This window comes from Odocoileus virginianus, chromosome 5 (genome assembly GCF_023699985.2).
Source record: "Odocoileus virginianus isolate 20LAN1187 ecotype Illinois chromosome 5, Ovbor_1.2, whole genome shotgun sequence".
Taxonomy (NCBI): Eukaryota; Metazoa; Chordata; class Mammalia; order Artiodactyla; family Cervidae; genus Odocoileus; species Odocoileus virginianus.
The window spans coordinates 17,481,998-17,589,388 of NC_069678.1; the positions used below are offsets into that span (position 1 = coordinate 17,481,998).

At 44.4% G+C, this 107,391-nt stretch overlaps 1 protein-coding gene across 2 annotated transcripts; it reads left to right on the top strand.

Moving 5' to 3' along the window:
* The first annotated feature begins 18,726 nt into the window (after positions 1-18,726).
* Positions 18,727-46,880, top strand: VANGL2 (VANGL planar cell polarity protein 2). Of its 2 annotated transcripts, none has more exons than XM_070467607.1 (8): positions 18,727-19,038; positions 34,016-34,276; positions 34,390-34,510; positions 36,356-36,963; positions 37,760-37,896; positions 38,387-38,522; positions 42,325-42,556; positions 43,348-46,880. In XM_070467607.1, the coding sequence occupies exons 2-8, from the start codon at positions 34,206-34,208 to the stop codon at positions 43,606-43,608; spliced, it is 1,566 nt and encodes a 521-aa protein (XP_070323708.1). In that variant the 5' UTR covers positions 18,727-19,038; positions 34,016-34,205; the 3' UTR covers positions 43,609-46,880. The 2 variants fall into 2 exon arrangements, with proteins under 2 accessions (XP_070323708.1, XP_070323709.1); XM_070467608.1 differs by lacking the exon at positions 18,727-19,038 and adding an exon at positions 19,341-19,417.
* The last annotated feature ends 60,511 nt before the right edge of the window (positions 46,881-107,391 follow it).

A 107,391-nucleotide genomic window follows, 5' to 3' on the forward strand; every position in this document is an offset into this window, starting at 1 on the left:
GGAATTTATAAAGATGGTAACAATAACCCTATATGCAAGACAGAAAAAGAGACACAGATATATAGAACAGACTTTTGGACTTCATGGGAGAAGGTGAGGGTGGGATGATCTGAGAGAACAGCATCGAAACAGGTATATTATCAAGTGTGAAACAGATCGGCAGTCCAGGTTGGATGCACGAGACAAGTACTCTGGGCTGGTGCACTGGGATGACCCAGAGGGGTGGGGTGGGGAGGGAGGTGGGAGAGGGGTTCAGGATGGGGAGCACATGTAAATCCATGGCTGATTCATGTCAATGTATGGCAAAAACCACTACAATGTTGTAAAGTAATTAGCCTCCAACTAATAAAAATAATTGGGAAAAAAAATACAGTTGAGGACTTCCCTGGTAGCTGATTGGTAAAGAATCCACCTTCTAGTGCAGGGGATGCAGTGTGATCCCTGGCTGGGGAACTAAGCTGTTGTGCTGCAAGAGAGACCTGAAGCAGCCAAACAAATACATAAGAGTAAAATAAAGGAACACAACTGATTTTAAGCAAAATAGAAATGTTTCTGCTCTTCTTTTGTTCCACTGCAATAATTTTATCAAATAAATTCCTCAGTTTGTGGCACGCTGAATAATTTGTCCGTGCCTGCCTTTTTGTTGCACCCTCTTTTCCCATCCTTGACCCTATTTTCCTTGCCACCCTTCCCATAGGAATCTGCTCATTTATTTAGTGCATGTCTTTGAATCTCCCTTTCATCCCCTTATTAATGCATGAGTGTATCCATGATCGGTGCATTACAGTATTTTGCATGTTTCTATATTTCAGGACAATATTGTGATGTATTATATATCTCATTCTTTTTTTATTTTTATAGAATATTGTGTTTTAAAATCCTATTCTGCTTTTCTTGTGAGATGGAATTTAAAACTCAATATATGGGCTTCCCTGGTGGCTCAGAAGTAAAAAATCTGCCTGCGGTGCAGGTGATGCAGGAGACAGGGGTTCGATCCCTGGGTTAGGAAGATCCCCTGGAGGAGGGCATGGCAACCCACTCCAGTATTTTGCTGGAGAATCCCATGGACAGAGAAGCCAGGCAGGCTACTGTTCACAGGGTTTCAGAGAATCTAACATGACTGAAGTAACTGAACATATGTTGAACTAGTTCTTTTTTTATCTGCATATGCCATATGCATATTCTATTGATACCATGTATTTATTATATAAGATCTCCCCCCGCCCCGGTTTTTTTCTGCAATGGATATCCTTAAATATGTCAGTTATTTATCCTTTGCAGGGTCATTTTTTGTGATTATATCCCTAGGAATGGAACTGGGTTATAGACTGCACACATATTTAATTTTATGAGACACCTCTAAATTGTACTATAAGATGTATCAGTGCATCTTCACACCAGCAGCTTGTGATGATCTCTGATTCCTACCACCTCACTAGCATCTGATATTATCCTGCTTGTAAGTTTTGCTGTTCAGGTAGATGTAAAGTGGTAAGTATCGTTTTACTGTTTTGTTTGATTGTTGGGAATTTTCTAATTGATTGTAGGATTATAGGATTGTAAAATCTATAGAGTTATAGATACTAACTATTTTGCCATGCAAAACACTTTTATTTAGTCAAATTTATAGTTGTTTTCTTCTACGGACTCTGTATTTTAGGCCTTGGCCTTCCCTGCTCCAAGATCATAAGATAAAAAAGAAACTTCATGGCTTCCTTCTAGTACTTTTATTATAATTATTGTTTTGGTGTTGCTGCTGTTTACCTTTGGCCCTTTGATCTACCTGCATTTCATTAGATATAAGAAATGAGATAGGAATCCAATTTTGCTTTTTACCAATGATTAGCTAATTATCCCAATGCCATTTATTGAACAATCCATCTTTTTTTAATTAAAAGAGCAATTTTATTTATACCTTTGCAATATTTTTATATATCACTTATTTTTTTTCAATTTTGAGAGTTATTTTTATAATCTGGATAGGTTCTTTATCAAATTTGTGATTTGCAAATACTTCCCCTGAGTCTGTGACTTATCTTTTCACTTGTTAAACGTGTCTTTTGAAAACAAAAGTCCTTAATTTTGGTAAAGTCCAATTTATTATTTTATATCTTTTAAGGACCACATTTTGAATGTCATATCTAAGAGCTTTCTTCCCATCCAAATGTCACAAAGATTTTCTCTTACATTTTCTTCTGGAAGTTTTATGTTTTACATTAAGTTTTGTGATCAACTTTGAATTAATTTTTGTGTATGACGCAAGATATGGATTGATGTTCTTTTCCTGGATATGTAGATACCCAAATGCTCTATAGTAAAAAGACTATCCTTTGCATGTTTATCAACGATCAGTTGACTATATGTATGTGGATCTATTTATGAACTCCTTATTCTGTTTCACTGATCTATTTATCTTGTTTTGCCTATGCTATACTGTCTTGATTACTGTAGCTTTATAAACTTGAATTTATATAATATAAATTGCTCAAATTTATTCTTCTTTTTCAAAGTTGTTTTGACTGTTCCAAGTGCTTTGCATTTCTATATAATGTTTAGAATCATATTGTCAATTTACATTAAAAAAAGATTGCCGTGATTTTGTTTGGGATTGCATTGAATATTTAGATCAATTTTGAGAGAACTGAAATGTTAACAACACTGAGTCTTCTGATCCATAAACAGTGTTTATCTTCCCACTTATTTAGGTCATCCTTAATTCATGGAGAAGGAAATGGCAACCCACTCCAGTATTCTTGCCTGGAAAATCCCATGGATGGAGGAACTTGGTAGGCTACAGTCCATGGGGTCGCAAAGAGTCGGACACAACTGAGCAACTTCACTTCTTTAATTCATCTGAGTTTTTTAATTCATCTAGTTTTCAGTGCACATCTTTTATCAGACTTATGTTAAATATTTTATATTTTTAATGCTATTACAAATTATAATTTTAATTTTTTGAGTGTTCTTTGCTAATGTTTGGGCTAAATTGTATCTTGCCCAAGAGTTATGTAAAAATTCAAACCCCCAGTTCCTATGAATGTGAACTTCTTTGGAAATAGACTCTCTACAGATGTAATTAGAGTTAAGATGAGGTCATACTTAAGTAGGGTGGGCCCTTAATCCAATATGGTTGGTGTCCTTATAAACAGAGGGAAATCTGGACACAAACATACAGAGAGGGAAGATAGTATAAAAATCCACAGGGAACAGATGGCTATGTGACAACAGAGGTAGAGATTGGAGTGACGCATTTATGAGCCAAGGAACCCGTGGCTCGCCAGAAAACATCAAAAGCTAAAAAAGGCAAAGAAAGATTCTCTCCCAGATCCTCTGGAGGAGACATGGACCCGTCAACCCCTTGACATCAGACCTCCAGCTTCCAGAGCCGTGCTGTTGTTCAGCTGCTAAGTCACGTCCAGTTCTTTGCTTTGCATGGACTGCAGCACGCCAGGCTTCCCTGTCCTTCACTAACTCCCAGAGTTTGCTCAAACTCATGTCCACTGAGTCAGTGATGCCATCCAACCATCTCATCCTCTCTCACCCACTTCTCCTCTGGCCTTCAATCTTTCCCAGAATCAAGGTCTTTTCCAATGAGTCAGCTCTTCACATCAGATGGCCAAAGTATTGGAGCTTCAGCTTCAGCATCAGTCCTTCCAATAAATATTCAGGGTTGATTTCCTTTAGGATTGACTGGTTTGATCTTGCAGTCCAAGGGACTTTCAAGAATCTTCTCCAGCACCACAATTCAAAAGCATCAATTCTTTGGTGCTCAGTCTTCTTAATGGTCCACCTCTCACATCCATACATGACTACTGGAGAAACCATACCTTTGATTATATGAACCTTTATCAGCAAAGTGGTATCTCTGCTTTTTAATACACTGTCTAGGTTTGTCACAGCTTTCCTTCCAAGGAGCAAGCTGCTTTTAATTTCATGGCTGCAGTCACCATCCATAGTGATTTTAGAGCCCAAGAAAATAAAATCTGTCATTGCTTCCACTTTTCCCCCTTCTATTTGTCATGAGAAAAGAGTTTCAAAGAATAGCAAGAAGAGATAAGAGGGCCTTCTTAAATGAACAATGCAAAGAAATAGAGAAAAACAATAGAGTGGGAAAGACTAGAGATCTCTCCAAGATAATTGGAGACATCTAGGGAACATTTCATGCAAGGATGGAAACCATAAAAGACAGAAACAGTAAGGATCTAATGGAAGCAGAAGAGATTAAGAAGAGGTGGCAAGAATATACAGAAGAACTATACAAAAAAGATCTTAATGACCCAGATAACCACGATGGTGTGGTTACTTACCTAAAACCAAACATCCTGGAGTGTGAAGTCAAGTGGGCCCTAGGAAACATCACTAGGAGCAAAGTTAGTGGAGGTGATGGAATAATAGCTGAGCTATTTCAAATCCTAAAAGATGATGCTGTTAAAGTACTGCACTCAATAGGCCAGCAAATTTGGAAAACTCAACAGTGGCCACAGGACAGGAAAAGTCAGTTTTCATTCCAATCCCAAAGAAAGGAAAGGCCAAAGAATGTTCAAACTACTGCATAATTGCACTCATATCACATGCTAGTAAGATTATGCTCAGAATCCATCCAGCTAAGCTTCAGCAGTACATGAATCAAGAACTTCCAGATGTACTACCTGGATTAGAAAAGACAGGGGAATCAGAGATCAAATTGCCAACATTCATTGGATCATCAAAAAAGCAAGAGTTCCAGAAAAACATCTACTTCTGCTTCATTGACTATGCTAAACCCTTTGATTGTGTGGATCACAACAAACTGGGGAGGATTCTTAAAGGGACAGGCATACTAGAACACCTTACCTGCCTTCTGAGAAACCCATGTGCAGGTCAAGAAACAACAGTTAAAACTGGACATGGAACAATGCACTGGTTCAAAATTGGGAAGAGTACGTCAAGGCTGTATATTGTCATCCTGTTTATTTAACTTATATGCAGAGTGCATCACGTGAAATGCGGGCTGGGTGAAGCACAAACTGGAATTAAGATTGGCAAGAGAAATATCAACAATTTCAGACAAGCGGATGATACCACTCTAATGGCAGAAAGTGAAGAGGAACTAAAGAGCCTCTTGATGAAAGTTAAAGAAGAGAGTGAAAAAGCTAGCTTAAAACTCAACATTCAAAAAACAAAGATCGTGGCATCCAGTTCCATCACTTCATGGCAAATAGATGGGGGAAAAGTGGAAACAGTGACAGATTTTATTTTCTTGGGCTCTAAAATCACTATGGATGGTGACTGCAGCCACGAAATTAAAAGAAGCTTGCTCCTTGGAAGAAAAGCTATGACAAACCTAGACAGTGTATTAAAAAGCAGAGACATCACTTTGCTGAAAAAGTTTTGTATAGTCAAAGCTATGGTTTCTCCAGTAGTCATGTACGGATGTGAGAGGTGGACCATTAAGAAGACTGAGCGCCAAAGAATTGATGCTTTTGAATTGTGGTGCTGGAGAAGATTCTTGAAAGTCCCTTGGACTGCAAGATCAAACCAGTCAATCCTAAAGGAAATCAACCCTGAATATTTATTGGAAGGACTGATGCTGAAGCTGAAGCTCCAATACTTTGGCCATCTGATGTGAAGAGCTGACTCATTGGAAAAGACCTTGATGCTGGGAAAGATTGAAGGCCAGAGGAGAAGTGGGTGAGAGAGGATGAGATGGTTGGATGGCATCACTGACTCAGTGGACTTGAGTTTGAGCAAGCTCCGAGAGATGATGAAGGACAGGGAAGCCTGGCGTGCTGCATTTTATGGGATCACAAAGAGCTGGAAACGACTTAGTAATTGAACACCAACATCTGCACATCTGAGGTTTTTGCTATTTCTCCTGGTAAACTTGATTGTAGCTTGTTTTTTGTTCAGTCCAGCATTTCACATGATATAATCTGCATTTAAGTTAAATAAGCATGGCAACAATATACAGCCTTGTCATACTCCTTTTCCAATTTTGAACCAGTCCATTGTTCCAGTCCAGGTAGTACATCTGAAAGTTCTTGATTCATGTACTGCTGAAGCTTAGCTTGATGGATTCTGAGCATAATCTTACTAGCATGTGATATGAGTGCAATTATGCAGTAGTTTGAACATTCTTTGGCCTTTCCTTTCTTTGGGATTGGAATGAAAACTGACTTTTCCTGTCCTGTGGCCACTGTTGAGTTTTCCAAATTTGCTGGCCTATTGAGTGCAGTACTTTAACAGCATCATCTTTTAGGATTTGAAATAGCTCAGCTATTATTCCATCACCTCCACTAACTTTGCTCCTAGTGATGTTTCCTAGGGCCCACTTGACTTCACACTCCAGGATGTTTGGTTTTAGGTAAGTAACCACACCATCGTGGTTATCTGGGTCATTAAGATCTTTTTTGTATAGTTCTTCTGTATATTCTTGCCACCTCTTCTTAATCTCTTCTGCTTCCATTAGATCCTTACTGTTTCTGTCTTTTATGGTTCCCATCCTTGCATGAAATGTTCCCTAGATGTCTCCAATTATCTTGAAGAGATCTCTAGTCTTTCCCACTCTATTGTTTTTCTCTATTTCTTTGCATTGTTCATTTAAGAAGGCCTTCTTATCTCTCCTTGCTGTTTTCTGGAACTCAGCATTTAGTTGGATAATCTTTCCCTTTCTCCATTGCCTTTGGCTTCTCTTCTTTTCTTAGCTGTTGGTAAAGCCTCCTCAAACAATTATTTGCTTTGCATTTCTTTTTCTTGGAGATGGTTTTGGTTCCTCCTCCTGCACAGTGTTATGAACGTCTGTCTATAGTTCTTCTGGCCCTCTGTGTACCAGATCAAATCCCTTCAGTCTACTGGTCACCTCCACCATATAATCATAAGGGATTTGAGAACTGTGAGATAATACCTTTCTGCAGTTTCAAACCATCTCAGTTTGTGATATTTTGTTGTTTTGACAGCTTTAGGAAATTCATATAGCTAGTATTCAGAAATGTAATTGATTTTTGCATATTGATTTTATATATTGAAAACTTGCTAAACTTAGTTATTAGTTCTGATAACTTTTTAAAAAAGATTTCATTGAATTTTCTTTGAAGATGATTATGTCATTAAAAAATGATCCATGTATTTATTCCTTTATTTATTGACTGGGCTAGGTCTTCATTGCTGCTATGGGCTTTTCTCTGGTTTCAAAGAGTGGGGGCTCCTCTCCACTTGCAGCGCATGCGTTTCTCATTGCAGTGACGGCTCTTACTTACCGCAGAGCATGGGCTCTCGGCGTGTGCGTTTCAGTAGTTGTGACACATGGGCTTAGTAGCTGTGGCATACAGGCTCAGTTGCCCCACGGCACGTGTGATCTTCCCAGACCAGGGATCAGACCTGTGCCCCCTCTAAGCTAAGCTAAGTCGCTTCAGTCGTGTCCGACTCTGTGGGACTCCATACACATCAGCCCACCGGGCTCCCCCGTCCCTGGGATTCTCCAGACAAGAACACTGGAGTGGGTTGCCATTTCCTTCTCCAATGCATGAAAGAGAAAAGTGAAAGTGAAGTCGCTCAGTCGTGTCCGACTCTTAGCGACCCCATGGACCGCAGCCTACCGGGCTCCTCCGTCCATGGGACTTTCCGGGCAAGAGTACTGGAGTGGGGTGCTACTGGCAGGCAAATTCTTAACCACTGGACTATCAGGGAAGTCTGATTTTGTCGTTTCTGAATAAAGACAATCTTACTTCTTCCTTTCCAATCTTTCCAATGCTTTTTTTTTTTTGGCATATTACACTGGCTAGAACCTCCAGCATAATGTTGAACAAAAGTGGGGAGAACATACATCCTTGCCTTTTTCCTGACCATAAGAGAACCAATCTTTGAATATGATGTTACCCATAGTTTTTTGTGGATGCACACTATTATTACTCCAAATTTATTAAAAGTTTTTGAAATTAGAAATTGATATTGAATTTTTGTCAAATTTTTTTTGATAGACATTGAGATGACCATGTATTCCCTCTGCCTCCTTTTTAATCTTTTAAAATGTTTTCAATGTCTCAAACGTTAAATCCACCTAGAATTTTTTGGTCCGGATGTATTATCCTTTTTACATGATGCTGATGTTATTTGCTAAAATTTTGTTAAGGATTCTTTAACTATTTTATATTGGATACGAGTCTGTAGTTTTCTTGTAATTTCTTTGTCTTATTCCAGTGTCAGAGTAATGCTGGCTTTATATAATGACTTGGGAAGTATTCCCAGTGTTCTACTTTTCTGGAAGAGCTTGTATAAAATTGATATTGTTTCTTTTTGAAATATTTGGTAAAAGTCACAGTAAAGCCATTTACACCTGGTGTTTTCTTTGTGGGAAGGTTTTTAACTACAATTTAATTTCTTTCATAGTTACAGGGTGGTTCAGATAATCTATTTCTTCTTGAGTGAGTTTGACATATTGGTACTTTCAAGAGATTTTTACATTCATCTAAACTGTCAAATTTATTAGCATAGAGCCACCTTAATACTTATTTTCTAATATCCTTTTAACATCTTAAGAATCTGTAGTGATGTCATCTCTTTCATTACTAATATTAGTCATTTGTATTTTTTTTCTTGTTTTTCTGATCAGTCTGGCTAGATTTATCTATTTTGCCTATCTTCTCAGAGAGCTGTTGGTTTCATTGATTTTCTCTATTAATTTTCTATTTTCTATTTCATTGATTTCTGCTTGGTTTTTATTATTTCCTTTCTTTCACTTACTTGGGGCTTAACTTGCACTCTTCACCTAATTTTGTAGAGTGGAAGCTGGTATCTTTGACTTGAGGATATTTTCTTTTCTATTAGTAGGATGATAAAGCTGTAAATTCCCTTTCAGTACTGCTTTAGATACATCCCACAGATTTGATTATGTTTGTGTTCCTATTTTCATTCAGTTAAAAAATTTTAATTTCTCTTTTGGTTTCTCATTTTATCCATGAATTACTTAGAATTGTGTTGCTTAGTTTCCAAATATTTCAAGATTTTCCAGCTATCTTTCTATTATTGATATATAATTTAATACTACTGTGGACAGAGAATATATTTTGTACAATCTGATTCCTTTTAAATTTATCAAGCCTATTTTTATGGCCCAAGATATGGTTTATCTTTGAAAGTCTTCCATGTCACTTAAAAAAGAAGTGTATTCTGTTGTTGTTGAGTGGAATGTTCTATAAATGTCAATTAGATCAAGTGAGTTGATAGTGATGGTCAAGTCCTTTATATCTTTATTGATTTTCTGTCTTCTTGTCTTATGAGTTGAGAGCTGTATATTGACATTTCTGATTATAACTGTGTCAATTTCCCATTGCGGTTCTACCAGTTTTTGCTTCATGTACTTATTTCTGTTATTAGGCATATAAATGTTTAGACTTATTATGTCTTCTTGATAAATTGACCTCTTTATTATTAAAAAATGATCCTCTTTATTTCTATTAATACCTTTGCCTTTTGGATAAGGGTGAATGTAGTGGAAGGTACGTGGGATGAACAAAGGGGATGGAGGCAGGAAAGTATGCATTTGGCTCAGGGAAAAACAGGTCATCCAGACGGCCTGAGGAAGAGTGGCAGGAGTAGATGTGGAAGGTACTTGTGCTGTTGCCAGCTTCCTATAGACATCCCCACCCTGATGGCCTGCAGACATTTAAGACACCTGTCAAACGAAACACATTATCTACCCTTCAAACCTACTCTCTCAGCAGCTCCTAATTTGATGTGTGGCATCACCATCTTCCTTAACATCTATACCAGAAACCTGAGTCATCTTAAATGCTTCCTCTTTTCTCAGCTCTCTGCATCCCACCTGCAGGTCACCTCTGAAAGCTGGACTTTCTTTTCTATCCCCCTACTTTTGCAGCCTGCTTGTTCTGTCTCACTCCTCAACTACTGCATTAGTCTTCCTTCCACTGGTGTCTCCATTTCTAGATTCTTCTTCCTTCCAGTCATCCTTCACTCAATCACTAACTTCCTGAATCCCCTGAAAATGGATGTGAAATTCTATGTGCAGTTCCGCCCCCCACCCCCACCCCCTCGCCCAGAGAGAGCCTGTAGCTTTCACCAAAGTCTCAAAGAGAGCATGGACCCACAAAAAGCTAAGAGCCACGGCCTTGTAGGTTTATTTCAAGTGAAGCAATGAATGTTCAGTTAATTTGGTACAGTTGACAGACTACTGAACAAGAAATCAGGACATTTAGTTTCCAGTTTTGGTGTTGCTATTTGATGAGCTGTATGATTCTGGGACAATGAGTTACCTGCTCCACCCCTGTTTCCTTATCTATAAAATACAGAAAGATCCCTTTGACATCAAGCATTCTACTTTATCTCCTCTCATATGCTTCTCCTTTCTGTTTCACTAGACAAACATTTACTGCTGAGTCTCACTTACTGAGCCAAGTTCTGGGTGTAGAAAGATACATTAAGCACTGCTTCTTTCACTCCAGAAGCTCACAGACCAGCAGGACAGAGAGAAAAGTAAATAGAAAATTACCATAGAATGTCATAAAAGGCAGAGCTCTGGGAGTGCAAAGGAGGCTCTCTGGGGAAGGGAACATCTAATTCTGTTCAGGAAAGTTAAGGAGGAGTCAATGAGGAGATGTGGGGCATCCCTGAAGTCTCCAGTGGTAAAGAATCTGCCTGCCAATGCAGGAGATGTAGGAGACGTGGGTTTGATCCCTGGGTTGGAAGATTCCCCTTGAGAAGGAAACGGCAACCCACTCCAGGCTGCAAGCGTCGGACACAACTGAGCACAAAAAGAAGACCAAAGCTGAGTCCTGGAGGATATACAGAATTTTCTAGGCAGAGAGGAGGGGGCCGGGATTTCAGGCAAAGAAAACAGCATGTAAAGGGAGTACTTTGTTTTAGTCGCTAAGTCTTTTGTCATACCATGTAAGGGCAGGGTCAGTAACAAAGCCCCAAGCTGGCAGAACAACCAGCTGGTGGGTCTAGTTAGAAAATGTGTGTGTTGCAGGTTTGAGATCTGAATACACAAGGAGCAACAGGAGATAAGGCTGGAGGGGGAGACTCAAGGTCCTTACACAGAGTGCCAAGAAGTTTTGACTTCATCTTGTGGACAGTGGGGAGTCACTGAATTGTTTTAAGCAACGGCGGGATAGACTGATTTCTCTTTCAGAAATATCACACTGGCAACAGAGAGAAAGATAGAGTGGAAGGCAGTGATCCAAGTTTGGAAGTGAGAAAGATCTGAATAAGCCAAGGGAATGGGGATGGGGGAGGGAAGATAATGTGTTTCATTTAAACCTATTACATTTAGTGTACCCAAAGAATAGGCAAGTTAAAATGTCCTAGAAATATGAGTTTGATGTTCAGAAGAGAGATCTGGATTTAGGAGCATTAATAAAAGACCCCGGTTCTGGGAAGGATTAAAGGCAAAAGGAGAAGGGAGTGGCAGAGGATGAGATGGTTAAATAGCATCATCAGCTCAATGGACATGCATTTGAGCAAACTCCAGGAGATAGTGAAGGACAGGGAAGACTGGTGTGCTGTGTCCATTGGGTCACAAAGAGTTGGATATGATTTAGCGACTGAACAACAACAATAAGTAAGTGCTGACTGGGGCTAAGGGAGAGAATGACATTACTTTGGGAGAGCATTTAAGGTAAGGAGTCAAGGGGCCAAAGGCTGAATTCTTCGAAATATAGATATGTGAAATCAGGAAAAGGAGAGTTATTGAGAGGAAGGCTGGTTATAAGGAGTTGAAGAGTGAAGGATGGTGGTAAGGAAGCTATTCTTTTTTAAAAATTTTAATTGGAGGATATTTGCTTTACAATATTGTGTTGGCTTCTACCATACAACAACATGAATCAGCCGTAAGTATACATACATCCACTCCCTCTTGAACGTCCCTCTCACCTCGAACACCATGCCACACCGCTAGGTTGTGGCAGAGCACCAGGATGAGCTCCCTGTGTGATAAAGCAACTTCCCATTAACTATCTATTTTACATATGATAATGTGTGTGTTTCAATGCTACTCTTTCAATTCATTCCATCCTTTCCTTCCCCCACTGTATCTACAATTCTGCTCTGTGTCTGCATCTCTATTCCTGCCGTGCAAGCAGGTTCATGAGTACATTTTTTCTAGGTTCCATATGTATGCATTATTAGTTTTCTCTTTTTGACTTACTTCACTCTGTATAAGAAGCTCTAGGTTTAGCCACTTCACTAAAACGGACTCAAATTTGTTCCTTTTTATGACTAGTATTCCATTGTATATGTGTACTGCATCTTTACCCATTCATCTGTTGATGAATATCTAAGTTGCTTCCATGTCATAGCTATTATAAATAATGCTGCAATGAACACTGGGGCACATGTGTCTTTTTTGATTATGATTTTCTCAGGGTATAGGGCCAGTAGTGGGATTGCTGGGTTATATGGTAGTTTTATACGAAATAGAAAACTCTATTTAGTTTTATAAGAAATAGAGGAAAACAATAGAATGGGAAAGACTAGAGATCTCTTCAAGAACATTAGAGACATGAAATGGGAATATTTCATGCGACGATGGGCTCAATAAAGGAGAGAAATGGTATGGACCTAACAGAAGCAGAAGATATTAAGAAGAGGTGGCAAGAATACACAGAAGAACTGTACAAAAAAGATCTTCATGACCCAGATAACCATGATGGTGTGATGACTCACCTAGAGCCAGACATCCTGGAATGTGAAGTCAAGTGGGCCTTAGGGTTAATCACTATGGACAAAGTTAGTGAAGGTGATAGAATTCCAGTTGAGCCATTTCAAATCCTAAAAGATAATGCTGTGAAAGTGCTGCACTCAACATGTCAGCAAATTTGGATAACTCAGCAGTGACCACAGGACTGAAAAAGGTTAGTTTTCATTACAATCCTAAAGAAGGGCAATGCCTAAGAATGTTCAAACTACCACACAATTGCATTCATCTCACACGCTAGTAAAGTAATGCTCAAAATTCTCCAAGCCAGGCTTCAACAGTACATGAACTGTGAACTTCCAGATGTTCAGGCTGGATTTAAAAAAGGCAGAGGAACCATAGATTAAATTGCCAACATGCAATGGATCATCAAAAAAGCAGGAGAGTTCCAGAAAAGCATCTCCTCCTGCTTTATTGATTATGCCAAAGCCCTTGACTGTGTGGATCAGAACAAACTGTGGAAATTCTTCAAGAGATGGGAATACCAGACCACCTGACCTGCCTCTTGAGAAACCTGTATGCAGGTCAAGAAGCAACAGTTAGGACTGAACATGAAACAACAGACTGGTTCCAAATTGGGAAAGGAATCCATCAAGGCTGTATATTGTCACCCTGCTTATTTAACTTATATGCAGAGTACATCATGAGAAACACTGGGCTGGAAGAAGCACAAGCTGGAATCAAGATTGCCGGGAGAAATATCAATAACCTGATATGCAGATGACACCACCCTTATGGCAGAAAGCAAAGAGGAACTGAAGAGCCTCTTAATGAAAGTGAAAGAGGAGAGTGAAAAAGCTGGCTTAAAACTCAACATTCAAAAAACTAAGATCATGCCATCCGGTCCCATCCTTTCATGGCAAATAGATGGAGAAGCAATGGAAACAGTGACAGACTTTATTTTCTTGAGCTCCAAAATGACTGCAGATGGCAACTGCAGCCATGAAATTAAAAGATGCTTGCTCCTCGGAAGAAAAGCTATGACCAAACCAGACAGCATATCAAAAAGCAGAGATATTATTTTGCCAACAGAGGTCCGTCTAGTCAAAGCTATGGTTTTTCCAGTGGTCATGTATGGATGTGAGAGTTGGACTGTAAAGAAAGCTGAGCACCAAAGAATTGATGCTTTTGAACTGTGATGTTGGAGAAGACTCTTGAGAGTCCCTTGGACAGCAAGGAGATCCAACCAGTCCATCCTAAAGGAAATCAGTCCTGAATATTCATTGGAAGAACTGATTCTGAAGCTGAAACTGCAATACTTTGGCCACCTGATGTGAAGAGCTGACTCCTTGGAAAAGACCCTGATGCTGGGAAAGATTGAAGGCAGGAGGAGAAGGGGACGACAGAGGATGAGATGGTTGGATGGCATCACCAACTTAATGGACATGAGTTTGAGCAAGTTCCAGGAGATGGTGAAAGACAGGGAAGCCTGGCGTGCTACAGTCCATGGGGTTGCAAAGAGTCGGATATGACTGAGTGACTGAACTGATGGTTGTTTTATTCCTAGTTTTTAAAGAAATCTCCCACTGTTTTCCATAGTGGCTGTATCAGCTTACATTCCCACCAACGTGCAAGAGAGGAATCTACTGTTTAGAGAACACTGGATGATATGAAAATAAAAGAGACGGCTGAAGCAAGAAGAGGCTGCAGAGTGGAGGGAGATGTTTTATTTGCTACTAGAGTTGGAAGTTACAACAGATACAGGAGAGCGTGGCAATAAGGGTTGGAAGCGGGAACGGACAGGATCAAATGAAATATGGAGGGATTAGTCCTAGGCAAGGGAGGTGGGGGCATTTATTGTGCCAAGAAAGGAGGAAGAGCATCACAAAGAGTTTGATTTAGTGGTTCTCACATTAGTATCACTAAGGTAACTTACCTGGGACTTCCCTTATGGTCCAGTGGTTAAGAATCTGCCTCCAATGCAGAGGACACGGGTTTAATCCCTGGTCTGGGAATATCCCACATGCCATGGGGCAACTAATCTAAGCTTCACAGCTACTAAAACTCAGTCACCCTAGAGCCCCGTGCTCCGCAACAAGAGAAGCCACCGCAAAGAAAAGACTGTACACCACAACTAGAGAAAGCTCTCACGCAGCAACAAATATCCAGAATAACACACACAAAAGTGCTGATAGCTGGGCTACAACCTGGAAGTTTCTGTTTAATTAGTCTGGCATGGGTCCTGGGTATTGGTATGTTTTCAGAGCTTCCCTGGTGATTAAAATCTGCAGTCACGGTTGAGAAACACTGGTTTAATTATAGGCAACTTTTAAAACTGGTGATAATAGGGTGGGATCTGAGGAAGCTCACACTTGATAAAGATTGGACGAATAGGGAGTAGTAAAGTTTGGGGATAGGTGAGGAATAAAGGGGCTTCCCAGGTGGCGCTAGAACCCTCTGGCCAATGCAGGACACTAAGAGAGGTGGGCCAATCCCTGGGTTGGGAAGATCCCCTGGAGGAGGGCATGGCAACCCACTCCAGTATTCTTGCCTGGAAAATCCCATGGACAGAGGAGCCCGGCGGGCTATGGTCCATAGGGTTGCAAAGACCCGGACACGACTGAAGTGAGTTAGCACACACATGTGCATATGGAATAGAGAAAGAGAAGCAAAGTTAGAAGGGAAGGAAACTACTGATTTGGTGACTTTTATGTGACATTCATGTGGATATGAATGAGGTTTGGTCCTTGTTCTAAAAGAGATCAGGAGCTTACCTGAAAGAGACTCCTCATAACAAACCTATTATATCTCACAGTTCTTAATCAGGGCTTTTTAGTAGCTTTTTTGTTTGTTTCCTTTTTCACTGAAAGTGAAAAAAATCCAGTTATTTCACAATACAAACTGGGTCTGGAAATACTATTGTAAGCACTGAGAATAGCCTTTCTAGGAAGGTGGGTGCTGGGGAGAAAGCACGGATTAACCTGGGAGATTGAACTGTCCTCAGTTTTATCCACAGGGTTACAAAAAGCTGGTGGTTCTGGTCCTGCATTGGGTACATTACTAGGCTTCCCTGTACCTGGGAGGTGGCTGATTTTGTTAATCACTGACATTGGAAACCTTTGATGGCCATCCTATAGGCTGTGAATAACATATCTGGTCAAGATACTAAGGATTCCTCTTTCTCAGCAATGAAGCTGGGGAAGGGCCCTACTTTTCACCAGAATTGAAGACCTGGCCTTTGCCACTCTGGTATGTGCCCTTACTTCCAGGAACAGCTTCCTCTGCACAGAACGCACACACTTCTTCAGAGCTGACCCTTCCTTGGACAGTGTCCACTGCCATGTCTTGCGCCCTTTGCATCTCTGCTGGAGACTCAAACTTCCAGGGCTCCGGAGGGGCCTGTGGTGGGCCTGTCCCAACCCTGCTGCCTCAGGCCCATGAGCTGGTAAGGAGTTGAAAGGATTCTTACTGAGGACCCTGGCTTTTGTCTGGATGCCCTCTTCCTTAATCAAGATTCACCAAAGCACCAGGAATCCCCGAGGCACATAACAGAATGGGGAAGTTTGGTTGGGCATGGACTGGGGCACTATGGCTTTGCAAGGGGGCTCCTTCTGTTACCTGTTAGTTCCATTTTATATGCAGAAGTTGAGGCTTGAAGCAGTTAGGAAGCTCGCCTATGTGCTCCAAGTCAGGAGCTGTGCATTTGGAGTTCAGTCTGCTCCACTCTGCTGTCCTTCAGGCTCCTGACCTCCCTCTGTCACTGTAGGTTGACTTCTTCGGGAAATCCTGGTTGACTGTCACCTCAACATTCTCCTCCCTGCTGAAGAATTAGACTAGTTCCCTTGGGCCCCGAGGAGTATGGGCCTCTTCTTTGGGCCTCCATTTCTTCATTCTGTGAATTAAGGATATGTGAAGTCCAGATGGGTTTCCATCCTAGGGGTTAGGGTGGAGGACAGTTCAGAGAATAGATGCATGGGACATACACACACACCTATCAGATTCAATGTTGGACCTCTCCTCTGTAATCCAGTGGTTTTGTTACAGAGATAAAAGTGAAAGCCCCCAATCTCATCCTCAGAGAGAGAAGAGGGATGGAACTTATCCCAGTTTGATGCCTGATTTCTGTTAATCCTGAAGCTTCATTTGTTGACATCCTGACTCAGGTTTCAAGCTTTAGGTGGGGAGAAACTACAGAGTTATCTGTAATTCTGGCACCGGACGTCATGCTTCCCATTCTTTGGGCCCTTTTGAGGTCTGTGAAACAGGCTACCATCATGTTGAGCACAGTTCACAGTAAACCTGCTGGATAGTCAGCCGGGGCTGTGGCAGAGAGGGCAGCCTAACACTGTGTCAGATTACACACTTGCTGCCCAGCACGGGGGTGTGTGTGGGGGGTGCTCTGGGCAGAACTGGGAGTACCCTAAGCCTCCCTCCCTTTATCCTGCCCCAGCTCTCCTGCCAGCTATCCCCCATACAGCTGGTCATGGACACCACCAAGGCACCCAGCGCAGCCCAGGGCCTGAGCACTCAGACGCATGCAGGGACTTGGGTGCCTGAAATGATGAGTCTGCATATTTCAGGTAGTCTTGGTGCTGAGTCACTTGCTGACCTGTGATGTGGGAAAGAGGATGAAGAAAGGTAAGTGTTTGGGTAAAGAAGGGAAGTGTGTTCTAAGGCTCTCTTAAGACCTTAAAGAATGACATATTGGAATGGTCACAGTGCTGGGGACAAAGATGACTCTGTTCTCATCTTTGGTCAGGTTAGAATGGATGACCAAAGGGAATGAGATTATGTCTAAAAAAATTTCATCAGAGAGGAGAAAAATCCCAAACAAGTCAGGAACAGAGTCTGGGAGTCTGCTACGCTGAGACTTTTAATCACAGGGTTGGGTGAGAAGGTATCAGGATTGGAAGCCAGAGGATGTTGAGAATGTGCAGATACCTTGCCCTGCTGAAGGAGAAGTGTGCAAAAGTGCTTTTGAAGTATTACTATTCTAAGTAAGTGAAGAATTACACACAATACTAATGATATTATAATAATACTTTTGCTTTCACTCACTCCGAGGGCTACATAGACTTCTCACAAACCCAGACTTTTATAATGGGGGTTAATCTCTTTGGGTTCAAAGCTATTATGACCCAACTTCGTGAACCTAACTGGTTTTCTGGTGTACTCTAAGGCAAAAATGTCTGATTATGTCGGATACTGGTGATACCCTACAATCCTTGTGTAGTGCTATGAACTCCAGGATATGTGAAACCCCTGGGGAGGAGAGCCTTGCCTGCTTGGGGTTAGGGACCCGACAGGCCGACGAGTTTTCACACTGGAGGTTTCCTGGGAGAAGGGCCTCTCTCCCCCGCCATCCAAACTCCCCGGCGCCCTCGTTGTCCCTCCCCTCCCCCACTCCCCCAGGGCAGGGTTCCCTTTGTAATTAATCCCTACGCTCAAACCAGAGGGGAGGAAAAAAGTGTTAATGAGAGAGCATCCCAGACTGACTGGGCGGTCGCCGCTCGCAGCTAGAACACCAAGTAATTAAATTATTTTTGGAAGCGGGGGGATATGGTGGTGACAGTGTCAGAAAAACTCCCGTATGAATGGGAAGCAGGGAGCGTTCCTCGCCAGTAATTAAAATCAAGGATGACTTTCTCCTCTCGCAGCCCTCGGGGGGTAAAACTCAATCTTTCCACGTCCCAGATTCCACTGGATTTCGTGTAGCCGGGTCTGTGGCCCTAAGAATTGAACATCGCCATCCCCGAGGGTCCGGGGGCTCGGTCTCCCGCAGGTGGGCGGAGGGAAACAGCCCCAGGAGGGGCTGCGGGCTGGGCCCAGGCCAGGAATCGAGGCATCTCCCAGACACCGTCCTGGGCCGGGGTCACAGCCCCGCTGCCGATTCCCAGGATCCTGGGGGGCCGCCGGGCGTCTGGAGGCGAAGGGCTGGGGGGGGGGGGGGGGAGGCGGCGACTCGGGGAAGAGCCGGGCCGCAGACAATGGACGCGGCGGCGGGAGGGACGGCTGCTGCGGGAACAGCCGGGAGGCGGCACCCGGGAGCGCGCGCTCCCCCGCCCCCTGCACCCCCTCGGCTCCCGTCCCCTCCCCCTCTGCCCCCTCCCCCTCCTCCGCGGGCTCCCGATCTGATTCGTGATCCCTGATTCCTTGATCCTGGTCCCGCCATGGGAGCGTGAGCGCCCCCCATTCCCCTCTGGCCCCCTGCCCCCGGGGCCCTGAGGGGGAAGACAGCGGTCTGGGACGGAAAGGGGGTGACCGGACTCAGGAGCCCCCCTCTACACCCCCCAACGTCCGCGCTGCCCGTCTACGAACGCGGAGTTCGGAGCGACCCGAACGCTGCGGATACAAAGGCGCCGGGCCGAGCGGGGCGCCGGCCGAGCCCACCCGGCAGTTCGCAGCGGCGGGTGAGTGCCGGGCCGCGGGGGCGCGAGCAAAGTTTGCAAAAAAAAAGAGAAAAGAAACAGAAAGAGGGACGATCATGCAAGGGGCCAGGGGGTGCCCAGCCCCGGAGCGAGCGGGGTGGCTTATGGGGGAAAGGGGGCCTGGGGTAACCCCCTTCCGGTCCATCCCCCCACTGCACAGCGGAGTGCCCCCCAACTTTGGGGAGAGGAAGGGGCGCTTGGGGAGGGGGCGGAGCCCGGGCCTGGAGAGCCGGGGACTTTCCTGGGCCCGGGGCCGGGGCGGGGGCCTCAGTGTTCCCAGGGGAGCCGGTTGGAGCTGGAGACTTGGGAGTGTGTGTGTTGGAGGTGGAGGGAGAGGCAGTGAAAGGATCGCAGTCTGGAGGTACTGGAAGGCGAGGATGTTTAGGGGTGCATACACACCTCAGGAGTGTGGGGAGGACTCCGGGCAAGGGATGCGTTCGGGGTGTGAGGTGGAGTCCGGGGAGCCGCCCGGGAAGAGTAGGGGGGCGTGTGTGCGGCTCGAGGATGGGGCTGGAGGCCGGAGACCCCGGCGCTGTATCCCGGGGCCCAGAGGACAGGCGCCGGCATCCTCCTCTCCACTTGTCTTTACCCGTCTGAGGGGCTCTGGGCTCTGCACTGGTGAGTTTAGAGGCTTGGTGAAGCATCAGTGTGCGTGATCCTTTTGTTTTTGTGTATGTGTGCGCCTTGACATGCTGCGTGTCCCTGCAGGTGGGCCCCTGGATTTGGCGATGAAGGTGTTTTCCTGTGCCTGAGTGTGTGTGCCTGCAAGGAGCAGCTGATCATGCATGTGTGGTGTGCTTGGATATGTATTTATGGGTATACTTGGGGGAAGGGGTGTGTGTCTCTGCATGTGAACTGGGGAGGGGTTTATGGGAAAGAGGTTCTGAGGAAGGTGGGTGTGTAAGAGCAGAATAGGGTGTACCTGGATAGGTGTGTGTACAACTGTGTACTAGAAAGAGATGTGAGTGAATCTGTGTCCTCTTGTGTACGGCCTGTGTTGACAGATAAGTGCCAGTGTGTGCCCGCCTTAGGTGGTGTGTGTATTTCTGAGTGTGTGCTGGGAGTACTGCCACTTGTCTTTGCAGGCAGATTTTCTTGGCAGGGAGCCCAGAGGGAAGGCTGTCTGGAGGGTTCTGAGGCTTCTTGGACGCCCTGCCCTGCTTTTGAGGGTAGTGCCTCAAAAGTATCTGAGACCTATGGGTCATCTTATGCGGTACCTGTTTTGGGAAATGGGCTTTTCTCTAGAAAAGGTTGTGTGTGTTGTAGGGAATACAAAGTAGGGATTTGGGTTGTAGTCCAAGGGGAGTCTGGGGGATTGGAGAAGTCAGGGAAAAGAATCGGAGGGATATCCTCCCATTCCACCTTATAGGTTGGGTGGTTGTACTCGGAGAGGCCACACTCTTGGCCTCCCAGCCCATGTTCAGCCCCCTCAGGCCCCACCGTCTTGTAAAGCCAACTTGGAGGTCGCTGCTTCAGAGCCCACTCACCCTGCCCTGCCTCTGGGGTCCGACAGTTCCTGAGGCGTCTGGAGATTCTGGTATGGGCTGGAGGCGGGGAAGGAGCACCCCTGGAGGGATGAGACCGAGTCCGGACATCCTCGGCTCTCTGCTGCGCGGGGTTGAGAAGGTGGCCTGGGAGCTCTGGGGAGAGCAGAGGGGGATGTTTTTCAGGAGTTTGTACAGATTCATCTCACAGTTTCCCCCTTTTTCCTGGTGAGAAGCATGACTGGGGTGGAGATGTGATCTGGGGCCAGGTCTGAGGGTGATGGATAGGCGGCTGAACTTGCCAGCAGGGCGCTTGTCCCTATGTCGGGGAGGGGGCAGGCACCCCCCTCTGCTCTCTCTCTGTTATTATTTCTCTTGGGGGATGAAGGGAAAGGGCGGGCATGCATGCCTTGTTTGCACATCTCCCCCTCAGTCATTTTCTCTTGCTGCCAGAAGAAATGGTCGAGGCATCCAGTTTTAGAAGCTGAGACTGTGAATGCACAGGCCCGTCAGGGTCTCTGGGTAATTCCCTAACGGGCGTCCTTAAGAGGCGTGTGCAGTTGGGATGTTTGCATTTTAGCCCCCAGGGCTCCCCACCTTTCTTAAGTCCCCGTGATAAGAGCAGTAAGTTAGAAAATGTTGGGACTAGAGATGGAGCAGAGAAGGAAAAGACTGGATTAAAAAAAATGCATGATTGCCCCAAACCTGACACCTATCTTTTGGGTAAGGTTCCCAGAGGCGAGTGGGGCACTTGAATCTAGGATGGTGTGTTCTGGGGTGCCTTGTCTGCTTCTGTCTTCTGATTGAACGCAGGATATGTTATACCGGTGTGTTTGTGGTGGGCGGGGCTCTTCCAAGGAGGAGGACCTGTGGTCAGACCTTAGGAAAGGCCGCCTTTGAAAGTGCTTCAGACTGGAACTAGTGGTCGAGGTGGCCCCTCCTCCCCCATTGTCTTGCTCCTTCCCTCTCTCCCCCTAATTCTTCTGGGTGCTGACCTCTCTGGTATGCCGCCTCAGCTCCTTCGGCTTCTTCAAGATCTGAGGAAGGGTACCCTTCCCTGGCTCTAGAGCAGGACAGATTTTTATTTTCTCATTTGGTTTCCAAGAGCCCCTTCCAGTCTGGGGGGCATGAACTTGACTTATAGAAGCTTCCAGCAGAACAGGGAAGACATCTGGGACCCCCACCCCCATCCCCTGAGTTTGAGGATCTCCAGTCTTCTTTGCTGTTTTACCCCGAGCATCTCACACTGTGAGGCCAAAGTGAAGAGTCCAACAGAATTGGTGGGAATTAGGACTTAGAAGTGTTATGACATTGGGCAAGTTCTTAAAACCCATTCCTTAGCCTCTTAGGTGTCTTTAGACAGCATCTTCCCACCCCAGATTGGGCCTCCTTCCCTGGGTGTCAGCTTGCTATTAAATTCTGGTTTTGCTACTTCCTAGATCTGAGACCTTGGATAGAGTAGATAACTTTTGAAGCCTCACCTGTAAAATGGAGTTAATAATAGGCCCTACCTCTTAGGTTTATGAGGATTGTGTGTGTGTGCTAAGTTGCTTCAGTCATGTCCGACTCTTTAGGATCCCACGGACTGTAGCCCACCAGGCTCCTCTGTCCATGGGGATTCTCTAGGCAAGAATACTGGAGTGGGTTGCCATGCCCTCCTCCAGGGGATCTTCCCCATCCAGGGAATGAACCCGTGGCTCCTGCGACTACTGCACCGCAGGCGGATTCTTTACCACTGAGCCACCAGGGAAGCCCATTTATGAGGACTAAATGAAGTTATAGAGAGCACTTCGCACAGCGCCTGGCAAGTGATAACTGGACAGGTTCAGGCTCTGATGGATGGTTAGTAAGGGAGCGGGTTCTGGGTTGTGGGGGAGAACTAGACTGTGGTTCTGCAGTTCTTCTGGCAGACCGTGCTGGGCACTGCCTACTCTCTGCCAGGCGCTGTGTGAAGTACAGGCATGGAAGGGTGAATAAGATGGGCTTTCACAGGGGAGACATGCATAAACATGCCGACTCACTGTAGCCCCGTGAGTAGTATATGGAGGTGTGTTGAGGAGGCTACCAGAGCACGGAGCAAAAGTGCTTGGTCCAGGTGTGGGTGGCGGGGAGACTTCCCAGAGGAGATGTGCCCTTCATTGGAAGTTTTTGTTGTTGTTCTGTCGCCCAGTCGTGTCTGACTCTTTGTGACCCCATGGACTGTGGCACGCCAGGCTTCTCTGTCCCTCACCATCTCCTGGAGTTTGCCCAAGTTCATGTTCTTTGCATCGCTGATGCCATGCAGCTATATCATCCCTCTGATGCCCTCTTCTCCTTCTGCCTTCAACCTTTCCTAGCATCAGGGACTTTGCCAGTGAGTCGTCTTTTCACATCAGGTGACCAAAATACCGGAGCTTCAGCTTCAGCATCAGTCCTTCCAGTGAATATTCAGGGTTGATCTCCCTTAAGATTGTCTGGTTTGATCTCCTTGCAGTCCAAGGGACTTTGAGGAGTCTTCTCCAGCACCCAGTTTGAAGGCACCAATTCTTTGACTTTCTGCCTTCTTTATGGTCCAACTCTTAGAACTGCACATAACTGTATGTGACCACTGGAAATTTTTTAACTGAGGTGAAATTCACAAAACATAAAATTAGCCAGTTTATTTATTTATTCTGGCTGCACCATGCAACCTGTGGGATCTTAGTTCCCCCATCAGGGATTGAACCTGCATCCTCAGCAGTGAAAGCATGGAGTCCTAACCACTGGGCCACCAGGGGATTCCCTAAAATTAGCTGTTTTAAAGTGGACATCGGCACTTCGTACACCTATAGTGTTGTACAATCACTGCTTCTATCTGAAAACACTTTCATTAGCCCCAAAGGAAACCTGTACCCATTAAGAGATTGTTCCCTGTTCCCTTTCTCCCTGCCCTCTGCAAATACCAATCTGCATTCTATCTCTATGGATTTCCCTATTCAAGATATTTCATGTAAATGGAGTGGTGCAATGTGTGACCCTTTGTGTCAGACTTCCTTCACTTAACATAATTTTTTTGTGGTTGAATCATATTCCACTGTGTGGATCAAACTTTGTTATTCAGTGGTTAAGTCATGTCCGACTCTTTGCAACTGTGTGGAATGCAGCATGCTGGACTTCCCTATCCTTCACTATCTCCCAGATTTTGCTCAAACTCATGTCCATTGAGTTGTTGATGCTATCCAACCATCTCATCCTCTATTGCCGCCTTCTCCTCCTGCCCTCGATCTTTCCCAGCATCAGGGTCTTTTCCACTGAGTTGGCTCTTTAAGTCAGGTGGCCAAAGTGTTGGGGCTTCATCTTCAACATCAGTCCTTTCAGTGAAAATTCAGGGTTAGCCTTGAGATCAACCTTAGCTGGATTTAAAGGATGAGTTAGGCAAGCAGGGAGGGACTTGGGAGGGCGCTGCGGGTAGAGACTGAGCATGAGCAAGAAGGAGCAGGAGTTCCAGTGAGCCACATGCAGCCGGTGTTCCTGGATCTTCAAGTATTAACTGGGGATTTGGCCTCAGTTTTCCTGCCTATGAAACAAGTCTTGTGTGGTGGGTGGGGTTGGAGGTATTAGGGAGAGGAGAGGCTGGGATGATACTGCCTATTCTCAGAGTCTGGGTCGCAGATGGGACTTTTAAAACTTGCTTTCTTTCTTCCTTCCTGGGCAGCTCCGTGCTGTATGCATCTGCCGTCATCCCTGTGGGTACCCATCTTCTTGTTTTATTGGGCATTGACTTCCCCTCTCTCTTAATTGACCTGAAATTTCTCTCTCTCACACTTTCCAGGTGGGTAACCTTGTGCATGGGGAGATTTTGATAGCAGAGATGAAGGAAATGGCCTGGGAGTAAATCCTACACACACCCATTCCCCAGAAGCCTTCCCTTTTTTAATCCTGTCTTTTGCTGATCTGACTTGGGCAGCCTTCTGTCACCTTTCCTCCTGTGATCTGGAGGGAGATGAGGTGGGTCAGGAAGAGTCTCTCCATCGTTCTCTCCACCCTGCTTGGTGCAGAGTAGAGGCCTTGCATGGCCTCTACTTAATTTCCAGGAGTACTTTGGAAATTAGGTGTTGCTGTGCCTGTCTGATGCCCCTGGCAAGGCTGGTAATTACAGACATGACAGCTGGGAATGGGTTTGGGAGAAGCGGCTTAGAATCAGCAGAGCTGAGGATATCCTGGTAATCAGGGTGGGGCAGTCAGAGGGGAGAGTGGGAAGAAGCTGGGGGCTTGAGTCGGGCGGCAGGCTTGGGGGCCCCTTCTTCTACCACTCCACACACAGCTGGGCTTAGCAGCTGTAGGAGAGAAGGAGGTGATTAGAGCCCAGGCCCTGCCTCACTCTACATGTGGAAGGAGGGAGGGGAAGGGAGAGGCTGGGGGATCCAGGAGCCTCCGAGGAAAGAGGCCGAGAGTGGGGTGAGGGGTTTTGGCTGCTCTCTCAGACCTGGGGGTGGTCTAGGTTAGAGAGCGGCTGTCATATAGGGGCTGAGGCCACCATGGTAGCCACACTGTTGGTTCCATGTTATTCTGGGTGGGACCTCACTTCTCACAGTGAGGTTTTGGGAACAGGGAGTGAGTGAAAGGAATTGGCTGCTCACCCTCTATTGGAGAAAGAGGTGGGAAACTAACATTTTATTGAGCATCTATTATGTGCTTGACTCGGTGATATTCTGTATACATTATTTTGTTGAATCCTCAACCTTCTGAAGTTGTCGCCATTATCCCCATTTTGCAGATGAGAAAACTGAGGTTTATTTTGCAGATGAGAAACCCGAGGTTTAGAGAGGGCCGGGGACTCATCTAAGATTACGTAGCTCCTCAGAGGTTGTGCCAGGTCTGTCTGATGTCATCGCTCTTCCATTTCCCAAAGTGCTCGTTCCACCTTTCCGTTCTCTCATTTCATTTGTTCAGGTTTGCTCATTATTGCCCTTATTCTCGAACTTGAATAATTTCCCTGTCTCCTGAAAAGCAGACATGAGTCCAGCTGTCAGCCTGAGATGTAAAGGAAGTCTGTCCTTAGAGACGGTGTCAGTCTGCTGGAAGAATGGGGTCTCCCAGGTGGAGCACCTCATTGGCATAGCCTGGGGCAGGCCTGCCACCTGGACAGAACATCCTCGGGGGCTGGCCTCTTCCCCGCTGCTGGGTCACTTCACATGTGGGGGCTCCAGCACCATGACCCGTGGAGTCTTGTTTCGTTTGGAAGGGCCTGGCTCTCCCTGGAGAGTTTTCTAGCAACCCCCTAACAGTATCCCTCAGACCCCAGAGAGTTCCTGGCTCCCCACTCCGGTTAGAAGAGAGGGTGTGTCTGAGTAGGGAGTCTGGGGAGGGGCTCTGGCCTTTTAAGGTGAGTGGGGGTGCACAGAAGCAGGTGCTGAGCCCAAGGAGGTGTGACTGCAGTAACTTAAAAAGCAACCGAGTATGAACAGAAACACTCATTTTGTCATCTGCCTTACTCCAGGTTTGGGGTGGCAGATGCAAGGGTTGGGGCATGTTGAGGCTCCTCAGAAAGAGTGAAAACCTCAGGCTGTGGGTTTGTCAAGATGGAGGAGGTTGGTTGGCCCTTGGGTCTTTCAGCCGGCTCGGTTTTCCTAGATAAGAGGTGGCCGATTTACCAGATCAGAGGCCCTGGAGTGAAGCAGGAGGAAAAGGTCTGCAGAATGGGGAGACCCAGGTCTGCCACCCCGGCCCTGAGTCACATTGAGTCTCGCACCCTACTGCTTTTGCCACGCAAAACGGCCTTTGTTGGGCGTGTCCCCACGTCACAGCTCTTCCCATCCACATGCAGACCTAAAGGTGGCTGGCTTCTCATCCTGAGAAACCGCTTTCTGTTCCCCCTGACCCCACCCCGAGGCGGCGGCTGGGTGAGCAGGCTTGTAGGTCTCAGGGTCAGGGACAGTTGGGGCCCACCTCGGAGAGGAGGCTGAGAAGAGGGCGAGGCATTTTTGTCTTCCCGTGAGGGTGGGAGCATGTAGTGTCTAGGAAGGCGGCCTCTGGGTCAACCCAGCTTGTCTGCCTCCCATGGCCCACGTTCTCCTGTCCGTGAGGACAGCTCCCAGCACCCGTTTTCCTGCCTGACTCTCCCACAGCTTCCTGATGGGCACGCAGGGCTTGGTCTTCTGCTCCAGCTGAGGGAGGAAGAAGTTCCGAGCCTGGTGGGTGGGAAGGAGGGGGCTGCTCACGGGTGAGAATTAAACAGAGGACCCAGCCACCTAGAAGCCCTGGTTCCCTTCTCACCAGCTCAGCATCCGGCTCCCTTCTGGCCTGCTCCTGGGAGAGATGCCAAAGGGATTACTCACCCTTTCTGCCCCGTGCTCCATCCTCCCACCAGTGCGCCCTTCCAGACGGACCGGGAATGGTTTAGGGGAGTCGGGGAGTGGACCACTGTGCTGTGTGTGCAACATGCGTGTGCTCGTGTGCAGTGCGTTGGGAGCAGGGACTCTGAGCGCTGGGGTGGGGGTGGCGGTGCTGGCGAGAAGGCGGAGCAGGTCTCTACAGAACCTGCCTGGCCAGGGTGGGTGGAGCTGGGTGGGGCAGTCAGGAGCCATTCCAGGTTTCCGAGGGGGAATCCGAGTGTGGGGGTGCAGGTGCGTGTATCTGTGTTCAAGTGTGTTTGTGGCCTTGGAGGGTACTCAGCCTCCCCCTTGCTTTAGATAGAGGGAAGTGAGGGAAATAGATGGAGAAAGGCCTGCTTCTGGCCCCCCCGCCCCCAGCTCCTTTTCAGTTAGAACAGCAGCTCAGGTATCCTGGCCAGGAGCCCAGTCTGAGGCTCCCCCACCCCGCTCCCCGGCAGGCCCCATGCACTGGGGTCTGGTGGTGAACAGCCGCATGGGCTGTCTGCGTGACCCAAGCATGTGCCTTCCCCTGCTCCTCAGCCCAGGAGGAGAGGGACCCTGCCCCCTGCCCCCGGGCTCTCAGGATGGTGAGCTCACGTCTGGGGCTGTCCTGGGAGAGTGCCGGGTTTATAGGGCGGGGGCGGGGCTCGGTGCCAGCTTTTGGACTCCTGGGTCCAGCTCTTTCTCACCCCTCGGCCCACTGAGGTCCAACTGTTCTCTCTGGCCTCCTGGATTGTATTGTCACTTAAGGGCATTGGTGGTGTTTTCCAGGCTACAGGAATGAGGGTGGGGGTGAAACCCCCTTTCTGGCCTAGGGCTTGGGGCTGGTCCTGGCCCACTCTGTGCCTTAGCTGTTTTGGGGTAGAGAGAACCCAGCGTGGGCCTTCTGGGATGGAGGGCTTGTCCCTGGTGCACGGCTAGATGGGAATGAGGAGGAGCCGTGGAGATCCTCAGTCAGGAGTGGTCGGTGGGTGGGGAAGGGAAGTACCTCTCTAGGGCCAGGGGCTCTTCAGTCTCAACTGTCTCAACAAGCTGAGGCCTGTCCAGACTCTGTCCCTATGTCACTGGAGAGAAGAAGGGACAGGGCAGGAGCCAGTGAGTTCTCTCCTGTCCTGGCCAGCTTCTAGCCTTGGCTGTTTCAAGAACCAGAGTCTGGAAGGACTGCCAGGGAGGGGCCTGGTCTCACTCTGAGAGGAGCACGCCTGAGTCACGGTGTCAGTGAGGTCTTTCTAACAAAGAGGCCAGAAATGGCTGCCGCAGAGGGAGCACCAGGAGCTAGCACCCTTCTTCCTCTGGGCCCTGCCTTTTCATCTGTAAAACTTGGGGTCGCACCTTGGAAGGCCTCTTCTGTGTTAGTGCTGGAGCCTGCCTTGAGTTGGGTGGGTCAGTCCACTGTTTCCTCCTATGGTGGGTGGGGGTGAGCATGGGGAATGATGCGGGCACAGTCAGAGGCCCTGGCACTTCCCTCTGCTCTGTGGGAGTGTGTTAGGGGCTGCCTCCCCCCATCCCAACATCAGACACCTCCTGTCTCCACCAGTGTCTGAACGGGGTGGCCTGGATTGAGCATGCCCGTGAGACTCGGGGCGGTGTGGCCAAGGGGGGGAACGAAGCTGGACAGTCAGTTGTGACTTGGAATTTGCCTGCCTCACACTAGCTGATGTCTTGGCAAGGGGCTCGGTCTCTGTGGACAGACATCTAGCTCCTTGGATACCGAGCTGGGAGGTGGGACTTCTGGAGGGTGGGCATCCAGCATTTTGGGTGGAACTCACATTGATATCCTTGGATGCTGAATCTGTGGTAGGTGACGCTTAGGGAGCCATGAGGCTGGGGGCCCACATGACCACACCTCCTTTGGGTTTTAGTTGGGAAGGGGGGTGCATGGTACATGCAGTAAGACCTAGGTTCTTGTGTAGGAATCAGGGACTTTTTTAAAAAATTGAAGTGTAGTTGATCTACACTGTTGTGTTAATGTCAGATGTACACCACAGTGATGCAGTCTTTTTGAAGGCTACAGGAACCAGAGACATTTCGTGGGCAAGGGTCCACAGACTCCTCTGCAGGAGGGGTCTGAAGGGGTGGGTGATCACGTCCATCTCCTTGCATCCAGGCAGGACCACCCTTCCCCTGTCCTGGGCTGAGGAGAGGAAGGCCATTTGTTTAAAAGATGGTCCGATCAGAGTGCTGCCCCTGTCAGAGGAGAACTTCTGGCTTCCTGTCCTCTTTCATTCTGAAGTCCTCTGCAGGTGCCTTCCCTTGCAGCCCTGCTCTGGAACTCCCAGCCTGTCCTCTGAGTGCGTGTCTGTGCTCTGTCCCCTCCCCACCGTCTTCTCTGCCTGGTGGCCCTGCCCCCACCGCTCTTTCCCCCAGCTCCATTGGGGTCCTCCTCACTGCCTCCTTTCCCCACTCCTGAAAGCAGCTGGGACCGGGTGTATGGTGGCCGAGAGCAGTGGGACGCGCTGGTGACCACAGCCGCCTGGTCCTCAGCCCGCGCCTGGCCAGAGGATGCCCGAGTCTGGGTCCAAGGTCTCATCCACCCAGGCTGCTCCTGCAAGCGGGCAGTGGGGAGGGCCTAGTCTTGGTCTGCCTTTTGGCCAACACCAGGCCCTCCCATGCCTCCCAGTGTACCCAGGGCCTTACTCCCTCTGCCTGTTGCCAGGTTCTGAGTGTATTTTCTCCAAAGGCCTCTGATTGTTTCCTGAAGAAACCTGATCCCAGAGCTTATACAAAAGCTGGGGCCGCCAGAGGAGAAACCCCATTCTCTGCCGCTCTGTCCCTAGCCCCCCCACCTCCATAACCTCTCTCGCTTTGGATGCTGGGTATGGGTTCCAGGACCTGGCTGCCATCACCTAGGCAACAGGGGGCTTTGGTTGCCATGGTGATCATTGTGGGAGAAGCTGGGCAGCAGGGACAAAAGCCCCCACGTTTCCCCCCCTGGTCCTCACCCCAGTCCTCATGGGATGATACTGAGACACATTCCATTAATTTTATTTCTGAAAGGCCTTTGGAGGGGAGAAGGGTCTCCTTTTTGTGACAGACTTTCTCTTCCTTCCCTCACTCCTCTCTGGCCTGTTTTTAACCCCAGATAATCCATGGTTGGCTTGAGCAGGGGACTGAGTCACTGTGTTTTTGTGTCTGAGGTGGGGTTGGGGGCCTGGTGAAAAGCAGCGGAACACATTCCCTTTCACAGCCTCCCACCCTTTAAACCAGGGCACTCCCTGCCCTGGACGAAGTCCGGACTTCCCTCCTGGCCCGCTGTGCCGCCCATATTTCCACTTGTTGATCCCATCCAGTGATCCCCTCCCCCACTCTCTTCCCTGGGAATGCTGCCCACCCGGGAGACCCTCCAAACCCCTGATTCCTGGGTCCGATTAAACAAGGGGAACTTCTGCCCTTCTCGTTTCTCATCAAGTCCCTCCCCATAGCCTCTCCAGTGCTTGGGTTAATTCCTGGGGTGCTCCAGGAGACAGCAGGCAAAGGTCTCAGAAGCTGGATTCATTTTTGGCCACTCTGTTTGGCAGGGGAGGGAGCAGCATGTTTGGGTGCTTTCTGAGGACCTTGAGTTGGGTTGGTAGGGGTGGGAGAAGCAGGCCAGGGGAGCCAGGTTTATGTTGGGTCTTTAATCAGCAGCTGGGAGGAAGGTAGGGAGCTCTAGGCTGGAACAGTTTAGAACAAAGGGTTGGGAGGGGACTGGCACCCTGTCTGGTTTGAAATTTATCTGCAGGGGAAGCACAATGGCATCGGCTTCCCTCCTGGGTGTGTTTGAAGTGGTGGTTCTGATCTGCTGTGTGTGTGTGTGTGTGTGTGTGTGTGTGAGTGTGTGTGTGAGTGTGTGTGTGGCTTTAGTTGTACAAGCAGCAAGATTTATTTATACCACCTCTTTCCCAAGTCTCAGAGGAAGTGTCTGGGGACTGGAACAGGAGTGACCCTGAAGTCAGAGTGTATTAATTGCTTAACTTATTACTTGCTGAGCAGTTTGTTAAAGTACTTCTTTTATCTCCAGTATACTTAACAACAACCCCATGAGGTGTTGATGTAAAACATCATTTCCCCTGTTTTACCAATGAGCCTACCAGGCTGCCAAGCGCAGCCAAGTTAAGTAACTTGCGCATGATCACACAGCTCCTCAGTGGGAGAGTTGGGTTTTAAACTCAGATACTCAGGTGCAAATCCCATGCTCTTTTTGCTGTTGACTCCCTTGGAAGATGTGAGAATTCAGGCTCGGGAGACGGAGAGTCTGGGTTATGGTGTCTCTGTCTAGACTCGAGTCCATGGCAGCCCTTTTCCTCTTTATTTCTCCACCTCCCTCACCCTGTCACCCACTTGCTCTCTTTGAACCTGCTGGTGAAATTGAGTTTGTAGGAGGACTAGGAAGAACGGGCTGAGCCACGACAGGAGAGATACAGGCGATGTGTCTGAACTGTATCAGGGACTAGATCAGGAGAATGGGCTCTGGGGAGATGGGGTAGAGCAGTCCAGCATAATTTGCAGATAAGAAGGTGAATAGGGCCTTGTTTGTGGCAAAGGTTTCTAGAAGGGTTTACGGTGGGTGGGTTAAGATATTGTTGTCTGCATTGCCCAAGTGTGTCTTTGTTACATACTTGTCTTGATATGGGGCTATGGACAAACATCACCAGGCCATGGAGTGTCTCCACATACCTCTGTGAGGAAGATAAATGAATGGAGGTAGCATTTATTTCATCTCCCTACAGTGTTTGCAGTTTCCCCGAGAGTCAGGCGCTATCAGTTACTAGCCGTGTGCCAATGGAAAGGTGGTGGATACAAGTCCGTATCAATCATAGTTCTTATTCTCAAGTTACTGATGGTTCAGCTCGGTTGGAGAAAAGTTAACAACTACATAAAGCAAATTCATTTCAGTTCTTAGCATAATTGACCTCGTGGCAGCACTTGACCTGGCTGATTTTATTCCCACCTTGAAGCAGTAATTCTTGGCTGCATGAGAGCCCACTCTTCTGGTCTCCTTGTTCCTCTGGCCTCATGGCCTCAGCCCCTTTGCCTCTTCTGTGTCCTTGGACATGTTTACATGTTGGGGTTCTCAGGGACCCCCTGTTTAACCCTCTCACTGGGTGATCCCATCCATTCCCTTGACCTTGCACACCATCCACACCTCCAGCTCAGCCTCTTTTCTGCCTCTAGCTCCTCTGACGCTCAGCCTCCTGTTTAACTGCCTATCTCACAGCCATGAACTCAGCATGCCAGAAGCCGAACTCGCCAGTTCCTCCCCAGTCTTCCCACCTGGTAATGGCACTACCACCTCCTCTCATGCTCGGGCCAGAGATCTTGATGCTCCCCTCCCCCTCAGCCAGTCCAATTAAGGCCTGCTGGTCCTACCCAACGTATGTTATGAATGTGAGCATTTCACACCTCCTCTGCTTCTCTGCCCCATCGCTGCAGTCACCTCCTCCCTCGTCTCCCTACTTCTGCCTTCCCTTCTCTCTGTCTGGAGAGCTAAAACCCTTCCCAGGCTTCCCACTGAATTAACCCAGCTCTTCCCCCAACCCGGGGCTTCTCCGGTGCTCAGCAGTGAAGAATCCGCCTACAGTGCAGGAGTCACAGGAGACGCGAGTTTGATCCCTGGATCGCGACGATCCCCTGACAACCCACTCCAGTGTTCTTGCCTGGAGACTTCCATGACAGAGGAGCCTGGTGGGCTACAGTCCATGGGGTCGCAAAGAGTCTGACGTGACTGAGCAACTTAGCATGCACGCACACTTTCCCTGACCCCGAGCCCTGGCCACCTCTTCAGCCTCACCTTCCATTGCCTCTCCCTTCCTCACACCCGGCTCCACTGGGCCACCCAACTCTGCTGCCTTTGGCCTTCCTGGGGGTGGCTGTCTGCTCTGCAGGCTTTCCCCTCCGCTCTACCTGCTTAGCCCTGGGCTCCTTCAGGCTTGGTGGTGGTTTTCTCAGATTTTCCAGAACCACTCAGTTTAAAGGAGCCCTGCTCCCCAGACTTGTCTGTCATACTGTCCTCATCCTTCTCCTTTCATCACTGATGTAGTTAGTTGTTTATATGCACCCGTTTACATGCACCAACCCTGCTGGGCTGTGAATCTGGGGTTTCTTCCCCATTGTACTCAGGGCTTGGCAGGGGATATGGTTTCTAGATGGGGCCTAAGCAAGAGGTGATGACTCAGCGAGTGAAGGTGGGAAATAACTGCTCAGTGCCCAGGGATGTAACATTGGGTGCTGAGGGCGAAGGGGGCTTTTGTGAAGGGGTCGGGGCTGGGTTGTGAGGTAGGTGGTAAGCAGGGTTGGGTGAGAGTTAGGGAGGACGGGAGAAGGAGAGGTCCTTCTCCTCTGCTGAACTGGAAGGTGAAAGTGTAGAAGAAAGACGCTGCCCCTCGGTCCACAGCGGTCAGATAAGCTGCTGACATTGCCTGGTTCAGGATGTCAGGTTTTTAGAGAATGGTTTCTGCTTACCTTCCCCTTCTGCCCCTCACCACGTGATTTGTAGTTTACATTCTTCACCCTGGCCATGTGAGCACATTTATGCATGCACACAAGTCAGGCCACTCACAGACACAGACACAGACACAGACACAGACACACACACAGCCTTAAGGGGGACAGCCAGCTTAACCTCACAGTAACTGTATGTTTGACGTACATGCTAGGGAGACAACACCAAGAGAAGCAGCCATAGGCAGCCGCCTGTGGGCACTCAGACATTAAAAATGGGAGGAGATTTTTTGCATCTATGTTCAACTAATAAAAATAAATGGAAAAAAAAAAAAGAATGGGAGGAGATGAGAGGCCTGGGGTAGCCTCTGGACTGACGCTAGCTGCCTCCTGCTGCGGTCTACACTGGGCCGGCCAGCTGGCCTGGCCAGAACCCACGTTCTCCAGAGTTCCTGGCTGAGGATAGGAAAGTGCTGCCCAGTTCTCCCCTGCGGGGGTCCAGGGTTGGGTCATCCTGGGTGGCCTTTGCTGTCGTCTTCCCCCACCCCGGGGCACAGTCTGGGGTGCTCTTGCTAGGAGGCAGGGCAGGAGGAACTGGGCCACTGGAACCTGGGGGGCCGCTCTCAGGTGGGAGCGAGGCTCCCGAGCTTCCGCGGCTGCTTCCTGGGCACGGCCTCCGTCTCTGCTCCAGCCCCACCCCGACCAGCTGCTTCCTTTCCTCAGGAGCGCCGCTTGATTTTCTCCGAGACAAGCCCACCTGTCCAGCAAGATAGAGTCCCTCAGGGCGACGGTTGATTTCCTGAAGGTGCCCCTTGGCCTGAAGAAGCCGGTCCTGAAGGAGGTGGCAGGGGCGCCCCCCAGAGGGCCCCCGCCTGTGGCCCTGGAGCGCTACAAGGCGCGGCGCTCGGACGCCATGGACACCGAGTCCCAGTACTCCGGCTACTCCTACAAGTCTGGCCACTCCCGCAGCTCCCGCAAGCACAGGTGGGTGTGCACAGGGTGGGCGCGCCACAGGGCCGGCGGGCTGCAGCCGGCCGCTGAGAGACGCGGTCCTCCCCTTGACCTGCCGTGCCTGTCCCCCTGGCCTTCTGCTGCAGGGACCGCCGGGACCGACACCGCTCCAAGAGCCGCGACGGGAGCCGGGCGGACAAGTCGGTGACGATCCAGGCTCCGGGGGAGCCTCTGCTGGACAATGAGTCCACGCGAGGGGATGAGCGGGTGAGCGTCAGGGGCTGAGGTCTGGACCAGGTGTTTCCACTCGGATCCCCCGAGAAGCTGGAGGCCCATCCAAAAGGGGAAGGGACTGGAAACCTGGCCTCTTTCGACACAGAGAGGAAGGTCATTTTGGGTCTGCTAAGGGTCGCAAGCTAGGACCTCGTCTCAGTAGAATTCTGTAGAATCTTGGTAGAGTTCAGAGATCCCTTTGGAAGCAGCAGCGTCTTTCATCTTTTACGACCCATGTGACCTGGGCTGTGTAATGGGAATTGCCTCTCCTCTGGGCTCATGCCAGCCAGTTAGGGGACTGGGAATCTGGAGTGGGAGGACGGCAGTGGGTGGCGGCTAGAGGTGTGGCAGCCTGGTTTCCCTTGGGCACTCTGGTGCCCTCTGGTGTCGGACTGTAGAATAGCGCCCGCTGGTCAGAGGGAGGAGTTGATGGAGGAGGAGGAAGTGAGCTTGGGGAGATGGGAGGGGGCTTCTGGCCGGTTGCTCCCGCCTCTCTGGCCCACTGTGTGCCCCTGGCAGGGAGGGCAGGAGGCAGCGCCCAGGGCTAGAAGAGGGAAGAGGCAGGATTTGGGATGACTGAGGTGGTCCATGTATCATTCCCCCTTTCTTCTTGGGAGCATCTTAGGGAGCTGGAGACCTCACGAGACATCTCTATGACTGACCCAGGGGCTTTCTGGGGCTTGGAAGCAGATCAGTACCCGAGGGAGATGATCTTTCTCCCTCTTTCCCAATCCCGTCTTCTCCCAGAGACCTGGCCTCCTGAGTTCTTGAAGTGAGCCTGATCAGCTCTTCTTTTGTTGGGGGGTGTGCCCAGGCTCTTGAAACTTGGAGCACACGTGTCGGTATGGTGGCTGAGGTTACTCACGGGTTCCCTGAGCTGAGACAGGCAGTGCCTCCACTTTCTGCCTTCTGTTCAGGCTCCCCTTCCCGTGGGGAAATGCCCATGTGGTGGGCGTTCAGACGGGCCAGAAGAGCCAGCCAGGCAGAGCAGAGACCCCGAGTGGCCCTGAGTCTGCACCACGCCTTGCATGCCCTGCACTAGTCTCTCACCTTCCTCATCCCTTCCTCTCGGTGTCCTCTTCCCTCCCCCATGCTGCCTTGGTCAGACCACCCCCTTAACCAGATACTCGAGTGGCTCTCTGTACTCTGAGGATAGGTACCTATTGCCTACCCTGGCCTTGGGCTTCCCAGGTAGTGCTAGTGGTAAAGAACCCACCTGCCAGTGCAGGAGATGTAAGAGACTCAGGTTTGATCCCTAGGTTGGGAAGATTCCCTGGAGGAGGGCATGGCAACCCATTCCAGTATTCTTGCTTGGAGAACCCCATGGACAGAGGAGCCTGATGGGCTATAGTCCATGGGGTTGCAAAGAGTTGGACGTGGCTGAAGTGACTTAGCACGGCACAGCATGATACATCCTGGCCTTGCGAGTGGGTTGCTCGAGCCTGCTTGCTTTGCCTGGAGAGTCTGGACCTCAGGTGCCATTCTCGGACTGAGCAGCTCCCTGGCATCTCTCTTGGACCCTCTGTTCTGAGGGTGCATGTGCAGGTGTTTCCTGGTTGGCTGACGGCATGAAGCTCCCCGAGGGCCCGGGTCTCAGATGTGCCATCCCTGCAGAGGCCAGACTTGGGCACGCAGGGAAAGTGTTAGTCTCTCAGCCGGGCCCGACTCTTTGTGACTCAGGGACTGTAGTCCGCCAGGCTCCTCTGACGGTGTTGACTACCCTCTTTTCTCCTCTGCCTGCTTCGCTGTCTGTCTTCTTCCCCCTCACCTCTTCTCCCGTGTCCCTGCCTCCCCTCCTCCTCCTCTTCTTCCCCATCACCACGGCCGCTCCGGCTGTAGGACGACAACTGGGGGGAGACGACCACGGTGGTGACGGGCACCTCGGAGCACAGCATCTCGCACGATGACCTCACGCGCATCGCCAAGGACATGGAAGACAGCGTCCCGCTGGACTGCTCCCGGCACCTGGGTGTGGCGGCGGGGGCTACGCTGGCCCTGCTCTCTTTCCTCACGCCTCTGGCTTTCCTGCTGCTGCCCCCACTGCTGTGGCGGGAGGAGCTGGAGCCGTGCGGGACGGCCTGCGAAGGCCTCTTCATCTCCGTGGCCTTCAAGCTGCTCATCCTGCTGCTGGGCAGCTGGGCCCTGTTCTTCCGCCGGCCCAAGGCCTCTCTGCCCCGCGTCTTCGTGCTGCGCGCCCTGCTCATGGTGCTCGTCTTCCTGCTCGTCGTGTCCTACTGGCTCTTCTATGGTGTTCGCATCCTGGACGCCCGCGAGCGCAGCTACCAGGGCGTGGTGCAGTTTGCCGTGTCCCTGGTGGACGCCCTGCTCTTTGTGCACTATCTGGCCGTGGTCCTGCTGGAGCTGCGCCAGCTCCAGCCGCAGTTCACGCTCAAGGTCGTGCGCTCCACGGACGGGGCCAGCCGCTTCTACAACGTGGGCCACCTCAGGTACAGGCGCCTGGGGACAGGCGGCGGGCCTGGGGCGGGGCGGAGGGGACTGTAGGGCATGGGGCGGCGTGGTGTGATGGTGGGGCCGGAGGTGACGCGCTCGGAAGGCTGGGTGGGAAGTTGTGTGCTCCGCACATTCTAGGTTTTTAACAGTGTTTGCTGCCTGATGGTGGGATCATGCTGAGGGTCCTGGAGCAGATAGGGTGGGAGTTAGGAGTTTGGAGTGAACAGATGATCAGGGATCAGGGATCGGGAATCTTACGGAGGGATGGACCAAAGAAGAGAAAGGTGTGTGTGATTCTTTGGAATCACCACGTTTCTAGGTCTTGGAGACACAGCCTCTTGAGGGCACTCAGTGAGCGGTCACTGAGATGAGCTGGCCAGAGGAAGGGCCCCCCAGGGAAAAGATAACGAGGGAGGTTCTTCGGCTCCCTAAACGTGGGAGCAGGATGCCCCCCCCCCCCCCCCCCAGCCACCCAGATTGTCCTTAGTCCTGCAGGGAATCTTGAGGGGAATGCTGGAGGGGAGGAGGTGACCCCTGGCTGGGGATCCTGGCCCACTGCCCTTTCGCCCCGGGCTTCAGCACGGCAGGGAAGGAGTAGCAGGCCCAGCCCTGGGGAAGGCTTAGGAGCCTGGTGAGTAGACCGCAGGCCCCGAGCCAGGCTTCTTGGAAGCAGCTTGTCCCTGCCCTCTGTCCTCTCCGACCCCGCCGACCTGCCCTGATGTGTCGTCCCCCCCCCCCCCCCACGCCCCTTGTCTATCCTCTGCGCACCCCCTCCTGCCGTCTCCCCCACAGCATCCAGCGTGTGGCAGTGTGGATCCTGGAGAAGTATTACCATGACTTCCCTGTCTACAACCCTGCCCTCCTCAACCTGCCCAAGTCCGTCCTGGCCAAGAAAGTGTCTGGCTTCAAGGTGTATTCCCTCGGAGAGGGTGAGCGGCCCTGCTCCTTGGCCCCCTGGTCTCCTCCCAAGCAGGACTCCCGAGTTCCTGCCTCCCGTTTCTCCTTCACCCTTCCTCCCGTGCTTTCTCCTTCCGCAGACTGCATCCCAGCCCGTCCTGTTCGGTCACCTCCTCCACGCCGGGTGGCTGGTTTTAGCTGCTGATTCTCCTCTCTTTCCCTCTCTGCTGCGGTGTGTCCCCTTCCCCTGGCCCCGCTGTGTCTGCGCCTCAGCCCTGGCTCGGGGAGCGCGGGAGGGCCCCGCGCGGGACTCCTGCTCTCTGGTGCCCCCTTGCGGCCTTGCTGTGGGCCTCTCCCAGACTTCGTGTCCAGGAGGGATGGGGACATGGGGACGGGAGGTGTTCCTGGGAGGTGGTCCAGCTTCCTCCGAACGTGTCGGGGGGCTGGCCCCAGACTTCCTGGAGTGGGCATCAAGGCGGCGCTCTGAAGGGACCAACCTCTCTCTCTCCTGTTTCTGCACAGAAAACAGTACCAACAACTCCACGGGTCAGTCCCGAGCTGTGATCGCAGCGGCGGCCCGCAGGCGGGACAACAGCCACAACGAGTACTACTACGAGGAGGCCGAGCACGAGCGGAGGGTGCGCAAGCGGAGGGCCAGGTGGGTCTCGGGCAGGGGCGGGGCCGCTGGGGAGCGGAAGACCCCCTGGCTTCTGTAGCCGATGATGATGTGGTTGGCATGTGTGTGTTCGTTTTCTGTTGCTGCCGTAATAAGTCACCATGAACTGGGTGCTGTGAAACAACTCACATTTATTGTCCTGCAGTCCTGAGAGTCAGGAGCGGGTGAGCTGAACCCTCCACTCAGGGCTCACAGGCTGAAATCAAGAACAAATCTAGTTTTAGCCCGAGTCCCCTTCCAAGCTCACTGGTTGCTGACAGAATCAATTCCTGGTCACCTGGACCCATAGGCAGTTTTCCTTGAGGCCAGCAAGACCAGGTAGGTCTCTGGCCAGCAGCCGGAGAAAACTCCATTTCAAAGGGCTTGTGATGAAATTAGGTCTGCAGGGTAACCTCCTTATTTTAAAGTCAGCCGACTTGGCACTTTCATTACCTCTGCAAAACATACCAAGATTATTGGCTAACCAGGGGATGGCGGTCTGGTGGAGGTGGATGGGGCCTTTGAGTTCTGCCTGCACAGTGGGGCAGGGGCCGTTAAGCCCGTGAGCTTCCCCGCCAATGGCAGGGATGGAGGCTAGACCAGCCCTCCTTCCAGTAAATCTTGGAGGCTTGCTCAGCAGATGGTACATTTTTACCTGCAAAAAATGAGGTTCTAGTGCCCATATCTTGGTAAATTCTTAAACACCGTCCTCATGCTTCCTTTTTTCGTGTTCACATTGTCATGTGAATGCTGTCCATGCCTGAAGATTCTTTCTTGGTGTTGACTGCTTGCCAGGGCCCGCCTTCACCTGTTGGTATTTCTACAGGGGAGGAACAGAGGGTCTTGGGACTCTGCCCTTCCTCACACATGACCGCCAGGCTTCGAAGGAGGAAGGGAGCCCTGACTCTGTTCCTTTTTTTTTTTTTTTTTAGTTTTTAAAAAGGTTTATTTTAATTGGAGGAAAATGGCTTTATAAGTTGTGTTGGTGTCTGCTGTACAACAGTGCAAATCAGCGATCAGTTCAGTTCAGTCGCTCAGTCGTGTCCAACTCTTTGCAACCCCATGAACCACAGCACGCCAGGCTTCCCTGTCCACCACCAACTCCCGGAGCTTGCTCAAACTCATGTCCATCGAGCCGGTGATGCCATCCGACCATCTCATCCTCTGTTGTCCCCTTCTCCTCCTGCCTTCAATCCTTCCCAGCATCAGGGTCTTTTCCAATGAGTCAGGTGGCCAAAGTATTGGAGTTTCAGGTATACTGGAGTTTCAGCTTCAGCATCAGTCCTTCCAGTGAATATTCAGGACTGATTTCCTTTACGCTTGAGTGGTGTGATCTCCTTAAGGGACTTTCAAGAGTCTTCTCTGACACCACAGTTCAGAAGCATCAATTCTTTTCAGTGCTTAGCTTTATAGTTCAACTCTCACATCCATACATGACTACTGGAAAAACCATAGCTTTGACTTTGTTGGCAAAGGTAATGTCTCTGCTTTTTAATATGCTGTCTAGGTTGGTCATAGGGACATGGGTTTGGGTGGACTCCGGAAGTTGGTGATGGACAGGGAGGCCTGGTGTGCTGCAGTTCATGGGGTCGCAAAGAGTCAGACACAACTGAGTGACTGAACTGAGTTTGGTCATAGCTTTTCTTTCAAGGAGCAAGTGTCCTTTAATTTCATGGCTGCAGTTACCATCTGCAATGATTTTGGAGCCCAAGAAAATAAAATCTGTCACTGTTTTCATTGTTTTCCCATCTATTTGCCATGAAGTGATGGGACCAGATGCCATGATCTTAGTTTTTTGAATGTTGAGTTTTAAGCCAGCTTTTTCATTCTTCTCTTTCACTTTCATTGAGGCTCTTTAGTTCCTGTTCACTTTCTGCCATAAAGTGATTTCTGATTTCTGTCAGAAAATGCACAAAGTGGCAGAGATCAGCCATGATTATACATATATCACCCCCCTCCTCTCCCCCTAGCTTACCCCTCTAAGTCATCAGGGAGCACCAGGCTGGATTTGCTGTGTTATGCAGCAGCTTCTCACCAGCTATCTGTTTTACGCATGGTGGTATGTGTATGTCAGTGCTGATTTTGCTGTTCATCCCACTCTTTCCTTTCTCCAGTGTGTCTATAAGTTCATTCTCTGTATCTGCATCTTCATTCCTTCCCTGCAAATAGATTCATCAATACCATTTTCTAGATTCCACATATATACATTAATATACTTTATTTGTTTTTCTCTTTCTGACTCACTTCATTCTGTATAACAGGCTCTAGGTTATACAGAGTTATAACTCACTAGAACTGACTCAAATTCATTCTGTTTTATGGCTGAGTAATTTTCCATTATACACACACACACACACACACACACGCACACATACCACATCTTCTTTATCCATTCATCTTTTGATGGGCAAATAGATGACTTCCATGTCCTAGTTATTGTATGTACTAGTATGTACTATGAACATTGGGGTGCATGTGTCTTTTTGAATTATGGTTTTCTTGGGTTATTCACCTAGTAGTGGGATTGCTGGATCATATGGTAGTTTTATTCCTAATTTTTTAAGGCATCTCCATACAGTTCTCCGTAGTGGCTGTATTTTTACATTCCCACCAATAGGGCAAGAGGGTTCCCTTTCCTCCAGCATCTGATCCTGTTTTTACACGAGGCTGCAGTAGATGGAAGATTGGCAGCCCCATTGCTGTGACGTTGCAGCAAGTCTCCAGTTGCCATGGGAAGGAAGCTGGAACAGTTCCCTGCCTCCTCTGCCTTCTGCCTTGACCACGATCTCTGCTGCTACCATAGCGGACCCTTTCCTTCCCCATTACCTTGGTTGTAACCAAGAGAAAACTTTTTCCCTTGGTTCACCTAAGACAAAGGGATCTTTTCTAAAGGATCTTTACTGAGACACTCAGGGAGGCAAAAGAATAAACAGAGATGCAGCAGAATTACACAGATCCACATGTGTACTTGGCCCAGAATCCTATCCTAAGCTACTTGAAGTCCCCCGGTTCTGGTGTTTGCACGTCTCTATACTTTTAATGTAAATGGGCTGCTTTTTCCTGCTTCCCTCCTACTAACAGATTTTTGAGATTCACCCTGTCTATATATCTGGTTTGTTGGATCTTATTGCTGCCTAGCACTCAGAGAAGACTTTCAACATCTTGACCAGTCATTTGCCTAATTTTTTTTCCATTTTGATGAATAAGTAGTATCCTTTTAACATTTAATTTTCTTACTACTATCTAGTAACAACTTCATCGTTTTTCAGCCTTTCAGGTCTCTTATGAATTATTTTTTCACTTCTTTGCCCATTTTCTATTCTGTTCTTACCTTTTCCTTCTTGATTTGTGGCACATTTTTTTGCCTTACCTTTGCCCACCCCAGGTGTTAGTTAATGTTGCTCAGGCTATCACGGTTGAATAGACATGCGTGATTTTGATGTAGTTATATCTAATAATGTTTCACGCACTGAAGTGCAATTCAGGGGGGCTCTTAATTAAAAAGGCTTTTTCTAGGGTTCCGTCCATAGTTGTCTCTCTCTTTGACACTTGATTGTCCTCTGTGGGTCCCCGGCTGGGCTCACTGAGCTCTAAAGCTTTTTCCTATTTCTAGAGGGGTGAAGACCCTCTGCCTCCCACCCATATGCATGCATTCTCATATGCAAAGCCTGGTTCTTGAGTCCAGATGAGAGCCTATAGCTCCAGGCAGAGCACAAAGGCCTGACCTCTCTCAGGCTGCTGGAGGGCTGAAGCTGCGGGGAAGATGAGAGGTGGGAGTCTGGTCCACACCCCTTGTCTCCCCCAGGCTTGTGGTGGCAGTGGAGGAGGCCTTCACTCACATTAAACGGCTGCAGGAAGAGGAGCAGAAGAATCCCAGGGAGGTGATGGACCCCCGGGAGGCAGCCCAGGCCATCTTCGCATCCATGGCCCGTGCCATGCAGAAGTACCTTCGCACCACCAAGCAGCAGCCTTACCACACCATGGAGAGCATCCTACAGCACCTTGAGTTCTGCATCACGCACGACATGACGCCCAAGGTAGGCCCACCTGCCCCAACATCCTTTCTCTCTCCCTGACTCTGGCCTCTTCCCTTCTGCTTCCTCTCCCTTATTCTTTCACTTCCTTCCCTGACCTCCATCCCTCTCCTGTCCCTGCCTCCTTACAGTCTCTCATCCCTACTCCATCTGCTCCATCTCTGAATGGGGTAGCTTTCTTAGGTGCTGAGAAGAGGGAGTTTGGGGACCATTTGGGGAATAACTGAGACCTATTTCTCATCTTTGTAGAGGTTCCAGAATTTTCAGATCCAAACTCCCACCAGGCGTTGTTTGCCCTATGCTCTTTTTGAGCCAGTTCCACCGTCCAGTTCTATGGCCAGCTTCCTAGAATTGCCTCCCCTGAGCCATCTCTGGGGAACAGGTCACTATAGATGTTGCATTTCAACTGTGATGCCTCTAGCTTTCTGCTGGTGCAGCCCTGCTGAGTGCTACCCACTCGAGCAGAAGGGAGAGGAAGGAGTATAAGGGAGGGCTTTCCCAGGTCATAGCAGGTACCTGGGAAGAGCAGGGGGTGTGGGGGTCAGGAGAGCCAATCCCAGACCTGACCCTGCTGAGCCATACCGCCTCTGTGGGCTCCTGCTCCTGCATTGATAAACCAGGGTCCCAGGCAGATGATCTCAGGCCGTTTTCTGCTCTAACATTCTGAGATTGTTTGCATAGAGTGAGCTTGGAACATCTTGGTGGTCTTTGGAAGCTCTACCCCCAGAGGGGTAAAGGGGACGTGGGTAGGTGGGAAGGAAGACTTCCTGCGACTTCCCCTCTCGCCTCCGCAGGCCTTCCTGGAGCGGTACCTGGCAGCTGGACCCACCATCCAGTATCACAAGGAGCGCTGGCTGGCCAAGCAGTGGACACTTGTGAGCGAGGAGCCGGTGACCAACGGGCTCAAGGATGGCATTGTTTTCCTCTTGAAGCGCCAGGACTTCAGCCTGGTGGTCAGCACCAAGAAGGTCCCATTCTTCAAACTCTCCGAGGAATTTGTGGACCCCAAGTCGCACAAGTTTGTCATGAGGCTGCAGTCTGAGACCTCAGTGTGACTGCACAACAGCAGGGGGACTGGGAGACTCGGGGGGCTCCTGAGGGCGGCAGTGGGGGCTTGGTTCTCAGGCCCTGCCACGTTCCTGCCGCCCTTCTTCCTCTTGCTCTAGCCGTTTTTTTTACTTGAATTACCCCCCTCCCCCACCTGGCTCCTCCCCATTCCTTGTTTACCCCGTGTGAACCTGGAGAGACATCCTGCTGTCAACAGTACCTGGGAAGTTCCCCCTCCCTTCTCCCACCCCCTGGTTTCGTATCACTCCGGGCCCTGCAGGAATCAGTGCCTCTCTCCCTCTCCTTTCCCCGCCAACAGACTCTTCTGGAAGGGCCTGGCAGAGCCCCATTTGAACCCAGGTTCTTATAGCAGTTCTCTCCAGTGGTTTCCCCAAAGGATTTCTCTGGGCGTTGGGGGATGCAGATCTGACTCCAGAGAGCCACAGTGCCAAACCCCCCGGGCAGCGCTGCCCGCAGCCTCCTGGTGGCAGATGGACCTGCTCCCCGTTCGCTCACCCCACCTGAGCAAACCCGGAATTCTTAAGCAGGGATCCCCCCGTGTCCTCCCACACAACCCGAGTTGGAGCCTCCCCACCCAGGGTTGTTTGCTTCCAGCTCTTCGAACCTCTTCCCCATCCACATATTCAGAGCAGGGGAAGTTCATGGGCCCTGGGGGGCAAGTACCTTTCTTCCACGGGGTCTTTCCTAGGCAGCCCCTTGGGGAAGGTCGGGAGAGAGCCCCATGAACATCGCTGACCACTACCCTCTGAACTGCCCACACCTTTGCTCCCACCATGCTGGGGTGGGTCTCCCCCTTCCTGGTGAAGGATGCCACATAGACTTCTGTAGAGAATTAGTGGCTTGGCTGGACCCTGACCCACCCCAGTGGTCTCAGACAAATGTTTTTCTTTTCTTCACCAGCCACCCCCCATTTTGCTGTCTCTTCTCTCGGCTCCAGAGACCTGTTGCCTCATCTCTTTTTGGGGGGGTAGCCAGCAGCTCCTCCTCATCCCCTGCCTTAAGTCCACTTCTTTGCCTCAGGGGTCTCTTCTCCTTGGCTGGCCAGGGTCCCCCCAGTTCCCTCTCTGCCTGGTTTTCTGGGCTCTGGTCTCCCTCTGTAATGGGATGAGGGACCAAGATTGCTGCCTTTGTTGGGTACTTAGCCCCTCACCCCATTTAGCTTCCGTAGTCTTTGCACCCAATCTGAATTCTTGAGAGTTTCACTCTCATTTTGAGCAAAAGTTGCTGGCCTTCTAATACTTAATTTCCCTGTAAATCTGAGCCTTGAAATCAGACATCCCTAAATTATGTAGTTTTAGCCAAGGGGAATAGAACTAAGGAGTACTCACATACCTCCAGCCAGCACCCAGGTTGGGGAGTGTCCTCGTGGCCCGGCTGGAGCAGTCCCCTGGGCCAGTCCTCAGAATAACTCACAATGCCCCTCTGTAGGCCCATCTCTCCCCTGGAAAACTCATTGGTTCTTGCCTTGCAGGGGGCACCCTGGGGTAAGATCCCCATTGATCTCTTACCAGGGAGGCTTCCTCTCTGTACTGGCGACTCTGGGCATGATGGAGCCTGGGGATTGTTTGTCCTGCCGTCCTTTCTGAAAAAGCACATCTGTCCACACACCGCTTCCTCGAGAAGCACTTCAGCCAGTGCTTACCTTGTCTGCACATGGGTGGGTTACACGGCTGACTTAAGCAGGGCCTGGAGGGCAGCCTTGGGCTGGGGCTGTGGGTTTGAAGATAAGCCCAGTGATACACATCCTGTCCTGGGGGTCTTGGGAAGGTTTTTTTTTTTTTTTCTTTTCTTCAAAGACCTGGTTTCAGAGGAATCCCTTCTGGATCACATTTCTAAATACCTCACTATCCTGGAAAATGGGGCCTGGATGGTGACTGGGGTCACTGCCGTTGTGGGCAGGAGTGGGATGTGGTGTGGTTTGGGGAACAGTTGGGTGGGGAGAAGGGAAAGTATCTGTGATCATAGTTGCTGCCCTAGATGAGGGGTGGGGGAGTGTTTATTTTAAGAACCTGCCATGTTTTTTAATCACTGTGATTTTTTCATTCCTTTTAACTAAAACAAAAAGACATTTCCCCCCACCCCGACTCTCTCTCTAAGCACTAAGGGCTGTAACTGAGACTGGTCATGTTTTGGTCCTTTGCGTCAGAACTGTGGTATCTTCGTCTTCTTTGATTACTGTTACTGTTGTTTTTTAAAATGTCAGGATGAACTGTCACGTGTGTGGCTGTGTTTGTCTTTTGCTTCTCCTGTGTGGGAAGTTGTCTGCATACTGTGAACTGAGGTGGGGTCTGTAGCTGCCTCGGTCCCTCTGACCAGCGTCCCCCACTCTGTCCCATCACAGGCTGGACTTTCTCACCCTTCCCTCGTGGGGGTGTGCCCACCCATCACCACCCCACACCGTCATCAAGGATGCTATGGCTGCGTCTCTCCAGTGCTTCTCTGTGACCCCATGGCATCCTAGCTCATGCCCGCCTCTCCTCCCAGGCCTTCGTTTCTACCACCGGGGAAGGCCGGTCCTCCTTCCCTCCACACCAGGATACTGTGCCTCGGTCCTTCACCTACCTCGCCACTCTGCCGCTGTCCCCATCGGCCCCGGTCTCTTACACTACTCTGCGTGCTCTCTATTTCTGATCTTGTTCATTTCCCTTTTGCCTCTCCTCCCCCCCCCCCCCCATCCCCATTTCAGCCCTCTCTTTTTCTCTTCCCCCTCCCCACCTCAGTCCTGTTGCCAACCCTGTTGCAATACCTGTGATGAGACATTGGGATCCCTTCTCATCTGAAACAGCTGTTTCCCGGAGTTGAAGCTTCCCTCCTTCTCTTCTGGGCCTGGATGAGCTCCCTTTGGCCCTCTGTGGTGTCTGTCAGTCTGTCTTCTCTTTCCTCTGCCTTCCCCACGGGGCAGCATCTGCTGATGGAGTTGGTCCCGGTGTGTGAGTGTTGTGATTTGTTCTTTTGTGTGTGCAAGGAAGGGGGCTTTTTGAGTTCCTTCCAAGTGAGATTGTAAATGTAGAATTTTCCACTGTTGGATCTAGATTTTTTTCCCCCCTTTTTTTGGGTTACAGAGCTGAGACCTTGTGCATGCATGTAGAAAGTTGTAAAATGTAAATTTTTTTTTTTTAATATATGAAAAGCTTGTTTTTACAGTTTGCAGTGGATCTAAACATTATGGCAATTTTAGGGTTTTTTTTTTCTTAAACATAGGAATTAAAACTGTACAAAATTTTTTTTTATATATATAAAATAAAGACATTTGACTTTTGTGGGGGCATTCTGTTGTTTTTTTTTTCCTCTTTTCTTTTTTTTTAACAGGAGTGAAAAGAGCCTGAGAAGGTCTGGAAGCTGTGAATGTATGTTCCTTGTTAGGGAGTGGGTGGACCAGGAGGGGGCAGTGTGAGCTCGTTGCTGCTCCACCCTTCTCAGGATGAATGAAAAAGGAAGCTGCTTATTCTGAACTCTGATTCTGAGAAGAGAAACACTTGGGAACGTGAAGACTTAGCTGTTCTCTGGGGTGGTTGTCAAGATAAGGAGGAGAGAAAGATTCCTTTCTGGGTAGATTCTTAGGAATTTCAGAGAACAGTTGATGATTTCATTCAATAGTGACAGCTCCTCACATGTTATTAAGAAACATTCCTGAAGTGTATCTCATGTTTCATTACCTTATTTCTACCAGTATCTCTAATCTTTCAGATACTGTACAAAAGAATATTCTAGCAGGAGTCATTTATTTAAAATGGGAATGTTCAGATGACACTGTGCTTGTAATCAAGCCCTGGAACTATTGTTGAGAGATGAGGGGCTTTCTCTCAGCTCTACCCAGACCCAAGCTTCTCTGTGACTTTGGGCAAAATGCTTAGCACAGAAAATTCTTTCTAAGGTTACAAATAAACAAACCAACAAATGTAAACATCCCTGTGTGACGTTAACCCATTTACTACTAAATTTTGTCCTCTTCTCCCCTGCCCCATCCATTGCCATGGTCTGAGGATGCAAGGACCAGAGTCTTGTCCTTGTCCTGGAGGAAGATCCAAGCTACAGGAGGTGACAAGCCAGATAACCTAACGCAAGGCTGTGAGGCCTGTTCACATGCAGAGCACAGGTTATCCTAGCAGGTTTCCAAGGAGCTCAGAGAGCCTGCCTTTAAGAAATTTAAGTAGTTTGTTTAAGAACCAACACCAGTAACACCACTTTCTGGAGGGGAGGGATTTCTTTACTTTGTTCGTATTCCTAGCATCTATGCCAGCTCTTCACGTACAGTCAGTGTTTAGTTAAAAAGTGTACTGAATGAATGAGGAATTATAAAGAACAAGTGATGCAGTGTGTGTGCTGTGTGCTCACTCACTGTGTCTGACTCTTGTGCCACCCCATGGATTCTTGGGACTCAGGTAGCTCGCCTGGCTCTTGTGTCCATGAAATTTTCCAGGCAAGAATACTGGAGTGGGTTGCCATTTCCTCCTCCAGGGTATCTTCCTGACCCAGGGATTGAACCCCCACCTCCTGCAGCTCCCACATTGCAGGCAGATTCTTTATTGCTGAACCACCAGGGAATAGGGACATATAAAAAGGATCATATATTTACTTCTCTCTTTAAAATTGCAGTCAGGTCTCATGTGAGAATGAGTTAAAAAAATTTCTGGACTTCCCTGGCGGTTCAGTGGTCAAGAATCCTGCCAATGCAGGGGACATGATTCAGTCCCTGGTCTGGAAATATTCCACATGCAACTAAGCCTGTGTGCCACACCTACTGAAACTCATGTGCTCTAGAGCCTGTGTGCAGCATCAAAGACCCAACACAGCCAAAACAGCAAAAATAAATGTAAAAAAAAATTTTAAAAACTTCCCTTGAAACTATAACACCCCGTTCTCATAGCTCTGTCCTTCTGTAACTAGGCTTTTAATTTCACATACTGTTTTCATCTCAAAGCCAGCTTTTGACTTACTGTGACCAAATTTCTACCTTACCATGGCTTTGAAATTATTCTTGTTTTTAAATTCTTTTTAGTAAATGTCTATTCAATGACTATGACATTCCCAGCCTGGGACTAAAGTTTGGTAAGAGTGGATATGTTCCTGGCTTCGCTGAATCCATCTTTGTGGATCCTGAAAGAGTCTACTTAACCTCATGAACCTCTTTCTCTAATGCCAGCCCTAGGAATTAACAAATTTAAGGCCAGATTGCAATATTTAATCTAGGGAGTTGTATTTTCTCTTGGGGTTTTCTGAAAGCAAAGGTGTTTTCAGATAATCCCACTTATTGGTCATGTAACAAAGAGTATTTGTAACTTAACTGAAAAGACACATTCTTTTTTCTTAATGGAAGTACTGCATCTATCACTGAAGTTAGGAACTCACCTTGGTGGATAGTCAGGATCTTGCCTGGGACTTCTTTCCATAGTTGCTCAGAGGTGGTTTTCCATATGAATCATTAGACCCATTTCTTAACAATTCTGTATTAATTTTTTTGGTTTAGATCAGTTTAATGGCTTCTACAGAACTGAAAACCAGTTGCTTAAAATAGCTCCTGGCTTTTTATTTGTTAGTTTAAGCCAGTGATGGAAATACTATTCCAACTGCTGAGAAGGCTATGAGGAGAGGGAGTCTGCCTTTGGAAAACCATTATGCTAGCAGTGGACAAATGGTAAGGGGAGATGCGAGAGAGATAGTATAGGGCCATCCACGTAGTGGAAAGATCTTGGGAAACAGTCATCCGTGTACAGGTCTCCGGTTTCTCTGTAGGCTGAGAATGGGGTCCATTTCCCTTGTTAAAAAGGACATAGCATACATGTCACCCCAGGAGCGCACAACAAATGCCAAATTCAAGTATGTATGGAAAATTGGGAGAGGACATTGATTTATATTTGAGAAAGTTGGGCAAGGCACTGACCTCTCATTTCATCCTAGTGTTTTTAGGAGGATACAAGGATACTTGTGAGCTGTGTAGTCAGATACACAGATGAAACATTGTCCACATCTTCTAGGAGTTCATGGAACTTGGGCTAGTAAAATTGGGAAATTTTATTATTTTGTTGCTTACTATTGGCACCCAAGAAAGTAAACTATTCCCTAGAGGTGGTCAGTATCATTAGCAAGAGAAAGATTAAAGTCAATACTTGGGGAATCTATTGAGCTTGATAGGCAAACAATTTGATGTCACCGCTCAAAAAAGAGACATCGAGATGCTCTGATATCCTGAAAGAAGATCACTTTGGTGGAAAAAAGGAGTCTGAGGTTTTCAGTTGTGTCCTGTCCCTTCTGCTTTCTTCTGGGCACAGTTTGCCAGTGCAGCTGCTTCACCAGGGATAAATGTGTGGTTAAAAATGTGGATTTTGGGGGCAGTGAAAATAACTTGTATGATACTGTAATGGTGGATATATGTCATTATAAATTTGTCCAGACTCATTGAATGTACACCACCAAGAGTAAAGCTTAGTGTAACTGGACTTCTCTGGTGTTCCAGTGGTAAAGCATCTGCCTACCAATGCAGGGGACCTGACTTTGATCTCTGATCTGGGAAGATTCCACATGCCGAGGGGCAGCTGAGCCAGCGGGCCACAAGTGCTGAGTCTAGGACCCGCGAGTGGCAACTACTGAAGCCCGAGTGCCCTCGAGCCATGCTCTGCAACAAGGGAAGTCACCGCGGTTGGAAGGCCTTGCACTGCGGCTGGAGAGTAGCCCCCAGTCGCTGCAACTAGACAATCCCCGCATGCAGCAACGAAGACCCAGCACAGTCACATAAATAAAAAATAAAGCTATGCTTAAAACAAAAAAACCCCTAAGGTAGCCTATTGACTTTGGGAGGTCGGTGTAGGTTCATCAGTTGTAACAAATGAACCACTCTGATGGGGGAGGCAATACATATGTGGGAGTAGGGTCCATATGAGAACTTTATGTACCTTCTGCTCAATCTTGCCATGAGCCTAAAACTGCTCAGAAAAATAAAGTCTGGCCAAAAAGTATGAACTTCTGTTAAAAGATAAATAAGTGCTGGGAATGTATTAATGAACAACATGGTGACAACAGCTCGTGTTGCTGGGCGGTATTCTTGAAAGTTGCTTAGTAGATCCTAAAAGTTCTCATCACAAGGAAAAAAAAGGGGTTTTCTCTTTTTTTGTTCTTGTATCTACATGAGATGAAGGATGTTTACTCAACTTATTGTGGTAATCATGTCTCAATACATGTTATTCAACTCATTATGCTGTACACCTTAAACTTATACAGTGCTGTATGTTAATTATAACTCAATAAAACTAGGAGGAAAAAGAAAGCCTATTAAAAACAAAGCAAAACCAAGCATAATCTTCGTTCTAGACACAGACCCAGCAATAAAAGAAATAATATGGGCACTTGTGATTCAGTAGAAAGTCTGTACTATTTCGCCTGGATTCCTCAAGGTGTTTCCATGAAGTTTGGCAATCTGATAAGGCTAACGGAAGAGGAGGGTCTGGCGACCCATTAGCAGGGTGACAGTTGAACATTTGCATGAGTCCACGGTGGTTTAACTTAGTTACAGTTTTGACTCCTTTCAAGTTCCTGTTAATGCTTGTTCTTATTTTCATAAGAATGTGTGACTTTAGGGCGAGTTGACTGCGATAGTTTTTACTGCAGTAAAGAGCTGTTGTTGGAGGATATGCAGTGAAGAATTGTTGGAGGATATGTTGTCTCCGTTATGAGACAAAGAAGCTCTGGGAGTCTAATGTACAGCATGGTGACTGTGTTGTGTACTTGAAGCTTGTGAGGCGAGTAGATCTTAAGCTCTATCATCACACACATTAAATAAAAAGGTAACTATGTCAGATACTGGATGTGTGAACCCGATTGTTTTAATCATTTCACAAAGTAGATATGCCGCATTGTCCACTTTAATTATATAACATTTTATTTATCAATTATACTTTAATAAAGCTGAAAAAACAGTTGTTGAAAACCTACTTGTCTTCTGCCTGTTTACCTACATCTTAACACTTTACGTCTGACCCCAAAGATGAAATCCAGTTTAAAAAGAAGCAGGAAAAACTGATCCTGGAGATTTCATTTTCAAGGACCTGTCTGTCGTTTGGCACTTCTGTTTGGGACAATACTGAAGAATTTGACACCCCAGAACCTACTTCCTGTAATTGAAATGTTAAGGTTTTTATTCTATCTTGAGGGAGGTCCTGAAAATAGAGCTGCTCAAACTTTAATTGTGCCGTGGGGCAAGGATGAAAATCACTTGAAGTTTTAATAAAAATGCAGATTCTGATTCAATTGGTCTGAGATAGGGTCTAAAATTCAGCAGTTCTAACAAGCTCCCAAGTGTTAGCTCGGTTTTTCATAGAATTACCTTAGACTGGATGGCTTAAACAACAGAAATTTATTTTCTCACGGTTCTTAAGGCTGAAAGTCTGTGAGCGAGGTACTCATGTGGTCAGATTCTGGTGAGGGCTTTGGTAGAGAGTGAGTGAGGTCTGGACTCTTCCTCTTCTTATACAGAGAATAACCTCATGATAGGGCTTCTACCCTCAAGACCTCATCTGAACCGACTAACTCTAAGAGGCCCCAACTCCAAAAGCATCACATTAGGAGTCAGGGTATCAACATATATCAATCTTGGGGAGAACACTATTCAGTCCACAGGTGTTGCTGCTTCTGTTCTGTAGAACAAGACCCTAAAAGAAGTTTTGTGTTTCTATGACAGCTTCAGGGGCCCATATATGCCTTCAGTTCAGTTCAGTTCAGTTGCTCAGTCATGTCCAACTCTTTGCGATCCCATGAATCGCAGCATGCCAGGCCTCCCTGTCCATCACAAACTCCAGGAGTTTACTCAAACTCATGCCCATCGAGTTGGTGATGCCATCCAGCCATCTCATCCTGTATCATCCCCTTCTCCTCCTGCCCCCAATCCCTCCCAGCATCAGGGTCTTTTCCAATGAGTCAACTCTTCGCATGAGGTGGCCAAAGTATTGGAGTTTCAGCTTCAGCATCAGTCCTTCCAGTGAACACCCAGGGCTTATCTCCTTCATGATGGACTGGTTGGATCTCCTTGCAGTCCAAGGGACTCTCAAGAGTCTTCTCCAACACCACAGTTCAAAAGCATTAATTTTTCGGCACTCAGCTTTCTTCACAGTCCAACTCTCACATGCATACATTACCACTGGAAAAACCATAGCCTTGACCAGACGGACCTTTGTTCGCAAAGTAATGTCTCTGCTTTTTAACACTAAGATAATTGGTCCAGGAGATTTGTTGAGATCTAAATTTCATGAATATAGTTAGAAAGGTCGGGGCTTCCCAGGTGGCCCAGTGGCAGGCAGGATCTGCCTGCCAGTGCAGAAGACATGGATTTGATCGTGGGCCCAGGAAGATTCCACATGCTGCCTGGCAGCTAAGCCCTCACCACAACTATTGAGCCTACATGTGACAACTACTGAAGCCCTTGTATTCCAGAGCTTGCACTTCACAGGAAGAGAAGTCACCCCATCGAGAAGCTCTTGCATCACAACTAGAGAGTAACCCCCGCTGGTCGCAAAGAGAGAAAGCCAGCACACAGCAACCAAGATCCAGCACAGGCAAAAAGAAAATAAATAAAATTAAATATAAAAGTTAAAATGTTTTTTTTTTTTTAAATAAATAGCTTGGTAAACTCATTTATATTATAGAGCTGCACAATCTACATCAAATTGTCATTTATGGGACTCTTAAATGACATGTTGTGGTTTAGCCTTATGTGTAGAGTTTATGCAAACCAATTCAATGGACCACATAACTGACCCAGAGAGACATTTATAATGACCTAAAAAGAGCCAAGCTGATTAGGCTTTATCACTAGAGGCCATAGAAATTAAAGGAACAGTTTACAATATAAAGTGTCTGACCATAAATTCTTGCCAATATGATCAATAGAACAGAGGAAATTCAGGAGTTTTACCAAGTGTGTAGAGGCTCAGATAAGCTTCCTTAATGTATCAGTACTTCAATACTTATATTAATTGCTATGCTGTAGTCCCCTTTGCACTTCCTGGGGGGCTCAGTGCTAATGATTCTAATTCTGCCTGTCAGTGCAGGAGATGCAGGAGTTGCTGGTTCAATCCCTGGGTTGGGAAGATTTCCTGGAGGAGCAAGTGGCAGCCCACTCCACATTCTTGCCTGGAAAATTCCATGACAGAGGAGCCTGGCTGGCTATAGTCCATGGGGGTCACAAAGAGTCAGACATAACATAGCACTCACACACAAATCATAGCCTTCTTCATGGGTCACAGCCTTGTTGTTGTGAAGGGGCTTGCATAACTCAACAAAGCTATGAGCCATGCCACTCAAGCTAAATGAGTCACAGTGAAGAGTTCTGACAAAACGTGGTCCACTAGAGGGGGAAACGGAAAACCACTCCAGTATTCTTGCTGATAGAACCTGATGAACAATATGAAAAGGCAAAAAGATATGACACTGGAAGATGAGCCCCCCAGGTCGGAAGGTATGCGACATGCTACTGGGGACAAACGGAGGGTAATTACTAATAAATCCAGGAAGATTGAAATGGCTGGGGCAAAGTGGAAACATTGCTCAGTTGTAGATGTATCTGGTGGTGAAAGTAAACTCCAATGCTGTAAAAAATGATATTGCATAGGATCCTGGAATGTCAGGTCCGTGAATCAAGGTAAATTTGATGTGGTCAAGTAGGAGATGGCAAGAGTGAACACCAACATCTTAGGAATCAGTGAACTAAAATGGACAGGAGTGGGAGAATTTAATTCAGATGACCATTATATCTACTCCTGTGGGCAAGAATCCCATAGAAGAAATGGAGTAGCCCATATAGTCAACAGAAGGGTCCAAAATGCAGTACTTGGGTACAGTCTAAAAAACAACAGAATGATCTCTGTTCTTTTCCAAGGCAGACCATTCAGTATCACAGTAATCCAAGTCTATGTCCAGCCACTAATGCTGAAGAAGTTGAAGTTGACTGGTTCTATGAAGACCTACAGGACCTTCTAACACTAACACCAAAAAGTGACGTCCTTTCATTATAGGGGATTGGAATGCAAAAGTAGAATGTCAAGGGATACACAGAGTAACAGGTAAGTTTGACCCTGGAGTACAAAATGAAACAGGGCAGAGGCTAACAGAGTTCTGACAAGAGAACACGCTGGTCATAGCAATCACCCTTTTCCAACAACCCAAGAGACTCTACATATGGACATCATCAGATGGTCAAGGGATTCGATCTGGTAGACAGAATGCCTGAAGAACTACGGACAGAGTTTCAAAACACTGTATGGGAGGCAGTGACCAAAACCATCTCAAAGAAAAAGAAATTTACTCACAGAATGAGTGCAGCGAGAAATTTGCCTCTCAAGAAGGCAAAGGGGTTGTCTGAGGAGGCTTTACAAAGAGCTGAGAAAAGAAATAAAAGGCAAGGGAGAAAGGGAAAGATATACCCAACTGAACACAGAGTTCCAGAGAATAGCAAGGAGAGATAAGAAAGCCTTTTTCAATGACCAATGCAAAGAAATAGAGGAAAGCTATAGGATGGGAGAGACAAGAGATCTCTTCAAGAAAATTGGAGATATCCAGGGAACATTTCATGTAAGGAAGGACACAATAAAGGACAGAAATGGTAAGGACCTAAGCAGAAGCAGGACAGATTAAGAAGAGATAGAAAGAATACACAGAGGAACTACACAAAAAAGGTCTTAACGACCTGGATAACCACGATGATGTGGTCATTCACCTAGAACCATACATTCTGGAATGTGAAGTCAGGTGGGCCTTAGGAAGCATTACTATTAACAAAGCTAGTGGAGGTGACAGAATTCCAGCTGAGCTATTTAAAAATCCTAAAAGTTAAAGTGCTGCACTCAGTGTGTGAGCAAATTTGGAAAACTCAGCAGTGGCTACAGGACTAGAAAGGGTCAGTTTTCATTCCAATCCCAAAGAAGCAAGTAAGGAAGGAAGTGTTAGTCACCCAGTTGTGTCCGACTGTCTGTGATCCCATGGACTGTAGCCCACCAGGCTCCTCTGTCCATGGAATTTTCCAGGCAAGAATAATGGAGTGGGTTACCATTCCCTTCTCTAGGGGGTCTTCCCTAGCCAGGGATCTACCCCAGGTCTCCCACATTGCAGGAAGATTCTTTATCATCTGAGCTACAAGGAGGAACCATGCCAAAGAATGTTCAATTTACTGTACAACTGTGCTCATTTCACATTCTACCAAGGTTATGCTCAAAATCCTTCAAGCTAGACTTAAGTAGTATGTGAACCAAGAATTTCCAGATTATAAGCTGGATTTCAAAGAGGCAGAGGAACCAGAGATCAGATTGTTAACATTCACTGAATCATGTAGAAAGCAAGGGAGTTCCAGAAAAACATCTACTTCTGCTTTACTGACTATGCTAAAGCCTTTGACTCTGTTGTACAGTCACTCAGTTGTATCTAGCTCTTTGCGACCCCATGAACTGTAGCACTCCAGGCTTCCCTGTCCTTCACCATCTCCCAGGTCTTGCTCAAACTCGTGTCCATTGAGTGAGTGATGCCATTCAACCATCTCCTTCTCTGTTGTCTCCTTCTCCTCCTGCTTTCAACCTTTCCTAGCATCAGAGTCTTTTCTGAGTCAGTTCTTTGCATCAGGTGGCCAAAGTATTGGAGCTTCAATTTCAGCATCAGTCCTTCTAATGAATAGTCAGGATTGATTTCTTTTAGGATTGACTGGTTTGATCCCCTTGTAACCAAGGGAATCTCAAGAGTCTTCTCCAACACCACAGTTCAAAAGCACCAACTCTTCAGTGCTCAACCTTCTTTATGGTCCAAATTTCACATCCATACATGACTACTGGAAAAACCATAGCTTTGACTATACAGATCTTTGTTGGCAAAGTAATATTTCTGCTTTTTAATATGCTGTCTATATTTGTTATAACTTTTCTTCCAAGGAGCAACTGTCCTTTAATTTTATGGCTGCAGTCACCATCTGCAGTGATTTTGGAGCCCAAGAAAATAAAATCTGTCACTGTTTCCATTGTTTCCCCAGCTATTTGCCATGAAGTGATGGGACCAGATGCCGTGATCTTCGTTTTTTGTGGATCACAACAAACTGTGGGAAATTCTTAAAGAGACGGGAGTACTAGAGCACTTTACCTGTCTCCTGAGAAGCCTGTATGTGAGTCAAGAAGAAACAGGACATGGAACAACAGATTGATTCAAAATTGGGAAAGGAGTATATCAAGGTTGTATATTGTCACCCTGCTTATTTAACCTAAAGGCAGAGTATATCATGTGAAATGCTGAGATGGATGAATCACAAGCTGAAATCAAGATTACGTGGAGAAATATCAACAACTGCAGAAATTCAGATGATACTGCTTTAATGGCAGAAAGTGAAGAGGAACTAAAGAGCTTCTTGATGAAGGTGGAAGAGGAGAATGAAAAAGTTGGCTTGAAACTCAAAATTAAAAAAAAAAAAACAAACAGCTAAGGTCATGTCATCTGGTCCCAACATTTCATGGCAAATAGAAGGGGGGAAAGTGGAAGCAGTGCCAGATTTTATTTTCTTGGGCTCCAAAACCATTGCATATGGTGACTACAGCCTTGAAATTAAAAGACACTTGCTCCTTGGAAGGAAAGCTATGGCAAACCTAAGACAGCATATTCAAAAGCAGAGATATCAGGGCTTCCTTTGTGGCTCAGTGGTAAAGGATCTGCCTGCCAATGTAGAAGACACGAGTTTGATCTCTGATCTAGGAAGATTCCATATGCCATGGAGCAACTAAGCCCATATACCACAACTACTGAGCCTGTGTTCTAGAGCCCCAGAGTCACAACTACTGAACTTACATGCCACAGCTTCTGAAGCCTGCAGTGCTTTAGAGCAAATGTTCCACAACAAGAGAAACCACCACAATGAGAAGCCTGTGCACTGCACAACTTCTCACGCCTACTAGAGAGTAGTCCCTGCTTGCTGCAACTAGAGGAAAGCCCAAGCATCAGCAAAGACCCAGCACAGCCAAAACTCACTAACTAAGATGGTAGGTGTTGTGAGAGGGCATCAAAGGGCAGACACAGTGAAATCATAATCACAGAAAACTAGCCATTCTGATCACTCGGACCATAACCTTGTCTAACTCAATGAAACTAAGCCATGCCATGTGGAGCCACCCAAGATGGATGGGTTATGGTGGACAGGTCTGACAGAATGTGGTCCACTGGAGAAGGGAATGGCATACCTCTTCAGTATTCTTGCCTTGCAAACCCCATGAACAGTATGAGAAGGCAAAATGAGAGGATACTGAAAGAAGAACTCCCCAGGTCAGTAGGTGCCCAATATGCTACTGGAGATCAGTGGAGAAATAACTCCAGAAAGAGTGAAGGGATGGAGCCAAAGAAAAAACAATACCCAGTTGTGGATGTGACTGGTGATTGAAGCAAAGTCTGATGCTGTGAAGAGCAATATTGCATGGGAACATGGAATGTTAGGCCCATGAATCAAGGCAAATTGGAAGTGCTCAAAAGGAGACGGTAAGAGTGAATGCTGACATTCTAGGAATCACCCAACTAAAATGGATAGAAATGGGTGAATTTAACTCAGATGACCATTGTGTCTACTACTGTGGGCAGGAATCCCTTAGAAGAAGTGGAGTAGCCATAATGGTCAACAAAAGAATCTGAAATGCAGTACTTGGATGCAATCTCAAAAATGACAGCATGATCTCTGTTTGTTTGCAAGGCAAACCATTCAATATCACGGTAATCCAAGTCTATGCCCCAACCAGTAATGCTGAAGGAGCTGAAGTTGGACGGTTCTATGAAGACCTACAAGACCTTTTAGAACTAACACCCAGCAAATATGTCATTTTCATTATAGGGGACTGGGATGCAAAAGTAGAAACACCTGGAGTAACAGGCAAATTTGGCCTTGGAGTACGGAATGAAGCAGGGCAAAGGCTAATAGAGTTTTGCCAAGAGAACTCACTGGTCAGAGCAAACAACCTCTTCCAACAACACAAGAGAAGATTCTACACATGAACATCACCAGATGGTCAACACCAAAATCAGATTGATTATATTCTTTGAAGCCAAAGATGGAGAAGCTCTATACAGTCAGCAAAAACAAGACCAGGAGCTGACTGTGGCTCCGACCATGAATTCCTTATTGTCAAATTCAGACTTAAATTGAAGAAAGTAGGGAAAACCACTAGACCATTCAGGTATGACCTAAATCAAATCCCTTATGACTGTACAGTGGAAGTGAGAAATAAATTTAAGGGACTAGATCTGATAGGTAGAGTGCCTGAAGAACTATGGATAGAGGTTCGTGATATTGTACAGGAGACAGGGATCAAGACCATCCCCATGGAAAATAAATGCAAAAAGGCAAAATGGTTGTCTGAGGAGGCCTTACAAATAGCTGTGAAAAGAAAAGAAGTGAAAAGAAAAGGAGAAAAGGAAAGATATTCCCATTTGAATGCACAGTTCCAAAGAATAGCCAGGAGAGATAAGAAAGCCTTCCTCAGCAATCAATGCAAAGAAATAGAGGAAAACAACAGAATGGGAAAGACTAGAGATCTCATCAAGAAAATTAGAGATTCCACGCAAAGGTGGGTTCGATAAAGGACAGACATGGTATGGACCTAACAGAAGCAGAAGACATTAAGAAGAGGGGGCAAGAATACACAGAACTGTATAAAAAAGATCTTCATGACCCAGATAATCACGATGGTGTGATCACTCACCTAGAGCCAGATATCCTGGAATGTGAAGTCAAGTGGGCCTTAGGGTTAATCACTACGGACAAAGCTAGTGAAGGTGATGGAATTCCAGTTGAGCTATTTCAAATCCTAAAAGATGAGCTGTGAAAGTGCTGCACTCAATATGCCAGCAAATTTGGAAAACTCAGCAGTGGCCACAGGACTGGAAAAGGTCAGTTTTCATTTCAATCCCATAGAAAGGCAATCCAAAGAATGTTCAAACTACCACACAATTGCACTCATCTCACATGCTAGTAAAGTAATGTTCAAAATTCTCCAAGCCAGGTTTCAGCAGTACATGTACCATGAACTCCCAGATGTTCAAGCTGGTTTTAGAAAAGAAAGAGGAACAAGAAATCAAATTGCCAACATCTGCTGGATCATTGAAAAAGCAAAAGAGTTCCAGAAAAACATCTATTTCTGCTTTATTGACTATACCAAAGCCTTTGACTGTGTGGATCACAATAAACTGGAAAATTCTGAAAGAGATGGGAATACCAGACCACCTGACCTGCCTCTTGAGAAACCTGTATGCAGGTCAGGAAGCAACAGTTAGAACTGGACATGGAACAACAGACTGGTTCCCAATAGGAAAAGGAGTATGTCAAGGCTGTTTATTGTCACCATGCTTATTTAACTTATATGCAGAGTACATCATGAGAAACGCTGGGTTGGAAGAAGCACAAGCTTGAATCAAGTTTGCCGGGAGAAATATCAATAACCTCAGGTATGCAGATGACACCACCCTTATGGCAGAAAGTGAAGAAGAACTAAAAAGCCTCTTGATGAGAGTGAAAGAGGAGAGTGAAAAAGTTGGCTTAAACCTCAACATTCAGAAAACTAAGATCATGGCGTCTGGTCCCATCACTTCATGGCAAATAGATGGGGAAACAGTGGAAACAGTGTCAGACTTAATTTTTTTTGGGCTCCAAAATCACTGCAGATGGTGATTGGAGCCATGAAATTAAAAGACACTTACTCCTTGGAAGGAAAGTTATGACCAACCTAGATAGCATATTAAAAAGCAGAGACATTACTTTGCCAACAAAGGTCCAAGGCTATGGTTTTTTCCAGTGATCGTGTATGGATGTGAGAGTTGGATTGTGAAGAAAGCTGAGCGCCGAAGAATTGATTCTTTTGAACTGTGGTGTTGGAGAAGACTCTTGAGAGTCCCTTGGGCTGCAAGGAGATCCAACCAGTCCATCCTAAAGGAGATCAGTCCTGGGTGTTCATTGGAAGGACTGATGCTGAAGCTGAAACTCCAATACTTTGGCCACCTCATGCAAAGAGTTGACTCATTGGAAAAGACCCTGATGCTGGGAGGGATTGGGGGCAGGAGGAGGAAGGGATGACAGAGGATGAGATGGCTGGATGGCATCATCAACTCGATGGACATGAGTTTGAGTAAGCTCCAGGAGTTGGTGATGGACAGGGAGGCCTGGCATGCTGTGATTCATGGAGTCACAAAGAGTCGGACATGACTGAGAGACTGAACTGAACTGAACTGAACTATATTTATATATGATATCACCATAGTTTGGTTCCAGGTCAAACAATAGGGAGGGAACACAGCCCCGCCCATCAACAGAAAATTGGATTAAAGATTTATTGAGCATGGCCCCGCCCATCAGAACAAGATCCAGTTTCTGCCAGTCAGTCTCTCCCATCAGGAAGCTTCCACAAGCCTCTTATCCTTATGCATCAGAGGGCAGACAGAATGAAAACCACAATTCCAGAAAACTAATCAAACTGATCACATGGGCCACAGCCTCGTCTAACTCAATGAAAGTATGAGCCATGCCATGTAGGGCCACCCAAGATGGACGGGTCGTGGTGGAGAGTTCTGACAAAATGTGGTCCACTGGAGAAGGGAATGACAATCCGCTTCAGTATTCTTGCCTTGAGAACCCCATGGACAGTATGAAAAGGCAATCAGATGTGACACTGAAAGATGAACTCTCCAGGTCAGTAGTGCACAATATGTTACTGGAGAAGAGTGGAGAAATAACTCCAGAAAAAATAAAGAGACAGAGCCAAAGCAAAAACAACACCCAGTTGTAGATGTGACTGGTGATGGAAGTAAAGTTCGATGCTTTAAAGAACAATATTGCATAGGAACCTGGAATGTTAAGTCCATGAATCAAGGTAAATTGGAAGTGTCAAACAGGAGATGGCAAGAAATCAGCATTTGAGGAATCAGTGAACTAAAATGGAGTGGAATGGGTGAATTTAACTCAGCTTACCATTATATCTAATACTATGGGCAAGAATACCTTAGAAAAAAATGGAGAAGCCTTCATAGTCAACAAAAGAGCCCAAAATGCAGTTCTTGGATGCAATCTCCAAAATGACAGAAAGATCTCTGTTTGTTTCCAAGGCAAACCATTTAATATCACAGTAATCCAAGTCTATGCCCTGACCAATAATGCTGAAGAAGCTGAAGTTGAACAGTTCTATGAAGACCTTCTAGAATCTTCTAGAACTAACACCCCAAAAAGATGTCCTTTTCATTATAGGGAACTGGGATGCAAAAGTAGGAAGTCAAGAAACACCTGGAGTCAGAGGCAAATTTGGCCTTGGAGTACAAAATGAAGTAGGGCAAAGGCTAACAGAGTTTTGCCAAGAGAACGCTCTGGTCATAACAAACACCCTCTTCCAACAACACAAGAGAAGATTCTACATATGGACATCACCAGCTGGTCAATACCGAAATCAGATTGATTATATTCTTTGTAGCCAAAGATGGAGAAGCTCTATACAGTCAGCAAAAACAAGACCAGGAGCTGACTGTGGCTCCGATCATGAATTCCTTATTGCCAAATTCAGACTTAAATTGAAGGAAGTAGGGAAAACCATTAGGCCACTCAAGTATGACCTAAATCAAATCCCTTACGATTATACAGTGGAAGTGAGAAATAGATTCAAGGGATAGATCTGATAGATGGAGTGCCTGAAGATCTATGGATGGAGGTTCATGACATTGTACAGGAGACAGGGAACAAGACCATCCCCAAGAAAAAGAAATGCAAAAAGGCAAAATGGTTGTCTGAGGAGGACTTACAAATAGCTGTGAAAAGAAGAGAAGTGAAAGGCCAAGGAGAAAAGGAAAGACAGACCCATTTGAATGTAGAGTTCCAAAGAACAGCAAGGAGAGATAAGAAAGACTTCTTCAGTGACCAATGCAAAGAAATAGGAGAAACAATAGTATGGGGAAGACTGGAGGTCTCTTCAAGAAAATTAGAGATACTAAGGGAATATTTCATGCAAAGATGGGCACAATAAAGGACAGAAATGGTATGGACCTAACAGAAACAGAAGACATTAAGAAAAGGTGGCAAGAATACACAGAAGAACTCTACAAAAAAGATCTTCATGACCTAGATAACCACGATGGTGTGATCACCCACCTAGAGCCAGATATCCTGGAAATGTGAAGTCAAGTGGACCTTAGGAAGCATCCCTACGAACAAAGCTGAGTGGAGGTGATGGAATTCCAGCTGAGTTATTTCAAAAGCTAAAAGGTGATGCTGTGAAAGTGCTGCATTCAACATGCCAGCAAATTTGGAAAACTCAGCAGTGGCCACAGGACTGGAAAATGTCAATTTTCATTACAATCCCAAAGAAAGGCAATGCCAAAGAATGTTTAAACTACTGCACAGTTGCACTCATCTCACACGCTAGCAAAGTAATGCTTAAAATTCTCCAAGCCAGGCTTCAATAATACGTGAACCGTGAACTTCCAGATGTTCAAGCTGAATTTAGAAAAGGCAGAGGAACCAGAGATCAAATTGCCAACATCCGCTGGATCATCGAAAAAGCAAGAAAGTTTCAGAAAAAGATCTATTTCTGCTTTATTGACTATACTAAAGCCTTTGACTGTGTGGATCACAATAAACTGTGGAAAATTCTGAAGGAGATGGGAATACCAGACCACCCGACCTGCCTCCTGAGAAATCCGTATGCAAGTCAAGAAGCAACAGTTAGAACTGGACATGGAACAGACTTGTTCCAAATCGGGAAAGGCATACATCAAGGCTGTATATTGTCATCCTGCTTATTTAACTTATATGCAGAGTACATCATGAGAAATGCTAGGCTGGAGGAAGCACAAGCTGGAATCAAGATTGCCGGGAGAAATATATATAACCTCAGATATGCAGATGACACCATCCTTATGGCAGAAAGTGAAGAAGAAATAAAGAGCCTCTTGATGAACATGAAAGAGGAGAGTGAAAAAGTTGTCTTAAAACTCAATATTCAAAAAACTAAGATCATGTCATTGGTCCCATCACTTCATGGCAAATAGATGGGGAAACAGTGGAACCAGTGAGAGACTTTATTTTCTTGGGTTCCATAATCAGTGCAAAATCACTGCAGATGGTGATTGCAACTCTGAAATTAAAAGATGCTTGCTCCCTGGAAGAAAAACTAAGACAGCATATTAAAAAGCAGAGACATTAGTTTGCCAGCAAAGATCTGTCTAGTCAAATTATGTTTTTTTCAGTAGTCATGTATGGATGTGAGAACTGGACTATAAAGAAAGCTGAGCTCCAAAGAATTGATGCTTTTTCACTGTGGTGTTGGAGAAGACTCTTAAGAGTCCCTTGGACTGCAAGGAGATCCAACTCGATGGACATGAGTTTGAGCAAGCTCCGGGAGTTGGTGATGGACAGGGAAGCCTGGCGTGCTGCAGTGCATGGGATCTCAAAGAGTCAGACATGACTGAGTGACTGAACTACAATATATATATATATATATATATATATATATATATAAAAGTAGAGACATCACCACTTTGCTGACAAAGTCCGTATAGTTTTCCAGTAGTTATGTACAGATGTGAGAATTGGATCATAAAGAAGACCGAGTGCCAAAGAATTGATGCTTTTAAAATTGTGGTGCTGGAGAGAACTCTGGAAAGTATCTTGGGGTGCAAGGAGATCAAACAAGTCAACCCTAAAGGAAATTAACCTTGAACATTCATTGGAAAGGCTGATGCTGGAAGCTGAAATTCCAATGCTTTGCCCAACTAACGTGAAGAGATGACTCATTGGAAATGATCCTGATGCTGGGAAAGACTGAAGGCAAAGGAGGAGTCAGATGGCATCATTGAGTCAATGGACATGAGTTTGAGTAAATTCTGGGAGACAGTGGATGACAGAGGAGCCTGGCATGCTGCAGTCCATGGGGTTGCAAAGAATCAGACACAACTTAGTGACTGAGTAACATGTGTATAGAGTGAAAGTAACCTACCACCATATACCAGGAATTTGAATATACCGATAAATGCCTTCTCAAGTTTCTTTATGAAAGTCCTCACAATTAGTATGCAGTCTTTGAGGTCATAATGATCTTGTGGTTGATGCTGCTGGAAGCTTCCTTATATGTGTCCAGTGTTTTCCACTCATTTAGTCACTCAACAAATATTTGTTGAGTATCTTCTATGTGTCAGGAACTATGCTAGGTATTGGTGATATGGCAATGAATACTACAGATGTGGTCTTTGTTCACAGATATTGATCATAGAATGAGTGAGTGTAATGATAGTGAGTGTAATGAATGAAGGAGTGATGGGACCTTATAGTAGGAACCTAACCAAGAGGAGCCAACTTGGAAGGTTTACTTTGATAAAAATGTCATTTTAGCTCCATGGAAAAACTTCTGCTTGAAAGCATGGGACACAAAAACTCTTTGACCAGGTAGAGCCTCTCTTTCTTTTCAGTTAGGAAACTGTGTCCAAACAATTGCTTAAAAGTGAGTGTTAAAATCATGGGACTAAAAAAAAAATACAAAATAAAAATAAAATAAAATCATGGGACTTTAGGATGTTGTCAGTAGGTTTCCTTGAGAAATGAGGGAGTTGCTTTATTCAGGTCAGCAATGGTAACTAAAATAAAAGTTTTAAACAGATAAACCTTTTGGTTTAAGAATAAAATAAAAAAGAGAGAGGGAAAGAAGATAATACCTAGGAATAAACTTATCCTAGGAAGTGAAAGACATATACTCTGAAAACCATAAAACACTGATGAAGGAAATTGAAGATAGTACAAATAAATGGAAAGTTATCCCATGATTATAGAACAGAAGACTTCTTAAAAATTAATTAATTAATTTTAATTGTAGGATAATTACTTTACAACATTTTGATGGCTTCTGCCATACATCAACATGAATCGGCCGTAAGCATACATGTGCCCCCCCTCATCCTAACCCACCTCCCTCCCCACCCTATCCCTCTGGGTTGTCCCAGAGCACTGGCTTTGGTTGCCCTGCTTCATGCATGGAACTTACACTGGCCATTTGTTTTATATATGGTAATGTACATGTTTCAAAGCTATTCTCTCAAATCATCCCACCTTCACCTTCTGCCACTGAATCCAAAAGAATGGAATAATTAATATTGTTAAAATGTCCATACAACTCAAAACAGTCTACAGATTTAATGCAATCCCTATCAAAATAGACATGACATTTTTCACAGAACTAGAAAAATAATCCTGAAATATATATGCAACTACAAAATACCCTGAGTAGCCAAATCAATCCTGAAAAAAAGAACAACACTGAATGTATCATTCTCCTTTACTTCAGACCATGACTACAAAGCTACAGTAATCAAAACAGTATGGGTCTGGTATGGTAATAAAAAACAGGCATAGAATAGAGAGCCCAGATATAAACTCATGCACTTATGGGCAATTAACTTATGATAAAGGAAGTAAGGGGAAAAGACAACCTCTTCACTATGTGGTGTTAGGAATATTAGCTACAGGTAAAAGAATGAAATTAGAACACTTACACCATGTATAAAAATAAACTCAAAAAGGAATAAAGACCTAAATGTAGAAACAGAAACCATAAAACTCCTAGAAGAAAACAGTATGCTTTTTGACACAGGTCTTAGCGGTGTCTTTTTGGGTCTGCCCCTCAGGCAAGGGAAACAAAAGCAAAAATAAACAAATGGGATCTAGCCAAACTTAAATGCTTTAGTATAGCAAAGGAAACTGCTAACAAAATGAAAAGGCAGTCTACTGAATGGGACAAGCTGTTTGCAAACAATATGTTTGATAAAGGGTTGATTTCTAAAATATATAAAGAACTAATACAACTCAATATAAAAAACTCAGTTAAAAAATAGAGGACCTGAATAGGCATTTTCCCAAAGAAAACATACAAATGATCTACAGGCACATAAAATGATGCTCATCATCATTAATCGTCAGAGAAATGCGAATGAAAATCACAATGAAATATCACCTCAAACCAGTCAGAATGGCCATCATCAAAAAGAACACAAGTAACAAATGTTGGCAAGGGTGTGGATAAAAAGGAACTCCTGCATATTGTGGGACTGTAAATTGGTACAACCATTGTAGAAATCAGTATGGAGTTTCCTCAAAAAACTAAAAATAGAACTACCATAGAACCCAGCAATACCATTCCTAAATATATACCCCCCCAAAATTAAAACACTAATTTGAAAAGTACATGCACCCCAATGTTCTTCTGAAAGTCTGAGAAAGTGAAAGTGTTAGTTACTCAATCATATCCAAGTCTTTGCAACCCCATTGACTGTAACCCGCCAGGCTCCTCTGTCCATAAAATTCTCCAGGCAAGTATACTGGAGTGAATAGACATTGTCTTCTCCAGGGGATCTTCCTGACACAAGGATCAGACTCAGTTCTCATCAGTATTATTTAGAGTTTCCAAATATGAAAGTGACCTAAGTGTCTGTCAACAGATGAATGGATAAAGAAGATGTGAGATACATACACACACACACACAATGGAATTCTACTCAGCCATAAAAAATAATAAAATTTGTCATTTGTGACAACTTGGGTAGTTGGAAGGTATCATGCTAAGTGAAATAAGTCAGACAGAGAAAGATAAATACTGTATGATATCACTTATATGTGAAATCGAAAAACAGAACAAGCTAGTGAATATAATAAAAAAAGAAACAGATGCACAGACGTAGAGAAAAAACTAGTGGTTACCAGTGAGAAGAAGGAAGAAGGAGGGGCAAAATAGGGGTAGGGAATTAAGAGGAACAAATTACTATGTATAAAATAAATAAGCTACAAAGATATATTGTACAACACAAGGAGTATAGCCAAAATTTTATAACAACTATATGTGAAATATAACCTTTAATATTATGAGTCACTAATATTGTGAAACTAATAAAATATTGTAAGGCAACTATTCTTCAATTAAAAAAGAGAAAGAGACAGAAATTTTGCCATTTGATAATATAACCAATATATTGGGTAGCAATATAACCAATATTTTGTAATGACTGTAAATGGAAACTAACTTTTGAAAATTGTGTGAAAATTAAAAAAACTTCAAACCCAAAATCAAAATAAAAAAAATAAATGAATAAAAACTCTCTTTGGAAATTTAAAGTGAGAGAGAATAAGAGCATCTAATGTGCCCTGCTGATATATGTATCTATATTGTTATAGCCATGCTTTCCGGGAAACAAACTCACTCAGAAGAACAATGCAGATAGTGGAGTGCAGTTTATTACACCGGCGGGCCCAAGGCAGAGTCTCCTCTTAGCCAAGGACCCCGACCAGCATTTGTGAAAATCTTTTATACCCCATGTGTACTGTCCAAACCCACCAGCCCAAATCCCTTGAGGCTTACAAAGGAAGGGTAAATACAAGCACAATAACCCCATCATTCATGTGTTATGTGTTCAAACAGTTAATAATCAATAAGCCCGCGGTTATATTCCAACCAGTTAATAACCGATAAGCCTGTGGTTACATTCCGATAGATACTGTCCGGAGGCAGGGGTGATTAGTGTCTGTTTTCTCTTAGGATCTTCAAGATTCCCCTGCCCAGAGGGGGTCTTGTCGTTCCATTGTCATTCCCACAGGCGCTAAGCACAGAGTTCAGAGTCCATTGGAGAGGCAGCCTAGCAGTATCAGCTCGGACAGGCCTGAGATGGAGTCCAGGCCCTATGAATTCCTTATTCAATATAACAATTGCTCAAAACTAAAAGAAAGAGAGGCTTCCCTGTGACTCCATGGTAAAGAACCTGCCCTCAATACAGGAGCTGCAGGAAACTCGAGTCCAATCCCTGGGTCAGGAAAATGCCCTGGAGGAGGGCATGGCAATCCACTCCAGTATTCTTGCCTGGAGAATCCCAAGGGCAGAGGAGCCTGGCGGGCTACAGTTCAGAGTCGCAGAGTCTGACATGACTGAAGCCACTTAGCATGCATGCAAAGGAAAGAGAGACTATGGAAATCCCTCATGCTTGGACCGCAGAATCCATACTTGCTTCTCCTCAGCTTCTATGGTTCTTCCTGAGGGCAAGATTTTTGCCTTGCAAAAGCTTATAAATAGATGATAAAACAGTGTGTACTCTTTGAGGAAATCCTGAGTTAAGAATTGTTAGTTCAGAATTTTATTTTCCTTGAATTTGTAACAAGCCACATGGAAATCCTATTTTCCAGAATTTCTGGAAAGATGGGAGAGTCAATTCCTAGGTAGGTCAATAAGAAGTCTGGAGTCCCAGAGGAGGAGAGAGGAGTCTGGAGTTCTCAAAGAGGAGAAAAGGACAAACTTTTTTTCCCTTTAAGTCCAGAGCTGATGGTCACACAACAAAACAACTCAGCTTAAACTCTGTACTAAGGATTATGTAACAACAATGGATCCAGCTCGAGGACACGTTTCTCCTTGAGAATCTTCTGACTAATCCTGTTATCTTAAAATGTATATCGTGGGAGTGGGTCTGGTAAGACCTTTACAACCTTGAGACATTCTTTTGATTTATTGTGATAACCAACTGTAAAATTATATGACTCCCTTTCTAAGACTAGCAAGGAGGGCACTGTAACCCCCACTCCTGATGTCTTTGTCAGAAGCTTTCTCCATTCCCTTTTCACTTTAATAAAACTCTGCTAACACAAAAGCTCTTGAGTGATCAAACCTGGACCCCGGTCCTGAAGCTAAATCTTCTTCTTTGGAGATCACGAATCTGACATTGTTCACCGTAAGCTAACATCTTGGATGCTCATCCGGGATCTTCAGGACAAGGTAAGAACACTCAAGAGCTCTAGCCTCTCTGCTTTCTCAGTATGCATGTTTCTCCTTTTACTTTACTAACTCTACTGTGTGCTTGTGTGAATGAATGACACGCCCCGCGTGAAGCAAGTGATGAGCCCTGCTCTGTGGTTTTGTGGTCCTGGTGCTCATAAGGACTGAGGGCAACCCCCAAAAGGGGAGCCTTGTTGGGTGTTATGCTGACCTGCCAATGCCAAGAGACACCCAACGTCCCTGCAAGGGGAGAGGCTGGAAATGGGCAAAGCTTGTGAACTGAACTTTCTTTTTTTGGTCACATTTTCCTGGTGCCTTTGACCATTTTGTAATTGTGTGGGGGAATTAAAACTACTAACCTAATCTATCAGGTTATAGACTTTCAAGGGAATTGTGATACATACCACGTGCTTTTACTTAGACCCCATGTATGGAAGCACCTAGCTTTGCTAGGAGCCAGAAGTTACCAGAGCACGTTTGGGAGTGAGGCGGAGCTCTAGCTCCAGGCGTGTCTCTCAGGCTAGAGGTCAGTCTCTTGGCTGCCCGCCTCAGGGGCCAGAGTTGTAAAAGCGAGTGCTCGTCATAGCTGTGCCTCTGAACTATACGGATGGAAGCGCTGCTAGTGAGCATGAGGTTTCTAAGAATATAGGTTGAGGATCCCTGATTGGAAGTACAGCAGGCTTCTTCCTTTGGCGATGCTGTTAGTGGATCAGAGGAGGCTCTCTGGTGCCTTTTGTCTCAACTCCTTAGATATTCCTCTTGTGGAATCTGTGGGAATGAACTGGAAGGATCGGCCCTAGTAGCTTGAGGACAAAAATCACTTTTTCCTCGCTGGCCGATGCTTTTGCTATCACATATACTGGTGTGGTGACAGGAGGGACATCTTGGTTGTTCATCCCTTTATGACTGACTGCTTCTACTGTGGTGAGGACTGTACTCAGGAATGTGCATGGGCACATGGAAGATGGATGTTTCCCCTAGTGATCCTAGCTTGGACAACATTTCCAGAAAAGCTACTCTGCTCCACCCCGGGTGGCATTAGAGGAAAAGGCAAATCAAGCAAAGGTCTTGGTGGTAAGGAACTAGAAATCAATTTGAGATGTCATCAGGTCTACCCCTGGTGCATCTCCACCTGCCTCGGTGGTAGAACTGGGGGGGATGAGTAAGGCGCCTCCGTTGGTAAGGGACAGACTAAGTCCAGCTAGGTAAGGAAAATTTGGGGGAAAGTCTGTCTACACTCCCATCTGGAGCAGGGAGGGGCGCCTCCGGTGGAAAGAGGCCACGCTGTGGATGCCGCTTTTTTCTCTCTTACAGATAAGTGATCAAGAAGGAAAGGTGTCTTTTAAAGAGTTGTCTTGTGGATGCCAGGAAAACGCAGCTCTATACGGTTGAGCAAGTATTCCTGCTGATGAGGGAGATCTGGTCAAGGCATGATATGGATACACACTGCATAGAGCTGGGAGAGTTAGTTAGTGTTAGTTGCTTAGTCCTTTCTGACTCTTCGAGGCCCCACGTATTGTAGCCTGCCAGGTTCTCTGTCCATGGGATTTCCCAGGCAAGGATACTGGACTGGGTTGCCATTTTCTTCTCCAGGGAATCTTTCTGACCCAGGTCTCTTGCATTGCAGGCAGAGTCTTTACTGTCTGAGGCACCACCAATTGTCTGAGGCACCACCAATTGTCCGAGGCTGAGTGCTGGGAGAAAGGAGGCCAAAGGGCAGAGAAGAATTTTTATGTTTATAGTTTTCTCATCTTGCCATAAAATATGAATTTTATCTCACACTGGTGGTTATATGTCATTAAACAACATCACCATCCACTTACATGCTCAAGCTAAAAAACATATGGGTTATCTTTTTTTTCATTCTCCACATTCAGTCCTGATGTCTGTTCCTGGAACACATATTGCTCATTTTCAATGAAGGGTCTTTGTATTAGGTATTCCCTGCCTGAAATGTTGATCACTTGACTTTCCTTTGCCAGATTCTTGTCATTCAAGTGTCAGCTTAATGTCACCTCCAAGAGAGGCTTTCTATAAACAGTTAATACAAAGTAGCTCAACCTCTAATAGCCTCAAAAGACAAAGCGAATGTTTCTCTGCGGAGCAGAGGGCAATGACTTAACCAGACTTTTGAGAGTGGCTCTGTGTCAGAAGGGCTTCTCAGTGGCTCAGTGGCTCAGGGGTGAAGAACCCGCCTGCCAATGCAGGAGACATAAGAGACGTGGGTTCAGTCCCTGGGTTGGGAAGATCCCCTGGAGGAGAGTACGGCAACCCACTCCAGTATTCTTGCCTGGAGAATCCAATGGACAGAGGAGCCTGGCGGGCTACAGACAATAGGGTCACAGAGAGTCAGACATGAATGACGTGACTTAGCATGCATTGTCAGGAATGTGAGGTTTTGCACTTACTGTTTCATGTGATTGACCCAGGCTTGAGGAACTGAACTTCTGGTTTTGGTCTACCAATAACTCTTATTTCCCCACTACTGACAGCATTAATTTTAACTTTGGGGTTACTTTGATTAAGCTAATGCTTCCTTAGAGCTTTTTGGCTGATACTTGTGGGGCTTGCTGTTACACTGTTGCAATAACATTTCTTCTTCCTCTCAGCAGGAAAGGAACAGCCAAACACTATTTGAACAGCTTGCCTCAATCTTAACTCTCACATCTCAGCTGCAAGAACAGGTGGAATATGGGGGCTCTTACTCCTCAGTTCTTGTCCACCACTGGCCCCAAAATATGGGATTCAGAGAGCATCTGAGTTGGTGGACACATTGGCCAATTGGGAAAGGGGGCCACCCCAATTCCATGGGACCTTCCCAGACCTCACCTTATGTCTCCATCTAACTGTTCATTTTTGTCTTTTCCAATATTCTTTATTATATAATAAACTGATAAACGTAAGAACTCACTGAGTTCTGTGAGATGTTTTAGCAAATTACTGAACCGAAGAAAGGGATCATAGGAACCCTGGTTTATGGCTGATTGTTCAGAAGTACAGGTGATAGCTTGAGACTTGTAGAGTGGGGGTAGTTTCATGGGACTGGGCCCTTCATTTGTGGGATCCAATGCTAACTCCGGTTGGATAGTGTCAGGACTGAAATGACTGCAGGACACCCAGTTGGTATCATAGAGAATTGTTTGACATGCAGGAAACCCACACTCTGGTGTCAGAAGTGTAGTGTTGTGAGTGTTATAGTGTGAGAGTAAAAGAGAAACTCACAAGTATGTTTTTTCTTTACAAAGGTATTTTGAGTTTTAAAAAAGTGCAAAATTGAAGTGAAAGTATTCTATAGGGGAGACGAAGAGTCTTTTTTTTTCTGCATGTTCTGTCAGGTGGCAAAATATTGTCTTACCAAACTGGGTACTCTTCTCAAAATTAGCTTTTAGACTGACTCTGGCTATGCTTTTGGGCACTGGATTAATTGTAAAAACAGGGGTTTCTTGCTTCTGGACAAATAAACATTTCTCAAGTTCTTTTCTAACTTTGTTTTGGTTTTTATAAAATGTTTCTTTGGTTACTAACACAACAAGGGCTGTGGTCATTTTCTATTCATAGGTATCTTTGTTCTTTAAAAAAGAAAATATATGTTTATTTATTTACTTGGCTGCCGTGTGTTTTAGTGGTGGCACGTGGGATGCTTCGCTGTGGGGTGCAGACTCTCTAGTTGTGCACATGGGCTTAGTTGCCCCGCAGCACGTGGGATCTTGGTTCCCCGACCGGGGATCGAACTTGCATCACGTGCCCTGCAAGGCGGATGCTTAACCACTGGACCACCAGAGAAGTCCTAGTATCTTTGTTCTTGTCTTTATCAACTGACTGTATCCTCCTGACAATTCTCCCAAACGTTGCTCTGCTCCAAAGTAAGATCCCATGTCCCGAACTCTTAGAGACTTTGCTCGTGTTTCTTTTCCTTTTGACACCAGATCATCTTTAGGGCTTCTTAGATGGGTGCTGGGTGGCACCAGGCTTGTATACCCTACCACATGGCACACATTAACAGAAGGGTTCTAGGAATGATCAGTCAAGGCTGGTTTGCTCCATGGGTCCACAGTGTCCAGTGGTATTGTACAAATTATGCTCTGTCAGGCCTCAAAGGAAAGAAGGCAGCTCATCCTCACTCATGGTGGCTTTGGTAAAGGCTTGGGTTGATTGTAGAGAAGGCAGGAATCAAGACCATCACCAAGAAAAAGAAATGCAAAAAGGCAAAATGGCTGTCTGAGGAGGCCTTACAAATAGCTGTGAAAAGAAGAGAAGCAAAAAGCAAAGGAGAAAAGGAAAGATATTCCCATTTGAATGCAGAGTTCCAAAGAATAGCAAGGAGAGATGAGAAAGCCTTCCTCAGTGATTCAGTGCAAAGAAATAGAGGAAAATAATAGAATGGGAAAGATTAGAGATCTCTTCAAGAAAATTAGAGATACCAAGGGAACATTTCATGCTAAGATGGGCTCAATAAAGGACAGAAATGGTAGGGACCTAACAGAATCAGAAGATATTAAGAAGAGGTGGCAAAAATACACAGAAGAACTGTACAAAAAACATCTTCACGACCCAGATAATCACGATGGTGTGATCACTCCCACTCACCTAGAGCCAGACATCCTGGAATGCGAAGTCAAGTGGGCCTTAGGAAACATCACTATGAACAAAGCTAGTGGAGGTGATGGAATTCAGTTAAGCTATTTCAAATCCTAAAAGATGATGCTGTGAAAGTGCTGCACTCACAATGCCAGCAAATTTGGAAAATTCAGCAGTGGCCACAGGACTGAAAACATCAGTTTTCATTGCAATGCCAAAGAAGGCTCAAAGTGTTAGTCACTCAGTCGTGCCCAACTCTTTGCGACCCCATGGACTGCAGCCCACCAGGCTCCTCTGTCCATGAGATTTTCCAGGCAAGGATACTGGAGTGGGTTGCCATTTCCTTTTCCAGGGGATCTTCCCAACCCAGGGATCGAGCCCGGGTCTCCTGCACTGCAGGCAGATTCTTTACTGTACAAGGGAAGCCCAAGAATGCTCAAACTACCTCATAATTCTACTCATCTCACTCGCTAATAAAGTAGTGCTCAAAATTATCCAAGCCAGGCTTCAACAATACGTGAACTGTGAACTTCCGGATGTTCAAGCTGGTTTTAGAAAAGAAAGAGGAACCAGAGATCAAATTGCCAACATCTGCTGGATCATCAAAAAAGCAAGAGAGTTCCAGAAAACCATATACTTCTGCTTTATTGATTACGTCAAAGCCTTTGACTGTGTGGATCTCAATAAACTGTAGAAAATTCTGAAGGAGATGGGAATACCAGACCACCTGACCTGCCTCTTGAGAAACCTGCATGCAGGTCAGGAAGCAGCAGTTAGAACTGGACATGGAACAACAGACTGTTTCCAAATAGGAAAAGGAGTATGTCAAGGCTGTATATTGTCACCCTGCTTATTTAACTTATATGCAGAGTACATCATGAGAAACGCTGGGCTGGAGGAAGCACAAGCTGGAATCAAGATTGTTGGGAGAAATATCTATAACCTCATATATGCAGATGACACCACCCTTATGGCAGAAAGTGAAGAAGAACAAAAGAACCTCTTGATGAAAGTGAAAGAGGAGAGTGAAGTTGGCTTAAAGCTCAACATTCAGAAAACTAAGATCATGGCATCTGGTCCCATCACTTCATGGCAAATAGATGGGGAAACAGTGACTGACTTTGTTTTTGGACTACAAAATCACTGCAGATGGTGATTGTAGCCATGAAATTAAAAGACGCTTACTCCTTGTAAGGAAAGTTATGACCAACCTAGACAGCATATTAAAAAGCAGAGACATTACTTTGCCAACAAAGGTCCATCTAGTCAAGGCTATGGTTTTCCCAGTAGTCATGTATGGATGTGAGAGTTGGACTATAAAGAAAGCTGAGCGCTGAAGAATTGATGCTTTTGAACTGTGGTGTTGGAGAAGACTCTTGAGAGTCCCTTGGACTGCAAGGAGATCCAACCAGTCCATCTTAAAGATCAGTCCTAGGTGTTCATTGGAAGGACTGATGTTGAAGCTGAAACCAATACTTTGGCCACCTGATGCAGAGAGCTGACCTATTTGAAAAGACCCTGATGCTGGGAAAGATTGAGGGCAGGAGGAGAAGGGGATGACAGAGGATGAGATGGTTGGATGGCATCGCTGACTCAATGGACATGGGTTTGGGTAGACTCTGGGAGTTGGTGATGGACAGGGAGGCCTGGCGTGCTGCGGTCCATGGGGTCGCAAAGAGTCGGACACGACTGAGCGACTGAATTGAACTGAACTGAACTGGGTTGATTGTATACAAGAGAAGTGAATTTCACCTGCATATGCTTTAGGGACCTTATGTACATTTATGCCTTTATAACATGTGTTCATAAGTAATCACTTAGGACTGTTATATATGATTTCTGTAAATCATTTAGAAATCTTTAGGAGTCAGTAAATGATTTCTAAAGATATTATCTCTCACTTTGCAATATCTTTGTCTAATAACAGTTGTCAGGGCACACATTTTGTGGGAGAGATGATGAAATTTGAAAACCTTGAGATTCACTGCCTTTAGATTCAATGATTTCACTGCCCACCTCTCCAGAACAAAAAGAGGGCAATAAAACATCAATATAGAACTTAAAAAAACAAAATGGCCCAGGGTTGTGTCAGTTTATTTGTCCAAACCACAGTGGCCAGATGTTCTGTCCATAACTTTAATGAACCTGAATGTTATAGCAAATAGAAAGCTAGAACTCTTCCCAAATGAAATACCAATGGGTAGGCCCATGACAGGTCTGGTCACGCATGGCCACAACTGGCCATATATGATGGATAATGTGGCATTAAATTATTATAAGGTGTTAAGGGCAATTCATTCACAGGTTTAAGAAGCCCTGACTCAATGGGTTCAGATCAAGTTGCATTTTCAGAGGACATTACTTGAACGTTGCAGAGAGCTTTCAACTTTAAAAAAATTATGCATTTATTTATGGCTGCATTGGGTCTTTGTTGCTATTCGAGATCTTTCTCTAGTTGTGGTGAGCAAAGGGTACTCTCTAGTTGGAGTATGTGTGCTCCTCATTGTGGCGGCTTCTCTTGTTGCATAGCATGGGTTCTGGGATACGTGGGCTTCACTGGTTGGGGTAGGTGGGCTTAGTTGCCCTGTGGCATGTGGAATCTTAGTTCCTGGGCCCTATGGTTCTTTGAACCCATGTCCCCTGTATTGGCAGGTGGGTTCTGCGTCACACCAGGGGAACACCAGGGAAGTTACTCTACTTTTCTTTTGTTGAAAGTCTCATTTTTGACTTCATTTATTTGTTCCTAAAGTGTAATCTAGATTGTAACCAGATTCATTTATTTATTCTTAACTAGACTGTGTACCTATTTCTGCCCTTGAACAACATTTGTACCATTATCCTCCACTGGAAAGTTAATTGTTGTTGTTGTTCAGTTGATCAGTCGTGTCCGACTCTTTGCGACCCCATGGACTACAGCACACCAGGCTTCCCTGTCCTTCACCATCTCCCGGAGCTTGCTCAAACTCATGTCCACTGAGTCAGTGATGCCATCCAACCATCTTGTCCTCTGTCGTCCCCTTCTCCTCCTGACTTTAATCTTTCCCAGCATCAGGGTCTTTTCTAATGAGTTGGCTCTTTGCATCAGGTGGTCAAAGTATTGGAATTTCAGTTTCAACATCAATCCTTCTAATGAATATTCAGGATTGATTTCCTTTAGGATTGACTGGTTTGATCTCCTTGCAGTCCAAGGCACTCTCAAGGGTCTTCTCCAACACAGCAGTTCAGAAGCATCAATTCTTCAGTGCTCAGCATTCTTTATGGTCCAACTCTCACATCCATGCACAACTGCTGGAAAAGCCATAGCTTTGACATACAGCAAAGTAATGTCTCTGCTTTTTAACATGCTGTCTAGATTTGTCATAGCTTTTCTTCCAAGGAGAAATTGTCCTTTAATTTCATGGCTGCAGTTGCCATCTGCAGTGATTTTGGAGCCCAAGAAAACAAAGTCTATCACTGTTTCCATTGTTTTCCCATCTATCTGGCATGTGGTGATGGGACTGGATGTTTTTGAGTGCTGAGTTTTAAGCCAGTTTTTTCCATTCTCCTCTTTCACCTTCATCAAGAGGCTCTTTAGTTTCTCTTCACTTTCTGTCATAAGGGTGGTCATCTGCATATCTGAGGTTACTGACATTTCTCCCTGCAATCCTGATTCTGGCTTGTGCTTCATCCAGCCTGGCATTTCACATAATGTACTTTGTATATAAGTTAAATAAGCATGGTGAGAATATACAGCCTTGACATACTCCTTTCCCAATTTGGAACTAGTCTGTTGTTCCATCTCTGGTTCTAACTGTTGCTTCTTGACCTTGCCACAAACTTAGTACCACTATCCTCCACTCAAATGTTAATACTTTATTGTTTATCCTTCCAATCTTTTTATATGTCTAGGAAATACATTTATATTTTCTTCTCTGCCCACTTTTCATACAGATGATAATCTACTGTATCTAAACTACTTTTTATCCTGTGTGAAGACACAAAACAGATAAGCTGTATGATAAATTTCACTGCATTAAAATAAAACACCTTTTGTTTGTCAAAAAAAATTCCTTGAAGAGAGTTAAAATGATGCATCATAGATTAGGAGTTCTCTATTTGCAATGTGTATACTTGTGTTATGTAAGGGATATATATGTATATAAAAAGTGAAAGTGTTCATCACTCAGTTGTGTCTGCCTCTTTGTAGACCCCATGCACTGTAGCCCTCCAGGCTACTCTGTCCATGGAATTCTACAGGCAAGAATGCTGGAGATGGTTTGCCATTCCCCTCTCCAGGGGATCTTCCCAACCCAGAGATCAAATCTCGGTCACCCACATAGCAGGCAGGTTCTTTACTGTGTGAGCTATCTGGGAAGCCCATATATGTATGTGTGAGTGTTAGTCACTCACTTGTGCCTGACTGTGTGACCTCATGGACTGCAGCCTGCCAAACTCCTCTGTCCATGGAATTCTCCAGGCAAGAGTGCTGCAGAGGGTTGTCATTCTCTTCTCCAGTTATGTGTATATATGTATATAAATCTCTTATGCGTCAAGAGAAAGAAACAAATTATTTAATTAATATTGGGCTGAAAAGTTGACTGGAAATTCATAGAAGAGGGACTTCAAATGCCCAATAAACTATTAAAAGATCAGAGAAATACAAATTAAAGTTGCAATGTGAATTTAAGACTCATTTCACACTCATCAGCAAAAATGGAAGTCTGACAATGTACTGGTTATTAGTATCTAGCCAATACTGGTTAGAGACGAGGCAACAGGAATGAGAATTGCTTCAGTTATTTGGAGAACAATTTCATAATATTTGATAATCCTGTTGAGGTCTCCAATGATAATCTTGTAATTCTGCAGTTAGTAAGAGGGCCTAGAGAAACTCTAAATATGTACACAAAGAGACATAAGCATTTTCAGTCTTCTTTTAAATAGAAAAGCAAAGCAAAGGGGGAAAAAACCCCTTAACTAAATATCCAATTATGACCAACCTAGACAGCATATAAAAAGCAGAGACATTACTTTGCCAACAAAGGTCCATCTAGTCAAGGCTATGGTTTTTCCAGTGGTCATGTATGGATGTGAGAGTTGGACTATAAAGAAAGCTGAGCGTAGAAGAATTGGTGCTTTTGAACTGTGGTGTTGGAGAAGACTCTTGAGAGTCCCTTGTACTGTGAGGAGATCCAACCAGTCCATCCTAAAGGAGATCAGTCCTGGGTGTTCACTGGAAGGACTGCTGCTGAAGCTGAAACTCCAATACTTTGACCACCTGATGTGAAGAGCTGACTCACTGGAAAAGAACCTGATGCTGGGAAAGATAGAAGGCGGGAGGAGAAGGGGATGACAGAGGGTGAGATGGTTGGATGACATCACTGACTCAATGGACATGAGTTTGAGTGAACTCTGGGAGCTGGTGATGGACAGGGAGGCCTGGCATGCTGCAGTCCATGGGGTTGCAAAGAGTTGGACATGACTGAGCGACTGAACTGAACTGATTGTGGTTTATTCATATAGTGAAATACTACACAGCAGTGAAAACAAACTACAGCATCATGAATAAACATGAATGAAATTTTCAAACACAATATTGTTAAAAAAAGAAAGTTATAGAAGAATATATGTAGTACACTACTTGAAAACATGCATCGTAACACTTTTTTGAAAGGTATCATGTAGTGAAAATATTTTAAAAATGCATAGGAATAATAAGCACCAGTAAATCTGGCAAGTATACTTTACATTTTTAAGAAAAGGTGATTTATATGGTAATTTTAATTTATTAAACTAGGTGTTGATTATTTAGATGTTTATTACTATTCCTTAAACTTTTCATTTGTCTGAAATGTTGAAAAATAAAATTTGTGGTTTTGTGTAGTGCTGTTAATTTTGCTGAGATCCAAATGTTATAAGATTCAAATATTCTTGCTAATTGAACATTTGAATAGCACTTTAAAATTTCCAAAGCATTTTCTTATTTTATTTAACCCACACATAATTTTTGATCCTTGGTGGTAAAGAAATCTGCTAACTCATGTAATTTTAGCAGAGTTAAAAATAAGTTTGCCAACGTAGGGAGACTCTACATGGGCTATGGAGCCTGAGCCCAGGCACCAGCTTGCCCACATGCATCCTTCTTTGTTCCCCATTTGCCTTACCCATGGGTGCTTTTCATTTATGTTTTTATGACCCAAAAGTGGACTCACAAATTTCCACTCACTTCCTCAGAGTATGGCCAAGACCTTCCCTTCAGGCAAAACTTGACTCTTTCCCAAAAGGGTGAGGTGTTTCCTTGGCCCCTCAGTAGGCCCACCAGCTCCCCATAAGCAGCAATGTGTCACAGGCAAGAGAGCTGGAGGGGTTGACATATATTTAGCAAATTAATGGATAAATGCATTACTTATCTCTATGGCCCTCATCCACTGCAAGCCAATGACTAGCCCAAAATAGCAGTGCAGATTTCTATGGGACCCCTGACATGGTCTGAAGGAAGGCAACTGTCACCAAGACTGGCCAGATTTCCCACCACTTGCACCGTGTCATTCTAAGCTCAGCAATTGGACACCCATCAAGTGGTTAATGGGATAATACCTCAATTTTAGCTTCATGATCACTATCTTGGACTGGAATAAGAATTTAATAGACAGACAAGAATCTTCTTCATATGCTGCTATGTCTGTAGCTGGACCACAGTGTTCACTCAGTTTTAAACACTGGAGTTGGTCTATGTGAGTAACAGCAGAACTAGACCAATGTGAGTCTTGGCCAGTGCAACTGAGCAGCGAAGGCCTTTTTCATACAGGCTCTAGGACTGAGAAGAATCCCTACAACACTTTCATACTGATTGCCTTTGTAGGTGGTCCTCACAAGATAACTCACCACACAGCAGTAAAATCATCCACAAGTTTTCACTTCGGGCCATGCTTTGTGGGGTTTGCCAGCTTCACATGAAGTAAGTAATCACCGATGACTGGTTTCACCACTGCGACTCAAGTCACACATACCCACACAGGTATCCTTGAGAAGGGCATCTTCTGAGTAAAAGGTAATGTGAGCTAAATGTAGGAAGAGTAATATGCATGTTCAGTATAAGTATTTATTTTCATTCTGAAATTAAAAAAAAAATTAATGTTTAGGTTTCTTTAGAGTTTCTGAAATAGTATTGGGCGATAATTTATGAAGGGGGTTACCAAGGGGACTTTTTGCATTATTAAATGATTAATTCAAGAACACAGAGGCCCAGAGATTAGATGTTAGATATCTGTGACACCACAGGCTGAGGATATCTTAGGGATTTTTTAAAGGATGAAGCTGGGTGCTTGGCTCTGAATTTTGGGAAGCCCGTTGTTTTGTCTTAATTTTTAAAAAAATTATTTATTTCTTGGCTGTGCTGAGCCTTTGTTGTGTGGCTTTCTGTAGTTGTGAGCGGGGGCTGCTCTGCGGTAGTGATGTGCAGGCTTCTCTTGTGGGGCGCAGGCTCTTGGCTCGTGGGCTTCAGCAGTTGCCGCACGTGGGCTGAGTAGGTACAGTTCCTGGGCTCTCAGGCAGGGCGCAGGCTCAGTAGTTGTGGCATACAAGCTTAGTTGCTTCGGGGGATGTGGGATCTTCCCTGACTAGGGATGAAACCCGTGCCTCCTGCATGGGCAGGCGGATTCTTTACCACTTAGCCACCAGGGGAGCCCCTTTGCTTTGTCTTAATTCACTTGCGAGTACCAGCCAAACTGTAAGTTAAACTTGATGTCCTTTCCTGAAATTTGAAAAAGAGAGCTACACTATGTTTACACTTCTGTATAACTGGACTTCTTTCCATGTGCTTTTTTGTTTTAAACAGCTGGTTGAAACAATATAAAATAAGCCAGAGATTTTAAGCTTTCTTCTGGTTCCAGGCTTCAACTGAACTTCCAGTCTTTGGTGCCTCTTGATGATGGGGAGTGGGGTGGGGTAACTTATGAAGATGGAATGTGGACCACTGGCAAGGTCCATCCTGTTTTTGCAGTGGCTGCCTCCCACTTCCTATTTATTTTTTAATGTTCTATACAGAATAGTACAAATCCAAATTAAAAAAAAAAAGAGTTTCAGAGTAGAAAAACCAGGCCAGCTGCTGACTCTGATGAGGCAGAAATCCACCCTGGTCCAAACAGCCTGTGGCTCTGTTTGAAAAGGGACCTCGGGCTCTTGCGCTGCTCCCCTGGAACTCTCGGCAGACCAAGCCTCAATGGCACAGCTGGGTCTCCTGGAAAGATAGGCTGGCATTTGTTGTAGATTCCTTTCTGGGCTTTGGTTCTTTATGAATTGAAAGGATTCGACTGGTTGACTTCTAGGTGACTTTTTGAAGTGTCTTGTTCTATTGAGTACAAGGATCTCAATTTTGCACTAGGATGTTGGGGTTAGGAAGAATATGATTTAATTCTCTCTTGAGAAACTCAAGTGCTGTGTTCACATTTACTGTGAAGGCAGTGGGAGCTCTGTCCTAACTCCTAGTGGCTGCTTTGCCTTCAGTGCTCTCAGGGTGATCAAAGATAATGGACTAAGGTGGAGTGCTCTCAGGGTGATCAATGATAACGGACTAAGGTGGACATGCATTGGAAATGTGCTCTTTAAAACATGCACACATAATTTTTTGTAATGTTTCTGAAATTTTCTGAAGAAATATGAGGAAAGAGAAAGGGATTCAATAATATGACTAACATGAGTTATTTCCAAAGTTCCAGGCATTGTGTTAAGCTATTTATATACACTGTTAACACATTCTTCATTTAGACTTCTGTATATACTTCATGCTTGTGGCAGTCATCTTGGCTCGTCTCAGGTCAGATTTGGAGAAGGAAATGCAACCCACTGCAGTATTCTTGCCTGGAGAATCCCATGGACAGAGGATCCTGGCAGGTCATGGTCCATGGGGTCGCAGAGAGTCGGACACGACTGAAGCGACTAAGCATGCACATATACTTCATAACAGCTTTGTGAGGTAGGTGCTATTACTACAGCTGTTTTACAGATGAGGGAGTCAACACCTTAGTAACTTAGTCAATCAGGTTACAGGGACGCAGCTTGAGAGCAGGCGGAGATTTAAACCTAGGTCTGTCTGACTGCAGAGACCCAGTGCTTGACCACTCAGGCTCTAGGGTATGTAGGTTTCTGTGGTTGTGGCACACAGGCTCAATAGTCGCAGCTCCTGGGCTCTGGATCATTGGCTCAATAGCTGTGGTGCGTGGATTTCGTTGCTTTGGGGCATGTGGGATCATCCCAGACCAGGGATGGAACCTGAGTCTCCTGCATTGGCCGGCAGATTATCTCTGAGCCACCAGGGAAGCCCTGCATTGTGTCTTAGCTGGGGCACATGAGATCCTCACTGTGTCATGCAGGATGTTTCATCGCATCGCATAGACTCTCGAGTTGTGGCATGCAGACTCAGCAGCTGAAGGGGGCTTAGTTGCTCCGATGCATGTGGGATTGAGCCTGCATCCCCTGCATTGCAAGACAGATTCTCAATTATTGGACCACCAGGGAAATCTCTCTTTTTTTCATTTTTTACTGTGGAATATGTCCTATGCAGATTGTATTGCATAAACCATATACATATGTGTATTGATGTATATATGTACATATCAAACCATGTAAAATGTCAATATTTGCTCAGATTTGATAAGATGGCAATTTCATGATTTAGCATACTATATACTTTTTAATGAACTAGTTTAAAGTTAAAGCAAATTCTAGCATATACACCATCCAGTTTAAAAAACAGAACATTGTTTTCTGTGTCCCTCCCTGGTACATGCTCCTTCTTCCCCTTTCTAGGTAACACTGTCCTGACTTTACGATATTCATTTTTTCCCCTTATGGCTTAACAACTTCTAAACTTCAGGGTTGCTGAGTCAGTGAGTCAAAGTGGCTCAGTCGTGTCCAACTCTGCAACACCATGGATTGTAGCCCACCAGACTCCTCTGTCCATGGAATTTCCAGGCAAGAATACTGGAGTGGTTTGCCATTCTGTTCTCCAGGGGATCTTCCCGACCCAGGGATTGAACCCAGGCCTTCTGCATTGCAGGCAGGTTCTTTACCATCTGAGTCACCAGGGAAGCCCTCAGGGTTGTTGGCATCCCTAAAAAATATAGCTTTTTTCTGTTTGGTTATATCTTTATATAAACAGATCATACCACATATGTTATTTTGACTATCTTTTTTTAATGCATCACTATGTTGAGATTGAGCTAGACTGATGCCTGCAGCTATAGTTTTTTTTTTAATGTAGTTACTTATTATTATTATTTTTTGTAAATTATTTATTTGGCTGCTTTGGACTTGTGTCATGCAGGATCTTTTCTTGCAGTGCACGGACTCTCTAGTTGTAGGACAAAGGCTTAGTCGTTGCAGCACACGGGCTTTGTTGCTCCATGGCATATGGGATCTTAATTTCTTGACCAAGGATTGAACTGAAGTCCTCTGCATTGCAAGGGGGATTCTTAACCACTGGACCACCAGGGAAGTCCCCTATAGTTTTTTTTTTACTGCTGTTGTATAATATTGTATTATGTGAATAAATCACAATTTATTTTTGCATTTTATTATTGAAGAGCATTGGGGTGGTTTCTGGGTTTGAGTCAGTAAGCACAATGCTTCTGTGAATATTCTGGAACATGTCTTCTGGTGCACCTGTCAGGGATTCCTTCAAGTCTAGGGTGCACATTTATGGGTAAAATTTCTAAGTGGAAGAAAAGGCAAAACTATTTATACCAAATTTCTCTGCATCCAGCATGTATAACTTTTACCAAGTTTCCACTGCTGTGTTCTCTTTTACACTTGATATTATCAGGCTTATATATTTTTGTTATTTGAAGGTGTGTAATGGTACTTCACTGTGGTTTTAATTTGCATTTCTGTGATTATTAAAGAGGTTGGGCAATTTCTCATGTCTTCACTGAACATTTGGTTTTCTCCTTTGCCCTTTGGGAATTGCCTGCTTTTATCTTTTACCTCTTTGTCTTATTGTTTTTCTTTCTCTTTCTTTATAGGAGGTCATTATATATTTCCAGATATTAGTCCTTTGTCAGTTATGTATGTTAAAAATATCTGGTCCCAGTTTGTGACTTGGCTTTTTACTTTTTTGGTGATTTCTTTAGGTGAACAGATTGAAAAAAATTTTAATGTGTGAGTATGATTAGTGCTTTTTATGTTTTGCTTAAGGAATCCTTTCTTTTGCCAAGATCATCAATATGTTCTCCTGTATTATCTTTGGAAATCTTTATATTTTTGCCTCTGATATTAAGGTCTTCCTGGAATTATGCTTGTGTATGGTGTCAAATAGGTGGCAAGGGTCTAGTTGTTCCATTGTGATTTATTTAAAAAACTCATCTTCATCCCAGTGATATGCTCCACCAGTTTTCACTACAGGTAATCAATGCCATCCTGATCCAGATTTGGGAGCAATGTAATTATTAACTTTGTAAACCTGCTGTTTCTTCCTCTCACTTGTTTCCCTGTTGTTATTTCACAGGTGTACTATTATGAAAATACTACAGTGTAATCAATTTTGAATACCTCTTAACTTGGCTGTGTTGAGGACTAACACAATCATAACGACCTGTAAATGCCCTGGATCCTGTCCCCGTCTGTCATCTTGCCCCAAACCACACAGATTGAGATGCTGTGTGGTGACTGTTGTCAGTAGCTGACCCTCAGGTTTACAAAGGAACCAAGCAAAGAGTTTGGGAAGGGAACCAGGGGAGCCAAGTTACATTCTGGGCCTGGAAGCAAGAAAGCCTGGGTTCCCTCCATAACTGTTTTCTGTGTGACCTTGGGCTGACCTCAGTTTTCTTATTTGTTGGGCTACATGAATCACAATGACTGTTTCACTTCTAAAATTCAAATAGGACTAAGTCACTATCTTTCTGTGTGACTATATGTATATATGAGGCTTTCCAGGTGGTGCTGGTGGTAAAGAACCCTCCTGCCAATGCAAGAGACATAAGAGATGTGGCTTTGATCCCTGGGTCAGGAAGATCCCTTGGAGAAGGAAAGGACAACCCACTCCAGTATTCTTGCCTGGAGAATCCGATGGGCATAGGAGCCTGGCGGGTTATAGTCCATAGGGTTGCAGTGTTGGACACTACTGTAAAGACAGCACACACGCATATGTATATACACATATATAGATTTTAGCTTCTTTTTCTATAGCTCTAGTTTTTCTTGCATGCTTATTCAGTGTGAGTGTTTAATAAACATCTGATTTCTTACCCATTTGGGGAGAATAGCCCTGGTGTATCCATGGCAGAAACGGAAAGAAGGTATCCCACATGGTGAGAGATGATCAGAAGTAGGGAAGGCCCACCATTCTGCCCCCTCAGTCACTATAAAGCTGTTTAACAAAACATTTACCTCTTTGAAACTGTTCCCTTCACTTGCAAATGAGAATAACAGTACCAGCTTCATTACTTTATATACTTATTGAGAAGATCAAAGGAGATACTCCAAATGTAAATAATGGTGTATTTTAAAAATGGAAGTAGTTATATACACACTCTCTGGGTACCCTCTCCAAACGTACAAAAACAATACGTAATCAGTTGCAGTCCTCTGGAGCTCACAATCCACAGACACAACATGGTATAGTGGCAATAATACTGCTGTAGAAAAAGAACCCTGCTCCTAGTATCATATATGTTGTGTAACCTTGGACAAGTCTTTTAACATCCCCAAACCTGATCTCTTTTATCTACAAAATGGGCAGGGAAAGATTAAACCATACAGTTGATAACTTTTAAATCCCCTGATTCTGGGCCCTTGGAGAAGCTAAAACTATTCCTCCTCTTTTTTTTTTTTTCCTTTCTTAAAAGAAACATTGTGAGGGTCAAGCAAAATGTGCAGAGAGACTTTGAAATCTTAAGGGGCTGTGTGAATGTGATGTGTGGTTACTTCTATCTTCCCCACTTCCTACCCCTGGTGTGTGTGGGTGGGTTTCACGATCAGCTATGTAATTTGCAAGGCCTGTTGTAAGATAAAGCAGGATCTTTTATTAAAAAGTTATTAAGAATTGCAGGACAGCAACCAAACAAAGGGACCCTCTCAGTATGTGGCCCTGTGACTGTAAAGGCCACAAGCTCGTGAAGCCAGCCCTGGTGGTTTTGTAATTTTCCTAGCATCTAGCTCTCCTAGCCCCTCTTGGTGGATCATGACACATCCACTCATCTTTTTTACTCATCAATGTAATACACAAGGACCAGTCATACAAGTTATTACTTAGTAGGAAGTGAGGGAAGTAATGGCATGGGGTAATATACCAAAATGTAAGTATTCTTAGTTTCACTTAAAATTATACAGTAGTGTTTTTTTTTTTTGGTTTTATTTATTTATTTATTTATTTATTTTTTCCATTTATTTTTTATTAGTTGGAGGCTGATTACTTTACATCATTGCAGTTTTGTCATACATTGAAATGAATTAGCCATGGATTTACATGTATTCCCCATCCCGGTCCCCCCTCCCACCTCCCTCTCCACCCGATCCCTCTGGGTCTTCCCAGTGCATGAGGCCCGAGCACTTGTCTCATGCACCCAACCTGGGCTGGTGAAACAGATACAGTAGTGTTTTTCATCTACTTTACTGACGCATCTCCTTAACTTGGTTGACTTCAAAATTCTGCCTTGAATGGTTTTAAACAATCTCTTGGACTTTTCCTTTGGTGTCACCTAACTTATTCAAATAAGTAAGATCATGGCATCCGGTCCCATCACTTCATGACAAACAGATGAGAAAACAACGGAAACAGTTACAGACTTTATTTTCTCAGGCTCCAAAATCACTGCAGATGGTGGCTGCAGCCATGAAATTAAAAGATGCTTGCTCCTTGGAAGAAAAGCTATGACAAACTTAGCACATTAAAAAGCAGAGACATTACTTTGCCAACAAAGGTCTGTCTAGGCAAGGCTATGGTTTTTCCAGTAGTCATGTATGTATGTGAGAGCTGGACTATAAAGAAAGCTGAGCACCGAAGAACTGATGCTTTTGAACTGTGGTGTTGGAGAAGACTCTTGAGAGTCCCTTGGAGACTCAAGGATATCCAACCAGTCCATCCTAAAGGAGATCAGTCCTGGGTGTTCATTGAAAGGACTGATGTTGAAGCTGAAACTCCAATACTTTGGCCACCTGATGCGAAGGGCTGACTCATTTGAAAAGACCCTGATGCTGGGGAAGATTGAGAGCAGGCAGAGAAGGGGATGACAGAGGATGAGATGGTTGGATGGCATCACTGACTCAACGGACATGAGTTTGGGTGAACTCCGGGAGTTGATGATGGACAGGGAGGCCTGGCGTGCTGCAGTCCATGGGGTCGCAGGGAGTCAGACACGACTGAGCGTTTAAAGTGAAATGACTAAAACCTTCCCTGGTTTTTCCCTTGGATACTAGTTTAATGCTCAGCTCCACAGATCCCAAACTTTTTCCTAGAATAGAGATAGTTTTTATTTTTACAGTCTTAAGTTTTCTGGAGTTAGGACTTATTGAGGTTTTTGAGCTGAGGGTTAGGGCTTATGGGAGGCAGCCCATGTGAAGCTTGAAAGCTTTAAAGAATAACTGCAATAAATCAACTTGCCCAAGAATGAAATGGGTTGTTTAGTAAGACAACCACTTCTCACTGAAGGTTGTCCAACTAGGCTCAGTAACTATAGAGGCATTTGAGCATGTGGGGGAAGTGTGAGCAAGATGGTGTTAAGAGCTTTACAATGCTGACAGCCTGGTGATTCTGTGTTAGCAAAGTCATTATCATGTTGCCTCCTCCTCCTTTACTTTTTTAAAATGCCTTAAACTGCAAATGGGCATAAGGGATGTTTTTGGGACAGTGGAATGTTTTAAAATTAGATTATAGTGATGATTGCACAAGTTTGTAAATTTACTAAAAATTATTGAAGTGTATACACTTGAAACAGATGGATCTATGATGTGTAACTTACCTCAATAAATCTGTTTTTTAAAAGTTTCTTGAGAACATACACTGTCATATTTTAAAAACAATGTATTTATTTTACATTACACATTATATATGTTTGAAGTATATGCTAAGATATTTTTAAGAGACTAAATTTTCAAATAAGAAGCTAAATCTAATACCTGGAAAGTTACCTGGAATATGTCAAAATGATGCAAACTTTAAAAGAAAGAATGTGAATCACCACTGAAATTATTCACTCATTCCTTAAATAATTATTTAATTAGTTTTAAATTTACATAAGGTAAAATTCAATCTTTGTGATATATACGTCTGTGGGTCTTCTCAAATGCACATAGTCATATAACCACTACCACACTCAAGCTATGGAACAGTTCCATCACACTCAGAAATCCCCTTGAGCTGCTCATATGTAGTCAGCCTGTCTCCCACTCTCAAACCCTGGCAACCACTGAGCGGTTCTGTCTCTGTTTTGCCTTTTCAAGGATATTAAATGATATGTAAGTTTTGAAAAGATTTTCAAACTTAACAATTACTAATTTTAATTTTTAACTGAGACATAACTGACATATAACATTATATTAGTTCCAGGTGTACAAAATAATGATTCAATATTTGTTTGCATTGTGAAATGATCACTACAATATGTCTAGTTAACATTTGTCACCATACCAAAAAAAATAGTTTTTTTTTCTCGTGATGAGAACTTTTAAGAACTACAGTTTCAGCAACTTTCAAATATAAAATAAAGTATTATGAATTATAGCCACCATGCTGTACATTGCCTCCTGATGACTTATTTATTTTACAGCTGGAAGTGTTTCTTTTTTGACCCCCTTCATCCATTTTGTAGCACTCCCATCAAATGACACCGCCACATCTCTGTTCTGTATCTGTAAGCCTGTTTTTTGCTTTCATTCTTTGGAGGGGGGTGAGGGGAAAGTTTAGATTCCACATATAAGTGAGATCATGTGATATTTGTCTGATTTATTTCACTCAGCATAGAGCCCTTAAAGTCCATCTAGGTTGTTGAATTTTAATTTTTGAATTAAAAAAATAATGGCTATTTTGGGGTTGTGGGAATTTCCCTACTGATAACGAGTCAGACTGAGAAGGCCGAGATGGTCACAGACAGGATGAGGTTAGCCTGAATTCAGCTGTATGCATAGATTCACATGCAGTTAGAACTGGAAGGAGTTTTAGAGACATTTAGCCAAAATCCTAATTTTAAATGTGAGGAAACTGAGATCCAGAGAAGAAAGGTTTCAAGTTTATGTAACATCAGCCTGCCACCCGGTTTCTTTCTTTTTTAAAAATTTAATTTTAAAAATTGAAGTATAGTTGACTTACAGTGTTTCAAGTGTACAGCAAATCTATATATATGTATATAATTCAGATTCTCTTCCATCATAGGTTACTACAAGAAATTGAATATAATTCCCTGTGCTCTCCTTTCTGTTTACTTATTTTATATAGAATGTATCTGCTGATAACAAATTCCTAATTTATCCCTCCCCACTTCTAATCATAAGTTTGTTTTTATGTCTGTGAGTATATTTCTGCTTTGTAAATAAGTTCATTTATGTAATATTTTTTGGATTCCACATATAAATCACAGCATACGATATCTGTCTTTCTCTGACTTCTCTTAGTATAATAATCTCTAGGTTCGTTCATGTTGCTACAAATGACATTATTTCATTCATTTTAATGGCTGAGTCATATTCCATTGTATGACTATACCACATCTTTATCCATTCGTCTGCTGGTGAATATTGATGTTGCTTCCGTGTCTTGCCTATTGTAAATTGTTCTGCTATGAACATTGGGGTGCATATATCTTCTTGAATTAGTGTTTTCATCTTTTCTAGGAGTGGGATTGCTGGATCATATGGTTACTCTATTTTTAGTTTTGTAAGGAAGCTCCATACTGTTTTCCCTAGTGGTTGCACCAATTTGCATTCCCACCAACAGTGTAGGACAGTTTGCTCTTCTTCATATCCTCTTCAGCATTTATTACTTGTTGACTTTTTGATGATGGCCATTCTGACTGCTGTGAGGTGATATCTCATTGTAGTTTTGATTTGCATTTCTCTAGCAATTAGCAATTTTGAACATCATTTCATGTGCCTGTTAGCTATCTGTATGTTCTTCTTTGGAGAAATGTCTGTTTAAGTCTTTTGCTTATTTTTTTTTTTCTCTTGATACTGAACTGTGTGGGCTGTTTGTATATTTTGGAAATTAAACCCTTGTCATTGTATTATTTGCAAATATTTTCTCCCATTCTGTAGGTCGTCTTTGTTTTGGTTATGGTTTCCTTTGCTGTGAAAACCTTTTAAGTTTAATTAGGTCCCATTTGTTTATTTTTGCTTTTGTTTCCATTTCTCTAGGGCAAGTGTGTGTACTAAGTTGTTTCAGTCGGGTCTGACTCTTTGAGACCCTATGGACTGTAGCCTGCCAGGCTCCTCTCTCAATGGGGAATACTCCAGGAAAGAATACTGAAGTGGGTTGTCATGCCTTCCTCCAGGGGATCTTCCCAAGAAGGGGATTGAACCAGTGTCTCTTATGTCTCCTGCATTGGAAGATGGGTTCTTTACACTAGCACCACCTGGGAAGCTCATTTCTGTAAGAAAGTGAAAGTGTTAGCTACTCAGTCCTATTGACTCTTTGCTAGCCCATGGTCTGTAGCCCACAGGCTCCTCTGTTCTTGGGATTCTAAAGGCAAAATATTGGAGTGGGTTGTCATTCCCTTCTCCATGGGATCTTTCCTACCCAGGGATTGAATGTGGATCTCCTGCATTGCAGGCAGATTCTTTACCACCTGAGCCTCCAGGGAACCCATTACTATAGGAGATGGATCCAAAATAATGTCAGAGAGTGTTCTGCCTATGTTTTCTTCTAGGAGTTTTATATTATCCTATCTTATATTTAGGCCTTTTATCCACTTTGAGTTTATTTTTTATATGGTGTTAAAGAATGTCCTAATTTTATTTTTTAATTATTTTTTCCATTAAAAAAAAACTCTTTATTTTCTATTGGAGTGTAACCAATTAACAGTGTTGTGATAGTTTCAGGTGCACGGCAAAGTGACTCAGCCATTCATATGCATGTCTCCATTCTCCCCCAAAGTTTCCTCCCATCTAGGCTGCCACACAACATTGAGCAGAGTTCCCTGTGCTACACAGAAGGTCCTTGTTGGTTATTCATTTAAATATAGCAGTGTGTACATGCCCATACCAAACTCCCTAACTGCTGCTTCCCCCACCCCTTCTCCAAGGACATTCTAATTTTATTCTTTTAAATGTAGCTGTCCAGTTTTACCATCACCACTTATTGAAGGAACTTGCCTCCTTTGTTGCAAGTTAATTGACTATAAGTGTGTGAATTTATTTCTAGGCTTTCTATACTATTCCATTGATCTATGTGTCTATTTTTGTGCCAGTACTGTACTGTTTTGATTATTGTATGCTGAAGTCAGAAAGCATGAATCCTCCAGCATCATTCTTCTTTCTCAAGAGTGTTTTGACTATTTGGAATCTTTTGTGTTTGCACATAAATTTTAAAAATTGTATTCTAGTTGTGTGAAAAATTCCATTGGCAATTTGATAGGAATTGCATTGACTCTGCATATTAGCACTCAGTTTCTTCAGAGTCAGATCTCGGTATGCTTTTCATCTATTACATAACATGGTTTTTACTATTGGTGTTGTCTGACTTTCAGTTCTAGCACAAATTCTGCCTCTTTGTCGTTCCTCTGCCATATTCCCCATTGCTGATGATTAAAACAATACTTGGTATATATCTGTAATGTTGGAAAAGGATGATTTTAGACTACTATCTTGTTGCTAATTCCTGACTCTTCGCATTGTAAAACTGCATTTCGGTAACTCACTCACTAATAAACATAAATATTTATTTATATTATCTGATGGTTGTTCATTCTGCTTGTAGGAAAAGTGCCCAAGAGAAAACACAATCCAGAATCAAGTCACTTTAAGTGGTAAGGACTAGAAAGACCTTTCTAGATCACTTGCGGTGCTACTGAGGTATTGTTCGGCATCTCTCAAGTCCCCACCTGGAGCACCTTAATAAAGGGGTAAAGAAAGGGACTGAATGGTAGCTGTGCTCCCTCCTCTGATTAGACCATTTGGTATCACTATCATTATTCCTGAAAGGCTTTCTTTAGCATTTCTCGTGGTGCCAATCTGCTGGTAATGATCCAGCTTTTGTATGTCTGAAGAAGTCTTTATTTCAGCTTTGTTTCTGAAGGCTATTTTCACTGGATATAGAATTTTAGGTTGATGGTTTTTTTTTCCTTTAAATTATTTGTGTATTTTTGGCTATGCTGGTCTTTATTGCTGCCCTTGGGCTTTCTTTAGTTGTGGTGAGCAGGGGCTATGGCTCACTGTGGCGGCTTCTCTTGTTGTGGAGCATGGGCTCTAGAGTGCATGGGTTTCAATGCTTGTCGTGTGTGGGTTCAGTGATTGTGGCACGTAGGTTCAGTTGCCCCGAGGCATGCGGAACCCTCCCAGGCCAAGGATCAAGGCTGTGTCCCCTGCGTTGACAGGTGAATTCTTAGCCACTGGGCCACCAGGGGAGTCCACTGGGTTGGCAGTTTCTGTCTCTCGTGCTCAAGGTGTCGCACCACCGCCTCTGTCCTGCATTCTTTTCAGTGAGAAGTCTGCTTTTGTTCTTATCTTTACTCTTCTGCACATGATACGTCCCTTTTCCTTTGGCTACTTCTAAGCTCCTTCTTTATAGCAGTGGTTTTAAACAATTTGATTGATATATCTTGGCAGAGTTTTCTTAAGTCTTTTTTGTATTTGGAATTTATTGACTGTCTTGAACCTATGAGTTTGTAGTTTAATCAAACTTCAAAAATTTTACTGCTATTTCTTCAAACTTTTTGCTCCTTCCATTTTCCTGGACTCAAATTACCTGTATACTAGTCAGTTTGAAATTGCCCTAAATGTCAATAATTCTTGATTATTTTGTTTTTAGTCTTTTTTCTATGTTTCATTTTGGTAGTTTCTGTTGCTACGTCTTTAAGTACCCTAATCTTTTTTAAATGCAGAGTTTAATAAGTTCTTAATTTCAATCAGTGAATGTTTTCATATCAGATATTGCACTTTTTCATATTTAGAAGTTCAATTTGGGCTTGTTTTTTATCTTCCAGGTTTCTCTTTTTTTGGCTATGCCACAAGACTCACAGGATCTTAGTTCTCTGACCAGGGATTGAATCCAGGTCATGGCAGTGAAGGGCCTCCCTGATGGTGCTAGTGGTAAAGAAACTGCCTGCCAGTGAAAGCGATGTGAGAGACTTGGGTCCGATCCCTGGGTAGGGAAGACCCCTTGGAGGAGGGCATGTCTACCACTTCAGTATTCTTGCCTGGAAAATTCTTTGGATGGAGAAGCACGGGGGGCTACAGTCCATAGGGTCCCAGGGTTGAACATGACTGAAGTGACTTAGCACATACACACATGGAAGTGAAACTGCTGTGTCCTAACATGGAATTCCTTTCCATGTGTCTCCTTAATATACTCATGCTTTTTTCTACCTTCTTGGACATGTACAATATGTTTATAACAGCTGTTTGAATTTCCTTTTATATTGTTTTAATGATCTGTGTCATTTTTTGGTTCTGTTGTTCTTTTGTCCTCATAATAGGTCATATCATTGCATGCCTGATAATCTTTTTTATTGGATGTCACATACTGTGAATTTTAGGTTATTGGAAGTTTTTGTATTTAAAAAAAAATAATTCTAAGTTGTGTGTGCTATTAATTTACTTGGAAACAGTTTAATATTTTGAGTTTTGCTTTTGAGCTTTGTTAGGCAAGATCAGAGCCAGTTCACTTTATTGCTTAGTATGTACCTAAATTTCTATCTAAAATCTTTAAGTTTTAGCCTTAAGAACTGCTTTTGAAATTTCTTGTAGTGTAGGTCTTCAGGCTGTGAATCTTATCCTTTTTTTTTTTTTCTTAAAACTCTGTTTTCTAGGCCTTCTTTTCTGAAAGATATTTTCTCTGGATAGAATTCTAGATTTAGTGTTTTTTCTTTCAACACTTTTAAAGATGTTGTTTGCGGGAGTTCCCCGGTTGCCCAGTGGTTAAGACTTTGCCGTCCAATGCAGGGGGTGAGGGTTTGATCCCTGGGGAGCTAGGATCCCATGTGCCTCCAGGCCAAAAATCCAAAACATAAAACAGAAGCAACACTGTAACAAATTCAATAAAGACTAAAAACGGTCCACATTAAAAAAAAAAAATTAACAACAAAAAAAGATGTTTGCTTGCTTGCAATTTCTTTTTAATAGACATGTGCAATAATCTCTATCTTTCTTCTCCTGTATGTAAAGCTCCTTTTCCCATGGCTGCTTTTAAGATTTTTTTTCTTATCACTGGTTTTCAACAATTTGGTTATGATATCACTTTTTGTGGTTTTCATGTGCATCTTGCTTGAGGATGACGGAACTTCTTGGCTCTGTAAGTTTCTACCAATAGTTTTATCAGATTTGGAATATCTTTGTCCATTATTCCCTGAAATAGTTCTTTGCTCCTCCCTTCTTGGGTCTCTGATTACATTTATGTTATTCTGCTTAATGGTGCCATACTTCACTGAAGTACTGTCTTTGTCTCTTTCTTAAAGTATTTCTTCTCTCTAATAATAAATTTGAATGGCTTTTATTACTATGTCATCAAGTTCACTGATCATTTATTTTGGAATTGTTAAGCCCAACAAAAGAATTGTCATATCAGATCTTGTATTTTTCAACACTACTACTTCCACTTGATTGTTTCCTGTGTCTTTCATTTTTTCCCACATGAACACTATAAGAATAGAAGTGGAAGACAGAGAAAAGAAACAAATGCAGCATCAGTTTAAAACAACAACAACAAAAAAAATGAGGTAGTCATGAAAGTATGCCACTGAGATCTTTTGTTGCAGGAAGGTTAACTAATTGATAGCTCTAGAGGCATGCTCTGAATCCAACATTGTGTTTACACTGGAGTCATGGTTTTCATGCACTGCTCTTTTTCAATGATTGAATGTGGTATGAATAGTAATGCAGGCTTTTTCTTGCAAGATGCAGACTCCTGTGTTGGGTGACTTTAACTTGAGGATCCATCAGCCTAGTTGAGACTATCTTAGAACTGCATGGCAGTCAGAAACTCTACCCATACAATTCTTTTTCCTTTCTTCTCTCTTTTCCTAAGGGTCAGATCTACAACGTGGTCTGAAGAGTTTCCCTCTTTCTCCAGTTCTTTCTCTTTGTCTCATAGAAATCTCCCCCAATAAATCTTTGACATCTTGTTCCTTGGAGGATCTGAACTAATATATTTATTATTATTTTATTTTTGTTTTCTGTCAGTGTAAAATTTCATTTAAATAAAAGCTTCCAGATTTAAAAGTTTTTGAGATCTATTGATCTGTTTTATGTCACTTATAGTTTAGATACTGGAGCTTAGAGGTTCCTTCTGAAAACTGAGTTTGCAAACCTAAACCAACCTATGGTATGGAAATAGGTCATAAAGACTTTTGCTCTTATCTGGTGATCTGAGGTCCTGGACAAAGAATCAGGAGCCCTGACACACTACTAACTCTTTTTAGGACCTAACAAGCTACTCAATTTCTCTAAGCTTATTACACGGTTTGGGCTAGCTCATCTATATAGACCCTTTAACTCTAAAATGTAATTTTATACCTGAGAAACCTTAATAATTTACCTGTCCAATAGCTAAAAAGTTGTTAAGGAATATCTGGAAAGAAAAGATATACCCATCTGAATGCAGAGTTCCAAAGAATAGCAAGGAGAGATAAGAAAGCCTTCCTCAGGATCAGTGCAAAGAAACAGAGGAAAACAACAGAATGGGAAAGACTAGAGATTTCTTCAAGAAAATTAGAGATACCAAGGGAACATTTCATGCAAAGATGGGCTCAATAAAGGACAGAAATGGTATGGACCTAAGAGAAGCAGAAGATATTAAGAAGAGGTGGCAAGAATACACAGAAGAACTATACAAAAAAGATCTTCATGACCCAGATAACCGTGATGCTGTGATCACTCACCTAGAGTCAGATATCCTGAAATGCAAAGTCAAGTGGGCCTTAGAAAGCACCACTATGAACAAAGCTAGTGGAGGTGATGGAATTCCAGTTGAGCTATTTCAAATCCTAAAAGATGATGTTGTGAAAGTGCTGCACTCATGATGCCAGCAAATTTGGAAAACTCAGCAGTGGCCACAGGACTGGAAAAGTTCGCTTTTCATTCCAATCCCAAAGAAAGGCAATGCCAATGTTCAAACTACCGCACAATTGCACTCATCTCACACACTAGCAAAGTAATGCTCAAAATTCTCCAAGCCAGGCTTCAGCAATACGTGAACCATGAGCTTCCAGATGTTCAAGCTGAATTTAGAAAAGGCAGAGGAACCAGAGATCAGATTGCCAACATCTGCTGGATCATCAAAAAAGCAACAGAATACCAGGAAAACATCTACTTCTGCTCTATTGACTATGCCAAAGACTTTGGCTGTGTGGATCACAACAAATTGTGGAAAAATTTTCAAGAGATGGGAATACCAGACCACCTTACCTGCTTCCCGAGAAATCTGTATGCAAGTCAAGAAGCAACAGTTAGAACTGGACATGGAACAACAGATTGGTTCCAAATCAGGAAAGTAGTCTGTCAAGGCTGTATATTGTCACCCTGCTTATTTAACTTATATGCAGAGTACATCATGTGAAATGCCAGGCTGGATGAAGTACAAGCTAGAATCAAGATTTCTGGGAGAAATATCAATAACCTCAGATATACAGATGACACCACCCTTATGGCAGAAAGTGAAGAAGAACGAAAGAACCTCATGATGAAAGTGAAAGAGGAGAGTGAAAAAGTTGTCTTAAAACTCAGCATTCAAAAAACTAAGATCATGGCATATGGTCCCATCACTTCATGGCAAATAGATGAGGAAACAGTGAGAGACTTTATTTTCTTGGGCTCTCAAATCACTGCAGATGGTGACCGAAGCCATGAAATTAAAAGACACTTGCTTCTTGGAAGAAAAGCTGTGACAATCCTAGACAGCATATTAAAAAGCAGAGACATTACTTTGCCAACAAAGGTCCATCTGTCAAAGCTATGGTTTTTCCAATAGTCATGTATGGATGTGATAGTTGGACTATAAAGAAAGCTGAGCACTGAAGAATTGATGCTTTTGCACTGTGGTTTTGGAGAAGACACTTGAGAGTCCCTTGGACTGCAAAGAGATTCAAATGAATCCTGAAGGAAGTCAGTCCTGAATATTCATTGGAAGGACTGATGCTGAAACTGAAACTCCAAAACTTTGGCCACCTGATTCGAAGAAGTGACTCATTGGAAAAGACCATGATGCTGGGAAAGACTGAGGGCAGGAGGAGAAGGGGTTAACAGAGGATGAGATGATTGGATGGCATCACCGATTCAATGGACATGAGTTTGAGCAAGCTCCGGGAGTTGGTGATAGACAGGGAAGCCTGGTGTGCTACAGTTCATGGGGTTGCAAAGAGTCAGACACAACTGAATGACTAAACTGAACTGATCTGGATTGGACTTTTTCCCCAACAGTCAACAAATGGCACAAGACTTTTCTTGTATTGAACTGTCTTTAGAAAAATACCTTGATAAACCACTCGTGGTTAAGGATGTAACCTGAGGAAATAGATTTGGGGCTAATATAGTGAAAGAAGTGGCCAAACTATTATGAATAAAATAGGGAAGGCATTTAATTTTGATTCTAGGAGCGGACAGAAAAGAGAAGAAAGAAGCAAGGAAAAAGTGTGAAGCTAGCAAAAGAGTAAGAAGCTATAGGTGTACTTGGGGTGAACTTTCCTGGGGGTAAAATGGGGAAGGGCCTTTTTATTCTTTTCTTTCTTTCTTTTTTAAACTATCAAAGTATGATCCCACATTTACAGGAGACTTGGAAAATACAGAACAAAGTTACACATAGTCCCACTATATATTGCAATCATTTTTAAGTAGATAAAATAAGATTTTTAGTTGGAGTATCTACCTCAAACTTTATGCAGAAAAGTAGAAGCATATAGTAGACCTGAAAAGCACTATAAACCAATTCAACATAATCAAGATTTACAGAATTTTCACATAACAGTAGGATACAAATTCTATTCAAGTTCCCATGGACTATAAATGAGGAGACACTGGATCATATACAGGGACATAAAAAAAGGTGCAAAAATTTCATGGTCTAAAGGCACTGAAATCATAGAGTCTGTTCTCTTATGAATGTGGAATTATGTTAGAAATCAATATCAAAAGATATTTGAAAATAACCCCCATATTTTCAAATGCAATGTGACATTTATCAAGAGAGATCTTTGACTTAGGCATTGAAAGTCTCAATAAAGTCAGGACACTGAAAGAACACAGAGGGTGATTACAGAGAAGAAAGCATTTAAATAAGTTAATATCAAAATGAGAAATTAATATCAAAGATACTTTAAAAACTCTATGTATTTAGAGATTAACTGTCCACTTTTAAATGATGGGTATCTAAGAAGCCTTAACAAGGATAATTAGAAAGTATTTATGACAGAATAAAAATGAAAAGAGGATTTACCAAAATTTGTTTCATGCAGCTGAAGCTGCTGGGAAAGGGCTTTTATGGCTACAGAGGTGGTTTTTTTGGGAGGTTTTTTAAAAATTTTGTATGAATTAGGCTTCCTGTGTTTGAAAGTAGCACAAACCCAAATCAAAGAAGTTTCAATAAAAAAATCTTAGTGGCTTACAAAGTTTGGAAAGATTTCAGGAGAGTCTGTAGCATGTATGGAAGAGTTATGGAAACCAGAGCTGCAGGAACTGGAACCAGAAACTTGAATTAGCATTGCCAGATCTCTCTCTATCTTTACCTTCTTCTCTCCTTCCTTCTCCTATCTTGCTAATCTCTGCTTGACTCTTTCTTTCTCCGTGTGGGTCTTACCCTTCTCTACTGCAGACAGGACTTTGCCATGTGGTAAGAGATGTGACTACTATCAGACACATCTCAGTGGCCACAGAGAGTTTTTTCTGGGTACTAGTATGCATGTAATGGGGCTTCCCAGGTGGTGCTAGTGGTAAGGAACTAGCCTGCCAATGTAAGAGACCAGGGTTTGATGGAAGAGGGCATGGCAACCCACTCTAGTATTCTTGCTTAGAGAATCTCATGGACAGAGGAGCCTGGCTGGCTACAGTCCATAGGGCTGTAAAGAGTTGGACATAACTGAAGAGACTTAGCACACACACATATATATATAACAATCTTAGGGATCTTCTCTAATTAGCTTTACTTGGATTACATGTCCATCCCTGTATCAATCATCAGTGCCAGTGACATAGGGAACAATGATTTCCCTACACAAATCATGTGACTATATTTTGGCCTAGAGAGGAAGGGTCTATTACCAGAAGAATGGAGATGGAAATGTTTACTGGGAAGATAAAAATGATAGTGGAATCTTTGTGTTGCTTAAACCACAATTTTCTTTCCGTCTACAGGTTTGTGTAAGCGGAATTTTTAGCTAGAAATTTTGGAAGGGATCTTAGGCTTTCCAAAGTTCTGGTTTAAGGTAGTAAAGAATAGGGAAATACACACAGGTATCAAATGATCCATAAACTGAACTAATTTAGCAGAAGCAGGATTTTTAAACTGAACTAATTTAGCAGAAGCAGGAATTTGGAGCCATAGGTGACTATGAGAATAACGCTATGAAAGAGGGTGTTGGATTGCAAAATATGTAGAATGGAGATATGAGCCCATCTTACGTACCTCTGTTACCTGGAAAGGGGCAGATTAATGTTGTTGGCTTATTACAATGGGGTGTTGTAGGTTCTTCCAAGTTTCTCCTGATGGGACTCTAACTGTAATCCCTGTCATGTGGGTAATGCTTCTTATCCAACTTGCTGGTTTTTAACTTCACCTCCCAGGAATAAGCCTCCTAGAGTCAACATAGGATACATCTATGGCATCATGAACTTTCAAACTGGCTCCAGGTGAACTCCATTTTAGAAAGCCTGTGTCTGGTATGAGGAAATATTCTTATTTCTGTTCTGCCATCTGTGGATGGTCAGCCTTCTTTTTTCTGTGCTCTGTGGCCCCAGGCCTGTCTATCCCCAAACTCCAGAGGACATAGATCACGCTGAATGATCTACTGCTTATGATTCTGTTGAAGCCCTTCCAGTCAGCTTAAGGTGATGCAAAATTCCCCTTCCCCGCACTGTGAACACAGCATTTACACAACTCTTCTGAAGAAATTCTGGGCTTCCTCTTCTCTTCAACTTTAAATCTTGATTACAGGGAATGTGCTAAGGGTCACAAAGCCTTTTTTTGATTATCTCCTTTGTAAACTCCTGAAAAAAGGGCAAGCTTGGTAATGTGAGGAAAACTTGGCATCTACTGTTTTATTTTTGGTTTTGTAGACTTAGCCCAGATTCACAAAGAAAGTATACTGTTTCAAGCTCTCTTTAACAAGCATTGAGCTTTCCTGGTGGCTCAGAGAGTAAAGAATCTGAGGGATCAGGTGGAGAGGAAGGTGGGAGGGGGATTGGGATGGGGAACACATGTAAATCCATGGCTGATTCATGTCAATGTATGACAAAAACCACTACAATATTGTAAAGTAATTAGCCTCCAACTAATAAAAATAAATGGGAAAAAAAAACCTGCTTGCCCTGTGGGAGACCTGGGTTTGATCCCTGGGTGGGGGAGATCCCCTGGAGAAGGGAATGGCAACCTGCTCTAGTATTCTTGCCTAGAGAATTCCATGGACAGAGGAGCCTAGGGAGCTAGAGTCCATGGGATCGCAAAGAGTCAGACACGGCTGAGGGACTAACAGACACACACACGTACAAGCATTGCCTCACTTAAACATTTTGGTATATCGGTCCCATTTTACACATGAGAAAATAGGTTTAGAAGGTTAAATGACTATTTGAGATCATACAGATAGTTAAGTGGCAGGGATAGAATCCGAACCCAGGTCTTTCTGACTCCCAGATCTTGATGTGTCTTCAACTTTAAAAGTGTTAATTGATTACCAGGGAGGCCTAGAGTCTTGTGGTTAATGCTCTGAATCAGATGTAGGAGCCTTGATCAAATGCTGGTGCCTCTGATTCATTATGGTGTCGGTCCATTCACCTTTGTGTCTCACTTTTCCTTTCTGTGAGCTGTGGAACATAAAAGTAATACTTCTATTTTATTTTTTTCTATTCCTTCCTGGTTGGTGTTGGTGAGGAGGTTTAGGGGTTGGTGGGTAGGAAAAAGAACTGGTAGAATTAAAGGTTATTGAACATCCACTACCATGTTCCAGGCTGGCTCTGTGAGAAGCTCTTTGCTATTTAATGTAACTGGTATTGACTGAAATCATTTAGCAACAAGTATAGCACAGTCAATGGCCAATTAGGATGATACTGGCCATTAATAGTCAGTAGGCTGCACCCTTGAGATCTGCCTGAGTGTGGGCCTCAAAGAAACAGGCTTCCAGAGCAGCTCACACAGGTCAAACAACAAGTGAGGAGGGGCCTGGACATCTTCCTGGGCTGACTCGTGACAAAGTTCACACTCTTTCCAGCTCTTTGATGAACACTTCAGGAGAAAGCATCCACACGGAGTTGAGCTATTATTATTCTCAGATGTAGGTACTCTGATGTTACTTAGGAAAGGTAAACAAGGCTAAGGGCTTTTATTTTTATGGTTCTCCTGTCAAAGGAACACTCTTTTGTTCTTTTATCTATCTTTTTCTCATGCCTCTGGTGAAATAACAGTGGTTCAGTTACAAGCCTCAAAACCTTATGTTCAGAATCATACTTCTTCCTGTTTTGGCAGGACTCCCCAGTCCAGATACATGTACATGACCAAGAACAACACAAGAGAAAAAAGAAAGAAGGACAGAGGGGGAACAGATCATAAAGAAAAGGTGACAAACACAGAGAGGGAAGGAAGGAAAGAGGGAAGAAAAAGAGCAAACAAACAAAGATGCGTTCAGACCACGGCTAGTTCCGGAGCTTGTTTCTACAGATTAATGAATGGAAAGTTTGCAAATTTGTAAGTCATTTCTGACTCCCTAGCAGCTTTCAACATCAAAGTGCTTCAGAGTCCCCAGTGTATTCACTTAACATCAGGGCTCCGGTAATGCCCACCTGGGAGGGGAGGTAAGAAAGGTACAGACTCAACTGTTACTTGTGGAAAAACCAAGGCCAAACAGGAAGAATTAAAACAGGAAATGACTCATAAACCGTAGAAGGGGCACTGCCTTTTCTTTGATCATTCCTCTCACAGAAAGAAGCATTTCCACTGCTTTGTTTTTAGGAGCTTTCCCTCAACAACCCAGCCTCTCCTAACTCCCTCCTGTGAGGCCAGGTCAGTTTTTCCAAAGAAGTCATGACAAACTTCCCTGGCCTCTTCTTTCACTCTGACTTCTCTTGAGCTGAATATTTGTGTTGAATACTTGCCATTGAAGATATAGGAATAGTAGCCAATTTGTAAATGCATTGCTTATAAAAAGCCACAGCAGCAGCTGCAAATTTTATGGGCCTGGTAAAATCCTTCAGAGAAGTGACAGGTTTAGAAAAGCTCCTTAACCGGCCTTTTCTTGGTTCAGATGCTGTTCAGATCCCGTTCTGAAAAAGGAACTACTGTGACAGTTGAAATTGGCCTGCATAATAGAGTAACAGTTGTGTTTCAGTTTTCCCCTTGTGTGTGCTACCAAATGTTTAAAAACCACTTCTCTAATAAAAACAACAACAAGCAAACAAAAACCCACAAAACCCTGATTGGAAGCACTTGTCTATTCTGTGGTAGTATTTGCATAAAAATGTGTACCATTATGTAGTATTTCTACTTTACCTGTACAATACATGTAAATAGTCTCAAGAGCATAGAATAGTAAACTGTAGTAAAATAATTGGGAAGTGAGTACTTACTATCTTTTAAAAATGTATTTTATTTAAATGTAACCTTATATAACTTCGCTTTTAATAATGGCTGTATTTTACAGCAGGCTTGTGAAATTTCTGAAATTTTAACAATGGACGTAAGTGAACCTGTATGCAGTGATGGGCATACCACTAGCTTTTGGGGCCCTGAAAATTTGAGAGGAGGAGAAAGAGAGTGAGAATAGGCTCTCAGGAAGTGTACATGTCAAAATGACAGCAAAATGATGCCCAATGAAAAACTCTCTGTGCATAGACACCAATGGACTTTGAGGACAGTGATTTAAATAAAGTAATTTAAATTTGTTCTCTATTCCAGCCTTTTCCCTCAAATCTTAGGCCTGTTAAACAATGACTAAAGAAGACAATTTAGGTGATACAAACATTTTATGTTTGTAAGTATGATACAAACATACTTAACATTTTATGAAGCAGACAATCTCCACTTGGACAACTGCAAAATGAGGCAGAGGGCAGGAGCTTTTCTATTTTTTCTGTTTCTCTTTTTCTTGAAGTGTAGTTGATTTACAATGTTGTGTTAGTTTCAGGTGTATGGCAATGTCTTTCATATACATATACACATATACATTGCTGTAGGTATATGTATATGTATGTGTGTATATATATGCATATAACAGCATATAAACTAATGCTATACACACACACACACACACACACACACACACACTTTTTCATATTCTTTTTGGCAGGAGCTTTTATATGATAAAGAATAAGGCAAAAGCAAGGAAGTATAGAGTCTAGAGTTGGCTTGCATATTCTACACTCAAGCAAGCAGAATGTAGGTGAGCAAAATGTGCCACCCCAAAACATCTCTTTGGCATGAGAATTATTTTGAGCTGAAAACAAGCAAGTCCCAAAAGACTCAGGAAGAAACTTTGACCTTCCACCTAAATACCTAAAAGAATTCAGATAGAGGGCTTTTTCTGGAATAGAGCTATCACCACAGATATCTGCAAAGACTATGGGCTAGGAGTGGTGGGGAAACTCAACAGAGCCTAGTGATCGGGATCCACTCTGTGTCCCATAGTTTCTGCCTGGCCCGGAAAACATTTGTTTACCAAACATTTGCTTTCCCATCCCTGTGTGAATTGCCCTCTTCCACCTTGAAATCCCAAACCACTACCCTCAACATCCTCTTTGTCTTCAGCTAAATATGGTATATAAGGTTAGAGTTTGGACTATTTTGCAAGTTACTCAGTTTTCCTGTGTCTTTCCCAGGTATGCATGCAGTTAAACTTTTATTTTCTTCTGATCATCTTTCATGCTGATTTAATTCTTGGGTTAGCCAGAAGAACCTAGAAGGAAAATTTCTATTGGCTGTCTTGGGTCTTCCTGCCTGCATGAGCTTTTTTCTAGTGAGTGGGGGCTACTCTCTAGTTGTGGTGTGTGGACTTCTCATTGCGGTGGCTTCTCTTGTTGCAGAGCATGGGCTCTAGGGTGTGCAGGCTTCAGCAGTTGTGGTTCCCGGGCTTTAGAGCACAGGGTCAATAGCTGTGGTATGCGGGCTTAGTTGCTCCAAAGCATGTGGGATCTTCCCAGACCAGCGATTGAACCAATGTCTCCTACATTGGCAGGAAGATTCTTTACCACTGAGACACCAGGGAAGCCATTCCAGAAACTTCAGACATTCAGATTACCTGACCAGGAGGAATAGTATGTAAAGAAGAGCGAGGCTACTAAAATGGCTACCACTATGCCTTTGTTTATGGCTTTGTAGGAGAGGCGCTTTCAGAGCCTACCAAATCTTAACTCACATGGAATCGATGGCAATCGTATTTCTCAGACCACAGCAAAAGTGAAACACCAGGTTAGAAGGTACTGGGTTATAAAAGACAGTTTCTAAGATAAAGGAAGTAACTATTGTTCTCCTGATACAGTAGGAGACTTTAGGAGAACATGACTGTTGTTGTTCAGTTGCTCAGTTGTGTCCAACTCTTTGTGACCCTATGGACTGTAGCATGCCAGACTTCCCTGTCCATCACCATTCCCAGAGCTTGCTCAAACCCATGTCCATTGAGTCGATGATGCCATCCAACCATCTCATCCTCTGTCATCCCCTTCTCCTTCTCCTCCTGCCTTCAATCTTTCCCAGCTTTAGGGTCTTTTCTAATGAGTCAGCTCTTTGCATCAGGTGGCCAAAGTACTGGAGCTTCAGCTTCAGCATCAGTCCTTCCAATGAATATTCAGGATTGATTTCTTTTATGATTGACTGGCTTGATCTCCTTGAAATCCAAGGGACTCTCAAAAGTCTTCTCCAACAACACAGTTCAGAAACATCAGTTCTTTGGTGCTCACCTTTGTTATGGTCCAACTCACATTTTACTGGAAAACCATAGCTTTGGCCATATGGACATTTGTCAGCAATATGATATCTTGCAAAATTCAGGAAAACTTGGTAGAGTTCAGTAATTAATAGTTATACTGACATACATGATTTATCAAGAAATGGCAAAATAATAGTTTCTATCTTCCGTTTAAGAAAGAGGCTGCTAATTCAACAAAGGAAACTATAAGCAAGGTGAAAAGACAGCCCTCAGATTGGGAGAAAATAATAGCAAATGAAGCAACAGACAAAGGATTAATTTCAAAAATATACAAGCAACTCCTGCAGCTCAATTCCAGAAAAATAAATGACCCAATCAAAAAATGGGCCAAAGAACTCAACAAACATTTCTCTAAGGAAGACATACAGATGGCTAACAAACACATGAAAAGATGCTCAACATCACTCATTATCAGAGAAATGCAAATCAAAACCACAATGAGGTACCATTATACGCCAGTCAGGATGGCTGCTATCCAAAAGTCTACAAGCAATAAATGCTGAAGAGGGTGTGGAGAAAAGGGAACCCTCTTACACTGTTGGTGGGAATGCAAACTAGTACAGCCACTATGGAGAACAGTGTGGAGATTCCTTAAAAAGCTGGAAATAGAACTGTCATATGACCCAGCAATCCCACTTCTGGGCATACCACTGAGGAAACCAGATCTGAAAGAGACACATGCACCCCAATGTTCATCGCAGCACTGTTTATAATAGCCAGGACATGGAAGCAACCTAGATGCTCATCAGCAGAAAAATGGATAAGGAAACTGTGGTACATATACACCATGGAATATTACTCAGCCATTAAAAAGAATTTATTTGAATCAGTTCTAATGAGATGGATGAAACTGGAGCCCATTATACAGAGTGAAGTAAGCCAGAAAGATAAAGAACATTACAGCATACTAACACATATATATGGAATTTAGAAAGATGGTATCGATAACCCTATATGCAAAACAGAAAAAGAGACTCAGATGTACAGAACAGACTTTTGGACTCTGTGGGAGAAGGTGAGGGTAGGATGTTTCGAGAGAACAGCATCGGAACATGTATATTATCTAGGGTGAAACAGATCACCAGCCCAGGTTGGATGCATGAGACAAGTGCTCAGGCCTGGTGCACTGGGAAGACCCAGAGGGAGCGGGTAGAGAAGGAGGTGGGAGGGGGGATTGGGATGGGGAATGCAT

Bases quoted from the DNA above. Each gene is read 5' to 3' on its own strand.
- VANGL2 (XM_070467607.1), top strand. From the start codon at position 34,206: ATGGACACCGAGTCCCAGTACTCCGGCTACTCCTACAAGTCTGGCCAC. The intron at 36,964-37,759 runs GTACAGGCGCCT...TCTCCCCCACAG, and splicing joins TACAACGTGGGCCACCTCAG to CATCCAGCGTGTGGCAGTGT. The intron at 38,523-42,324 runs GTGGGTCTCGGG...TGTCTCCCCCAG, and splicing joins GTGCGCAAGCGGAGGGCCAG to GCTTGTGGTGGCAGTGGAGG.